Raw genomic sequence first — 121,896 nt, 5'->3', positions numbered from 1 at the left:
GGAAAGATTGTGATTGTGACTGTAAAATGAGATACGAGGCGGTATCTCGGTTGTGATTCTTGTTATTATCTTAATTCAACTCACTTGTGTCCGTCTGCATTATTTCTTTGTATTCTTAATATGTGTTCCTCCCTTGTTGCCTTTATTTCTTTCAATTCAGTTGTAGCTTAACTTGTTGTATTTCTTCATTGCCTCATTTCCTCATTCCATTATTATATTGTACCATACTTGATCAGCTTCTTTTATTATCCTATTAGGTGTCTTAAACTAATCTCGTTACTACTCTACTGAGGTTAGGCTTGATACTTACTGGGTATCGTTGTGGTATACTCATACTACGCTTTTGCACATCTTTTGTGCAGATCTAGGTACCTCATATTTGGCTAGGCACCAGTGAGTCGAGCATTCAGATAAGAGAGTTCAAGGTATACCTGCCGGCGTTCGCAGGCCTCAGAGTCACCCTATGTCCTTATTTTCTATTGCATACTTTAGATAGTGATGTATTAGTGATGTTTTAGTATACTCGTGTAGAGCTTATGAATCAGTCTCACCAGTTTTTTGGAGTTATTGTCAATGGTGTTATTGAGTTCTATTATGTTAGCTAGATGGTTTAACTTGAAGTTCTATTGTTATTTCCGCTATTTTTTCATGTATGTTAGGCTTACCTAGTCTTAGAGACTAGGTGCTATCACGAAATTCTACGGTGGGACGTTGGGGTCATGACAAGTTGGTATATCAAGTGACTCGACCGGTGCGAAAGTCCCTATACCTTGCAATCCATACGTGTAGAGGCGAAATGATTTCTTTGGAAGGTGGAGCTTCTGTAACCTTAATGAAGTTCTGAACCCTCTTCCAGATTTTCTCACCCGATAATATTGGAGATGGCAAATTATGTTCAACTTTATTTTTTCTAAATGCATTCTTCATATAATGGAACTCATGATCCTCTGGCAAGAACCGGCGGTAACAATCAAATTATGATTGCTTGTGACCATATTTTAAAGTGAATGCTTTACTATTTCATACAGTAAGGACAAACTAACTTTCCAACAGTCATCCACCCAGACAATATTTTATACACAGAAAAATCATTAATAGTCCATATTAAAGTAGTATACAAGTTAAAATTTTGCTTAGTTGATATGTCATATATTTCTACACCATCATACCACAACTATTTTAGATCATCGATCAAAGGTTGAAAATATAAATTAATCAAACTTTTTAGATTATGGAGACCGGGTATAATACAATTTAAAAATATATATGAACTTGTCATACACATCTTAGGGGGAAGATTACGAAGTGTATGAAAAATGGGCTAACATGAATATAGTGTCGTAGAGACAGAAAACGATGTGAATCCTTCGGTACACAAACTCAATGGAATATTCCTTGATTTACTAGCAAAATCCCAATACGTCCTATAAAATTCTTCCAAGCGGAACTCACAATGCGTACAACATCTTTAACCTAGGTATAAGAGGTAAATAATGCATCGCCTTTATAACGATCTTCTTCTAACTAAAACCTACTTAAATGAGGCTTTTCACAAAATTTATAACTTTCTAACTCTGTATCATATTTATAGTATAATATACAACCATCTTCATAATATTCAATTCTCATAGACATAATCCTAACTTAGAAACCAATCTTTTTGCCTTGTAGAGATCTGCATGTAAGTTGATATTTGATTCAACTAGTTTAGTTATAAGGCCAATAAAAGAGTTCATGACCGCTTGAGAAATATTCCAGTGATTTTATACTTAGTAATCTAACTGCAACAGAGAACTTAAAGTGTGTACTCTCATCACTTAGTGGATGACTAGCAACCTCTAATTGTTTATAATAATGCTTTGCTTCTTCATTATGATCTTGTTCAACACATTTATCGGGTTCAAATTGGGATTGCATCACAAAAGCATCCGCAACCATATCATAAAATCTAAAATCTTGAACATTATTCTCCACTGACCTACTACTTTAACCAACAACCATATTTTGAAATATGCCATTACTACCGTCGATCAATATAACCTTTAGAGAGTAGCAAGTTCGAGTAAACTCGCCACTTCTGAAATTTTATATTTTCGTATGACGCACGTGCATGCATTATTCTCACTTGGTGAGTAGTCTGATCGAGAACTTGAGTGGATCTTGCTGAAGCAATTCTACTCGAACATAGGATAAAACGTCCAATCACTTTATTTTGATTTAGACTATGAATCATTCTTCAGTTTAAGTGACTAGATGATCCGGATTATTGAGTCCATTAGTAAAATTTGAGATCAAATGTCTAAGCGATTGAGTGTCTGTCTCTAAGATACCTAAACACTAACAAATTATTTGCATTATTTAAAGATGAAGGTGTTTTAGTACTTTTATTATTTGTATTACAAAATAAGAGTGCTATATTTTTATTTAGGATATTAATTATATTAAGTAGAATGTAAATTTCAAAGTAATATGAGTCTTTAACCATATTTAACTAATAAATCGATTGAAATCGGTCGGTTTACTCAGCATTAAATTTAATTAAATTTCCAACTAATATCGATCGGTAAACTGAGAATTAATAAATACTAATGTAAAAAAGAAGAACCGACCTTTTTGTCCAAAGGATTGACTTGTTAATCAACCGAAAGCGAACGATTACCTGAAATTGTTTCCAGGTTTCTAACCGAAATTGGATGGTTTATTTTTAAATTTCATTGCAAAATTCAAGATATCGGTCAGTGTTTTGGAAATTATGTCAGAAATTATAGTTCCCACTTTTAGTGCTATCGGTCGGTTTATTTTTTTTTTTAAAAGAAAAATATAATTTTTGACTTTTCCAACCGACTTAGTCGTTAATGTGCGGACTGTTTTTCCGAATTTATAGTAGTTTAAGGGAATTTTGCATTAGGAAGAAAAAATAGAAGAGCTAAGCTAAGTCAAACTCGACTAGGACTCGATTGCATAACTCCTTTTCACTTGGTTCAATTTGGTGTGCAATAAAGCATAATTGGACTGATCCAAATTTAACTCAACTGAATACTATAACAAATTTTGATTGAGTTCAGCTCAACACGCAGAAAGAAGGTTGGAGGAAGGACTCTTTTTAACTCAAGCTTTACAAATGCTCTAGTTGGACAAGATTAGTTGGGCCACCAGTCAAACACTTAAAATCAAGAAGAATTTTCAGAAACCACTATTGTTTAGTGGCTATTAATTTCCTATATCTACCATATACATAATTACTTCCTATAGCTACTATTCAGTTGTTACGGTAGTGTATTCGTTGTATTCGCGCTATTCTATTCATGAATACAACAACAAAAAGCGCCTAAAAATCAGGGTAGTCCAGCTGTACGCGCATGTATTCACATGTATTCGCGCCATGTATTCATGAATACAGCAGCAAAAAGCGCGTAAAATTAGGACAGTCCAGCTGTACGCGCATGTATTCACATGTATTCGCGCTGTTGTATTCATGAATAAAGCAGTAAAAAGTGCCTAAAATCAGGGCAGTCCAGTTGTACGCGCATGTATTCACATGTATTCATGAATACAACAGTAAAAAATACCTAAAACCAGGGCAGTCCAGTTGTATGCGCATGTATTCACATGTATTCGCGCTGCTGTATTCATGAATACAATAGTAAAAAGCACCTAAAACAGGATAGTCCAGCTGTACGCGCATGTATTCACATGTATTCACGTCATGTATTCATGAATACAGTAACGACAATCACCTTAAAAATAGGTATGTCCAGCTGTCTAAGAGAGGAAAAACATAAATAGCGTATTTCATGCCTCAATTGTAGTATATACCATAAATACTTATTTTGCTATAAAATATAAAAGGTAGCTATAGAAAATAATATTTTAAAATAATTTTGGTTTTGAATAAATAGGGTGTATACCTTTGCTATAGGAGGCAAATTTTCCTAAAATCAAATATATATACTCCACTACTTAGGCTTGTTTGCCTTTTTTTGACCATCTCAACGTGTTCCTATCCGCCACCATTATACTCCACTACCAGAATTGGATGATGGGACGTAAGATAGTTACAGGGTTACTAGCAGGTGGCATTAATTGGCCAAGGTATTGGGAACAGAGGCGGACCCACATGGAGAGGAGGGGTCACTGCCCCCCAGTAAATTTGGAAAACATTATCTATATATATGTGTATATACCTTAACTCTGGGGGCACTGGTAGGAGCTGCTATTTTCATGCCAAATACCTGAGTTCGATTCTCAGCTACTATACATTGTTGCTTCCCATGTTTTTTTTTATTATGTTTTTCAGTTGGACAATTTGATATGATAGCCGAATGACCCATATTTTAGTTGGAGAATATGGTCAACCCAAAGGTCCATATTCTTAGCTATACGGGGGAATTAATTTCTTAAGACACTTCAAAACTTATACTCCCTCCGTTTCAATTTATGTGAACCCATTTGACTGGGCACGGAGTTTAAGAAAATAGAGAAGACTTTTGAACTTGTGGTGTAAAATGAGGCACATATATTTTGTGTGGCTATAAATCATTGCATAAAGGTAAATTGTTTCCAAATAAGGAAAGAGGTCATTATTTTTGGCACGGACTAAAGAGAAAATAGGTTCACATAAATTGAAACGGAGGGAGTATCACTTTTTAAGACAAAAGTGTTAAGAATGGGGTAAAAGAGACAATTCTGTGATTAAGGTTAATGACACTATTTTTAAAACCTCCAAAGTTTTCTTATTTACAAAAAAGCCCCCTCCTCCTCCCACTCCTCCCCTCCTCCTCCTCCTCCCGCCACTCCTCCTTATCCCCTTGTTCCTCCATCTCGCAATGCTCCTCTCTATCCCCCGCCACTCCTAATCCTCAAACATTTAGGAAAGATATTTCAAATATCTAGAGAAATGTTTCAAACATCTGCACACATCCGTGGGACGTTTGAAACATCTGTGAAAAAAAGATCAATGAGAACAACACTAGAAAAAAAGAAAGAAGCAGAAGAAATATCCCGATGGATGTTTCAAACAACCCGGGGATGTTTCAAACATTCCGTGAGATGTTTCAACCATCCCCGTGGATGTTTCAGTAGAATACTCATTTATGGGGGATGTCTCAAAATATCTCGAGGCTATTTTGCAAAATACTTTGTAAAATTTCATATTTTTCTCGTATATTTTAAACCACTAGAAGAAAAGAAAAAATGAAAAAAGAAGATGAAAATGAGACGAAGAGGGAAAAAATAAAATGAAGAAGAAGAAGATGGCATGGACGAACCAGCAACAATAACAACGAAAGTTGAAGAGAAAGAAGAAAGTAAGGAGAAGAATGAGAGAATGAGGAAGAGAAAGAAGAAAGGAGAAGAAGAAGTAAAGAGGAGAAAGGAGAGGAAAATGAAAATTTGAAATAATTTGAATGAGTATGATTTTTTAAAAGTTTTGAAAATTTTAATATTTACCCACAACTTTTGTTATTTTTAATCCGACCCCCGAACCCCTTTAATTACACATTTTTTGTTAACCAAATAATGTGTCCTATATTCTTACACAAGACTTCAAAAGTCTTTTTTACCTCATTTTTCCTTAGCTACTACCTAGCTGCCCATTCCTTTTTTTTCCTTAGTGGTGCCCCTGTCACCTATAAATTCTGGGTCCGCCTCTGATTAGGAACATAATTAATGTAGCCATGGTTCATATGAGCTTTACTACTGGGTTTGTGGGGTGGAGGCAGTATGCAAGAGCAGTTTATAGATCTATCCTATCCTAGCAACAGAGAAAGAGGAGCGAAGAACCCCAAGTAACCACCAGTTGATATTTCTGAGCTATGGAGTTTTTCCAATGTCCCCTTCACTTTCTGAGCAGTGCTCGGATGCAGTAAATTAGATTTTTATAAGTCAGATAATCATTTCATTAAATAATCAAGATGCTTAAGGACGTGCATAATGTGTTTATGGACTCTTCTTATCTCCTATCAAACGTACTGAATTGTCTATATACGAAGGTATTCTTTTTCTTTTTAACACAAAAAGTACAAAACAAGTCGACCCTGGATGTCCCAAGACAACCTAGAAAGGTGAACAGGATTGGCAAACTTAAACGGCTTGAAACAATAAATTTGAAGCAATAACTAATCATGTCTTCCAAAAATTCTCAAGTGTGGAAGCATCCAACTTTCTTTACAATTGAATGGAAACAAAACTATCTTATCTTAGGTACTTCAGGGACATCATTCCTCTAATTGACACTCGAAACAAGTGTTGCAAGAAAATTTTACACCTTAATCCAGTAGGCATAGTTGTTTCGTTCTCTACCGGACATACAACTATAACAAAAGTATCAGCTGTGTAATCAAGCAAAATTCGGTTTAGTGGCACTGCAAACAAATGCATTACACCTCAGCTGATGGATGATCTGTACATATTTGGCCCAACAAATTCTCAGAACTTCGACTGAGGCAACATTGGCATCACAATCAGTTCTCAACGGACCAATCAAGATCATATGCAAAAAGCATGCTCATCATCTTCCGATCTGGTCCACAAGCATCTATCTGATAATCATGTGGCATTCTGTAGAAAAATAGGGTAAAAATATATGCGATGATACATCGTCTCAAACATGTCCTTGGTGGAAGCAGAGTTCAACCCCACTTGGGAAAACTCTCGGGCTTTCCTCTTTCAGAATTTGGAAGGTCTTAAGATTTTGTTCCTTGATCTGGTTTACGAAGAACTTGATGGCTATCTGATCCACTCTTGTCAGATGTTTGACTTGGAGATTTGTCCAGAGAGTGCTGAGATTCAGACCCTTTACTTCTTTCAAAGTTGTGGACAGGCTGATCAAAATTTCCTTTGTCAAGATTTAGGAGCTCATTTGTAGCTGGAGTCCGATGTTCCTTCAAGTAGAGCCTGTTTGTTAGCTTTGACAATGCAGATATTGTAGCATTGGCTCCTTGTCATTCAGAAATGTAAAGGAGCAAATTCTTCGAAAGCAAAAGATATGAAGGATAAATAGATTTTATTAAAAAAGGTACACAATATATATAAATACAATACAACGTTTATTTGTAGGCATGCTTTCTTATGTAAAATACCAATGTTAAGAGAAACAAGATCTTGCCATATGCACAAAAAATAGATGAATCTGCCTGTTTAACTTTCTCCCCAACCAAAAGTTAACGTTCAATGATTTAAAGTGTCTAACCAAGGCGATCTGAAAAATATAAATGTTTGATCCAGGGATATGAGAAGAAAAGGCAGGCTTTTGTCCAATTTGCTAAGCAGAAGTTATTCTATCCTATGAAATTACACCAAGTTCCTCAACCAAAGATTTATCAGGCTTTCAGCTCATATCCACCAAATAAAGACAAAAAATCCTAACTTCCTCAAATGAATAGTAAAACTTACCTCATTTGTGGAACTAGATTTTCTGGCACTGGTTGAAGGCCCCTTGCCCATTCCCGCTTCCAGAGACGAGGAAGTGACCAAAGCCACAGAAGATTTGGGACTGCTTGATGAATCTGATTGCTTACTCTGAGGTAGGTGTTTATTTCCTGATAACTGAGATTCATGCTTCTTGTCCTCGTCACAATCTGCCTTGTTTGAACAAGTCTGATGCTGAAGATGTTTCATTTACAACTACATTGGTCATAAACCTTAATACATTGATAATCCATGAAATATTAAAGGAATTTGTTTTAGGCATCTATATCAAGCGGAACAAAGGCATACTAACTTAAACATGAAAAAATCACAATAAACTCAAGTAATGATTCCAAATTCACATAAGGTATATTAAAAAAAGTCAAGCTAAACATTACTTATATTTATACTACCTACAGTCCAAAATAGAAAGTGAAACTAAGGGTGCTTGAGATTAAGTTTTTTCCATTCTATTGGCATCTTTTGACTAAAAGTGGACCAAGTTTTTTAAAGACAGGAGAGGTGTTAAAAATGGCAACACATTGAAATGCTCACAGGAATTCAGGCATGTGTTCAAATAGACACACACACGTCTGGAACTGTAAAGGGCATTGTTTCAAGAATATGCAAGAAGTACAAATACATATCTGCAAATGAAAAACTCTCTAGCTATGTTGCGCGGACTCTCCAAAATGCTGCCGCACCCGTGTCAGATTCTCCAACAATATACTACTTTTGGAGGATCCAACACGCACCCGACGACGTTTTCAGAGAGTCCAAACAACATAGCTCTCTCGTACACCTCAACAGTATAGAAAGTTCACGAAGTTTCTGCCCATGTTCACATAGAAACTATGTCGTTTTCCTTTTCAATTCAGTAAATGTTCAATTTTCGGATAGATATAACTGATATTTTATCCACTTCATTTTGGAAAAGATTTGCATGTTAAGACATGTCATACATTGAGCACAAAGTTTGTATTGTGCAAAATAATTTTCCTTTGATAAGAGGAGATGATAAGAAAAATAGGCAAGGAGCATCTTCCTTTCCGTTTTATCGACCATTTCACGGAAATGAATTCTCTGTGGAAATCTTTGTCAAAGGAAATGCACAAAGATCCTCTGAATGAGGTTCAGAACTTGGTTCTGGGACTACATTCCGTACTTCAAACATCAATTATGAGAAGAATTGACAGGTCATGCATACAGCATATGGGGTGGTACATTCTAAACCATTTATACATAAAGAGTCAAGATGCTGCAGTAGCATGACAATATCCCTCTGATAAAGAATTATCGGAAGAGTAAGATGATTATCGTTTTCAATTGCATGGTTAAACAATTTGTACCCATTTTTCTGACAAGACATAGTAATGATTAATGGAGAGCTTGATGATGTAGTACAGAGATTCAATAAAATATCAACCATCCAAATTTGCCATACTCAACCAATTCAGCTGATTAGCATGATTTTGCAGTTTTCTACCTTACATTATTGCTAAGATAGAGTACTCTGTTTTGGTCAAAAGACAATGAAAAACATGTACCTCATCTCTTGTTGACTTCTCAAGATTTTGTGAAGTAGCATTAGTTTCCACATCCTTCTGTTTATCGCTGCTGCACCAATGTCACGTTGATGAAAAATAAGAAACCAAAATAAAGCAGGATACGTTGAAATGAAATGCTAAGTGGTCTCATGATTTTGAAGCATCAAAATGCCCTTGAAACTAAAACCTACATGCTAAAAGGCTTTGTGCACAAGCATCCAGAAAATAAAAATGCTCATAATGGAGACAAATTTAGCTTTGAGGCAAGCATCATTCTGTCCTTGCATTTTCTTTCTTTTTCTTTTATTAAGAAAGATTAATTAGCAAGCTTGCAGAAGTAGGAAGTTAGATAGCCATAATAAGTAGAGATAAACAAAGTTTGACCAGAAACAGGAAGGTCATGAAGCAAATCTGAAACAAGGAGGAAATGATGTGAACCTTACTTTTTTCCTTGATAATTTAGTCTTTGCTGAGGTTGGTTTCCCACATCACGACGAAGTGTGGAATTTTGTTCACCTTGTTCATTACGCTGCAGTCTAAGATCCTCATCCCTCTGTTTGGAACTGATATCTGCCTCTGCTTGACCAATCTTTGCAATCTCTTCCTTCAACCATACCACAAACAAAATGATCACTTCCAGCATAAACCAGCCATTCACCACAAGTGACTAGTTTAGTATAAACTGACCATTCCATCAATACTGGAAGAGACGGGTGACGTGACCAAAGACATGTTAACTCCAGCTTCCAGAAGTTTCCTTAACTCCCTCTCCTTCTGCATTTGCTCCTGAAGCTCTGCCACCTGCCCATACCAACAATGTCAGTATGTTTAAGGGAAAGGCTAGCACTATATTTACTATTCTAAGACAGTAATCGCTAAACGAAAAATAAATACATAAAAATTAATAGTCTCAGTTTAGCTATTTAGATGGAAGAATTTTCATGGAACTTTAGCGAGACCATCATTCTGAATCAATACTTCCACATTAGGAATGATATGTTGTTAGGATCTGGTAAACATTGTTAGTATTTTATATATATACATCAGTTAGGCTCATTCAGATTGATTCCTTTCCTACAATTATGTACTTTTGATTCTCTTTGCTTTCGTAGAACACGTAGACGTTACTATGTAAACTCCAATAGCTTGAGGGAATAATCCAAGCAGTGTTTCTCTCTCAATTTTTCTTTCTTGTTTCAATCCTCACATGGTAACTGAGCATATGTGATGTAGCTCCCTATAAAGTTTTGAATATGTTTAAGTTAGACCTGTTCTTGATTTTGTGTTAAATGCATGATATTACGTGTAGATGGTTATATATAATGTTGAAAAACATGTTTGGGATAAAGATATGTATATCGGATGTATTAAAGTGAGAATGGTAGCCAAAGGGGAGGAATAGCTGACGTCGACTTGGAAATGCGAATGAGGGAGAATGTTATGCCCCGTAGCTTTATTTCACTATGTCTTACATTCATTTTCATGTCCTAAGTTGTGAAAATAGGTGCATGACATGTTGAGAAGCGTGGAATATGTTTGGAACGTGAAAATGATGTCTAAGAATGGAGGGAGTTAGTTTGGAATGATTTGAATAGAGCAAGGGGGGAAATGTCCAAAGTAACGCAGAGCGTAAGTTCACAGCTCTTAATGTCGGAAGAATTTGCCTATTGTTTCTAAAAGAAATTGTAGCAGTTTAAGTCTAGTTTCCAGCAATTCAAACAAATCGTCATTTGGAGGTTTCTAGGTAAGTTATGAGTGTTTTACTGAAGGGTCTTCGATTGGAGGAAAAGCGCAACCACATATTGCCGGCAATAGCTACTATAAGTGGATTACGCGACCATGGAATGAAACCGGGATCGCCCTTTTGCTCTGTCAAGGTCTAGAAGTTATAAAGGCTCCAAATTGGGAATTTTTGTCAAAACACAAGAGCAAGGGGCTAGGCCATGACCTGGAGAGCTGTTTTTCACCCAAAGATGAACTCCAACCACCCATGTATTTATGGTTTTTTAGAGTGATTATAGTCCATTAATGATAGCCATAACATCAGAAACATGTAATTTTTGTCTAGATTTTTAAATCTCCCAAGAATCAATGAAAAGTAAAAAAGTTAAATTTTTCCAGCAAGAGGTAAAACCTTTACTTGGGCTTCATATGTACGAAATGTTAGAGGATGGTAGATGATTTATGATGTTTATTAGGAATTGTATGTGAGTTTAGAATGAATACTAACTCTAGGTCATCAATGGAGATTGTTGAGGTATTAATGGTGGTTGTGGATATGGATGGATCTTGCAGGACCATAAATGCTACAGAAAGCCTATGCGATACATGGTAATGGTTAGGTTGAGTAGAGATTTCACCCCAAGTTGTGAAATTGGAATTGGGTGGCTTAAGGCCAATACCCAAGGGTTGAATCAATGGATCGAGCCTTACATGGCATGCTTGAGTTATAAACTATGTGAATTGATGTCGTTGGGATGTGATGCACTATTTGAAATCGTTTGTGCGCCGAGATTGAGGTAAGCGGAGACCAACTTTCCTTGAGGCATTTTCTCTGAAGTGCATGTTCTAAATGCTTCTGAACAAGATTTGCAATGTGAATGTATGCTCGTGGGGGAGAGAGAGTGTACCTCGCAGGCTCGCACCATGGTTTGTGAATAAATTGCATCAGCAAGCTATCTTATGAAGTATATAAAATGAATTGAATCCTCATATGATCTTGAATTATGTTTTATGGAAGACAACTTGCAAAATACTTCAGTTATGATTTCATGAAATGAATATTCTTGCTTTTACTGAATCTAATAAGTGATATGATTATGGAAATGTGACATGAGGCCATTGTGCCATGTTTTAAATAAAATTGTTGAGGCTATGTGTGCCATTACTTGAAATTGGATGTTGATATTTCAGAAATCCAATGGGTACGCATGCATAAGTTATGAATGGTATTCAGGAGTCCGAACAGGTACCATACCTAGTATTGATATGTACATATATAAAATAATATTCGGAAGCCCGGACGGGTACAAATACATAAATGCTATGATTTGAAGACAAATGTTGGCATTTGGAAGCCTAGATGGGTAAGATACCTAGAAATTGTAGTTTATTATTCCTTACAAGTGCAGGTGAGCAATGCAATGCCACGCGCTAGACTCTACGTCATCCTATTTTTGATAAGCCGGACTTATGAGTAAGGTGGTGTTATATGTACAAGTTTTTCCATGCCTATGGGAATCTTTATTATATTGGGATAGTTGAATGATGTAATCCCTTATTGGGACGTAGTATAAATATGATTTGGTTATAAACCATGTCTTGAAGATTATTGAGCATGCAGTCTTGAAAGAAAACAAGGAGTCCACCAAACAGTATAGAGAACCAGGTTCTCTACCAGTTCCCACAGTAAACAAGCAGTAAGTAAAGAACACGCGATATTTACGTGGAAAACTCCATGCTCAAAGGATTAAAAATCACGACCTACCCCAGTAGGATTTCAACTCCACTAAACTGAGCAAACTTCAGATTATAACCTATTGCAATCTAGGAATTAAACTATTAATCCCCACCCCTTACAATAACTCTATAGTAAACCCTTTGCAATAACTTTATTACAAAGCAACACTCTTGACTAACTCTAGTCAAACAACCAAAACAATCATGGCTGAATAATATCCTACAAAATACGTGTAAAAAGCCGAGTAGGTATACAAGTAAAGAACAAAAGATAAAGACTCAACAAATTTAAGGACTCAAGACATCTTCGGTGTTGGGATTTGGTCCTTGATTTGTAGCAGCTTTGTTCTTGAGTGCACCTGGAGAAAACAGTGGCAGCTGACACTTAAGATGATAGGTTTTAGATGATAGGTTTTTTCAGATTGTCAAGTGTTAGGTCAAACCTTGTATCATGTTCTATATATATGAGAGAGCATGTGAGAATAGACAGAGACAATACAACTTTTGGTTTGGCCTCTAGCAGCACTGCACTCCTGCCAGTTGGTATAGTGAAACAGGTTTTACAGCTGTAGGATTGACTGTAGGACAGTTGGGGAACTGATCATATATGTTTCCTTATCTGGTTCCTCGAGAGCGTTTGAACAATTATCGCAACAGGCGCAAAGGAATTGATCACATCAGGTTCCTATATGGTTCCATAATGAAGTTTGTCAAATCGAAACCCATAATAGCATAATTTATCAATTTTCCCCTTTTTGATTGTGACAAACCCCTGAGAACCAGATTCCCAACATGTTCCCCCTATGAAACTCAACATGTGAACAACAACTACCCAGAATTGATTCAACTTACCCCCTCAATTATCTTCCCCATTTTGGCATCATTGCAAAGAACGATAGAATTAGCACAAGCAAAAAGAAGTCCAGCAACATTAACTCATGCCACTAGTAGCTTTTCCCAAAGGGACATTAAAATGTTCAAGAACTTTTGTAAGAAGGAACCCATATGGAAGACCATGCTTCGCATCCTTAAAGCTTGCCACCTTCATTATATGTTCAATTATGATTCCAGTAAGACTGATAGAAGTGAAGGAAGCCAGCACCTCAATGAGAACCAGGTCGGCAATGGAGGCTGTAGATCTCCTCACAGCTCGAGGTAGCAAGACTTTGTTCACCATCTCGAACAACAACTGGTATTCTGGTTTAAGTGCTTTCTTGTACACTCTTTCCCCTGACAGAGTGTCCTCCATTTTCACGACCAGCTTTTTGAAAGCAGAGGAAACAGTTCCTTCCACTGTTCTCATCTAATGTGGGCACTTCAAGAATCTCCACAAGTGTGTCCTCATCCAGGAGAAAATCCTTCCCATTAACAGTTAGACACAATGTGGCCTCATCCACCACAAACAACCCAACATAAAAACTTCTCACTTCATCTTCATACACCTTTGGACTTTGGGGTGCAAAAAGATGGCTCCACTTTTGGAACTCCACAATTTCCACTAGTTCTCTCATCCCTGCCTATTCAGCAATCGTAGGGTAAAAACCTCAACCCCACATCAACTTTTGAGTTTTGAGATTAGCTTTTCTTTCCAACTCACACAGTTCTACCCTTGTTTTCTTGGAGGAACCAGGTTCCTCATCAGTACTCGTCCGCTTCTTGAGAGGCCTTTTCTCCTCTTTTTCCTTCTCCACTTCCTCAGCATCTTCATTCAGAATTGCTTTCTCAGACACTTGCTCCTTTCCTTTACTAACATCACTTTTCTTTGAATTTTTTCTAACAAGAGGAGGTGCTTCCTTCACAGCCTCCTCATCATCAACATCCACCACATCTGCCGGTGGTGCCTCTTCCTCATCAACTAACATGCTTTTCACCAGTCTCCTTTTCTTGTTCTTTTCCTTACTTGCCTTCAAAACATTATCATGCTCAGCTTTCCTGTGTTGCCTTGTGGTGGGGGGTTTGTAAGCAACACTCTTCTTTTTGTTGGCACCACCCCTTGCAGTGATAAAACTTATTACAGCTTGGTCATCAGAATCAACTTCCTCACTTCCATGAGAATGACAAATAGAATTAGGTCTCATTTCAAGATACACAATCTCTAAAGGAACCAGAATAGGGAAATCAAACAGGGTGTGTCAGTACTGTCCAGGTTAGGCCTTGTGAACCCAGGTGTCTCGTCCCAAGTAGGAGCAATACTCTCCTTGGGTAGAGACATGAGGTCCCTCTGTTGGTTCCCCTGTATTGCACGTAGTCATCTGTTCCCCCTGACTTTGTAGATCCCCTTGAGTCAGTTCCCCCGAGTCCCTTCACTACTACCACTCGCTCCTAAGGCCTCAACAAAACCTTCCACAATCTCAGCCTCACTTTCAAGAAAGTTCGACTTCCCTTTTTCCTTTTCACTTAGACTTCCCTCAAACTCCTCAGACTCTATCCCTTTATCAGAAAGAAGAGAGGGTAAATTATCTGTTTCAGTAGGAGTATTTTGAGCATCTCCTTCGGCAGTCTGATTTCCATCGCTCTCAGGTGCATGCATTTCCGCAGCAGCACCAGAACCCTCATGTTCCTCCAACCCTACTTCCTTTGTTGCGGTCGTCTGACTAGTTACTTCGATGCCATCATCATTTTCTCTGATTTCCCCTATGTTTTGAAGAAATCGAGAGGCGGACACTGTTTGCTCCGAGTCTGGCTTTTCAGTAGGGATAAAAGGAGAAGGGGATGAAACAAACTTTTTAGGTGTTTGGCTTTTCCGGCTTTGTTAGGGACCAGAACCAGAAGGTTTGGGAGGAGTGATAGTAGGGTTGGCTTCCGTGGAAATTGGTGCTTTTGTGGGTGAGGCAGTTGGCTCAGGTCCAGACGGGGATATTGCCTTAGAAGGAGACAAGGTTATGTTCTCTTCAGATAGTTTGGGAGATTGGGAATCTTGTTGGGACATGGTTGTATTTGGCTTGGAAGATATGAGGATAGAAGAGTTCGAAGAGAGAGAGTGACAGTTTTCCGAGTTTTTGAATGAGGAAAGTGACATGGGTTAGGTTTATAAAATAGGAGAGGGACCGATTACAAGCGGGTGTGATAAAAAAAAACGGGGTAATGGGTCGGTTCGGAGAGGATGTAACGTTTGGGCTTAAAATAAATTGGAAGATGCGGGAATAAATTAATGACATGGCACCTTAGTAGTTCAAAAAGCATATAAGTGTTAAAGGAACTACTAACATGAGTCACAGGAACCAGGTTCCTTGACAATTTTTGAAAATATGAGCAAACACTTCTAGATGTGCAATGTCATTTGCCACTTGTTTTGTCCTGAGTCTTCCATGTGTGTCTACCCGTAAAGATTTGAGTTAGATATCGCCAGAAAATACTTTTTAGCATTGTACCTTTTCTTCTTCACATAGCCAGTCATCGAGGGACCGGTCCTTAGTTGAGCTTGATTAACCCCAACTCCAGAGGGTTTCTTTCAAAGTGTTCACTGCTTAGTGCTTTGGTGAAGATATCTATTACCTAGTCCTCTGTCTTGCATAACTTCATACAAATAAGACCCTTTTCAACATTGTCCCCCAAGAATTGATATCTCACATCAATGTGCTTTGTCCTCTTGTGTTGCACCGGGTTCTTTGCCATGTTGAGAACACTTGTGTTATCACACAATAAGGGAAAACACACTTGTGTTACACTAATTGCTTGATCCAAAGCAGTTGTGCGCAACAAGAGGCAGCACCCACATACTCAGCTTCATCAGTAGAAAGAGCCACTGAATTTTGTTTTTTTGTACCCCATGAGATCAAGCATAACCCCCAAAAATGTGTCATTCCAGATGTACTCTTCCTATCTACCAAATATCCAGCATAATCAACATCAACATATCCAATCAAGTCAAAATTATATCTTGAAGGATAAAAGAGGACTAGGTCCTGCTTTCCCTTGAGATACTTCAGAATTCTTTTGGCAGCCTTCAAATGAGATTCTCTTAGGCTTGATTGAAACCTAGCACACAACCCACACTGAATACAATATCAGGCATGCTAGCACCTGGAGCATGTTTGAAGTTGGCAGATTTTGCTGTGTTTGGTGTGCTTCGCGATCGCGGAGCAGGTTTCTTGATCGCGGAGTGTTATTTGGAGTTGGGGGAGATTTGTTATTCGCGTTCGCGATGTCGTAGTCGCGTTCATGAAAGGGATCTAGGAGCTGGAAGTTTGGTCTTTGTGTTCGCAAAGGCAAGGCTACATTCATAGAGGAGGCTAGGCTGGAAGGCATCGCATTCGCGAGGATCAGTGTCGCGTTCGCGAAGGTTTGGCAGGCTAGGCATCGCGATCACGAGGGTACTTCCGCGATCATAAAAGAGGGATTTCTGCCGGAAGCATTTTGTGCTTCACGAACGCGAGGCTTGGGCCGCGTTCCCGAAGAGTACCCCTAGGCAGAATTATTAAGTTGTTATTTCGGGATTTTGACTCATTCTTTCATATTTTGAACCCTAGACTTGGAGAGAGGCGATTTTTCAAGGAGCTTTTCATACAAGACCAAGGGTAAGTGATTTATACTTGTGAGAAAGCACGGGAGAAAAATATATTATTGATATTAGATACTCAATATAATACAAGAGGTCCTATTTATAGTTATAGTCTACAAAGTACATATTACTCCCATTCCAATTTGGGACTACACATAACTAACACTCCCCTTCAAACCGGTGCATACACATCATATGTACTGAGCTTGTTACACATGTAGCTAATACGAGAACCAGTAAGAGACTTAGTGAAAATATCTGCTAGTTGATCATTCGACTTTACAAACTTTGTAACAATATCTCCTGAAAGTATTTTTTCTCAGACAAAGTGCCAGTCGATCTCAATGTGTTTAGTCCTCTCATGAAACACCGGATTTGACGCAATATGAAGAGCAGCTTGGTTATCACACACCAGTTCCATCTTGTTGAATTCTCCGAACTTTAACTCCTTGAGCAACTGCTTGACCCAAACTAACTCACACGTTGCCATAGCCATGGCCCGATATTCAGCTTCGACGCTAAATCGAGCAACTGCATTCTGTTTCTTGCTCTTCGACGCGACCAAATTACCTCCTACTAGAACACAATATCCAGACGTAGAACGTCTATCAAAAGGTGATCCTGCCCAATCAGCATCTGTGTACCTAACAATCTGCTCGTGGCCTCGATCCTCGAATAGTAATCCTTTGCCTGGAGCTGACTTTATATACAGAAGAATGCGAACAACTGCATCCCAGTGACTATCACTGGGATAATCCATAAACTGACTTACAACAGTCACCGGAAAAGAAATGTCATGCCTAGTTACTGTGAGGTAATTCAATTTACCAACCAACCTCCTATATCTCGTAGGGTCTCTAAGAGGCTCCCCATGTCTAGGCAGAAGCTTAGCATTCAGATCCATAAGAGAGTCAATAGGTCTGCAACCCATCATTCCAGTCTCCTCAAGAATATCTAAGGCATACTTCCGCTGTGAAATAACAATACCTGAGCTAGACTGAGCGACCTCAATACCTAGAAAATACTTCAATCTGCCCAGATCCTTAGTATGGAAGTGCTGAAAGAGATGCTGTTTCAGATTAGTAATACCATCCTGATCATTGCCAGGAATAACAATATCATCGATATAAACCGCTAGATAAATACACATATTAGGAGCAGAATGGCGATAAAACACAGAGTGATCAGCCTCACTACGAGTCATGCCGAACTCCTGAATAATTGTGCTAAACTTACCAAACCAAGCTCAAGGAGACTGTTTCAAACCATATAGTGACCTGCGCAATCTGCACACACAACCATTAAACTCCCCCCGAGCAACAAAACCAGGTGGTTGCTCCATATAAACTTCTTCCTCAAGATCACCGTGGAGACAAGTATTCTTAATGTCTAACTGATAAAGAGGCCAATGATGTACAACAACCATGGACAAAAAGAGACGAACAGATGCTACTTTAGCCACGGGAGAGAAAGTATCACTATAATCAAGCCCAAAAATCTGAGTATATCCTTTTGCAACAAGACGAGCCTTAAGCCGATCAACCTGGCCATCCAGGCCGACTTTGACTGCATAAACCCAATGACAACCAACAGTAGATTTACCTGCAGGAAGAGGAACAAGTTCCCAAGTGCGACTCGCATGTAAAGCAGACATCTCGTCAATCATAGCCTGTTGCCATCCTGGATGAGATAGTGCCTCACCTGTAGACTTAGGGATAGAAACAGTGGACAAAGAAGATATAAAAGCATAATGAGGTGACGACAGACGATGATAACTTAAATCGACATAGTGGGGATTAGGATTAAGTGTGGATCGTACACCTTTGCGGAATGCAATTGGTTGACTAAGAGGAGACAAGTCCGCAGTACCCTGCAAAATCTGATGCAGGGTATGAATCATGTGGGCCTGATGCTGGGTGTGGACGACGATGATAAGTCAAGAGTGGTGGAGCTGCAGAAGGTTGAACTGGATTGTGTGGAGGAACTGGAGCTATAGGTGGTGGAGCTACAACTGGAGTTGTAGGTGGTGGAACTAGAGATATAGGTGGTGGAGCTACAACTAGAGCTGTAGGTGGTGGAGCTACAACTAGAGCTGTAGGTGGTGGAGCAGGAGATGTAGAGTAAGATGAATGGGAGATAGTGACTGAATCTCCAAAAGATGAAACTGGTAGTACCTCAAAAATATCTAAGTGATGACCTGAACTTGTGGAGTATGATTGGGTTTCAAAGAAGGTAACATTAGTGGACATAAGGTACCGCTGGAGGTCAGGAGAGTAGCATCGATTCCCCTTTTGTGTTCTCGAGTAACCCAGAAATACGCACTTAAGAACACGAGGAGCTAACTTATCTGTTCCTCGAGTAAGGTTATGGACAAAACAAGTGCTTCCAAAGATACGGGGCGGAAGAGAGAACAAAGGTAAGTGGAAAAACATGACAGAGAATGAAACTTGGTTCTGGATAGCTGAAGATGGCATACGATTAATAAGATAGCAAGATGTAAGAACTACATCCCCCAAAAACACAACGGAGCATGAGATTGTATGAGTAGGGTACGAGCAGTTTCAATAAGATGTCTATTCTTTCTTTCAGCTACCTCATTTTGTTGAGATGTGTACGGACAAGATGTTTGAAGAATAATCCCATGAGATTTCATAAACTGCTGAAATGGGGAAGACAAATACTCTCGGGCATTATCACTACAAAATGTGCGAATAGAAACCCCAAATTGATTTTGAATTTAAGCTTGGAAGGTCTAGAAAATAGAAAACAGCTCAAATCGATTTTTTATCAAAAATATCCAAGTGCACCTGGAATAATCATCAGTGAAACTGACAAAGTAGCGGAATCCCAAGGTGGAACTGACCCGACTAGGACCTCAAACATCTGAATGGACTAAAGTAAGAGGTGACTCTGCTCAATTATCAAGACGCCGAGGGAAATGGGAGTGGGTATGCTTACCGAGCTGACATGACTCACACTCTAGAGCTGACAAATGAGATAAACCAGATACCATTTTCTGAAGTTTTGACAAATTGGGATGTCCCAACCGTCTATGTAATAAATCTGGTGAATCAGTAACAGGACAAGTTGTTGAAGGAAGACAAGATGTATGTCCATGTGATTTAGCAAGGATAAGGTAATAAAATCCGTTTGATTCACGCCTGGTACCAATGATCCGTCCCGTACTGCGTTCCTGTATAAAAACATGGTCATCAAGAAATAAAACAACGCATTTAAGTGATTTGGCTAAGCGACTAACAACTATAAGATTAAAAGGACTATTGGGAACATAAAAGACTGAATCTAAAGGTAAGGAAGGAAGTGGGCTTGCTAGACCTATTGCAGTTGCCTTGGTTTGAGATCCATTGTGACTTTTGGAAGAGATTGAGAATACGAAATAGTAGTGAAAAGAGATTTGTTACCAGAAATATGATCTGATGCACCAGAATCAATGACCCAAGACTCAGATGATGAAGATTGAGAGAAACAAGTCACGCTATTACCTGTTTGAACAACAGAAGCTATCTGAGAAGATGTCTGCTTACATGCTTTGTACTGAAGGAACTCAATATAATCTGCTAAAGAAACCATCCTACTATTCAAAGCATCGGTTCCCATGTCGCTACAATTTGTAGTAGTAGGGTTAACTTGAAATAGTGGAAATAAGTAACTCCTGTGGGAAAACTGAAGAAATAGCTAGGGAAACACTGTTTACAACAGGAAAATAGAACACTGTTCTACGCCGGAAACACTGTTCACGCTGGAAACACTGTAGCTCGCCGGAAAATTGTAAAGTTGTCGGAATTTGTCGTAACCAGGATGGATAGACTCGGAATTCCCTTGCGAGCAAGCTGTACTGAAGAAATGTTCTCAAAAAATGGCCGGAAAGATCACTGTTCACGCCGGAAAAATATAAAAGTGGTCGGAATTTGATTTGAATTAGATGGGTAGGCTCAGAATTGTGAGGAGAGCAGACTGTCCTGAATAAGCTTCGTGAAAAAATGGCCGAAAAGTGGCCGGAACCCTCTCCATAAAAGTTGTTGTTGGCGGCGCGTGGAGGCGCGTGGCAGCTTTTCTGCCGGATAAATTTTCAGGGGTTGGTCGTCGGAGGGTGATCTACCTCGTGGTGGCGTTGGTTTTAGCACAACACCGAGAGAAAGTGACTTTCACGTAGACAGGCCTTAGGTCACCGGAAAAACTGCACGATGACTAAGTTCTTTCTTTCCGGTTAACGCTGGAATGACGCACATCGATCTTTTCTCACTAATGCTCTGATACCATGTGAGAAAGCACGGGAGAAAAATATATTATTGATATAAGATACTCAATATAATACAAGAGGTCCTATTTATAGTTATAGTCTACAAAGTACATATTACTTCCATTCCAATGTGGGACTACACATAACTAACAATACTTATTTATGGTTTTATTTCAAGAATCTATAAGGATTATTAACACCTAAAACATGGGATTTTGGGGTAAACTTTGGGGGTTTTGCCTACAACTTAAGAGAGTGAAAATTGAGGTTTTGAGCTATGATGTGGACTTGGATTTGGAAACTAAATACATATTTGGACTCGTGGAGTTATGGATAGTCGGGATCTACCCCTTGACTCGGGTTTTGACCATGTGGGCCCGAGTTGACTTTTGCTCACTTTTTGGGAATATTGTTTGGAATTGATTCCAATGATGTTATTTGACTCTATTAAATATTATTTGTCTAGATTCGAGTCGGTTGGAGGAGATTGCTAAAGGAAAGACGATTTTGGAGGGTTGATTGGACTTGCTAAGGTAAGTATCTTGCCTAACCTTATTGTGAGGGAATAACCCTTAGGATATGACCTTGTTTTCTTAATTGTAATGTATGCGAAGCGACGAAGATGCGAGATAACGAGCGTATATATGGGTGCTATTGTATGATTCATGACCGGATTAGACTTTACGCTTTTGCCTTATTTGGTTGTGTGCCTTCTAAGATTCATGTTCTAATCAATTGTATGACTACGTGAGCTATTCCTTTCACGATAGTATCCATGTTTAGGGTTACTACTTTATAATTGGCCAAGATGGGCTATTGGTGTAATTGTTATTACATTTGATGTAGTCGTAGTTATACTTCACATCTGGAGTACACATCCACACTTTTATTTGTCATGTCCTTGTGCATCTTATTGATTATTTGTGAGCATATGCCTCTTTTACAATTAAATGTTATTTTGGATTGTTATGATTATGGCACATTTGGACATTATGAGCCGGTTGATTTGGCTAAGGCACGAAGTTTCTACCATGCGGTCATTGTGATATTATTATTGTCGTGGCACGAGGTTTCTGCCACGCAGTTGAAGTGACATAGTCACTATTATGGCACGAGGTCATTGCCGTACAGCGTGTGGATAAGGATCTATCCCCCTAGGATCGTCCTCTCATGTTTTTCTCTTGATGATATACACGTAGGTTGTGAGAAACTGACGAGTTTCTAGTTGATTGTGATGTGGGATCCGATGTGATGAGTTTTGAGCATAAAGGTGGAAACTTTGATCATTTAAGTGAATCCCATATGCCTTATCTTGCATTTTATATGCTTTATATGTTGAATTATAACATTCTACTTGATGTCGCTGTTATTTGTTTTTGACTTGTTAGTTGAGATAGAATTATCCATGTTGAGTTGATATTTTTTGATTCGATCTATGATGATATTGTATCTCTTTTCATAGTCTTGCTGTAAATAATTATCTATACATGTTTATTTGATTAAGTAAATGTCACATGACCAGAATCGTCACTACTTTACCGAGGTTAGTCTTGATACTTACTGAGTACACGTTGTCCCATACTTATACTACACTTCTGCATATTTTTGTGCAGATCCGAGCGTTGGCAATAGCGGACTTCAGGAGTGAGCCTTGTAGTCGTCAAAGGAGACTCGAGGTAGTGCTACATGATCGCTCGCAGACCCTTGAAGTCCCCGTCCCCTATCTTTCATACTGTTATTTATACATTCAGACAATATTGTATTTTTGAGAGATTTCATTGTATTCTGTTTTAAAGCCCATGACTTCGTACTACCAGGTTATGGGGATTTGATGTTGTAGTGTCCATATGCTATCTGTTGTTGAAGTCTTAATCCGCTAGTTATGCTATTTCAGTTATATTTTACCTTGATTATGTTGGTTTGCTCTATATTGGATGGTGGCTTACCTAGCCATAGAGGATAGGTGCCATCACGACCGTTAGTGGGATTCGGGGTCATGATAAAGTTGGTATCAATTAACTTAATTATGCCAAGGTACTGAAAATATTTACTAATATGTGCCCATAGAGATGTTAAAAATTAAAGCAAACAAATAGCAAACTGTCTAATTGGATACTATTAGTTGAATTAACCATTATTTCTTCATAAGTGATCTAAATTCAAAATTGATCTTCAAAGTTTTTGTTAAAGAGAGTAGATATGCAAATAAATCCTAGGTAATGACACAATAACAAGAGTGCATGGGTAAAGATTCGAAATCTCAGTCAGACCTCATGGAAGATATAGTTTAATTATGTAGCAAGCTCATAAAGCCATACACGTGCAGAGCATGGAGAACGGAGAACACTTGTTAAGAAAAGATGGAAAGTAAAACATTCACCTGCACTCAATGTCATAAGAAGAACAATAATAAAAGCAAAAGGAAAGTGTCAGGTGCATACATCCTTCTCAAGTGCCAGACGAAGCTCACGCAATGCATTTTTCCGATTCTCCATACTTTCTTGCAGAAGGGCATTCCCCTTGGCCTACAAAGAAGAGATGTGTCACACCAAGACCAATTTTCAATACTTAAATAAACAAATTATGCAAAAATAACAAAAGGAAAAGTAATGCATTCCGTAAGAATGAGAATCTCATAAGAGGTACCTGCTCTGCAATTTTGGATTGCAAGTCAGTTTTAGTGACCTCAAGCCTTTGGATTTCAGTCCTAAAGCAAGTCCAAATGCAAAGATACCAAAATGAGAAAATTAATCATATGTATATAAATGTAAGAAATTTAAGGCAGGGTAGGGGATTTTTCTGTTCATTGCTGATTACACTTGTTGTATGAATGCTGTTTACACTATAGTGTTTGATCATATTGGGTGTTCTTATTTTTCTTTCTCTACTTAGTCCAAAAGTTCTCTTATAAGTTGGTTCCTCGTTGTTCAAGAACTTACTTTTACTTGCTAACTCTGTCTCAATTTATGTGACACTCTCTGTCCCAAAAAGAATGACACCTTTGACTTCTATATTTAAAAATAATTTAACTTTAATCTTCTCATTTTACTCTTAATGAGATGAAATACAGACATACAGATGTCTATGGCTTATTTTAGACCACAAGTTTCTTTCTTAAACTTCGTGCCTAGTCAAACACCATCACTTAAAATGGATGGAGTGAGTACTAATTTTCTTTTATGGTATACCTTGGTTTACCCCTATCTTCAACGTAAAATCAACTTCTGATAATTTTATCACTTACACGTCATCAAGAGGGACATTGATAGATTCCATCGAGAGGTTCTTCTTGGCCTAGACTCAGAAAAGAAAAAGACAACAATAGAAGTATCAAAAATTTACACCCAAGTACTATAGTCAAAACAGATGTAATAATGCTGAATACCACATTCAATTTAATCTCAAAATGCTAAGCTTAAGGAATAGATATATGTGAAAGCCCATATGGAAAAGTGAGAACATGATGGCATACGAGAAAAATAGCTACACAGTTATTTTGAAAAGGTAACTGTCAGCCAAAAGCATTCAATTCTTACAGGAGAGCGCCCCCACAGAGCAGGGCGCCAAATGCTTTGGGCAGGTCTACTTTGTATATCTATTGACTTTTGGGAAGTAGATGTTTTTGCCAGTTCAGCTCCCAATTGTTCACCACATTCATTTCCTTGCGTCCTTGAAATTTCATTACTTTGAACTGGAACACTCTTGCTTCCTTCCACTGGATCATGCTGAATAGAAGTATGAGGTGGACTTCTAGGCAAGCACCTACTGGCTTCGCTGTCGGCTTCGGGAGACTTGGAACCAGATTTAGAAACTTGAGAGCTCTGCAACGTTAATCTATATCCTTAGGGAGAAGTGACAGAAGTTGACGTGGGGAGGAGCAAATATGTACCAAAAATAGTTCAAGAGGACTGCATGAAAGCAGAGAGAGAACTAACATTATCAGCAAGCTTTTTTAGAGATTTTCCATTTCCTCAAAATAGTCTTCGACTATATTCAAGTAATCAATATCGTTTTGCACATCAAAATCATGCAATACAAATTGGTTAAACATCTGGGTCATGGTGGGATCAATTTTTGTTGATCTTCATATCCACTAAATACTACTCCCTCTGACTCATTTTACATGAAGGTGTTTGCTTTGGGCATGGAGTTTAAGAAATTAAAGAAGATTTTTAAATGAGTGGTGGTGAGAGTTCCACAATCGACATGTCTTTTCATTTTCTCTACTTATAAAAAGAATAAACTTTTATACTAAACGGTTCCCAACAAGTCATGTCCCTAAGGGTAAAATGGGGATGCTACGACTAAATAGTTTCCAAAAACAAAAATGTGTCATTCTTTTTGGGACAGACTAAAAAGAAAAGCGTGCACATAAAATGGGAAAGAGGATATTACAAATTGACAAGCAAACCACAAGTTTTCAAGGACAGATATACAAGCAGCGTGCAGCCCCTGAAGGGATGGGGTTGATTTAAAAGGTCCTTAGCATCACGCAGGATCAGCGGAAAAGCATGAGATAAGAATAATAAGGCTGACAATAGGATAATGAAGGCAATAGGAAAGAACCTTGTTACTATTTTCACATTCACCAACCTCACTGGTTGTTGGGCTGGACTCACGATCAAAATCATCATCACTATCAGCATCAGATCCCTCCTGTGAATCATCCTCATAGCTTTCATCATCATCAGTAAGTTCTTCACTCTCGCTTCCACTACCGTCTGAGTCAGAGTATAGTTCAGGCGATACAGAGCCTTCCTGCAAAGAGTTTCAACTGCTACTTGAACAGAAGGGGACTGGAAATCAACATAGAAAACTTCATTTTCTGCAGAAATTTCCTTATCCAGGTTATTCAAGCGTTTACCTATAATACTCTTTCTGCAATTTTTTTGGAAACTGATCCTAAGGAATAACCACATTAGGCATGAAAGTATTGCTTATGCTATATATCTGTTAGTTAATGCTTTATATTGCTGTGTTTCTATTAAGGATGGTAAACTGATTTTCATGCTCCGCAAACCACACGAAGATGGGTTAAGTAGCAGAGGCAGGACTTTTCATATGGTTAACCTATGGTTGACTAGAACCATATAACATAGGGTTGCAGGAATTGCATCCAAGGGCTATCAGAAATCAGCTAAAGTGGTAAAGGAGGCCTTTGTGGAGAAGTTTAATATTTTCAACATGTGGATTGGCGAATTAAGCTTCACAATCTGAAAAGATTATAGTTCACTTCTAAAGCAATTCTTCATCTTCAACTTTTTTGCAAGGTATGATGATCAAGTCATGGAGGTTGACAAAAGGCCTCATGTATCCATAACTCAGGAGTCAATGAAAATGCCCATCAACATTCAATATACAAATATCCAATGGCAGATTAAAAAGCGATATGTCATCAAACTGAGGTTCCAAATAAACAGAAGTTCTCAATACAAAAGCGATGTCGGTGAGTATGAAAATACAGATGTTAAATGGCTAGTAATGTCTAGTGTCCCACATCGGGAAGTAGATACCTATTATTATGCAATCACTGTATAAAAATAAAGCAATGTACTACACTTTAGACATAATTAATAAAACTTTTCCGTTTATACTTCTCACATGGTATCAGAACATCGGTGAGAAACTCTGGAAAGGTCGGGCAATCGTTGTGCATCTACTTCAAGCGACTTTTTCAAGATCTGATTGCATCACCTCTCTATTGGTGAGTGTTGTGCTAAAACCAACACTACCAACATACTCGGAAAGCTCCGGCGACAAAACCCCAAGAAACCAGTCCGGCAGAAACCTTCCCTCGTGCCGTCACGCGCGGCAAGAAGCTCTGACGCCGGCGACGCGTCTGTCACACGCGCCGGCACGTGGACCCTGTTTCGGCCAGGTTTTGACGAAAGTTCTTTTGGACAGTGTGTTTGCCTATCAATTCCGAGCCTACCCATCATCTTTTCTTTTTATTCCGATCACTTTCAATTTTTTCCGGCAGCTACAGTGATTTTTCCGGCAAAAACACTGTTTCCTTCCCTGTTTCAGCGAGATACAGTTGATTATTTTTATTATTTGTTTCTAGACATCTCTCCAATCCAACGATGTCTTTGGGATTTGATGTATTTGGTTCTAAAAATACGGAATCTGGAAATTCAAGTTTGATGATTACTTCGGAACCCTTAATGGGAAGTTCAAACTACTTAGCCCGGGCTTCTTCTGTTGAGTTGTGGTGCAAGGGTCAAGGTGTTAAAAATCACTTAGCCAAGAAGACTAGTGATGGATGTTAAATAGTTGGTAATGTTTAGTGTCCCATATCGGGAAGTAGATACCTATTATTATGTAATCACTATATATAAATAGGGCATTGTATAACATTTTAGACATAATTATTAGTTTACAGATATGTATAGTGTAGTCTTGTCCCACATTGGAAGAAGAGTAATATCTCCTTGTAGTGTATAGCTATAAATAGGGACCTCTTGTATTGTATTTATCATCTAATATCAATAACATATTTTCTCCCATGCCTTCTCACATGATATCAGAGCATTAGTGAGAAACCCGTCGCTGTGCATTATTCAAGCGACTTCTAGGAAGAAAGACCTCTTCGCCGTGCAATTTTCCGGTGACTTAGAAGGCTGTCCGTAAGCAAATCACTTTCTGTTGGTGTTGTGCAAAAACAAACACCACCACAAGATTCCTCAGGCTCCGGCGACCAAACCCCAGTCAACCCCAACGGAAAATACACGTCCACGCACCCTCACGCGCCTGGAAAAGAAAATATTTGCGGCGAGATCTGACCCACACGCCGGCGCGTGAGCACTGTTCTGGCCAGATTTTGAAAAAGTTCCAGTTGAACAGTAGGATCGCCTGGTAATTCCGATCCTACCCTCACTGGTTTTGTTTCATTCCGACCACTTTGAGTTTTTCCGTCAGCTACAGTGTTTCCGGCGCAGAACAATGTTCTGTTTTCCTGCTGTAAATAGTGTTTTTCAAGCTATTTCTTCAGTTTTCTCACAGGAGTTACTTATTTCCACTATTTCAAGTTAACCCTACTACTACAAATTGTAGCGACATAGAAACCGATACTTTGAATAATCGGATGGTTTCTTTAGTAGATTGTATTGAGTTCCTTCAGTACAAAGCATGTAAGCAGACATCTTCTGAGATAGCTTCTGTTGTTCAAACAGGTAATAGCGTGACTTGTTTCTCCCAATCTTCATCTTCTGAGTCTTGGGTCATTGATTCAGGTGCATCAGATCATATTTCTGGTAACAAATCTCTTTTCACTACTATTTCGTATTCTCAATCTCTTCCAAAAGTCACAATGGCCAATGGGTCTCAAACCATGGCAACTGCAATAGGTCAAGCAAGCCCACTTCCTTCCTTACCTTTAGATTCAGTCCTTTATGTTCCCAATAGTCTTTTTAATCTCATAGTTGTTAGTCGCTTAGCCAAATCACTTAAATTCGTTGTTTTATTTCTTGATGACCATGTTTTTATACAGGAACGCAGTACGGGGCGGATCATTGGTACCGGGCGTGAATCAAACGGACTTTATTACCTTATCTTGCTAAATCACATGGACTCACATCTTGTCTTCCTTCTACAACTTGTCATGTTACTGATTCACCAGATTTATTACATAAACAGTTGGGACATCCCAGTTTGTCAAAACTTCAGAAAATGGTATCTGGTTTATCTCACTTGTCAGCTCTAGAGTGTGAGTCATGTCAGCTCGGTAAGCATACCCACTCCCATTTCCCTCGGCGTCTTGATAATCGAGCAGAGTCACCTCTTACTTTAGTCCATTCGGATGTTTGGGTTCCTAGTCGGGTCAGTTCCACCTTGGGATTCCGCTACTTTGTCAGTTTCATTGATGATTATTCCAGGTGCATTTGGATATTTTTGATAAAAAATCGATATGAGATGTTTTCTATTTTCCAGACCTTCCACGCTGAAATTCAAAATCAATTTGGGGTTTCTAATCGCACATTTCGTAGTGATAATGCCCAAGTCTTTCCCATTTCAGCAGTTTATGAAATCTCATGGGATTATTCATCAAACATCTTGTCCGTACACCTCAACAAAATGAGGTAGTTAAAAGAAAGAATAGACATCTTATTGAAACTGCTCGTACCCTACTCATACAATCTCATGCTCCGTTGCGTTTTTGGGGGATACAGTTTTTACATCTTGCTATCTTATTAATCGTATGCCATCTTCACCTATCCAGAACCAAGTTCCATTCTCTGTCATGTTTTCCCACTTACATTTGTTCTCTCTTCCACCCCGTATCTTTGGAAGCACTTGTTTTGTCCATAACCTTACTCCAGGAACAGATAAGTTAGCTCCTCGTACTCTTAAGTGCGTATTTCTGGGTTTTTCGAGAACACAAAAGGGGTATCGATGCTACTCTTCTGACCTCCAGCGGTACCTTATGTCCGCTGATGTTATCTTCTTTGAAACCCAATCATACTTCACAGGTTCAGGTCATCACTTAGATATTTCTGAGGTACTACCAGTTTCATCTTTTGGAGATTCAGTCACTCCAACTCCACCACCTATAGCTCCAGTTCCACCACCTACAGATCCAGTTGTAGCTCAACCACCTATAGCTCCAGTTCCTCCAAATAATCCAGTTCAACCTTCTGCAGCTCCACCACTCTTGACTTATCATCGTCGTCCACATCCAACATCAGGCCCAGGTGATTCACACCCCACATCAGATTCTGCACCTACTGCGGACTTGTCTCCTCTTAGTCAACCAATTGCACTCCGCAAAAGTGTACAATCCACACTTAATCCTAATCCCCACTATGCCGGTTTAAGTTATCTTCGCCTGTCGTCACCTCATTATGCTTTTATATCTTCTTTGTCCACTGTTTCTATCCCTAAGTCTACAGGTGAGGCACTATCTCATCCAGGATAGCGACATGTTATGATTGGCGAGATGTCTGCTTTACATGCGAGTGACACTTGGGAGCTTGTTCCTCTTCATGCACGTAAGTCTACTGTTGGTTGTCGTTGGGTTTATGGAGACAAAGTCGACCCGGATAGTCAGGTTGATCGGCTTAAGGCTCGCCTTGTTGCAAAAGGATATACTCAGATTTTTGGGCTTGATTATAGTGATACTTTCTCTCCCGTGGCGTAAGTGGCATCTGTTCGTCTCTTTTTGTCCATGGTTGTTGTATGTCATTGGCCTCTTTATTAGTTAGACATTAAGAATGCTTTTTTCCACGGTGATCTTGAGGAAGAAGTTTATATGGAGCAACCACCTGGTTTTGTTGCTCAGGGGGAGTTTAATGGTTGTGTGTGCAGATTGCTCATGTCACTGTATGGTATGAAACAGTCCCTTCGAGCTTGGTTTGGTAAGTTCTGTACAATTATTCAGGAGTTCGGCATGACTCGTAGTGTGGCTGATCACTCTGTGTTTTATCAGCATTCTGCTCCTAATCTTTGTATTTATCTAGTGGTTTATGTTGATGATATTGTTATTACTGGCAATGATCAGGTTGGTATTACTAATCTGAAGCAGCATCTCTTTCAGCACATCCATTCTAAGGATCTGGGCAGATTGAAGTATTTTTAAGGTATTGAGGTCGCTCAGTCTAGCTCAGGCATTGTTATTTCACAGAGGAAGTATGCTTTAGACATTCTTGAGGAGACTGGAATGATGGGTTGCAGACCTATTGACTCTCTTATGGATCCGAATGCTAAGTTTCTGCCTGGACAGGGGAGCCTCTTAGAGAACCAACGAGATATAGGAGGTTGGTTGGCAAATTGAATTACCTCACAGTGACTATACCTGACATTTCTTTTTCGGTGAGTATTGTAAGTTAGTTTATGTATTCTCCCTGTAATAGTCACTAGGATGCAGTTGTTCGCATTCTTCGGTATATCAGTAAAGAGGGTCCCAGTCCGGACCCCTTTGCATTCGAGGCACCATCCGTAAAGAGGGTCCAGATTCCCGAAGAGGTACCCGATTTTATCAGTAATTCCTTTTCGATCTCAGGTACGAAGGCCAACATAAAATCAGCCACGAAGTCTGCTAATATTTGAGATTTGATAACGGTTCGAGGTCGATAGTCGATGTCGTACCCACCGATCTCTATGGCCCATTTGGCCAATCGACCTGAAAGCTCAGGTTTGTGTAAAATTTTTTGTAGAGGATAAGTTGTTACAACATGTATTGGATGGCACTGGAAATATGATTTTAATTTCCTAAAGGCACTTATTAAAGTAAGCGCTAATTTTTCTAAGTGTGGATATCTAGTTTCGACCTCGCCTAGAGTTCGACTAACATAATAAATAGGGAATTGCGTACCTCGTTCTTCTCGAATTAGAACTCCACTTACCGCTACATCCGAGACACCTAGATACAGGTAAAGTTGTTCGTTTACCTTCGGGGTATGAAGCAACGGAGGGCTCGATAGGTACCGTTTTAGCTCTTCCAAAGCCTGCTGACATTCCGGAGTCCATGCAAAATTGCTTTTCATTTTAAGCAGAGAGAAATATCGGTGGTTCCTATCCGAGTATCTCGAAATGAATCATCCCAGGGCGGCTATCTGTCCCGTTAGCCTTTGCACGGCCTTTACATTATCTATCACTGTGATGTCCTCGATCGCTTTTATTTTATCGGGGTTGATCTCGATTTCTCGATTAGACACCATGAAACCGAGAAACTTTCCCAAGCCAACCCCGAAAACACATTTTTCGGGATTGAGCTTCATATTGTACTCCCTTAGTATGTCGAAAGTTTCCTGCAAATGCTTTAAATGGTCCTCTGCTCGCAGGGATTTAACTAACATGTCATCAATCTAAATTTCCATTGATTTTCCTATTTGCTTTTCGAACATTCTGTTTACTAGGCGTTGATAAGTTGCACCAGCATTTTTTAGGCCAAATGGCATTACATTATAACAGTAAATCCCGTACTTAGTGATAAACGAGGTCTTTTCCTGATCCTCCGGGTTCATCTGTATTTGGCTGTACCCGGAATAGGCATCGAGAAAACTGAGTCTCCTGGCCGGCAGTGGCATCGATCAAACGATCGATATTAGGCAAAGAAAAAGAGTCCTTAGGGCATGCTTTATTCAGGTCCTTATAATCTATACACATTACCACCACATTTGCTAGCCATTCGGGGTACTTTACTTCCCGAATGGATCCTATTTTAAGAAGTTTAGTTACCTCGTCTTTGACGAAGGCGTGTTTGACCTCGGACTGGGGCCTTCTTTTTTGTTTTACCGAGTGGAATTTTGGGTCCAAGCTTAGCTTCTAAGTGGTGATTCCCGGTGGGATCCCTGTTATGTCAAGATGGGACCAAGCGAAACAATCTATGTTAGCTATAAGAAATTGAATAAGCTTTCTCCTGAGCTCGGGATCTAACCCCGTGCCTAGGTATACCTTTCGTTCGGGCAGATATTCGAATAGTATGACTTGCTCTAGTTCTTCGATTGTTGATTGGGTGGCGTCGAAATCATCGGGAACCACGAAAGATCGAGGGATCCTATGCTCACCATCTTCATCAGTCTTCTAATTCTCTAACTGGGTCGAAGCTGACGTTTGTGATTGCTATTTGGTATTTTGTTCCTCCTTCGAATCCGATCCTTTTGCTGATGATAACGATGATATCGGAGTCACTTCATCGACGACAAATATTTCTTTTGCGGCCGGTTGCTCCCCGTAGACCGTTTTGATTCCCTCCGATGTTGGGAACTTCAAAACCTGGTGGAGGGTCGAGGGTACAGCCCTCATATTGTGGATCCACGGCCTTCCGAACAGGGCGTTGTACCTCATATCGCCTTCGATTACGTGGAACTTCGTTTCTTGGATGGTTCCGGCCACGTTAACTGGCAGGACTATTTCGCCTCTAGTAGTTTCACATGCCATATTGAATCCGTTTAGTACCACGGTTGCGGGCACAACCTGGTCTTGTAGACCGAGTTGCTCTTCGACCCTCGATCGAATGATGTTGGCCGAATTACCTGGATCGATTAACACACGTTTAACTTGAGTTTTATTCATAAGTACGGATATTACCACTACATCGTTATGTGGTTGCATGATTCCTTCCGCGTCTTCGTATTAAAGGACAAGGTTTCTTCAGGGGTGTAATCCTGAGTCCGGGACTGCTTTTCTCTTACAATCGACATCTTAGTACGTTTAAGCACCGGCCCCTGGGGGGTATCGATCCCACCCATGATCATGTGGATGATGTGTTGTGGCTCTTCTTGTTCGTTTTGTCTAATGAAATCCCTGTTTTTGAAATGGTTTTTGGCCCTGTCACTTAAAAATTCTCGAAGATGCCCTTTATTGAATAACCGGGCTACCTCCTCTCTTAGTTGCCTGCAATCTTCCGTTCTGTGGCCATAAGTGCCATGATATTCGCACATTTGATTGGGATTCCTCTGGGCAGGATCGGTCTGCATAGGTCGAGGCCATTTAGTGTTTTTGATGCGTCCGATAGCCGATACGATAGCGGATGCATCGATGCTGAAGTTGTACTCCGATAACAGAGGTGTTTCCCTGGGTCCGGTATGCCTGTCGAACCCACTCCTGTTCATCAGCCCCCGAGACCCTTGGCCTCGATCATTTCTCTTTTCACCTCGTCCGGGGTTGCGTGAAGGTTCGCTACCCCTACGATCTCCGTTATGCGGTCGATACCGATCCTTATTTGCCCTTGGTTCTCGGTCGATATCCCTTTTAATATCGGACCCATAACCCAACTGGTCGTCTTTGACTCTTATTTTGGATTGATACTAATTGTGCACATCGGCCCAAGTAATAGCTGGGTACTCGATCAAGTTATGCTTCAGCCGCTGTGAAGCCATCGAGCTTCGTTCGTTTAGACCTTGAGTGAAAGCTTGAACAGCCCAATCGTCTGTGACTAGTGGTAGATCCATTCATTCCATTTGGAAACGAGATACGAATTCTCTTAGCATCTCGTTATCCTTTTGTCTTACCTTGAATAGGTCCGACTTCCTTGTCTCGACCTTTATGGCCCCAGCATATGCTTTTACGAAAAAATCTACAAGCATAGCAAAAGAGTCGATAGAGTTAGACGGTAAATTATGATACCATATCATGGCTCCTTTTGACAGGGTTTCACCGAATTTTTTCAATAATACAGATTCGATCTCATCGTCCTCTAGATTGTTCCCTTTGATGGCACATGTGTAAGAGGTGACATGTTCGTTGGGGTCGGTCGTTTCGTTATATTTAGGAATCTCGGGCATGCGAAACTTCTTTGGGATCGGTTTAGGAGCCGCGCTCGGGGGGAAAGGCTTTTGTATGAATTTTTTGGAATCTAAGCCCTTCAATATCGGTGGTGCCCCCGGGATCTGATCAACCCTGGAGTTATATGTCTCTACTTTTTTGTCGTTTGCCTCGATCCTCCTCTCTCCTGACTCTATTCGTTTTGTCAATTCTTCGAGCATCTTAACAATTTCGGGATTAGTCCCCGATTCTTGCTCATTTGACCTTACTATAGCTGGCCCCGTTTTATGGGTGACTTCTTGGGGTGGACTGGGCTCGAGTCTGGTTGGTGCCTGGGTTTGGCTCTGCAACTGGGCTATTGCTACTTGTTGAGTTCCACCATGAATGCTATTTTTAGGGTCGGAACGTTGGTTCGCCTCGATGGCCGCATGCGAATTGACGTCTATTGGCTCTTCGACCCGAGCTCCAACGGGATCGATAAGTGGCCTTTCACCCCCAGGGATTAAGTTGTTGTTCTCATCTTAAAGGACAACAGGAGCAAGTGTAAAATGGTGTGTTTTGTAGAGATTCGTACCAAACAACCATTGTTATCCTTAACCCCACGGTGGGCGCCAAACTGTTTATCTGAAAAACGGATAGAGTTGAATTTATACGTAGTTCTAAGGATACGTGGTATAAATTGGTGCAAATCGGAAAGTAAGTAGAAATATATTGACTGTATGAAGAATGAAATACCAACCAAATTGAAATAGAAAATTCTTTTATGAACAAGCAAGATGAATCAATGTATATAGCTCACAAGAGGATAATCTAAATATCACTATCTTTTTTCTCTGTGAATATCAATAATATGAGAGTGTATCAATGCCTTGATGTCCCCCTTTACAGAAATAGTAGCTATGCCTCTTATAATGGAGGTATCCTACTTTGGATATAATTAAAAATACATAGTGGAGAGTCTGTGATAGAATAGCTTTTCCCTAATTCCCGCCGAGATTCTCTCTCCTTAGTACGGCTGTAACAGCTCTTGTCCCTTGGCTCGACCTCGATCGGACTTGGTATTGGTGGGTTTCCAGATTTAGAGCCCGATATTGACTCGGGGCACGGTATTGACTTGGGCTCGGTTTTGGACGGTCTCTGGTTCTCAAGCTCGATAACGCCGCTTCGCATCATAGCTCGATTTGGATTCGAGCTCGGTAATGACTTCGAGTTTGGTATTTGATCGGTCCCAAAAATTTGAGCTCGGTTACCTGGCTTCAGATCTCGTACCCAATATTATGAAGATGACCTTCGATCTATTATGTCTCAATCTTGACTAATCATACGAAGGTCGAAACCGGTTTCGACCGTATACAATAATATTGACCAGATTCGTTATAGAATTGTTTTTAAGATTCCATAAAATGTTCTGCATATACACTGTAATTAGTAGTAGAATATTCTACATATTCTCTATATTAGTAGTAAAATATTTGCTTTACCATATTAAGAGTAGGAAATAATTGGTTACGCTAAGACTCGTAAGTGATGAGCTCTTCTTGTACATTGTTAATCCATTCTTAGAGCAAGACCTCAACAGAACAGAAGATATTAATAGGGAATAGTGTTGTCAAAGGCTCATTTAAGGTGCGCTTAAGCCCTGAAGCTCAGAAAAGCTTAGGGAGGGTGCTTTCCCTCACTTAAGCTGCACTCTAATACATGCAAAGCACTAAGGTGTGCGCCTCATTGCCAATGGGCTCCATCTTGAATCGAGTGGTACTAAACAACAAATATTATCGGCAAATAAGTTTATTACTCCCGCCGTTCTAATTTATGTGAACATGTTTGACTAGGCACGGAGTTTAAGAAAGAAATGAAGACTTTTAAAACTTGTGGTCCTAAACAAGCCATAATATTTGTGTGGCTATAATTCTTTTAAAACTTGTGGTGTTAAACATGCCAAAGTATTTGTGTGGCTATAAAAGCTTTTCATTAAGGGTAGAACTAGAAGTGTAAGTTAAATTGTTTCCAAATTTAGAGAGAGGTCATTTTTTTGGAACGGACCAAAAACGAACACCGGAGCGGAGGGAGTAGTTGTTAAAGAAAATATTAGGAATGAATTTGTTTCTTTTAACGTAAATGACATATGAATTTTTAATTTTTTTCCTTAGTTGCTGTCTTTTTTTACTCAAGCCCGCACTTTAATTGCGCTTTGGGCTTAAAGCCCCAATCGACATGGAGCGCTTTTAGAGCTTTTTGCTTTTGACAACACTGATAGGGAATATGCTGCACTTACCTTTAAGAGGAGAAAGAAATATTTCAGGATTGTGAAGCTCAGAATCTAGAAGAACTAATACATCCAGACATCAACAATTTCGTATTAATTTGATATTGTAGGAGGCGAAGCTCACCATGCTCTTCTATGAACCTAAGGGCCTTCTCCAAGAATGATGGGGTTCCATCAATATCTTCCAAAGCAAGTAAAACTGGCTGACCAAGGACCAAAGACTTCACAGGCTCTCTATCATTTGCTACAGAATCAAAACCATGAAATTAAAAGTTAGATCCATGAGAAAAATCATTAAAACACCTTTACGGACCGTTTGGTTCGCGGACAAGTTATGAAAGGATTGTCATGTGGTGCATAACAAAAAAAGATTGTTATACAGGAAATGTGTTACCAAATTTTAAGAAATAGCATTACTAATTGGTATACATGAGCTAGTTTAGCTTTACAAAAAAGAATTTTAGTTCAAAATTATTACGATTTCTTACTACATAATACTGTTGATGACTTCTATTTTTATCGAAAAAGATGTTTCTTTTTAGTTGCTAAAGCACACGCCTACTTTGAAATGCTTGCTTTTTAACTTTAAGGGAATTGTTTTCATCTTAGATATTGTTTTCTAGGCATTGCTAGTTTATGAGTTCTTATACTCCACGTTGTATCCCAACACAAAATAATAAATACATTCCCATGTAAGTTAAAAGATCTCAGCTTTAAGGGTTAATAGATAATCTCAGCAATATTTATTTGGCAACTCGAATGGGTAACCGAATGATTATCTTTTAACCCTTAAAGCCATGCAGGTTAATTCAATGCAGTTGCCACATTCAGAAAACCTCATCGAGCATAAGCCCTTGAAATAACTCTGTTGATATGTGATAATCATTTCAGACCAGATGAGCAGCAAAATCTAAATGAAGTGTTTGTACAGTTGCACTGTGGACGAGTAGATTATAGTTAGACATGTGATGCTGAGATTTAATGACATCCCCTTCAAAGAGTTTGGCATCCCCTAAATGTGACCGAGCTACCTTCACCGATTTTAATAATGCAGATGAAATAGAGATTCACAACCAAACACACAGACACATTTAGACAAAATGATGAATGTTATAGCTTAAAAATCAAAAAGCACAAGCAGAATGAAATTCTTGTTTTCTCGCAAAAGAATTGTCTTGTAAATCAAATGTAAGTAAGGCTATATAATAGGCAGATTTTCCCCACAATTTGTTCTTATAACTGACAGATATACGTCAAAGGTTCACATCATTTAAAACCATATGAATGAGAAGCTTACACTGCTCTGATGAATGGTCAACTGCATTGCCCTGATCATTCCTAGATACTCCAATTTGGGTAGTTACAGGATCAGCACTTGGTGCACTTGCCAAAGCCTCCTCAAGTGCTGCTTTCCACTCAAGCAAATCCTCTAGTGTTTCAGCCTGTGGCAGGGAAACTCTTAGAACTTAATCAAGCAAGCTTCATATATTTCTAGAAGCACATACCTAGAGCAGTGATAGTACTAATTATGATGAAATGATAAAAGTTGAGAAAACCCTGTTAGAAATGGCAAAAGAAATTTTACTGTCATGAATTCATTGCTGTCATGGTAACAAAAAATAATTTCCACCATAAAACCAAGGGCGCAAGGACGTGACTGACTAAACATGAAAATAAACATAGACCATTAGCCTACAGTTTTCACAATGTACTATTGGTGCAAATGGCACTTTTTGAGGCAGTATCATCAAGGTAGGGGTAAGGTCTATTGGAAACAACCTCTTTATCCTCAAGGTAGGGGTAACGTCTGCGTACACACTACCCTCCCCAGACCCCACTTGTGGGATTATACTTGGTTTGTTGTTGTTGTTGTTGTTGTTGTATCATCGTCTATTGCAGCAGAACCTTGTGAAATACTCAGATTTTTGGAACTACTAATTAATTGTTTAGGGTTAGCCAATTGGAGGGATGTTTCAATTCTCAAGTATACTGTATACCGCTGAAGAAATTTCAAAGTTAGTTGTAGTTCTAAGAATATATGAGTACACAAATAGCAAAAGAAAAATGAAACTGTATCGATACTTTGAACTAACCATGTAGCGCTAGTGCAAGATTCTTTATGCTTCCACCAGCATATAGGGGTTTGAGGCAGGGTGATCCATTATCACCTTTTCTCCTCTAGTTGGTGATAATGGAAGATAACTGGATGGAGGATTCTCGGTTCGAAAAAGAAGCAATAATCCTATAACACCCCCTATGTTTTGTGATGCAGGAGTAAATCAATTGAGATATCTAGGGACTATCCTTCTTGTTTTTGAAGGCTATATCTGGACTTCAATTCAAAGTGGATAAGAGCTGTTCCTCCCATTTAACTATGTGCATTATATACAAGCCTTAGTAGATATTCTAGGGTGCACAAGCCGGGACCTTACCGGCCACATACATTGGCCTACCTCTAGGGGCTAGATATAAAGCTGAAGTGTTTGGCAGAGAGTTGTGGAGAAGTTTAAGAAGAAAATGTCAAACTTGAAGAGGCATTATTTGTCACTAGGAAGGAAGATCACAATTATCAACTGTGTAATGCGTACTACTAGTTTGCCTGCATATGTGATGTCTTTATTTTGGTTAACGAAAAACGTAGAGCTTAGAGAGAAGGCTGAATAACACAGAAAGAGAATTCTTATGGAAAGGAAAGAAAGAGACGAGGTGCTTTCATCTGGTAAAATGGAGTAATGTCACATTATTGAAGAATAAGGCAGGCTTGGGGATAAACTTCTGAGACTAGACAACAAAAGTATATTATATAAGTTGTTATGGAGATACTTCCAAGAGTCCATTAATGATCATTTGGAACAAGCAAAACATTGCACTGATGGCCCTTGGTGTATCAAACATGTAGTTTGGTCACCTGGTGTTGGATTGTGGAGACATGTGAGGATGTTTTGGGAAGAATTCAAACACTGATTTCCTGTAGTGATGGCAGGAGCATAAAGTTTGGGCAGGATGCTTGGATTGCTCATAGTCCTCTAGCGGATGAAATTTTGTAGCATAGTTTTAGCTTTGCCAGGAATATGGATGCTACTATTGCAAATGCAAATCAGTCCACGGCTGCGAGGTAAATTGCAGGAGGAATTATAAGGATTGAGAAATTGAGATTGATAAACTGGAAGGAGCTAACATCTTATCAGAAAGGGCAGATGCTCTGAGATGGAAGCATCAGAAGTATGGCAAGTTTAGAGTTAAATCAGGTTATAAGGTATTATCTTCATCAAGCATCTCCCCGATTAAGATTTGTGGAGAAGTAGTGTATCACAAAAGGCAAATGGCTATTGCTAGATTGCGGCATATGAAGCTTGTCTGAACAAGCAAATCGGCAAAAGAGGTTTTTTAGGTGTCATGGGTGTTATTATAAAGGTGAGATGGGATTTGAAGATACAGACTGTCTGTTGTTGCATTGCACAGTAGCAAGGCAACTATGCAGCCCATTTCTGAAGCTTTATGGTTACATTGAGTGATGCCTAAATCTGTGGAGGCTCTATTAGTGCGACAGGCATGATGGATAAGAAACACCTAAAAGATGCAAGAACATATAGCAGCGCAAATTTTTGATTGTTTTGAAGTGAGAGAAACAAGGTGTTTCAAAGACAAGGCTGAATCAGTGGATAAACTCAAATATCAAACACTGGCATTTGGCTTTTCAGTGTAAAAGTTTAGATGTACAGGAACTAGATACTTCATTAGACTTAGATGTACAGGAACTAGGTTCCGGCCACTTTCCGGCCATTTTTTCGCGAAGCTTCTTCAGGACAGTGTGCTCTCCTCAAAATTCCGAGCCTACCCATCTAATTCAAATCAAATTCCGACCACTTTTATATTTTTCCGGCGTGAACAGTGACCTCCGAGGTATTACAAGTTTTATCTTTTGGAGATTCAGTCACTCCAGCTCCACCACCTACAGTTCCAGTTGTAACTCCACCACCTATAGCTCCAGTTGTAGCTCCACCACCTATAGCTCCGGTTCCACCACCTACAGCTCCGGTTGTAGCTCCACCACCTATAGCTCCAGTTCCTCCACATAATCCAGTTCAACCTTCTGCAGCTCCACCACTCTTGACTTATCATCGTCGTCCACATCCAGCATCAGGCCCAGGTGATTCACGCCCCGCATCAGATTCTGCACCTACTGCGGACTTGTCTCCTCTTAGTCAACCAATTGCACTCCGCAAAGGTGTACGATCCACACTTAATCCTAATCCCCACTATGTCGGTTTAAGTTATCATCGTCTGTCGTCACCTCATTATGCCTTTATATCTTCTTTGTCCATTGTTTCTATCCCTAAGTCTACAGATGAGGCACTATCTCATCCAGGATGGCGACATGCTATGATTGACGAGATGTCTGCTTTACATGCGAGTGACACTTGGGAGCTTGTTCCTCTTCCTGCAGGTAAGTCTACTGTTGGTTGTCGTTGGGTTTATGCAGTCAAAGTCGGCCCGGATGGCCAGGTTGATCGGCTTAAGGCTCGTCTTGTTGCAAAAGGATATACTCAGATTTTTGGGCTTGATTATAGTGATACTTTCTCTCCCGTGGCTAAAGTAGCATCTGTTCGTCTCTTTTTGTCCATGGCTGTTGTACGTCATTGGCCTCTTTATCAGTTAGACATTAAGAATGCTTTTCTCCACGGTGATCTTGAGGAAGAAGTTTATATGGAGCAACCACCTGGTTTTGTTGCTCAGGGGAGTTTAATGGTTGTGTGTGCAGATTGCGCAGGTCACTATATGGTTTGAAACAGTCCCCTCAAGCTTGGTTTGGTAAGTTCAGCACAATTATTCAGGAGTTCGGCATGACTCGTAGTGAGGCTGATCACTCTGTGTTTTATCGACATTCTGCTCCTAATCTGTGTATTTATCTAGTAGTTTATGTTGATGATATTGTTATTACTGGTAATGATCAGGATGGTATTACTAATCTGAAGCAACATCCCTTTCAGCACTTCCAGACTAAGGATCTGGGTAAATTATAGTATTTTCTAGGTATTGAGGTCGCTCAGTCTAGCTCAGGTATTGTTATTTCACAGCGGAAGTATGCCTTAGACATTCTTAAGGAGACTGGAATGATGGGTTGCAGACCTATTGACTCTCCTATGGATCCGAATGCTAAGCTTCTGCCTGGACAAGGGGAGCCACTTAGAGACCCTACGAGATATAGGAGGTTGGTTGGCAAATTGAATTACCTCACAGTGACTAGACCTGACATTTCTTTTCCGGTGAGTGTTGTAAGTCAGTTTATGGATTCTCCCTATGATAGTCACTGGGATGAAGTTGTTCGCATTCTTCGGTATATAAAGTCAGCTCCAGGCAAAGGATTACTATTCGAGGATCGAGGCCACGAGCAGATTGTTGGGTACACAGATGCTGATTGGGCAGGATCACCTTTTGATAGAAGTACCAACCGGACCAGTCACAGTGGTCCTTGATGATGAAGGAACCGATGATGAAGCGGCTCCTCTTCAAAGAAGAAAAAGATCTTCATCAGCTCAACCGGATGCTCAGCCGAGAGAGCTTCAAATGCCACTCCCGGAAGAAGTTCAAGGACTCTTCACGGGTATGGAAATCGTTGAAAATGCTGAGTCTCGCTTTCGGGCTCTTGTTGACGTTTCCGTTTAGAGGGGCTCTACCCCTGAGGTACCTCCGCCTTCAACTTCTGAGCCAGTTGCTACGGCAACACCTTCTACACCAGCTGCCACCTCTCCACCGGCCCCATCCGAACAGGTAGAAGACGTTCCTTCCCCACAGTCATCTGACCATGAAAATTTGGGGAACACTTACCCGACACACTCAAAACAAATGGAAAACGGAGTATCATTCTCACAGTTTCGAATGAGTACCACATACTTTCCAAGCCGGTGGAGGTTGCCAACTACCTGAAGTCGTTAGCCACAGAAAAAGATCGGAGAAAAAGGACTCTCTTTCTGCTGAGTGTCTCATAAACAACAGCATGCACTATTCGGCTCAGGTATCAATCTAACCTTCTTCTCTTCCCTTTTTATTTGTTAGACTTTGCCTTAATAACCTTAGCTTTAACCTCTTTAGAGTAACCTCATTGCTTCCGAGAGCCTGCAAAAGTTGATTTTGGATAAAGAGGAACTAACTACGGAACGAAATCAATTTTTGGCCGAACTGAATCAACTTGCCGAGCTCCTCCCGGTGTTAGAAGCAAAAGTTGCTTAAATAGGCGAGCTCGAAGCTCGATTAGAGCAATCCGATCAACATAGAATGGCCCACAACAAAGAAGCCTCTCAATTACAAGAAGATCAAAAGGAGGCAAAGGCCAAGTGGGTTGAACTGCATGACGCCATCACTGCTGCGGCCGAGCGTGAGTCTGCTTTTATGGAGCAAATCAACAACTAGGAAGCAGACTTACGCTTGAAAACCGAAGAGTCTAATGCCACCAAGGAGAAGAGAGCCAAAATGGAAGAAACGCTCAAAAGGGTCATGGCGCCAAACTGTTTACCCGTAAAACGATACAGTTGAATTTGTAACGTGGTTTATAGACACGTGAATTAATTTGATCCAGAAATATGAAATAAGTAAGAACAAAAATAAGATTACAAAACCACTTAAAGGAAATACAAGCCTGGTTGTATGACGAACCTCTTCGGAAACGATAATAAGAACAATGTTAGGAACAAAAGAAAGCATGTATTTTTATAAAATGATAGCAAGTTACAGTCTTTGAGTATAGATGATTTTTCGTGCCTTACAATGGATACTAATTCTCCGATTTATAGCTTTATTTAGGGAGACAAGATCCCCAAATCAAGCTCCTCTTGAATGAGAATAAAACCGCCATTGATGGCTGCATAACAGTTGGCTATTAATACAGAGATTCTTTGTAACGGCTGCTCATTGAATGCTGTCTTTCTCAACCGATATCTTCCTTTCAAATCTTTGTTATTGGTTCCCATGCCTTCGAAATTTACACAGTACCGAACTCATGTTTGTATCCGATGTCAACTATTAGATAACTCACATATTACCGGTCTCCAGTTACACGTGTCACCTTGTCATTCATCCAACTGTCGCTAACCAATTTCACCTCATACAGTAGGGTGTATGCAAACCTTACCCCTAACTTGTGAGAGGTAGAGAGGCTGTTTTCATTAGACTCTCGGCTCAAGAAAAATATTTTTGGAACAGGTTAAAAAAATATATGGGTAAAAAAGTATTGACAGCAAAATAGTAAAGATAACCAAAGTAAAAGAAACAATAATAGTAATAAATTTGGAGAATAATATAATAATATAATAATAGAATGATAACAAAAATATTGATAAAGAGAAGAGGGACCAGATTAAGTGCTCTAAACTAGAACCATGATCTCCCACAGAAAAGAGAGAAATCGCTCGACTACCTACTAACCTTCTACACTAATCCTCGACCTCTATTCTCTCCTATCTAGGGTCATGTCCTCGGTGAGCTGGACCTCACCTCTCCCCAATTCTTCCTCGATCCACCTCTACCCCTCCTTAGGCTTGCCCACTTTTGTGGACTAAATTTAACACCCTAAATAGTAATGCAGCTAAAAGTCAAGAACGAGAATGGGAAGTACCACCGCAACTCTGGACCGAAAGCACACATGAATGGCAAGTGCGTAAGCGCATGTTTTCTGTCTTTCCTTTCCCTTCCTAGACCGCAAATCAATGCAAATAGAGCAAATTCTATTTGCATGTATAATCAGCATGAAAGAACGAATATCAAAGTTTAACAGGAATATGAAAACATTAATAAAGCTAAAAAGAAGCAACCAAAAATATTGGCACCTTAAGTGTGACAGATCGTCCATCACGGCCATCAGGAAAGAGCATAGTCAACAGCTTTTTATCTTCTTTGACAACAACGCTGAAAATCAGAGGAAAAATAGCACCATTTACCACTCTGGTGTTACTTGACAAAAGAAAGCCACACTAGTAACTATATGAATCATAGCAAGAAATAATAAGCCAACCTGCCTGAACTGTTGAGATCAATACCTCCAAGGGTTAAATTCACTTCGCCTCCCTTTTGCGGAGCAGCATTCTGAAAAGAATCAGCCAAAGAGATGAAGTAACACAGAATAATTTCTAATAAATCAACAAATTTTTCACCAGTGAAGATATTGCATTTTGGTGCGTAAGATGAACACTAACAAATAGGATTTGTGGAACAACTGATACTACTACAAAGTCGAAGCAAGAAATTGAACAGAGTAATACAAATGTATCAAGAATCTGGTCTCTGTGATTTTGTGTAGCCAATGGGGATTTTCATGAGTAAATGGCAAACTTTAGGCCTGAATGAGGCAAATCAACTGTAGATTTCTATATTAGTTTAACCCCATGTCAAGAAACTATATGAGGCAAAGCATTTATAAGCTCAATTTTAACTTTTTGTTCTTTAAATGAACCTAGAAAATTTCGGAGGATTTTACATAATTAAATTGCAAGTGAGGCATTTCTGAAACCATTTAACTACTCGATTATTCACATTAAGCCCTTGGACTGTGATATCTTCTCAAGAAGAGGAAAGGTGATCAATAAACATTCAATGGGGAATCAGCTCTTAGGTAAACAGTACAATAGTAGGTTAGCTGGATTACTCTGAAGCTTGGAAGACCCATATAAATTACATGACAAATTAAAAAGAAGAAGACTCGGGAGAAGGAATTTCTTCTACCTGGCAGCATCCTTAAAATATAGTAATAGAAACCGGCTTACCTACCTTTGACATAGGTTGAAAAGAACACACTTGTCAGATCCCACATTAAAGAAAAAATGATGTAACAAAAAAAGAAGGGAAAAGCTATTGCACCGTAACCATATACTCTTTAAAATGAGATACAAACTTCACTAGTTCATATAGAGGCTGCTTGTTCAATCTTCTTAGCAGGCATACAGATTTCATTATCAAGTGTGGCAGATTATGTGTTAAACTTCTAGATCATATATTTTTCCAATCTTTGACCAAATTAACTCGCTAAAAACAACATGGATATTAGAGCAGGTCAAGACCTCATTCTCAGATAGAAGATATAAAGAGTAACGATTGTATAATTAACACAAAGTTTTAGCTAAGATAGATACCACCAGTGGAGATAGAAGATGCTTTCAGGCCATGGCAACATCACTAGTACAAGAATCATGGTTCTCACTCTAAGCACCAAAAAGTTTTTACTCATCGATTGCATCATAACATATTAGCCATCAGCAACAGAAGTCAAATGGTAATGTTGACCAAATAGAGGGCTGGCACTGCCTGAACTTTCTCGTAATTTGGTAGTAGGAATCAACTAAATTGGGGAAATCTCGATGCAGAAGTAAAGAAAGGTTGCATTTCTGTGCACTCAATAGCAATATGTCGTGATTATGACAGAGCAAGTTTTTCAAACAAAAAATGTAAGTAAGAACATCAGAACCAAAATGGCATAATACACTAGTGTAAGAATCTTTTAAAAGACAACAAAGATTGCATTTTTTTTTTTGGCTTATATGATAACAAGTTAATAACTGCCATCTGTTTGAATATTTCCTGAACAACTAGGAGTATAGGAGTATATGGGACATGTAGAAGGTAAATCTTTGACAGACAATAACCAATTTGCTTCTGGTGGGCCAGTTGTGCATATAGGAGACAGAAAAAGGAAGAACTTCAAATTGGCAAAACTCGATATTTTTTTGATAAGAGGGAAACCCGCAGCCGCTACACTTGGTGCGCACTGGGTAAACCTCCCCCTGTGTAATAGCCTGCAAACCACACAGGGTAAGCAAAACTCGATATTCAGGTTTAATCAGATTATTTGTAGTTGTTCTGGTGCCTAAAGAATTACAAACCTAGCCGTCCAATTCACTTTGCTACTTTTCTTTTTTAGTTTTTATTTTTTATTTTTTATTTTTTTTGGAATATTTTGTCTTTATGAACCTTCTATATAGCTTCATACAGGGAAACAACCCCATACTAATAATTTTCTAACTATTAACCCATGTAATATATACATATAAAGAGTTCAAATTCAGATTCCTTCCCACAATGAATTGGTATAAAAGAAGTGATCCAGAAAACTTACTAGAACAATTATGGTGTGGATTACAAATGGGTAATGCCTTATACGTGCAAAGTAAGCTAGTAACCAACAGAGTCTGGAGCATAGTGGTAACAAGCAATCATGGTACAGTTGTAAGAGAGGAAACTCACTGGATCACTTCTATAAAAGACCAACGAGTTTTCTGTTAGAGTGAACCACCTCTTCTTCCATGATGTCCAACCAATTCCTATTGCAAAAGAAATCAGAAACATCTAATTTTATGATAATGAAAAATCTCTCTTACTTTTCTTGCTTTCTAATAAAAATATAAAACATTTGTCAATGTTCACATAAACCTAATTATCAAATATACATTCACATGAACCTCGTGACACATATTTTAAGCATAAACATTACAAAGTACTCCCTTGAAACAATGTGATACAAGACTTTAAATCATATAGAACAAAAGAAAGCATAAGACAGGAAACACAAAAGCAGCTATCTATCTAGAAATACAACTTAATGAAATATAAATACTTTGCTTGTCAATAAAGAAAAAAGAAATGTGGAAATATAAAAACAATGAAAACGAAGGTTTTATAGTCCAAAGATATTTAATAAGACCGCATGCAGAAAAATAAAATAACAATGATATTTTAGCTAATGAGAAAAGAACTGAGACGCCATCCTCAAAAGTAAAAGAGGAATCTGCATTAAATGATATACAGCTGAACGTATCTGTAGATAAATCAAAATAATATATATCAAAATAAATGATATATATGGCACTACCATTTCTTGTTGTCAACAAATATATCACTCAAAACTATTACTACAAGAGGGTAGACTTCAAGTATGCCTTTAAATACAAAGACCTTCTTGTGGAAGATGCTTTCTTTTGGTTCTCAAGGAAGAACAACAGAAACTGAACTTATCATGGTTCCTTTTTCTTTTATTTTCACCTTTTGTTGATGAAACTTGACTGAAAGCGTTATTATGGGTCACCATAGTAGGTTGTGTCAAATAAAAAGGTAGCAAGACCGTGTTATTTGTGCAGCCAAGAGTAGATCGTGCACCTCACAAGCAATAAAACAAAGTGAAGGCTGTAAAGCAAGCAAATTCAGAAGTCCATATATTTAAGACAGAGATCATTAACCCTCTAAATTTTCCTTCTTCATCTATTGCCCCATTTTTACGGACTCCATTTAGTTTGCAGCACTGGGTTCAATCCATCTTTTTTTCTTAATTTGTTTAACGGCAAAGGGCCAAATATACCCATGTACTATGAGAAAAGGTTTAAATATACCCTTCGTTATATTTTGGGTCTAAATATACCAGTAGTACTATTGGTTCAAATATACCCCTCTTCTGCCCCTCTTTTGTTAAATTTGTCCAAGTTAGACATCCAATCCTACGTGACACTATTGCCACATGGCATGCCACATCAACGTCCATAATCCATATATAAAAGACTACAATTTGAAATACAATATTTTTTATGGTAGTGGTAATGGTGACAATAGTGCTGGAGGGAAAGAAAATTTTAGTGGTGGAAAAAAAATAGAAGGGAGGGAAAAAATAGTTAGGGGCACTAAGGTGGCAAGCCATGTGGCATCCACCTCATCAAATGTCAGTGCCACATATGATTGAATGTCCACTTTGGACAAACTTTAACGGAAAAGGGGTATATTTGAACCAATAATATAACGACAGGATATATTTGGACTCAAAGTATAACGATGGGTAAATTTAAACCTTTTCTGATAGTACTAGGGTATATTTTGCCCTTTTACAATTTTTTAATAATAGAAACAGAGATACGATGTCTCTTTGAAAAGTGCCCATATTAACCAATTATAGAAAAATATGCGTATTCAAATGCTATATAAGTGTGTTAGTCTCTCAAAAATATGAATACTTACGGAAGCTTTCAGATATAGAGCTGAAACATAGGAATTATCCACTATCCACAACCCTCAACAGCACCCTTTCACCTTGCATTCTAACTCCAACTCAATTGGATGCCAAGAGACAAACCCCATAATATGTTTTAGATTTTAACTATATAGACAACATTTAACATTTTAGCATCAGAGAGCAAGAGACAAATGAAGAATATGACTTTTAAATCATAAGGAAAAGCTAGACGCAAGAAGAAGAGAGGAGAGATCAAGACCATTTCCTAAGTTTATGCCAAAATTCAGCATAGAAGATGGAAGACTGACCTTTTGATGACAAAAATAGAGGGCCACTCTTGTAAACCTGCCAAGAGAATTTTTATTTCAATAAATTTAACTTCATCAAAAAAAAAAAAAAAAATTCCAACGAATCCAGTTGTTGTCATCCATACAAGGTATATCAACTATAATTCTACTACCAGTGGTTGAATACTAGTAATAAGAACATTATAAAGTGAAGTAAAAGCTATTTAGGCCCGATACAAAAGCAGCAATTCTCCCTATGGTTAATTGATACAGACTTATAAAAGAAATTCTTTCTTTCATAAAAAGTAATGCCCGTGACATAATGATAGAACAATAACTTAGAAGATGCACTGATTGCTCTCATTACATTTTTTGTTGTGCAAGGGAGCTACCATCAAATGTACTAGGCTTTATGCAAACACTAGAATAAAAGCTAAGTATCTTTTTTGCCGCAAAGAACGACTGAACGAGTAGCAAGGACTAATTATGCTTATAATCACTTTGATCGAGAAAATCCAGAACAAGAAAATAGAGTCTTCTCTAGTATATGAACCGTTAAGCACAAAGAGTGGAAATGTATTAAGAGTTGTAAACAGAGTTACCTTATTCCCAGAATGCAACTGTGCTTGGTCATTCGCCCAAGGTGGTGCAGGTGGCTGGCTACCCACTTGTACCTGAAAACAGAAAAATGTGAAAGCCAAGAGTTAACCCAAATCAAAGAAGAATCATAATATCCATAAAAATTCAAGTAATGGAATATTGAAAAAATGATTATTACCTTGGAAGCGTCAGCATTTTGATTAGTCATGGTCTCGGCGTGAATAAGGTTCGCATTCGCGATCAACAACACAAATTATCCTGCATTGGGGACAATCACATTCAAGCCCATATTAAACGAAATGGTAAATACGTGATATCAAAATGAAGATATTACTTTTTTTCTGCAGCGATGAACGAGAAATAATACATACGAAGAGACTTGCTTTGAATTTAAAATATTCAATTTGGCCTTATTTTTTTGGTGTGTAAATGAGGGGAAGTGGAAGTGACAACGACGTCGCATTGGGAGGACATTTTGGTAACGGAAAACCGGAAAGTCAAGCAAAGAAGAAAGGCATTAGCGTAAGGGAGTTGGAGAAAGACAAACGCCAACTTTAACGGAGCATCCCCGGGGAGACCTTTTCTTTTTCTTTTCCTTTTCATTGTTTTGCTGACACGTCGCCCGTATATGTCTCATCCTATTTTGCTGTCTGAAAATATGCACGTTGTTTTGGAGGCAATCCTTCTCCCACTGATTTCTTGAAATTGCCCTTTCTTGGGGCTACTTTTTTAATTTTGCTTCTGTTTTAAAAAGATTTTAACAAAAATTAGTCTCTCCGCACGTGTTTATTGAGTTACTCTCTTCATTTTAATTTACGTGAACGTGTTTGACTAGGCACAAAGTTTAAGAAAAAATAAAGACTTTTAGAATTTGTGATCCTAAACAAGTCAAAAAGGGTCCATGGTATTTGTATGGTTATAAAAGCTTCTCATTAAGGGTATAGTAGAAAGTTTAAACTAAATTATTTCCAAATTTAGAAAAGGGTTATTCTTTTTGGATCGAGTCAAAAAAGAAATAAGTTCACATAAACTAGAACAGAGGGAATATATATATATATATATATATATATATATATATATATATATATATATATATATATATATATATATATATATTTTGTAAAATAATATTAATATTATTAAATAAAACTTTAGATAATGATATATACATGAAATAATAATTAAGTATAAGCTTTTATGCATTATCAATGTGGATCTTTATCATATGAACTTACGAAGATGAACAATCAAATTTTTATAAGATATATATAATTTTTTTACTTATTCTAATTTAATAACATACAAATATGTATGAACCGTATTTTGAAGATGATCATCACTTTAATGGAATGTCTACCCTATCATTTATAGAAGTTGGACTATATAAAAGGTAACATAGAAAAGCAATAAAAAGATAATAATTAAGTTAACAAAGTAGAACTTGATTTTGCGGCTCTACTTGCGTCATGTCTTTAATTCTATTTTGTAGTCATAGCACTTCTCATACAAGTTTCTTTTTAATTTATCACTTAGACCGTCCATGAAATCTCCATAGTCAAAACTAATTTAATTTGGCGATATGAAAATTAAGATTAGTCATAAGATATATGAAGAGATATTTATGTTGCAACAAAAGAAAATCAACACTTGATCAAAATCAGCGATTGGTGACAAATTCTCTAAACATTGTGATCATTAAATTTTATAGTGAGAAGATCAGGTTATCTATCCCTTTGTCATAGGAAATATCTATCTCTCTGGTAAATGACATGAAGAGGAAGATTCTAACAGGAAAAAAATTCATGACATTATCAAGGTGAAAGGTGAAAAGGAGAAAACTAACTATATACATAATCAAGAATTAGAATGGAGATTGGATTACTTGGAGCAGGGGAAGCAATTAACTACTTTGAGAAGCTTTTTTTTACAGAAGGAGTTTCTCATCTTCAACACCTACACAGTGCCTTAACCAGATTGTAACTCAAGCAGATAATGATGTTCTAACAACAATCCATGATGAAGAGAAAATTAAAAGAGCTATTTTTTTACATGGATCCCAGCAGTGCTCCTGGATCAGATGGATATGGAGGGGCATTCTTTTAAAGCTACTTGGAAATTATAAATTTTGACCTAACTATTATGGTACAGTCATTCTTCAGTAGCTCTAGACTTTCTAAGTTTTACACTAGCACATGTTTACTTATAATTCCTAGGGTAAAAGAGTCCTTCGTGTTTTTCTGAGTTCAGGCCAATCAGTCTAAGTAATTATTCTTGTAAGATCATGTCTATGATTATGAGCTCCAGATTAGCCCATATCCTTCCGAAGCTCATCTCTAAAATCAAAGGGGGTTTGTTCATGGAAGGTTGATAACGAAAAAATTTTGTTAGCTCAAGAGATCATACATGGGATTAAAAGGAAGAGAAGATGATGGAATGTAGTCCTTAAACTCGACATGTCAAAGCTTATGACAGAATGAATTGAAACTTCTTGCTGGTAACACTGAGGAGATTTGGGTTTGTAGAATAATGGACAGACTTGATATGAAGATCAATAGTTAATTTGTGGTATTACATCATGATCAATGGATCTAGGTAGGGGTTCTTTCACTCTACTAGGGCGGTGAGACAGGGGATCCATTATCCCCTTCCTTATTTATCTTGGGGGAAAAGGTTCTCTCAAGAATGCTCAATCTACTTCACAGTAAACAAGACATAAATAATTATCTATGTCAAGATAAGGACCGAAAATCACTCTCCTTGCTTATGTTGATGATGTTATTATTTCCTCCGCAAGTACAAATTTTACATTAAGGTTGGTTCTCAAATAGCTCAAGAACTATGAATAATGCTCAGGGCAATTGGTCAGCATAGAAAAGTTGTTTCATGGTGAATTATACTCTAATGACTATGACATTTAAAGGTGCAATGACCGAACCGATCGTTTCGAGTATATGCATTTAGTTCGGCGGTGTGAGGTCATAAATAGTTTTGTATGGTGTATTATGACTTGCGTGCATGTTTGGTTTTGGTCTTTGAGTTGTTTGGAATTGATTTGGAAGAATGATTCTTAAATAGGAAGCTTTAAGTTTGAAGAGTTGACTAAATTTGACTTTTGTATATTTGACCCTGTATCGAAGTTTTGATAGTTCTGGTAGGTCCGGATGGTGATTTTGGACTTGGGTGTTTGCTCGGATTTGCATTTGGGTATTTTTATAAGGCTCCGGTTCTATTTGGCGAAAGTTAACAACTTGAAGGTTTGGAAAGTTGATAGGTTTGACCGGGAGTTGACTTCGATATTATCGGGTTTGGATTTTGGTTCTGGGAGTTAGAATATGTTCATTATGTCATTTAGAACTTGTGTGAAAAATTTGAGCTGATTCTAAGTTGTTTAGACCTGTTCGGCATAAGTTTGGAAATTTGAAATAGTTCATTAAGCTTGATTTGAGGTGCACTTCGTGGTTTTAATATTGTTATGGGTAATTTTAGGCCTTTAGTAAGTTTGTATTATGTTATAGAACTTGTTGGTATATTCGAACGAGGTCCCGAGAGGCTCGGATAAGTTCCGGGGTGATTTCGGATCATTTTCCCCATATTGGCATTGCTAGTTTCTCTGATTTCTGGTGATGGGCTGTTGGTCATCGTGATCGTGTAGGTGTATCACGATTGTGAAGAGTGTTTTGGGGTCACTGGTGGTTTAGTCATCGCGGTCGCGATATGAGGAGTTTGTTCGCCAAGTTTGAACGGGTTGTTCTACGTGTTCGCAACAGCGGTACCGCATTCGCATTGAGGAACTGGGGGCTGGTGGAGTTAACATCGCGTTCGCGAGGTCATTGCCGTGTTCGTGTAGGTTTGGCATCGTAGTGCGTCACGTTCGCAAGGTATTTGCCGCGAACGCGAAGAGTATTTCTGTGGGCAGTGAAATTTGTTCTTCGTGGTCGCGAAGCTGGTCCCACGATCGCGAATGGTTTACCTGGGTAGTGTTATAAAATACACTTTTTTGAAGGTTTTTGTTATTTTATCACATTTTGAGTTGGGGAGCTCGAATTTGGGTGATTTTTGAGGGGATATTCACCACATGGATTGGAGTAAGTATTTTTTACTCAAATTTGATTATATTACATGATTCCATCTTCGATTTTGGAATTTACTTAGTGAATCTGAAAGAGAAATTGGGGGGTTTTGTCTAAACTTTTCTAAAGTGAATAATTAAGTTTTGAACATCGATACGGAGTCGGAATTGGATGAAATTAGTATGGTTGGACTCGTATTCGAATGGTTTATCGAAATTTTTAAGTTTTGTCAAATTTCGGTGTCACACCCCAATCTTGGGAGGTGCGACTGACACACGACGCCCAAAGGCCCGTGCGAACCGACGTCCATTCTTATCCTTCCTCAATTCTAAAGTTTGAGCCAACGAGGCCTCTAAGTAGTGATACTGGAAATCTAAAACATGCACAACTATTCAACAAAGAAAAACATTGACATTTTACACACATTCGTGACTCTACCAAAGGAGATTATAACATGTTCTTTTACATACAACCAAACTCTAGTCTACAAGTGTCACGACTCAAAATCCCAACCCATCGTGATGACGCCTAAACACACCAACTAGGCAAGACGGAACATAACGATAAAGAACCAGAACAATAATAATTACAGAAATAACATTAGTCTAAAACCTCAATTTAATAAAGTATTGTCAATACAAGGTAAATCCCCCAGAAACTGATAAATACTGAGTCATGAGCTATATAACGGAATACAAGTCTGAAACTGAACAATAATAATACTTTCTGAACTGTAACAATAGTACGTAAGGAAAAGACAAGTCAAAACTACGACCAAGGATGTAGCTCTACCTCGCCTCTCGAACTCAGTACAACAAGCAAGCCTATTGCTGATAACTGGTCCTCACACCTGGATCTGCACAATTAAGTACAGAGTGTAGTATGAGTAGAACCGACACAATGTACTCAATAAGTATCGTAATTAACCTCAGTGAGGTAAAAGAAGCATGAATTATAAATGATACTAGCGATAACCTGTGCAGTTTCATCATTTAAACAAATATAGAACAATAATGAAATCAGGTCATACAGCACAAGAAGAAACATCTATGTGAGTATGTGTACCTCAATATCTACGTGTACATCATCAAGAGAGAAACATGAGAGTGTGACCCTAGGGGGTTGGATCAGTATCCACACGCTGCACAGACAACTCACGTGATGTACAGACAACTCACATGTTAATAATATAACCCGCACGGACAACTCACGTACTACATGGATAACTCAACAACAACAACATCAACCCAGTAGTAATCCCACTAGTGGGGTATGAGGAGGGTAGAGTGTACGCAGACCTTACCCCTACCCCGTGGGTAGAGAGGCTATTTTCGGGAGACCCTCGGCTCAGAGATAAAAGACCAGTAACAATAACAGAAACTAGACAAATAGTATCAGCATCGTAAGAGACAATAAATAAGTGGAAGGACAATATGTATATTAATAATAATAAAATTGAAAAACAATACATATTGAAAATAAAAATCGTGTGATGAACAACAACCGGTAACAGACGTAGACAAAACTCTACTAGACTATCTAGAAAAATGCTCAACTACCCCTAACCTACAACCCTAATGCTCGACCTTCATACCTCCATATCCAGGTCCATGTCCTCAGAAATCTGAATTTGCGCCATGTCCTGCCTGATCACCTCGCCCCAATACTTCTTAAGCTGCCCTCTACCTCTTCTCGTACCTGTCAAAGTCAACCATTCATACCTCCTAATCGGGGCATTTAGGCTCCTCCTCCGCACGTGCCCGGACCATCTAAACCTCGCTTCCCGCATCTTGACATCCATGGGAGCCACGCCCACCCTCTCCCGAATATCTTCATTCCTAATCTTATCCAGCATAGTGTGCCCACACATCCATCTCAATATCCTCATTTATGCTAATTTCATCTTTTGGATATCAGAATTCTTGACTGGCCAACACTCAGCTCCATACAACATGGCCGGTCTAACCACCGCTCTATAGAACATACCTTTAAGTTTTAGGGGCACCTTTTTGTCGCACAGGACTCCAGACGCTAACCTCCATTTCATCCACCCAACCCCGATACGGTGCGTGACATCCCCGTCGATCTCCCCGTCTCCCTGGATAATTGACCCTTGGTACTTGAAACTCTCTCTTTTAGGGATGACTTGCGTGTCAAGCGTCACCTCCATTTCCGCTTCCCCGACACCTCGCTGAACTTACACTCCAAATATTTCGTCTTGGTCCTACTCAACTTGAAACCTTTAGACTCTAGGGCCTGCCTCTATACCTCCAGTCTCTTATTCACGTCGCCTCTCATCTCATCAATCAGAACTATATCATCACCGAACAATATACACCATGGCATCTCCCCTTGAATATGGTGTGTTAGTGCGTCCATCACCAAAGAAAATAAGAACGGGCTGACCGCAGATCCTTGGTGTAACCCCATAACCACCGGAAAAGGCTCTGAGTCCCCTCCCACAATCCTAACCCAAGTCTTAGCTCCATCATACAAATCCTTTATCGCCCTAATATAAGCTACCGGCACACCTTTCACCTCCAGGCATCTCCAAAGAACGTCCCTAGGGACCTTGTCATACGCCTTCTCTAGATCAATAAATACCATGTGCAAATCCCTCTTCTTATCTATGTACTGTTCCACCAACCTCCTGATAAGGTGGATAGCTTCCGTAGTAGAACAACCCGGTATGAACCCAAACTGGTTTTCTGATATTGACACCGCCCTCCTTATCCTTCCTTCCACCACCCTCTCCCAAACTTTCATGGTATGACTTAGTTACTAAATACCCATATAGTTGTTATAATTCTTGATATCCACTATGTTCTTGTACAGCGGGATCATCGTACTCCATCTCTACTCATCTGGCATCCTCTTCGTCTTGAAAATAATATTAAACAGCTCAGTTAGCCACTCTAAACCTACTCTGTACCTCCAAAATTCTACTGGAATCTCATCTGGTCCAGTCACTTTCCCCTGGTTCATCTTACTCATTGCTCCAACGACCTCCTCCACCTCAATACGCCCACAGTTCCTAAAGTTTTGGTGACTCTCGAAGTGCCCCAATTCCCCTAACATGATGTTTTTGTCTCCCTCTTCATCCAGAAGTCTATGAAAGTACGACTGCCATCTCTGCTTAATTTGGGCATCTTCTATCAATACACGACCTTCCTCATCTTTGATGCACCTCACTTGCTCCAGATCACGAGCCTTTCTCTCTCTCGCTTTGGCCAGCCAAAATAACTTCTTGTCCCCACCTTTACCCCCCAATTCCTCATACAGCCGCCCAAACGCAGTTGTCTTAGCCTCCGTGACCACTATTTTCGCCTCCCTCCTAGCTTCCTTATATCTTTCTCTGTTCGCTCCCCTCTGCTCCTCGTCGGTGCTCTCCACTAACTTAAGGTAAGCCGATTTCTTCGCTTCCACTTTACTCTGGACCATATCATTCCACCACCAGTCCCCTCGGTGCCCACCTGAGTATCCCTTCGAGACCCCTAACACCTCTCTCGCCGCCTCCCTTATACAATCTGTCGTCACCGTCCACATACCGTTAGCATCTCCACCACTCTTCCAGGCTCCCATCATCGCCAACTTCCCCTCCAACTCCAGTGCAGTATCTTTAGTCAAGGCTCCCCACCTGATCCTCGGTTGACCCCCGTACAAACCCCTTATTCCTCTTTATCAAGATACCGATGTCCATCACCAAGAGTCTATGTTGTGTCGTGAGGTTCTTACTCGGGATCACCTTACAATCCTCGCACAATCCCTTTTCACACCTCCTGAGGAGAAGATAATCAATATGAGTCTTAGCCACCATACCCCGGAAAGTAATCAAATGCTCCTCCTTCTTTGGAAAAATAGAGTTCACGATCACCAACTCAAAAGCTCTAGCTAAATCCAACAGTGAAGTGCCTCCTCCATTCCTAACCCCAAAGCCGAAGCCGCCATGCACCTCACCATAGCCACCAGCAGACGACCCAATGTGCCCATTGAAATCCCCTCATATAAACAACTTCTCCGTAGGCGGAGTACCCCGCACCACCTCATCCAACGCCTCCCAAAAGCGCCTTTTAACCTCCTTGTCCAAGCCCACTTGCGGCACGTAAGCGCTAATAACATTTAGAGTGCTCCCTCTAGCTACTAACTTAATCGCCATCAATCTGTCACTCACACGCCTAACCTCTACCACTGACTTTCTAATCTCCCTACCCACCAAAATACCAACTCCGTTCTTGCCCTTTACGCCTCCGGAGTACCACAACTTATACTCGTTAGCATTCCTCGCCTTCGATCCTACCCACCTAGTCTACTGAACACAAGCTATATTGACCTTTCTTTTCTGGAGAATCTTCGCCAGCTCTATAGACTTACCCGTCAATGTCCCTATATTCCACGATCCAACTCTCAACCTATAGGCACCCTTGTTCCCCTTACCCCCTATGGGCCCCGTCCCACCCCCTGACCCTTGCCCTAATCCCCGCCCCGCCACCCGCTCTCCCCGAGGACATGACCCTACATTGTTATTACAAACCATAGCCACTATACCTACGGAAGTCTATGAAAAAATGGGAATATAGGTCCGCTACTAAATTGACTAAACTAATTACATACTACTACGACAACAAATCAACTAACACGAGAGAGAGAGAGAGAGAGAGAGAGAGAGAGAGAGAGAGAAACAGAAAGAGGGAGGTACCAATTCCCGCAAATATAACCTGGACTTTCGACTTGGTATACTCCCAACACTGTAGAAGCCGATATTCTGTCCTTGTTCCTACCAACCGACCTGCTTTACTACTTTTGCACGTGTGCCTCCCTCCCGTCACCAAACAACCACAAAAATGGTACATGCAGCACTTACAACACACCACGAGACCAAGAAAAATAGATGATGGTAGGGTTGCCACCCTCACCATAGTGGTACATGGATCTGGTGGTGGCCCAATTGAACTCGGAGCAGAGACACAGCGGGCAGAGAAAGGTATAAAGAAGAGAAGACAGAAGGAACATCGTCGGTGTGGGGTGGCCGCTGGACTGCTCGTCGTTCGCTGAACAACTCACGTGCTAATAATATAAATATCTGGATCCGCACGGATAACTCATGTGATGCACGGTCAACTCACGTACCAATAATATCAACTACACAGAAAACACATGTGCCAACAATCATAATTCGCCCAACGTGGTCATAGGCTACCAGTCTAGCTCATAACACAGAGAAAGCAATTATACGAGAATACATGTATATGATCAATGATTACCAATTTCATACTCCTGGACTGGTATATCTTGCATGCTATAGTGTAGGCATGTGCAATGTGTGCTATCACAGCTAAAACAAATAATTTCATCATAGAATAGCAGTTTAATCAGTTCCAATGGGAAAAGTAACTTCAAGGAAACCTCAACGTGGTACAAATAGCTCACAGAGGGTACACATAGGAGAAACAACTTAGTTTGAAACTTAACAATCAATTCAAGGCATGACATAGCCTATACACTACCCCGAGCATGGATAAACAACCTGATGTTAGCACATGGGCTCAACACCACATATGTGCGCACCTGTTGCATGTAGCTATCGCAAATAATTCAAGCAACTAGTGCCTCAACTAAGTTTCAATAAGATATTTACCTCAAGAAAAGCTAATTAGTCCGCTAACAGGCCCTTCCCGCGTGTATCAACATCTGTAAGGCTCGAATCTAGCCAAAAATAACGTAATACTATCAATAAAATCCATAGGAACTGATTCCAAAAGATAAAGCTAACCTTTAACTCAAGTCAAAAAGTTAACCTAAAAAGTCAACCCCGGGCCGCACCTCGAAACCCAAAAAATTCATAAATTCCGAACACCCATTCAATTACGAGTCCAATCATACCAAAATCATCCAATTCTAACCACAAATCGACCCTCAAATCCTCTAATTCCATTCTCTAATAACATAGTCCAAGAATTCCCAAATTCTAACTTAGATTCAGGAGAAATATGTGAAATAATCAATGGGTATTCAATATTTATGGACAAAAGTGATTAATAGTCACTTACCTCTTCAATCTAGGTGAAAACCTCTCCAAATATCGCCCTAGTCCGAACTCCAAAATTCCCAAAATGAAAGAAAGACTCAAACTCTCAATTTTAAATCACTGCCAGCGATTCTACTTCTGCGGACCAAATCAGCGCACCTGCGCTTCCATTTTTGAGGAAAAAGCTTCACACCTACGAAGTTCCTTAGCCAGGCCCAAATTCCGCTCATGCGTCTTTCCAGCCGCACCTGCGGCCAAGCTCACCGCTAGTGCGATTACACCAACAACTTCAAAACTCTCCAGCCATGCTCTAAGTCCAAATATTGATACGTTAACCATCCAAAACTCACCCAAGGCCCCGGGACCTCAACCAAACATACCAACAAGTCCTAAAATACGATACAAACTTAATCGAAGCCTTAAATCACATCAAACAACATCAAAATCACGAATCGCACTCCAATTCAAGTCTAATGAAACTAAAGAATTTCAAACTTCTAAAACTGATGCCGAATCATATCAAACCAACCCCGGTTGACCTCAAATTTTGAAAATAAGTCATAAATCACACAACGGACCTATTACAACTTCCGAAACCAAAATTCGAGCCCGGTATCAACAAAGTTAACTCTCAGTCAAACTTCCAAACTTTCAACTTTCTAACTTCTGCCAATTCAAACCAAAATGACCTACGAACCTCCATATTAATATCTGGACATACGCCTAAGTCCAAAATTACCATAAAAACTATCGGAACCATCAAAACTCTATTACGGAGTCGTCTACACAAAAGTCAAACTCCGGTCAACTCTTTCAACTTAAACTTCCAACCTTGGGACTAAGAGACCAAATTCACTTTGAAACATCCCCGGAACCAAACCAACCACCCCGTCAAGTCACATAACCACAAATGAACATAAAAGAAGCAATAAATGGGGGAACATGGCTACAATACTCAAAACGACCGGTCGAATCGTCACATTCCCCCCTCTTAAGTTATATAATATATACTTTATAAAATACTATTAATATAATTAAATAAAACTATAGATAATGATATATACATGAAATAATAATTAAGTATAAGCTTTTACGAATTATCAATATGGATCATTATCATCTGAACTTACGAAGATAAACAATCAAATATTTATAAGATATATGTATTTTTTTACTTGTTTTAATTTAATAAGGTACAAATATGTATGAAACGTATTTTGAAGATGATCAACACTTTAATGGAATGTCTACCCTATCATTTATAGAAGTTGGACTATATAAAAGGTAACATAGAAAAAGCAACAAAAGGATAATAATGAAGTTAAGAAAGTAGAACCTTATTTTGCGGTTCTACTCGCGTCATGTCTTTAATTCTATTTTGTAGTCATAGCACTTCTCATACAAATTTCTTTTTGATTGATCACTTAGACCGTCCATGAAATTCCCATAGTCAAAACTATCATGGTAAACAATTTAATTTGGCGATATGAAAATTTAGATAAGTCATAAAATATATGAAGAGATATTTATGTTGCAACAAAACAAAATCATTACACTTGATCAAAATCAGCGATTGGTGAAAAATCTTGAATACATTGTGATCATTAAATTTTATAGTGAGAAGATCTGGTTATCTATCCCTTTGTCATAGGAAATATCTATCTCTCTGGTAAATGACATTAAAAGGAATATTCTAACAGGAAAACTTTTCATGACATTATTAAGGTGAAAGGTGAAAAAGAGAAAACTAACTATATACAGAATCAAGAATTAGAATGGTATCACGACCCAGAATTCCCACCCTCGGGACCATGATGGCGCCTAATCTTTCACCTGCTTGGCAAGCCAACGCTAGCAATAGTTTTTAGCTGTTTTAACAAAGCCAATTAAATGATACCAAGAAACTGAATAAAACTGGAATAAAACTGAAATAGAGTGAGCAAACCAAAATAACAGCTATGTCTAGATACAATCCCAGAACTGGTGTCACAAGTACACGAGCGACTAGAGTAATACATATAATGGTCTGAATAAAAGTATAATTGTCTGTGATGGCATAAACAACTAGAATAATGTAGAAGGGTACTTCAGAGCTGCGAATGTCATGCAGCTGTACCTCAAGTCTCCATCAAGCAATCAATCCGAGCATTCTACTGACCGGCGCTAGGACCGACTCCAAAATCTGCACAAGAAGTACAGAGTGTAGTATGAGTATAATCGACCCCATGTACTCTGTAAGTGCCGAGCCTAACCTTGACGAAGTAGTGATGAGGCTAAGGCGGGACACTTACAATAACCTGTACGCAGTATAATAATAATAACAATAGGAAGGAACACAGGAAATAAAGACAACCCTGTTAACTGATGAAAACAAACTCAATCCTTGGAATCAATGAATCTAGAAATATCAGTCCTCAGAATCTCATATGAAAATACTGAAAGCTAACATAATGCAACACTGAGTACAACATATACAATCCGTTGCGGCGTGCATTCCTATTCTATTGTACAAATACAATCCTCTTATATTTCACCATATCAATATCAAGAATAACATGTAAAATCTATTGTGGCGCGCAACCCGATCCCACCATCTAATCAGAATCACTATCATAATCCTCCCTTATTCCACCATATCAAAATCACATATAAAATCTGTTGCGGTGTGCAACCCGATCCCACCATATCAATATCAATCCTCCCTTATTCCACTCATTCCGGCATGCAACACAATCCATAAACAAAATCAATAAATTTAATCAATCCAATAACTCAATTCACAAGAATTTCAACGATTAAAAAATATGAAAGCAAAGCAATAAGGAACCCCGTACCAAATCAAGGAATGCTCCAATTAATACAAAGCAACAAGATAAGCCAAACATATGACATTTAAAGTATACAAGTAAGACATTTAAGGCAAGTAGCAATTAATCATGGAATCACAAAAGAAACAAACATTTCAATACAAGAGTAAATAAATGACAAGTAACAAGTTACGACATAGAAAGCAATTAAAGTAAGAAACAGTTAAGATATGAAATAAGATAATTAATGAAATACGGGAAAGCATGAAAACAATTATCTTGACGGCGTATATACACTCGTCACCTCGCATATACGTCGTTACACATGTAATTCACATAATATATAGTTCAAGGGTTCATAATTCCCTCAAATCAAGGTTAGACTCAACACTTACCTCGCTCCGCAAGCAAATTAAAGCTCAACCAGGGTCTTTCCTCTAAAATTCGCCTCCAAACCAACCAAATCTAACCAAAATCGACTTAATAACATCAAACAATGCTAGGGAATTCAATTACAATGCATAAAGTTAATATCTTTACTCTTTTTTCAAAAAGTCAACAAAAGTTAACTCCTGGCCGCTAGGTCAAAACCCAAGATTTGGACCAAAACCCGATTATCCATTCACCCATGAGCCCGATTATGTGATTAGTTTCAAAATCCGACCTCAATTTAAGGTCTAAATCTCAATTTTACAAAACCCTCCAATTCTACCTAAATCCCTAATTTCTATCACGAAAATCCTAGATTTTATATTGAAAACACATAAAAAGTAATGGGTAATTGAAAAGAAATAGATTAAAGTTGCTTAGCAATGTTTTAGGAAGAAAAGCCTCTCAGAAAATTGCCTTTAGGGTGTTTAGGGTTGAGAGTTTGTAAGAAATGAGCTAAATCCCGTTTTCTCAGCTCTTTTTATCTAGGTGCAGATGTCGCAAATGCGACCTGGGGTTTGCAAATGCGAACCCCGCAAATGCGAGAAATCCATCGCAAATGTGAAGGGCTCGCATCTCTGCTGCCATCGCAAATGTGATGGTATTGTGCGCAAATGCGAGCATGGGACAACCGCAAATGCGACCACTTGATCACAAATGCGAACCAGCCTACCCCAGCACCCTATCGCAAATATGAAGAAGCTGTTCGCAAATGCAAACCTGACAGAGTTCCTCCTACTATCGCAAATACGATCCTAAGCTAGCAAATGCGAGAACTGAGACATGTGCAAAAAAACAGCAGACTCCTGACTCTATCAAACACTCTGATACACGTCCAAAACTCACCCGAGCCCTCAGGGCTCCAACCAAAATATGCACACAAGTGTAATAATATCATATGAACTTGCTCGCGCGATCAAATCGCCAAAATAATATCTAAATCTATGAATCAATCCTCAAAATGGATGAACTTTTAAAGTGAAACTCAAGAACACTAGAATCACGTTTAAGTGTCCGAATCATGTCAAATCAATTTCGAATTTGACCAAATTTTGTAGACAAGTTACAAATGGCAGTACGGAACTATTCCAAGTTTTAACATCAAAATCCAAACCAGTTAGCTACGAAGTCAACTTTCAGTCAAACTTTGAAATTCTTCAACTTTCAAAAATGCTAGCTTTTGAAAAAATGAGTCAAAACAAGTTAGGGTCTTCCGAATTCAATTCCGGGCATACGCCCAAGTCCCAAATCACGATACGGACCCATCGGGACTGTCAAAATACTGATTTGGGTCTGTTTACATAAAATATTGACCGTAGCTAACTCAAGTCATTTTAAAGACAAAATTCACATTTCCTTAGATTTTTAACATAAAAGTTTTTTGAAATAAGACGCGGACTACACACGCACATCGAGACACTCTAAACGGAGCTAATCAAGGTCTCGAGGCACATAAATGAAGGCTAAAACTAAAAATGACCTATCGAGTCATCACATTCTCCACCTTTAAAATAAACATTCAGCCTCGAATGGATATAGAAAGGTACCTGGACTAGTGAAAAGGTGTGGATATCTACTCCGCATGTCTGACTTGGACTCACATATGGCTGCCTCGATCGGCTAACCTCTCCACTGCACTCGAACAGAAGGATAACTCTTAGACCTCAACTGCCGGACCTGCCGGGCTAGAATGGCCATCGGGTCTTCCTCATAAGTAAAATCCTTGTCTAATTGGACTGAGCTGAAATATAACACATGGGACAGATTGCCATGATACTTCCGGAGCATGGACACATGGAACACCGGATGGACTGCTGATAAACTATATGGCAATGCCATCCTGTAGTCCACATCACCCACTCTCTCAAGAATCTCAAAGGGTCTGATATACCTAGGGCTCAACTTGCCCTTCTTTCCGAACCTCATCACCCCCTTCATGGGTGAAACCTATAGCAATACCCTCTCTTCAACCATGAATGCAATATCATGAACTCTACGGTCGGCATAACTCTTCTTCCTAGACTGAGCCGTGCAAAGTCGATCCTGGATAATCTTGACCTTGTCCAAGGCATCCTGAACCAAATCTGTACCCAACAACCAAGCCTCTCCCGGCTCGAACCATCCAACTGGAGAACGGAACGACTTTCTGTATAATGCCTTATAGGGAGCCATCTGAATTCTCGACTGGTAGCTGTTATTGTAGGCAAACTTCGCAAGCGGAAAAAACTGATCCCAAGAACTCTTGAAATCTATAACGCAAGCGCGAAGCATATCCTCCAATATCTGAATAGTGCACTCAGACTGTCCGTCCGTCCGTCTAGGGGTGAAATGATGTGCTTAACTCAGCCCGTGTGCCTAACTCATGCGGTACGGTCCTCCAGAAGTGCGACATGAACTGCGTCCCTCGATTAGAAATGATAGACACAGGCACATCGTGAAGACGGACAATCTCACCGATGTAGATCTCAGCTAACCTCTATGAAGAATAGGTAACTACCGTTGGAATGAAATGTGCCGACTTGATCAAACTGACCATAATGACCCATATCGCGTTGAACTTATTCTAAGTCCGTAGGAGTCCAATAGCAAAATCCATAGTAATACGCTCCTATTTCCACTCAGGAATCTCTAGCCTCTAAAGCAAACCACCAGGCCTCTGATGCTCGTACTTTACTTGCTGACAATTCATACACCGAGCTACATATGCAACTATATCCTTCTTCATCCCCCTCCACAAATAATGCTGCCGCAAGTCCTGAGACATCTTCGCATCACCCAGATGAATAGAATACCGGGAACTGTGGGCCTCCTCAAGAATAAACTCACGAAGCCCATCCACATTGGGCACACAAATACGACCCTGTATTCGCAAAACACCATCATCTCTAACAATAACCTGATTGGCACTATCGTGCCGCACCGTGTCCTTAAGGACAAGCAAATAGGGGTCATCATACTGACGCTCTCTGATGCGCTCATACAAGGAAGATCGAGAGACTGTGCAGGCTAGAACACGACTAGGCTCCGAAATATCTAACCTCACGAGCTGATTAGCCAAAGCCTGAACATCTGATGCAAGCGGCCTCTTACCAACTGGGATATACACAAGGCTACCCATACTCTCAACCTTTCTACTCAAGGCATCGGCCACCATATTGGCCTTCCCGGGATGATACAAAGTGGTGATATCATAGTCTTTCAACAGCTCTAACTACCTCCTCTGCCTCAAGTTGAGATCTTTTTGCTTGAAAAAATACTGTAGACTCCGATGATCCGTGAATACCTCACACGACATGCCATAAAGATAGTGCCTCCAAATCTTTAGCGCATGAACAGTGACTGCCAACTCTAAGTCATGAACAGGGTAATTCTTCTCATGAACCTTCAACTGCCGTGATGCGTATGCAATCACCCTGCCATCCTGCATCAATACTGCACCGAGCCCAATACGAGACGCATCACAATACATCGTGCGGGATCCGGAACCTGTGGGCAACACCAACACTGACGCCATAGTCAAAGTAGACTTAAGCTTCTGAAAGCTCAACTCACACTCATCCGACCATCTGAATGGGGCACCCTTCTGGGTCAATCTAGTCAATGGGGCTGCTATAGATGAACCCCCCCATGAACCGGTGATAATAACCTGCCAAACATAGGAAACTCCGAATCTCTGTAGTTGAAGTAGGTCTAGGACAGTTTTGAACTACCTCAATCTTCTTAGGATCCATTTTTATGCACTCTGCCGATACAACATGCCCCAAAAGGCGATTGAGTCTAACCAAAACTCATACTTTGAAAACTTGGCGTATAACTGACTATCCCTCAGAGTCTGATGTACGACCCAAAGATGCTGCTCATGCTCCTCTCGACTACGGAAGTAGATCAAGATATCATCAATGAATACGATCTAAAAAGAATCCAAATAGGGCTTAAATACATGATACATCAAATCCATAAATGCTACTGGGGCATTTGTCAACACAAATGACATCACTAGGAACTCATAATGCCCATACCGAGTACGAAAACCGTCTTAGGACATCTGATACCCTAATCTTCAACTGATGGTAGCAAGACCTCAAATCAATCTTTGAAAACACCTTGGCACCGTGAAGCTGATCAAATAAGTAATCAATCATCGGCAACAGATACTTGTTCTTAATAGTTACTTTGTTCAACTTCTGATAGTCTATACACATCCTCATCGACCCATATTTCTTCTTGACGAACATCACGGACGCACCCCAGGGCAAGACACTAGGTGTAATGAATCCCTTATCAAGCAAATCTTGCAACTGCTCCTTCATTTCCTTTAACTCTGGTGGGGCCATATGGTATGGTGGAATGGAAATAGGCTGATAGCCCGGAGCCAAATTAATACAGAAGTTAATATCCCTATTGGTTGGCATCCCGATATATCTGCAGGAAACATCTCTGGAAACTCACGCATAACTGGTACTGAATCCATGGAAGGAACCTCCGCACTCAAATCACGAACATAGGCCAAATAAGATAGACATCCCTTCTAGACCATACGTCGAGCCTTCACGTAAGAAATAACTCTGTTGGTATAATGGCCAGGAGTCCCTCTCCATTCTCATCGAGGCAACTCCAGCATGGCTAAGGTCACCGTCTTGGTGTGACAGTCCAATATATCAAGATAAGGTGACAACCAATCCATACCCAAGATAACATCGAAGTCTACCATATCAAGAAGTAGGAGATCTATGCTAGTCTCAAGGCTCCAAATGGTAATCACACATCAACGATAGACACGATCTACAATAATAAAATCTCCCACAGGCGTGGACACATACACAGGAGAACTCAAAGAATCAAGAGGCACAACTAGATATGAAGCAAAATAAGATGATACGTAGGAATAAGTAGAGCCTGGATCAAATAGAACTGAAGCATCTCTATGGCAAACTGGAGCAATATCTGTGATAATGCGTCAAATGACATGGCCTTAGGTCTAGCTGGGAAGGCATAAAATCGGGGCTGGACCCCACCACCCTGACCTACGTCTCTTAGATGGTCTCTAGCTGGCTGACCTCTACCTCTAACGGTCTGACCTCCACCTCTAATGGCCTGACCTCCACCTCTAACGGGTTGACAACCACCTCTGGCGGCCTGAACCCCGCCTCTAGCTAGCTGAGCAGGCGGTGAAGCAATCGGTGTGGGGACTATGGCACAACAACTCTGTTGTGGCATGCGGCCTAATAATCTCGGACAGAACCTCCCGATGTTACCAGTGCCTCCACACTCAAAACACCCATCCTGCTGCTATGGCTGCTGAAGCTGAAGCTGACTCGAACGGGCCAGATAACCATGGTGATAGCTTTAAATCGGAGGCGCACTGATAGAAGATGATGGTGCACTATAGGCTGGCTACCCAGAATGAGCTACATAAGGACCAAGACTCCCTGAAGCACTGTGAGATGCCTGAAGTGGTACTGAAATGGCCTAGGAATATGGCCTCTACCAAAAGTACCCCTGCCTCCAGACGAGGTACCACTAAAACTACCGAAATGATGAGGCCTCTTATCAGACACTGCCCCCATCTGCTAAGAACGGACCATCTCGATCCGTCTAGCAATATTTATAGCCCTGTGAAATGTAATATCATCCCTAGTCTCCTTGGTTATCTATAGCCTGATAGTGAAAGTGAGCCCATCAATGAATCTCATCACTCTCTCCCTCTCAGTAGGGAGCAAGATAATGGCATGGAGAGCTAGGTCCACAAATCGAGTCTCCTACTGGGTAACAGTCATACTACCCTGTAGAAGACGCTCAAACTACTTGCGGTAATCCTCTCTCAGAGTGACATGGATGAACTTCTCTAGAAATAGTTGTGTAAACTCATCCCAAGTAAGCGTAGGCGAACCAGATGGTCTAGTCAACATATAATCTCTCCAACATCTCTTGGCAGAATGAGTCATCTGAAAAACTGCAAAATCAACCATATTGGTCTCAACTATACCCATGTTCTGCAGCACCTCGTGGAAGCGGTCTAGATAATCCTATGGGTCCTCAGAAGGTGCACCACTGAAATGAACAGGAAAGAGCTTGGTAAACTTATCCAACCTCAACAAAGCCTTAGAAAACATAGCGGGCCTATTACCGACTGTTGGGACCTAACACACTCACGCAAGTATACGCGGTCGTCAAGTAATAAAGTGACTAAAAGTCGGATGTCGAACCCACGAGGACTTATGATTAACTATTAACTAAATTAGACTATCCTAATTATCTAAACAAGAATTAAACCTAAAAATATTTTATTCTAAACTAATTAAATAAGAAAATATAAATAATGAACTTTGAACAGAGAAAGAGCAGATTTTTATGATATCAATGTAAGGAAAACGATCTAGGGTTATGGGCTATCTAATAATCCTATTGTATTCTTCAATTGAATTGACCGACTAATTTATCTAGCTTATTGGTTGACAGGGTTAATGCTCATAAGAATCTGTCGAGTTCTTACTCGCCTATTCAAGCTAACCTAACGCCTATATGTCTATGGAGTTAGAATCAACAAGAACGCATTTATAATTCCTGTAAATCAACCAAGCAAGGCAATTAGGTATATGTCTATCCTAACTACGAATCCGTTCCCCGATGCCCGAGTTCAAGAACTTGCCCTACTCAATCCTATATGCAATATAGAATTCCCACTTTCGAGTTCAATTCTAGATTCGTAGATAATATTCAATTGGTGATCAAGCAATTAAATAATTAAGTGCAAGATTGAATAAATAAACTAATATGATAAATCAAGAAGTCAAAATCAATATCCGAATAACAATAGTCATGAAAGAACCACAACCCTAGAACGTGAAGTTTAGCTCCATATAGACATGGTAGCCAAACAACAAATCATACAAAGAAACATAAAGATTACTAAGTTTGGTGGGAGAAAGATGAAACTAGATGAATTCCGGCCTCCACAGCTTTGTCGTGGCTTTTTTCCCCCTTCCCAATATGTTAGATGACCTAAAAGAGGCGTTTTTGGCTTATATATTGCGTACCAAAGTCGTGGGCCAAAGTTCTCCTATTTCTAATCCAAATCAGCTTCAGGGATTGATGCTAGGGTGGATGCGTCGCATCCACCTCGTCCTCCACTTCTCAGCTTCGCATGCTAGGGTGGATGCTTCGCATCCACCCTTTGTTCCTCCATTTCTTAACTTTGCATGTGAGTGTGGACGCGACGCATCCACCCCTAGTTCCTCCATCTCAGCTTTGCCCAGGTGCGGATGCTACGGTGGACGCTATGGGCCGACTTCACTGCTAAGGGTGCACGAAAGATGTAGTTTTTCTAGGTTGGATGCGACGCATCCAACCCTTCTTCCTCTGGCTAGACCACCTTTTCTTCATATTTTGCACTCCAAACACCTTAAATCGTCACACATAACTTAATTAGTCATAAAACCAATAATTAAACCATGTTGGGAATTTTAAAGATCAAATAACATCAAGAAGTGGTTAAAACATGGGTAAAGTAACATCAACACATATCGAAATATGCCAAACATCACTACCCCACACTTAAACCTTTGTTCGTCCTCGAACAAACCATCCTATAGTAGACAAAATAAAATTAAGCTCTTATCATTCAAAGCACACTACATCTATGACCATGGTTATTTGCTACAATTAGGCTCTAGACTATGCATCAACACACTTCCCTTTTCTTATGCCCTTCTTTAAACATATTCGAACAAAGACAACATGCTCACAACAATCCTAACCTCAAAAACCGACTCAATGTCACAATGCACTCATGGCTTGAACAACCAACATCATAGAGAAGTCTAATAACGTTACCTATCCCTCGTGAAACCATGTGCCCTCACAACAAAAGCAGAGAGAGTAAAATCAATCCACACATTCGAATCTCATGCTCACAAAGAAAATTGCTCACTCTCACAAAAGAAGTCACATGCATGTAATTGGTACCATAGGCTTGCCCTTAATGTAAATCTCTACTAATGTAAGCTCGCTCGATCTAAAATCAATTAGGACTTTTTCATGGTTGTAATGTGGGCTAAGGGACGGGTAGGATATATTTAAGGAATAGTGACTCACCCTCCTAAGCACTTTAACACATCATCAAATAACTTAAGCGCGAATTCTTCAACACCCTTTCAATTTCACCAATAATATCACTCCAAACAATATTTCCTCTTTCTTTAAGCACTACTTTAATTCATACCCACTAGCAAGAACAAGACAACAATTTATTCATCTATATTTTTCTTTTCTTTTTTTTTTCTTTCAATTTTCGCTAGTGGCGTATTATTTTACAAAATAAGTGCACCCTTTTTTTCTTTCATTGGTTCCACTCAAAAGTCACCCCACACTTAGTTCCTTCTTACTTCTTTTAGCGCTCATCTAACAATTAAAGTGCTTTAAGAGGTAAAAGGATCAAAACAATGTCAATTAAGAATAAAAAGGGTATAGGCTTGTAATGTGGGTACCAAATAAAAGGTCTACAGGCTCAAAAGGGTTAACTACGGATAGATTTTATTTGTGATAAGCAATAAGCTCAAAAAGATCAAAGAAATCCTAAAATCATTTTTCAAACCGAACATCACCTAAAATTTCGCTTCAACTCACATACCGGGCAAGTTCTAGACACAAGTACAATACATGGACAACACAAAAAACCTCACCACACATGGCACATGACTCACTAAGGACGATCACATTCCGACTCTCAAGTAATGCAAGTATTCACGGAGCCACGAGATATTAAGTATTAAACACAAGGTGAACATAAGTCATGTAAACGAGACATAGGCGCCACAAAACATGCTATCCAATTTAACAAGGCATCATCAATAAATTCAAATCATACAGAAGATACTACACATGCGAAAGTATAAATATGTTACTATCAAACAAGTCAAGGGCGCCTAGGTTCATCATTCTTGCTCCTTTTATTCCCTAAATTCCTAATCTACTCGGAAAGAAAAAAACTACCCGGTTCAAACTACATCCCATGGAAAAGAACCGAGGCACAAAGAAAAACCACAGGGGATTATTACTACCTAAAGAAAGCTAAAAGACATAGTTTGAATTTTTGTTTAGACTTTAATCCCTCAAGAAAACTGTCTAGGAGATCAATCGTCGGGAAAAGTCCAATTTTTCTACTTTTTTGTTTTTTTTTAATTTTTTTTTTTCTTTTTTCTTTCACAAAAGCTACTACACTTAAGAATGAGTACTACAACTAAGCTAAAATAGCACAGAAACTCATCCAAACGATCTCCTCACCCCACACTTAAAATTTTGCAATGTCCTCAATGCACATTATAAATAATAAGAGGGTAAACGAGACTCCCTGGTAGGCCAAAGGCCGAAGCAATAGCGGCTCACGAGGTACTCAGACTTCCCCAGGCATCGTCCTTTGTGTGGGCACCCCACACTTAGTCCTCACCATCTAGCTCGCTTTTGCACTCTTCTAATGGCTTTGCTTCCTATGCTCATAATCCTACAAAACAAAAATAAATACTACAAAATAATAAAAATAAAATAAAATAAAAAGTAAACAAAAATAAAAGAAAGCAGTAACGCTGGGTTGCCTCCCAACAAGCGCCTGATTTAACGTAGCGGCACGACGTGAACCACTTTTTGCCTCCACCTCGAACTTATGAATTGAGCCCCTAACATGGCATCCAGTTTGCGGCTATGCTCCAGTGGTGGGGCTACAAAGATAACCAGGCCAAGTAATAAATTTTTTACTCTACACTTCTCGGCCTTTAGATGAGGAATGTATTTTTTGCTTTTTGGCATGACAAATTCAAAAATATAGGCATCATGTTCCTCTTCCATTGACTCCTCCAAAGGCTTAGATGACTCGATTTCCATGTCATCATCCAAATACAATGTCGAAAAATGTTTAGAATGAGGACCAACACGCCCCAACTTTAGAATTGTATTACTATTTATATCCTCATATGTGCACACATTAGAGTCTTCAAATATAACATTATCTGCTATCTCGCATGGCTCTAGTGTACTTTTCTCAACATGGGCATCATCAACAGAAATATGCTCGAATGATTGGCTCTCCACTTTTAGCTCCTCAATTTGGCGTATAAGCTCCTTTTCAGCTTCTGACAACTCATTACTATTTTGTTGGGCGATAGACGCAACAACCTTTGCATTTAATTTATCTTGCAAGTCGTGAATAGTAGTGACAAATTTATAGATCCCTTGTCCCAGTTTAGATCTTCCCTCTATAAAGTGTCTCATCCCATCAGTAAGTTCCTCATGTTGAGCTTCATATATTTCTAACTTTTCAGCCTGTTCTGCCAGCCAAGTTTGGCTCAAAATCTCCTCTTTTTCAAAAATTTTCTCTTGCTGGTACTCGCTCTCTTCATTCAATTCTTCCATATTGGCCTTCATTCTTGTGATTGCTGCCCTCATTCTTTTCATATCTTTTTTGAGTTCATCCTGTTGCTCTGCTACTTGCCTCAGAATATCCCTAATATATGCATCAGGCTCCATATCCTGCACTTCATTGCCCCTATCAAACTCAGAAATATCATTAGAAAGATCATAATAAGGGCTCAGAGAAGGATGAACAAAATTAGGACAACCATCCCAATGGCCATCTTGACCACCACACATATTACAAATATTCCACTCAAAGGATTGAGATTGTGCGCACAACTCGCTCCTGGGAACATTCTGACAATTTTTCCACCAGTGGGGTCCTCCACAATATGGACAAGGATCATCAAAATAAGAATAACCATCATTCGAATAATTTTCATTCCAAGATGCCATGCTAAAATAAATAAAAAATACTAACTAAACTAAAATAAAATAAAAAACATGAATAGATAAAAAAAATGTCTAATCTAGAAAAATAGCTATTTTCTGAGTCCCCGGCAACGGCGCCAAAAACTTGTTGCGACCAAACACACTCACGCAAGTATACGCGGTCGTCAAGTAATAAAGTGACTAAAAGTCGGATGTCGAACCCACGAGGACTTATGATTAACTATTAACTAAATTAGACTATCCTAATTATCTAAACAAGAATTAAACCTAAAAATATTTTATTCTAAACTAATTAAATAAGAAAATATAAATAATGAACTTTGAACAGAGAAAGAGCAGATTTTTATGATATCAATGTAAGGAAAACGATCTAGGGTTATGGGCTATCTAATAATCCTATTGTATTCTTCAATTGAATTGACCGACTAATTTATCTAGCTTATTGGTTGACAGGGTTAATGCTCATAAGAATCTGTCGAGTTCTTACTCGCCTATTCAAGCTAACCTAACGCCTATATGTCTATGGAGTTAGAATCAACAAGAACGCATTTATAATTCCTGTAAATCAACCAAGCAAGGCAATTAGGTATATGTCTATCCTAACTACGAATCCGTTCCCCGATGCCCGAGTTCAAGAACTTTCCCTACTCAATCCTATATGCAATATAGAATTCCCACTTTCGAGTTCAATTCTAGATTCGTAGATAATATTCAATTGGTGATCAAGCAATTAAATAATTAAGTGCAAGATTGAATAAATAAACTAATATGATAAATCAAGAAGTCAAAATCAATATCCGAATAACAATAGTCATGAAAGAACCACAACCCTAGAACGTGAAGTTTAGCTCCATATAGACATGGTAGCCAAACAACAAATCATACAAAGAAACATAAAGATTACTAAGTTTGGTGGGAGAAAGATGAAACTAGATGAATTCCGGCCTCCACAGCTTTGTCGTGGCTTTTTCCCCCTTCCCAATATGTTAGATGACCTAAAAGAGGCGTTTTTGGCTTATATATTGCGTACCAAAGTCGTGGGCCAAAGTTCTCCTATTTCTAATCCAAATCAGCTTCAGGGATTGATGCTAGGGTGGATGCGTCGCATCCACCTCATCCTCCACTTCTCAGCTTCGCATGCTAGGGTGGATGCTTCGCATCCACCCTTTGTTCCTCCATTTCTTAACTTTGCATGTGAGGGTGGACGCGACGCATCCACCCCTAGTTCCTCAATCTCAGCTTTGCCCAGGTGCGGATGCTATGGCGGATGCTATGGGCTGACTTCACTGCTAAGGGTGCGCGAAAGATGTAGTTTTTCTAGGTTGGATGCGATGCATCCAACCCTTCTTCCTCTGGCTAGACCACCTTTTCTTCATATTTTGCACTCCAAACACCTTAAATCGTCTCACATAACTTAATTAGTCATAAAACCAATAATTAAACCATGTTGGGAATTTTAAAGATCAAATAACATCAAGAAGTGGTTAAAACATGGGTAAAGTAACATCAACACATATCGAAATATGCCAAACATCACCGACCTGTGCCGCAACAACCGGCTGAACCACCTCAATTGGCAGGGCTGCTGGAGTCTGATACTGGGAAGTCTCCTGCTCCGGTGTGTGATTAGCGGGAGTCTGTTCTCTTCCCCCAGCCTGAGAGACGGCTGGTGCCACCGGAAATGTACCGAACTGGGCCACACTCTCCATAAGGCCCACCAAACGGACTAGAGCATCCTGAAGCACTGGAGTAGCTATGAACCTCTCTGGGACCTGAGCTAGTCCGACGGGTACAGTCTGAGCTGGAACCTCCTCCTCGTGATCAATCTGAGGCTCCACTTTGGGTGTTGCGGCTCGAGCTCTAGGCTGAGCTCTACCTCTGGCTCGGCCTCGGCCTTCGCCCCTGGTAGTAGCTGCCACAGGGGGCTCTGACTCCTATCTGGCTGTAGATGTTCTGCGTGTTCTCGCCATCTGCGAGAGAACAAGAATAGAAGGAAGTGAAAAATTTTCCTAACCTATATAGCCTCTAGAAGATAAGTACAGACGTCTCCGTATTGATCCTCTAGACTCTACTAAGCTTGCTCGTGACTCATGAGACCTAGGAAATTTAGTGCTCTGATACCAACTTGTCACGAGCCAGAATTCCCACCCTCGGGACCATGATGAAGCCTAACATTTCACTTGCTAGGAAAGCCAACGTTAGAAATGATTTTTAGCCATTTTAACAAATCCAATTAAATGATACCAAGAAACTTAATAAAACTAGAATAAAATTGAAATAGAGTGAGTAAACCAAAATAACAGCGGTGTCTAGATACAATCCCAGAACTGGTGTCACAAGTACATGAGCCACTAGAGTAATACATATAATGGTCTGAATGAAAGTATATCTGTCTGAGATGACATAAACAGCTAGAATAATGTAGAAGGGGACTTCAGGGCTGTGATCGCCATGCAGCTGTACCTCAAGTCTCTGTCAAGCAATCTACTGACCGATGCTAGGACCGACTCCAAAATCTTCACAAGAAGTGCAGAGTATAGTATGAGTACAACTGACCCCATGTACTCTGTAAGTGCTGAGCCTAACTTCGACGAAGTAGTGACAAGGATAAGGTGAGTCACTTACAATAACCTATACGCAGTATAATATTAATAACAATAGGAAAGAACACAGGAAATAATGACAACATAGTTAACTGATCAATCTTCGGAATCAGTGAATCCAAAAATATCAATCCTCAGAATCTCAAATGAAAATACTTAAAACTAACAAAAAGCAACAATGAGTACAACACACACAATCCGTTGTGGCGCGTAACTCGATCCCACCGTACAAACACAATCCTCCCTTGTTTCACCATATTAATATCAAGAATAACATGTAAAATCCGTTGCGGCGCGCAACCCAATCCCACCGTATAATTAAAATTAATATCATAATCCTCCATTATTCCGCCATATCAAAATTACATATAAATCCGTTGCGACGTGCAACCCGATCCCACCATATCAATATCAATCCTCCCTTATTCCACCCGTTGCGGCGTGCAACCAGATCCATAAACAAAATCAATAAATGTAATCAATCCAACAACTCAATTCACAAGAATTTGAACGATTAAAGGATACAAAAGCAAATTAATAAGGAACCCCGTACCAAATCAAGGAATGCTAAAATTAATACAAAGCAACAAGACAAGCTAAACATATAAAAGATAAAGTGTACAAGTAAGACATTTAAGGAAAGTAGCAATTAATCATGGAATCATGGAAGAAACAAACATTTCAATACAAGAGTAAATAAATGACAAGTAACAAATTACGTCATAGAAAGCAATTAAAGCAAGTAACATTTAAGACATGGAATATGATAATTATCGAAATACGTTAAAGCATGGAAATAATTATCTTGACATTATATATACACTCGTCACCTCGCATATACGCCGTTACACATGTAATTCACATAACATATAGTTCAAAGGTTCCTAATTCTCTCAAATCAAGGTTAGACCTAGTATTTACCTCATTCCGCAAGCAAATAAAAGCTCAACAGGGGCCATTCCTCTAAATTTCGCCTCCGAACCAATGAAATCTAACCAAAATCGACTTAATAACCTCAAACAATGCTAGGGAAATCAATTACAATATATAAAGTTAAGATCTTTACTCTTTTTCCAAAAAGTCAACCAAAGTTAACCCCAGATTTGTTTGGTCAAAACCCGAGATTCGAACCAAAACCCGATCGGCTAACCTCTCCACTGCATTCGAACAGAAGGATAACTCTTAGACCTCAACTGCCGGGCCTGCCGGGCTAGAATGGCCATCGGGTCCTCCTCATAAGTAAAATCCTTGTCTATTTGGACTGAGCTGAAATATAACACATGGGACAGATCGCCGTGATACTTCCGGAGCATGGACACATGGAATACCGTATGGACTGCTGATAAACTATATGGCAATGCCAGCCTGTAGGCCACATCACCCACTCTCTCAAGAATCTCAAAGGGTTTGATATACCTAGGGCTCAACTTGCCCTTCTTTCCGAACCTCATCACCCCCTTCATGGGTGAAACCCATAGCAATACCCTCTCTCCGACCATGAATGCAACATCACGAACTCTACGGTCGGCATAACTCTTCTTCTTAGACTGAGCCGTGCGAAGTCGATCCTGGATAATCTTGACCTTGTCCAAGGCATCCTGAACCAAATCTGTACCCAACAACCAAGCCTCTCCCGGCTCGAACCATCCAACTGGAGACCAGCACGACCTTATGTATAATGCCTTATAGGGAGCCATCTGAATGCTCGACTGGTAGCTGTTGTTGTAGGCAAAATTCGCAAGCAGAAAAAATTGATCCCAAGAACCCTTGAAATCTATAACGCAAGCGCGAAGCATATCCTCCAATATCTGAATAGTGCGCTCAGACTGTCCGTCCGTCCGTCCGGGGGTGAAATGATGTACTTAACTCAGCCCATGTGCCTAACTCATGCGGTACGGTCCTCTAGAAGTGCGACATGAACTGCGTACCTCGATTAGAATTGATAGACGCAGGCACATCGTGAAGATGGATGATCTCACGGATGTAGATCTCAGCTAACCTCTATGAAGAATAGGTAACTACCGTTGGAATGAAATGTGCCGACTTGATCAAACTGACCATAATGACCTATATCGCGTCGAACTTATTCTAAGTCCGTAGGAGTCCAATAGCAAAATCCATAGTAATACGCTCCTATTTCCACTCAGGAATCTCTAGCCTCTAAAGCAAACCACCAAGCCTCTGATGCTCGTACTTTACTTGCTGACAATTCATACACCGAGCTACATATGCAACTATATCCTTCTTCATCCCCCTCCAAAAATAATGCTGCCGCAAGTCCTGATACGTCTTGGCATCACCCGGATGAATAGAATACCGGGAACTGTGGGCCTCCTAAAGAATAAACTCACGAAGCCCATCCACATTGGGCACACAGATACGACCCTGCATTCGCAAAGCACCATCATCTCTAGAAATAACCTGATTGGCACTACCGTGCCGCACCGTGTCCTTAAGGACAAGCAAATGGGGGTCATCATACTGACTCTCTCTGATGCGCTCACACAAGGTAGATCGAGAGACTGTGCAAGCTAGAACACGACTAGGCTCCGAAACATCTAACCTCATGAGCTGATTAGCCAAAGCCTAAACATCTGATGCAAGCGGCCTCTTACCAACTGGGATATACGCAAGGCTACCCATACTTACAACCTTTCTACTCAAGGCATCGGCCACCATTTTGGCCTTCCCGGGATGATACAAAATGGTGATATCATAGTCTTTTAACAGCTCCAACCACCTCCTCTGCCTCAAGTTGAGATCCTTTTGCTTGAACAAATACTGTAGACTCTGATGATCCGTGAATACCTCACACGACACGCCATAAAGATAGTGCCTCCAAATCTTCAGCGCATGAACAGTGGGTGCCAACTCTAAGTCATAAACAGGGTAATTCTTCTCATGAACCTTCAACTGCCGCGATGCGTATGCAATCACCCTGCCATCCTGCATTAATACTGCACCGAGCCCAATATGAGACGCATCACAATACACCGTGCGGGATCCGGAACCTGTGGGCAAGACCAACACTGACGCCATAGTCAAAGTAGTCTTGAGCTTCTGAAAGCTCAACTCACACTCATCCGACCATCTAAATGGGGCACCCTTCTGGGTCAATCTAGTTAATGGGGCTGCTATAGATGAAAACCCCTCCATGAACCGGAGATAATAACCCACCAAACCCAGGAAACTCTGGATCTCTGTAGTTGAAGTAGGTCTAGGACAGTTCTGAACTACCTTAATCTTCTTAGGATCCATTTTTATGCCCTCTGCCGATACAACATGCCCCAAAAAGGCGATTGAGTCTAACCAAAACTTATACTTTGAAAACTTGGCGTATAGCTGACTATCCCTCAGAGTCTGATGTACGACCCAAAGATGCTGCTCATGCTCCTCTCGACTACGGAAGTAGATCAAGATATCATCAATGAATACGATCACAAAAGAATCCAAATAGGGCTTAAATACATAATACATCAAATCCATAAATGTTACTAGGGCATTTGTCAACACAAATGACATCACTAGGAACTCATAATGCCCATACCGAGTCCGAAAACCATCTTAGGACATCTGATACCCTAATCTTCAACTGATGGTAACAAGACCTCAAATCAATCTTCAAAAACACCTGGGCACCGTGAAGCTGATCAAATAAGTCATCAATCCCAGGCAACAGATACTTGTTCTTAATAGTTATTTTGTTCAACTGCCGATAGTCTATACACATCCTCATCGACCCACATTTCTTCTTGACGAACATCATGGATGCACCCCAGGGCAAAACACTAGGTGTAATGAATCCCTTATCAAGCAAATCTTGCAACTGCTCCTTCATTTCCTTTAACTCTGGTGGGGCCATACGGTATGGTGGAATGGAAATAGGCTGATTGCCCGGAGCCAAATTAATACAGAAGTTAATATCCCTATCGGGTGGCATCCCCGATAGATCTGCAAGAAATATCTCTGGAAACTCACACATAACTGGTACTGAATCCATGGAAGGAACCTCCGCACTCAAATCACGAACATAGGACAAATAAGATAGACATCCCTTCTAGACCATACGTTGAGCCTTCACGTAAGAAATAACTCTGTTGGTATAATGGCCAGAAGTCCCTCTCTACTCTAATCGAGGCAACTCCGGCATGGCTAAGGTCACCGTCTTGGTGTGACAGTCTAATATAGCATGATAAGGTGACAACTAATCCATACCCAAGATAACATCAAAGTCTACCATATCAAGAAGTATGAGATCTATGCTAGTCTCAAGGCTCCAAATGGTAATCACACTTCAGCGATAGACATGATCTACAATAATAGAATCTCCCACAGGCGTGGACACATACACAGGAGAACTCAAAGAATCACGAGGCACAACTAGATATGAAGCAAAATAAGATGATATGTAGGAATAAGTAGAGCTCGGATCAAATAGAACTGAAGCATCTCTATGGAAAACTGGAGCAATATCTGTGATAATGACGTCAAATGACATGGCCTTAGGTCTAGCTGGGAAGGCATAAAATCAGGGCTGGACCCTACTACCCTAACCTATGTCTCTGGGATGGTCTCTAGCTGGCTGACCTCTACCTCTAACGGCCTAACCTCCACCTCTAATGGCCTGACCTCAACCTCTAACGGCTTGACCTCCACCTCTGGTGGCCTGACCCTCGCCTCTAGCTGGCTGAGCAGGCGGTGAAGCAACCAGTGTGGGGACTATGGCACAACAACTCTGCTGTGGAATGCGGCCCAATAATCTCGGACAGAACCTCCCGATGTTACCAGTGCCTCCACACTCAAAACACCCATCCTGCTGCTGTGGCTGCTGAAGCTAAAGCTGACCCGAACGGGCCAGATAACCATGGTGATAGCTTTAAATCGGAGGCGCACTGATAGAAGATGATGGTGCACTATAGGCTGGCTAATCAGAATGAGGTACATAAGGACCAAGACTCCCTGAAGCACTGTGAGATGCCTGAAGTGGTACTGAAATGGCCTAGGAAGATGGCCTCTACCAAAAGTACCTCTGCCTCCAGATGAGGTACCACTAAAACTACCGAAATAATGAGGCCTCTTATCAGACACTACCCCCCTCTGCTAAGAACGGACCATCTCGATCCGTCTAGCAATATCTATAGCCCTGTGAAATGTAATATCATCCCTAGTCTCCTTGGCTATCTATAGCCTGATAGTGAAAGTGAGCTCATCAATGAATCTCATCACTCTCTCCCTCTCAGTAGGGAGCAAGATAATGGCATGGAGAACTAAGTCCACAAATCGAGTCTCCTACTGGGTAACAGTCATGCTACCCTGTAGAAGACGCTCAAACTACTTGCGGTAATCCTCTCTCAGAGTGACATGGATGAACTTCTCTAGAAATAGTTGTGTAAACTCATCCCAGGTAAGCGTAGGCGAACCAGATGGTCTAGTCAACATATAATCTCTCCAACATCTCCTGGCAGAATGAGTCATCTGAAAAACTGCAAAATCGACCATATTGGTCTCAACTATACCCATGTTCTGCAGCACCTCGTAGAAGCGGTCTAGATAATCTTATGGGTCCTCAGAAGGTGCACCACTGAAATGAACAGGAAAGAGCTTGGTAAACTTATCCAACCTCAAAAAATCCTTAGAAACATAGCGGGCCTATTACCGACCTGTGCCGTAACAACCGGCTGAACCACCTCAATTGGCGGGGCTGCTGGAGTCTGATACTGGGAAGTCTCCTGCTCCAGTGTGTGCTTAGCGGGAGTCTGTTCTCCTCCCCCAGCCCGAGAGACGGTTGGTGCCACCGAAAATGTACCGAACTGGGCCACACTCTCCATAAGGCCCACCAAACGGACTAGAGCATCCTGAAGCATTGGAGTAGTTATGAACCTCTCTGGGACCTGAGCTAGTCCGACGGGTACAGTCTGAGCTGGAACTTCCTCCTCGTGATCAATCTGAGGCTCCACTATGGGTGTTGCGGCTCGAGCTCTAGGCTGAGCTCTACCTCTGGCTCGACCTCGGCCTTCGCCCCTGGTAGTAGCTGCCACAGGGGGCTCCGACTCCTATCTGGCTGTAGATGTTCTGCGTGTTCTCTCCATCTGCGAGAGAACAAGAATAGAAGGAAGTGAAAAATTTTTCTAACCTATATAGCCTCTGGAAGATAAGTACAGACGTCTCCGTATTGATCCTCTGGACTCTACTAAGCTTGCTCGTGACTCATGAGACCTAGGAAATTTAGTGCTCTGATACCAACTTGTCACGAGCCAGAATTCCCACCCTCGGGACCATGATGAAGCCTAACATTTCACTTGCCAGGAAAGCCAACGTTAGAAATGGTTTTTAGCCATTTTAACAAATCCAATTAAATGATACCAAGAAACTTAATAAAACTAGAATAAAATTGAAATAGAGTGAGTAAACCAAAATAACAGCGGTGTCTAGATACAATCCCAGAACTGGTGTCACAAGTACATGAGCCACTAGAGTAATACATATAATGGTCTGAATGAAAGTATATCTGTCTGAGATGACATAAACAGCTAGAATAATGTAGAAGGGGACTTTAGGGCTGCGATCGCCATGCAGCTGTACCTCAAGTCTCTGTCAAGCAATCTACTGACCGACGCTAGGACCAACTCCAAAATCTTCACAAGAAGTGCAGAGTATAGTATGAGTACAACTGACCCCATGTACTCTGTAAGTGCTGAGCCTAACCTCGACGAAGTAGTGACAAGGCTAAGGTGAGTCACTTACAATAACCTATACGCAGTATAATATTAATAACAATAGGAAAGAACACAGGAAATAATGACAACATAGTTAACTGATCAATCTTCGGAATCAGTGAATCCAAAAATATCAATCCTCAGAATCTCAAATAAAAATACTTAAAACTAACAAAAAGCAACAATGAGTACAACACACACAATCCGTTGTGGCGCGCAACTCGATCCCACCGTACAAACACAATCCTCCCTTGTTTCACCATATTAATATCAAGAATAACATGTAAAATCCGTTGCGGCGCGCAACCCAATCCCACCATATAATTAAAATTAATATCATAATCCTCCATTATTCCGCCATATCAAAATTACATATAAATCCGTTGCGACGTGCAACCCGATCCCACCATATCAATATCAATCCTCCCTTATTCCACCCGTTGCAGCATGCAACCAGATCCATAAACAAAATCAATAAATGTAATCAATCCAACAACTCAATTCACAAGAATTTGAACGATTAAAGGATACAAAAGCAAATTAATAAGGAACCCCGTACCAAATCAAGGAATGCTAAAATTAATACAAAGCAACAAGACAAGCTAAACATATAAAAGATAAAGTGTACAAGTAAGACATTTAAGACAAGTAGCAATTAATCATGGAATCACAGAAGAAACAAACATTTCAATACAAGAGTAAATAAATGACAAGTAACAAATTACGTCATAGAAAGCAATTAAAGCAAGTAACATTTAAGACATGGAATATGATAATTATCGAAATACGTTAAAGCATGGAAACAATTATCTTGACATTATATATACATTCGTCACCTCGCATATACGCCGTTACACATGTAATTCACATAACATATAGTTCAAAGGTTCATAATTTCCTCAAATCAAGGTTAGACTCAACACTTACCTCGTTCCGCAAGCAAATAAAAGCTCAACAAGGGCCATTCCTCTAAAATTTGCCTCCGAACCAACGAAATCTAAACCAAAATCGACTTAATAACCTCAAACAATGCTAGGGAAATCAATTACAATATATAAAGTTAAGATCTTTACTCTTTTTCCAAAAAGTCAACCAAAGTCAACCCCGAATTTGTTTGGTCAAAACCCGAGATTCGAACCAAAACCCAATTATCCATTCACCCCCGAGCCTGATTATGTGATTAGTTTCAAAATCCGACCTCAATTTGTGGTCTAAATCTCAATTATACAAAACCTCCAATTCTACCCAAATCCCTAATTTCTACCATGAAAATCCTAGATTTACTGTTGAAAATACTTGGAAAGTAATTGAAAAGAAATAGATTAAGGTTGCTTATAAATATTTTTGGGAAGAAAATCCTCTTAGAAAATCGCCTCCAGGGTGTTTAGGGTTGAGAGTTTGTAAGAAATGAGCTAAATCCAGTTTTCTCAGATGTTTGTCCAAGCGCAGATGTCGCATATACAACCTGGGTTTCACAAATGAGAACCCCCCAAATACGAGAAATCCATCGCAAATGCGAAGGGCTCATATCTCTGCTGCCATCGCAAATACGATGGTTTTGTTCACAAATGCGAACATGGGACAACAACAAATGCGACCACTTGATCGCAAATACGATCCAACCTACCCCAGCACCTTATCGCAAATATGAAGAAGCTGTTCGCAAATGCAAACTTGAAAGAGTTTATCTTGCTATCGCAAATGCAATCCTAACTCGCTAATGCGAGAACTGAGACCTGTGCAAAAAAACAACAGACTCCTAACTCTATCAAACACTCCGCTACACGTCCGAAACTCACCAGAGCCCTCGAGGCTCCAAAACAAATATGCACACAAGTGTAATAACATCATACAAACTTGCTCGCGCAATAAAATCTCGAAAATAACATCTAAATCTATGAATCAATCCTCAAAACGAATGAACTTTCAAAGTAAAACTCAAGAACACTAGAATCATGTTTAAGTGTCCGAATCATGTCAAATCAATTCCAAATTGGACCAAATTTTGCAAACAAGTTTCAAATAGAAGTACAGAATATTTCAAGTTTTAACATCAAAATCCAAACCCGTTAGCTACGAAGTCAACTTTCGATTAAACTTTAAAATTCTTCAACTTTCAAAAATGCTAGCTTTCGGCAAAATGAGTCAAAACAAGTTAAAGACTTCCTAATTAAATTCCGGGCATACGCCCAAGACCTAAATCATGATACGAACCCAACGGGACCGTCAAAATACTAATCCGGGTCTGTTTATATAAAATATTGACCGTAGTCAACTCTAGTCATTTTAAAGACAAAATTCACATTTCCTTAGATTTTTCACATAAAACTTTTCTGGAATAAGACATAAACTATGCACGCACATTGAGACATACTAAACGGAGCTAATTGAGGTCTCAGAGCACAAAAATAAGGCTAAAACTAAAAGTGACATATCTGGTCATTACAAATGGGGATTGGATTACAGGGAGCAGGGGAAGTAGTTAACTACTTTGAGAAGCTTTTTTCTATAGAAGAAGTTTTTCATCTTCAACACCTACACAGTGCATTAATCATATTGTAACTAAAGTAGATAATGATGTTCTGACAGAAATCCATGATGAAGAGAAAATTAAAAGAGCTATTTTTACATGGATCCCAACAGTGCTCCTAGACCAGATGGATATGGAGGAGAATTATTTTAAAGCTACTTAGAAATTATAAATTTTGACCCAACTAATATGGTAAAGTCATTCTTCAGTGGCTCTAGACTTTCTAAGTTTTACACTAGCACATGTTTAGTTGTAATTCCTAGGGTGAAAAGTCCTTCGTGTTTTTCTGAGTTCAGGCCAATCAGTCTAAGTAATTATTCTAGTAAGATCATGTTTATGATTATGAGCTCCAGATTAGCCCCTATCCTTCCGAAGCTCATCCCTAAAACCAAAGGGGTTTGTTCATGGAAGGTTAATAATCAAAAAATTTTGTTAGCTCAAAAGCTCATACATGGGATTAAAAGGAAGATAAGATGAGGGAATGTAATCCTTAAACTCTACATGTCAAAGCTTATGACAGAACAAATTGAAATTTTTTGCTGGTAACACTGAGGAGATTTGGGTTTGCAGAATAATGGTCAGACTTGATATGAAGATCAATAGCTAATATGTGGTATTACATCATTATCCCCTTCCTTATTTATCTTGGGGTCAGATGTTCTCTCAAGAATGCTCAATCTACTTCATAATAAATAAGAAATAAAGAATTACCTATGCCAAGACAAGGACTAAAAATCACTCTCCTTGCTGATGTTGATGATGCCATTATTTCCTCTGCAAGTACAAATTTGACATTAAGGATGGTTCTCAAACAGCTCAAGAGCTTTGAATAATGCTTAGGGCAATTGGTCAGCACAGAAAAGTTATTTCATGGTGAATCATACTCTAATAACAATGACATTTAAAGGTGTAACGAACCGACCGGTCATTTCGAGTATTTACTTTTATTTCGTCGGTGTGAGGTCATAAATAGCTTTGTATGGTGTATTAAGTATTTTGTATGCATGGTCGGTTTTGGTCTTCGAGTTGTTTGGAATTGATTTGGAAGAATGATTCTTAAATAGAAAGCTTTAAGTTGGAAGAGTTGACTAAGTTTGACTTTTGTGTATTTGACCCGGTATCAAAGTTTTGATGGTTCTGGTAGGCCCGGATGATTATTTTGGACTTGAGCGTATGCCCATATTTGCATTTGGGTGTTTCTATAAGGTTTCAGCTCTATTTGGCGAAATTTAGCAATTTCAAGGTTTGAAAAGTTGATAGGTTTGACCGGGAGTTGACTTCGATATTATCGGGATTAGATTTTGGTTCTCGGAGTTAGAATAGGTTCATTATGTCATTTAGAACTTGTGTGCAAAATTTGAGTCGATTCTGAGTTGTTTAGATATGTTCGGCGTAAGTTTTGAAATTGGAAATTTGAAATAGCTCATTAAGCCTGATTTGAGGTACGATTCGTGGTTTTGATATTGTTATGGGTGATTTGAGGCCTTGTATAAGTCTGTATTATGTTATGAAACTTGTTGATATGTTCGAACGGGGTCCCGGGAGGCTCGGGTGAGTTCCGGGGTGATTTTAGATCATTTTCCTCATATTCGCATTATTAGTTTCTCTGATTTCTGGTGCTGGGCTTGTGATTATGAAGAGTATTTTTGGGCCAGTGTTGGTTTAGTCATCGCAGTCACGACAGGAGAAATGTGTTCGCGAAGGTTTGAACGGGTTGTTCTATACGTTCGTGACAACGGTACCGCATTCGCATTGAGAAACTGGAGGCTGGTGGAGTTAACATCGCGTTCACGAGGTCGTTGCGGCGTTTGCATAGGTTTGGCATCATAGTGCATCATGTTCGCAAGGTATTTTCCGTGAACATGAAGAGTATTTCTGTGGGCAGTGAAATTTGTTCTTCGTCATCGCGAAGCTAATCCCGCGATCGCGAAGGGTTTACTTGGGTAGTATTATAAAGTACTCTGTTTTGAAGGTTTTTGTTGTTTTATCATATTTTGAGTTGGGGATCTCAGATCTGGGCGATTTTGGAGGGGATATCCACCACATGGATTGATGTAAGTATTTTTAACTCGAATTTGATTATATTACATGATTCCATCTTCGATTTTGGCATTTAATTAGTGAATCTGAAAGAGATATTGGGTAGTTTTGTCTAAACTTTTCTAAAGTGAATAATTGAGTTTTGAACATTGATCCAGAGTCTTAATTGGATGAAATTATCATAGTTGGACTCGTATTCGAATGGGTTATCGAAATTTATGAGTTTTGTCAAATTTTAGTGTCACACCCCATCCTTGGGAGGTGCGACCGACACACGATGTCCGAAGGCCCGTGCGAACCGACGTCCATTCTTCTCCTTCCTCAATTCTAAAGTTTGGACCAACGAGTCCTCTAAGTAGTGACATTGGAAATCTAAAACATGCACAACTATTCAACAAAGGAAAAGATTGACATTTTATACACATTCATGACTATACCCAAGGGGATTATAACCCATTCTTTTACATACAACCAAAAGCTAGTCTACAAGTGTCATGACCCAAATCCCAACTCATCGTGATGACACCTAACACACCAGCCTGGCAAGCCGAAACATAATGATAAAGAACTCGAACAAAAATAATTTTAGAAATAATATAAGTCTGAAACCTCAATGTAATAAAGTACAGCCAATAGAAGGTAAATCCCCCAGACACTGATAAATACGGAGTCATGAGCTCTATAACGGAATACAAGTCTGAAACTGAACAATAATAACTCTTTCTGAAATGTAACAATAGTATGTAAGGAAAAAACAAGTCAAAACTGCGACCAAGGATGCAGCTCTACCTCGCCTCTCAAACTCAGTACAACAAAAAAGCCTACTGCTGATAACTAGTCCTCAGACCTGGATATGTAGAATTAAGTGTAGAGTGTAGTATGAGTACAACCGACCCAACGTACTCAGTAAGTATTATAATTAACCTCAGTGAGGTAAAAGAAGAATAAATTATAAATGATACTAGCGATAACCTGTACATTTTCATCAATTAAACAAATATAGAACAATAATGAAATCAGGTCATAAAGCACAGGAAGAAACATGTGTGTGTGTGTGTGTGTGTGTGTATGTACAATTACTCAAATACGTTGTTCAATCAATGTTTAGCATGTAGAGAGGATATGCAGCTAAATCAGGTAATTAACCATGGAAATTGCAAGTAAAGATGAAATGCAAAATCCAAACAAACATTGGCCAGATTTCCTCAACCTTTCCATATCTGTACCAAACCACTGATCAGTTTTCCTCAATATCTGCGTGTACATCATCAAGAGAGAAACATGAGAGGATGACCCTAGGGGGATGGATCTGTATCCACTATCTGCACGGACAACTCACGTGCTCCAGTGACAACTCACGTGTTAATAATATAATACCCGCACAGACAAATCACGTGCTAATAATATTAATATATAGATCTGCACGGACAACTCACGTATTGCACGAACAACGCATGTACCAATAATATAAACCATACGGAAAACTCACGTGCCAACAATCATAACCCGCCCGACGTGGTCCCAGGATACCAGTCCAGCTCATAACACAGAGAAAGTGATTATACGAGAATACATGGACATGATCAATAATTACCAATTTCATAATCCTGGGCTGGTATATCTAGCATGCTATAGTGTAGGCATGTGCAATGTGTGTTATCACAGCTAAAAGAAATAATTTCATCATGGAATAGCAGTTTTATCATTTCCAGCAGGAAAAGTAACTTCAATGAAACCTCAACGTGGTACAAATAACTCACAAAGGGTACACATAGGAGAAACAACTCAGTTTGAAACTTAACAATTAATTCAAGCCATGGCATAGCCTATACACTACCCCGAGCATGGATAAACAATCCGGTGTTAGCATATGGGCTCAACCCCACACATGTGCGCACCCAACATAGCTTTCACAAATAATTCAGGTAACTAGTTCCTCAAACAAGTTTCGATAAGATACTTACCTCAAGCAAACCAAATCGTTCCACTAACAAGCCCTTCCCGCGTGTATCAACCTCCGGAAGGCTCGAATCTAGCCAAAATAACGTAATACTATCAATAAAAGCCAAAGGAAGTGACTCCAATATATAAAGCTAAGCTATAACTCAAGTCAAAAAACTAACCCAAAAAGTCAACACCCGAGCTCGCACCTCAGAACTCGACAACATTCACAAATTCCAAATACCCATTTAATTACGAGTCCAACCATACCAAAATCATCCAATTCCATCCACAAATCAACGCTTAAATCCTCAAATTTCACTCTCCAATAATATAGCCCAAAAATCCCCAAATTCTAACTTAGATTCATGAGAAATAGGTGAAATAAAAAATGGGTATTCAATATTTATGGATAAAAGTGATTAAAATCCACTTACGTATTCAATCTAGGTGAAAACCTCTCCAAAATTTGCCCTAGTCCAAACTCCAAAGTTCCCAAAATGAAAGAAAGACTCAAACCCTCAATTTTAAATCACTGCCGGTGATTCCGCTTCTGCGGACCAAATCAGCGCACCTACACTTCCACTTTTGAGGAAAAAGCTTCGCTTCTGTGCAATCCATTAAACTACCGACCTGTTGCTTCTGCGGGTCCGCTTCTGCAGTAAACCTTATGCTTCTGTGCATGCGCACGTGCGGTCCTAGCCCCTCAAGTCCAAAATTCGCCTATGCAGAACTCCCTTCGCAAAAGCGCCTTCGCTTATGTGGAAACACTGATCGCACCTACGAAGTTCCTTAGCCAGACCCAAATTCCGCTCCTGCGTCCTTCCAGCCACACATGCAGTGTCGCACCTGCGGCCAAGCCCAGTGCAGGTGCGATTATACCAGCATCTCCAAAACTCTTCAGCCATGCGGTAAGTCCAAATATCGATCTGTTAACCTTCCGAAACTCACCCAAGGCCCCCGGGACCTCAACCAAACATACCAACAAGTTCTAAAACATGATACAAACTTAATCGAAGACTTAAATCATATCAAACAATATCAAAATCAAGAATTGCACCCCAATTCAAGCCTAATAAAACTAAAGAATTTCCAACTTCTAAAACCAATGCCGAATCATATTAAACAAACTCTAGTTGACCTCAAATTTTGCACACGTGATAAACCACACAACGGACCTATTACAACTTCCAGAACTAAAATCCGAGCCCGATATCAACAAAGTCATCTCTCAGTTAAACTTCTCAAACTTTCAAACCTTTAACTTTTTAATTTCTGCCAATTCAAGCCAAAACGACGTACGAACCTCCAAATCAATATCCGGACATACGCCTAAGTCCAAATTTACCATACAAAGCTATCAGAACTATCAAAACCTCATTTCGGAGTCGTCTACACAAAAGTCAAACTCCGGTCAATTCTTTCAACTTAAGCTTCCAACGTTGGGACTAAGTGTCCAAATTCACTCTGAAACATCCCCGGAACCAAACCAACCACCCCTGCGAGTCACATAACCATAAATGAACATAAAAGAAGCTACAAAATAGGGGAACGAGTCTATGTAAATCAAAACAACTGGCCGGGTCGTCACATTCTCCCCATCTTAAGTTATATAATATATATATATATATATATATATATTTTTTAAAATAATATTAATATTATTAAATAAAACTTTAGATAATGATATATACATGAAATAATAATTAAGTATAAGTTTTTACAAATTATCAATGTGGATCATTATCATCTGAACTTACGAAGATGAACAATCAAATTTGTATAAGATATATGTAATTTATTTTACTTATTTTATTTTAATAAGGTACAAATATGTATGAAGCGTATTTTGAAGATGATCATCACTTTAATGGGATGTCTACCCTATCATTTATAGAAGTTGGACTATATAAAAGGTAACATAGAAAGAAGAAATAAAAAGATAATAATAAAGTTAAGAAAGTAGAGCTTGATTTTGCGGTTCTACTTGCGTCAGGTCTTAAATTCTATTTTGTAGTCATAGTACTTCTCATACAAGTTTTTTTTGATTCATCACTTAAACCGTCCATGAAATCTCCATAGTCAAAAGTATCATGGTAAACAATTTTATTTGGCGATATGAAAATTAAGATAAGTGATAAGATAATATGAAGAGATATTTATGTTGCAACAAAAGAAAGTCAACACACATGATCAAAATCGGCGATTGGTGACAAATTCTCTATGCATTGTGATCATTAAATTTTATAGTGAGAAGATCAGGTTATCTATCTCTCTGATAAATAACATGAAGAGGAAGATTCTAGCAGGAAATATTTTCATGACATTATCAAGGTGAAAGGTGAAAAGGAGAAAACTAACTATATATAGTATCAAGAATTAGAATGGAGATTGGATTACTGGGAGCAGGGGAAGCAGTTAACTACCTTGAGAAGTTTTTTTCTACAGAAGGAGTTTTTCATCTTCAACACCTACACAATGCATTAATCAAATTGTAACTCAAGCAGATAATGATGTTCTGACAGCAATCCATGATGAAGAGAAAATTAAAAGAACTATTTTTTACATGGATCCCAACAGTGCTCCTAGACCAGATGGATATGGAGCGGCATTCTTTTAAAGGTACATGGAAATTATAAATTTTGACCTAACTAATATGGTACAGGCATTCTTCAGTGGCTCTAGACTTTATAAGTTTTACACTAGAACATGTTTAGTAGTAATTCCTAGGGTGAAAAGTCCTTCGTGCTCTTCTGAATTCAGGACAATCAGTCTAAGTAATTATTCTAGTAAGATTATGCCTATGATTATAAGCTCCAGATTAGCCCCTATCCTTCCTAAGCTCATCTCTAAAACCGAAAGGGGTTTGTTCCTGGAAGGTTGATAACCAAAAAATTTTGTTAGCTATACATGGGATTAAAAGGAGGAGAAGATGAGGGAATGTAGTCCTTAAACTCAACATGTCAAAGCTTATGACAGAACGAATTGAAACTTCTTGCTGGTAACACTGAGGAGATTTGGGTTTGCAGAATAATGGACAGACTTGGTATGAAGATCAATAGTCAATGTGTGGTATTACATCATGATCAATGGCTCTAGGAAGGGTTTCTTTCATTTTACTAGGGCGGTGAGACAGGGGATCCATTATCCCCTTCCTTGTTTTTCTTGAGGGCAAAGGTTCTCTAAAGAATGCACAATCTACTTCACAGTAAACAAGACATAAAGAATTATCTATGCCAAGATAATGACCAAAAATCACTCTCCTTGATTATGTTGATGATGTTATTGTTTCCTATACAGGTAGAAATTTGACATCAAGGCTGGTTCTCAAATAGCTCAAGTACTATGGATAATGCTCAGGGCAATTGGTCAGCACCAGAAAAGTTGTTTCATGGTGAATCATACTCTAATGACTATGACATTTAAAGGTGTAACGATCCAACCGGTCGTTTCGAGTATATGCATTTAGTTCGGCAGTGTGAGGTCATAAATGGCTTTGTATGGTGTATTATGAATTTCTTTCATGGTTGGTTTTGGTCTTTGAGTTGTTTGAAATTGATTTGAAAGAATGATTCTTAAATAGGAAGCTTTAAGTTGGAAGAGTTGACCACATTTGACTTTTGTGTATTTGACCCTGTATCAGAGATTTGATGGTTCTGGTTGGTCTGGATGGTGATTTTGTATTTGGGTGTTTTCCCGGATTTGCATTTGGGTGTTTTATAAGGTTTCGGCTCTATTTGGCGAAAGTTGACAATTTGAAGGTTTGGAAAATTGATAGGTTTGACCGGGAGTTGACTTCGATATTATAGGGTTTGGATTTTTGTTCCAGGAGTTAGAATAGGTTCATTATGTCATTTAGAACTTGTGTAAATAATTTGAGCTGATTCTGAGTTGTTTAGACGTATTCGGCGTAAGTTTCGAAATTGAAAATTTGAAATAGTTCATTAAGCTTGATTTGAGGTGCGATTCATGGTTTTGATATTGTTATGGGTGATTTGAGGCCTTGAATAGGTTTGTAGTATGTTATGAAACTTGTTGTTATGTTCGAATGGGGTCCCGAGAGGTTCGGGTGAGTTCTGGGGTGATTTCGGATCATTTTTCTCATATTGGCATTGCTAGTTTCTGTGATATTTGGTGCTGGGTTATTGGTCATCGTGATCGCGTAGGTGTATCACGATTGTGAAGAGTGTTTTGGGGCCACTTGTGGTTTAGTCATCGCGGTCGTGATAGGAGGAGCTGGGGGGTGGTGGAGTTAATATCACATTCGCGAGGTCGTTTCCGTATTCGCCTAGGTTTGGCATCGTAGTGCATCGTGTTCGTAAGGTATTTGCCGCGATTGGGAAGAGTATTTCTGTGGTCAGTGAAAATTGTGCTTCGTGATCACGAAGCTGGTCCGCGATCATGAAGGGTTTACTTGGGTAGCCTGGATTTGGGCAATTTTGGAGGGGATATCCATCACATGGATTGGGGTAAGTATTTTTAATCGAATTTGATGATATTACATGATTTCATCTTCGATTTTGGCATTTAATATGTGAATCTGAAAGAGAAATTGTGAGGTTTTGTCTAAATTTTTCTAAAGTGAATAATTGAGTTTTGAACATTGATCCAGAGTCGGAATTGGATGAAATTATCATAGTTGGACTCGTATTCGAATGGGTTATCGAAATTTATGAGTTTTGTCAAATTTTAGTGTCACACCCCATCCTTGGGAGGTGCGACCGACACACGATGTCCGAAAGCCCGTGCGAACCGACGTCCATTCTTCTCCTTCCTCAATTCTAAAGTTTGGACCAACAAGTCCTCTAAGTAGTGATATTGGAAATCTAAAACATGCACAACTATTCAACAAAGGAAAAGATTGACATTTTATACACATTCATGACTATACCCAAGGAGATTATAACCCATTCTTTTACATACAACCAAAACCTAGTCTACAAGTGTCATGACCCAAAATCCCAACCCGTCATGATGACGCCTAACACATCAGCTAGGCAAGCTGAAGCATGACGTTAAAGAACCAGAATTTTTTTTATAGAAATAACATAAGTCTGAAACCTCATTGTAATAAAGTACTACCAATACAAGGTAAATCCCCCAAAAACTGATAAATACGGAGTCATGAGCTCTATAACGGAATACAAGTCTGAAATTGAACAGTTATAATACTTTCTAAACTGTAACAACAGTACATAAGGAAAAGACAAGTCAAAACTGCGAACAAGGATGCAACTCTACCTCGCCTCTCGAACATAGTACAACAAGCAAGCCTACTGCTGATAACTGGTCCTCACACCTTGATCTGGACAATTAAGTGCGGAGTCTAGTATGAGTACAACCGATCCAATGTACTCAATAAGTATCGTAATTAACCTCGATGAGGTAAAAAAATCACGAATTATAAATGATACTAGCGATAACCTGTACAGTTTCATCGTTTAAACAAATATAGAACAATAATGAAATCAGGTCATAAAGCACAGGAAGAAACATCTACGTGTATATGTGTACAGTTACTCAAATATGTTGTTCAATCAATGTTCAGCATATAGAGATGATATGCTGCTAAATCAGGTAATTAACCATGTAAATTGTAAGTAAAGATGAAATGCGAAATCCAAATAAACACTGGCCAGATTTCCTCAACCTTTCCATATCTGTACCAAACCATTGATAAGTTTTCCTCAATATCTGCGGGTACATCATCAAGAGAGAAACATGAGAGGGTGACCCTAGGGGGATGGATCCGTATCCACATATTGCACGGATAACTCACGTGTTGCACTGACAACTCACGGGTTAATAACATAACCCGCATGGACAACTCACGTGTTGGACGGACAACTCACGTACTAATAATATCAATATCTAGATCCGCATGGATAACTCACGTGCTTCAGGAAAAACTCACGTGCCAATAATATCAGCCGCACAGAAAACTCACGTGCCAACAATCACAATCCACACAGTGTGGTCACAAGCTACTAGTCCAGCTCATAACACAGAGAAAACAAGTATATAGGAATACATGTACATGATCAATTATTACTAATTTCATACTCCTGGACTGGTATATCTAGCATGCTATAGTGTAGGCATGTGCAATATGTGCTATCACAGCTAAAGCAAATAATTTTATCATGGAATAGCAATTTTATCAATTCCAACGTGAAAAGTTACTTCAATGAAACCTCAACGTGGTACAAATATCTCACAGACGGTACAAATAGGAGAAACAACTCAGTTTGAAACTTAACAATCAATTCAAGGCATGACATAGCCTATACACTACCCCGAGCATAGATAAACAACTCGGTATTAGCACATGGGATCAACCCCACACATGTGTGCACCCGTTACACATAGCTATCACAAATAATTCAGGCAACTAGTACCTCAACCAAGTTTCGATAAGATACTTACCTCAAGCAAACCAAATCATTGTGCTAACAAGCCCTTCCCGTGCGTATCAATCTCTGGAAGGTTCGAATCTAGCCAAAATAATGTAATACTATCAACGAAAGCCATAGGACGTGATTCCAAAAGATAAAGCTAAGCTTTAACTCAAGTAAAACAATTAACCCAAAAATTCAACCCACGAGCTCGCACCTTGGAAACCGACAAAATTCACAATTTTCGAACCCCCATTCAATTACGAGTCTATCCATACTAAAATCATCCAATTTCAACCAAACCCGACCCTTAAATCCTTAAATTTCACTCTCCAATAACATAGTCTAAAAATCCCCAAATACTAACTTAGATTTTGTAAGGCCCCGTAAAAAAATTTGCAAATGAAAAATAATGTCTCATGGTGCCAATCTAGGCTTACGTGTTTGAGGATTGTGCGGCTATGACCTTTTGTGTTGAACAATGCACTGGAAAGTAAAAAAAAAAATTTGGCAGCAAAATGCACTTCTGCGGTCCATTATGCGGCCGCATAATCACTCTGCGGGCCGCATAATGGACGCAGAAGTGAGGCAGGAGAGGGTCAGTTTGGATGCAATTCTGCGGTCAACTATGCGACCGCATAACTGTTCTGTGGTTCATTATGCAACCGCAGAACAGGTCTGCGGGCCGCATAGTGAACGCAGACACAGACAGATTTTTGTCGGTTCTGGACAGCAATTATGCGACCGATATGCGGTCCGCATATTGATTATGCGATCACATATGCGACCGCAGACCTTGTTCCGGAGCTCCATTTTTGGGTTTTTAAAACCCGAACCTACTTCGCTAAATACACGCTTTGGGCCATTTTTGAGCTAAAATCTGACATTTAAGAGTGAGAGAGAGTGCCCTAGAGTGAGAAGGTGTTCTTTAATAATTGTTCTTCAATTCTTGCTCAAAATTTGGAAGATTAAGAAGAGAAACTCACTAGGTCTTCATCCTAGAGGTAAGATTCTACACGCTAACCCCTAATTTCAAAATTATTTGAAAATGGGTAATTATCAAGATAATTTTTGGGTATGAGAGTATTTTATTTTACATGCATGTGATATCAAGGGGTGTAGGAAGATTGTTGAACTAAGCATGGTAAAGATTGGGTTGTGGGATGATAGAATCCTCCATAAAAGGACCTTGAAACCTTATGCACACCTAGTGTTCGATAAAATGCTCAAATGAGCTAGAACCATGATCATCTTCCTAATTTTGGTTCAATTTGTTATATTTCTAAAATAGATTTAAGTTACCAAGAATTCCGAAACATTTTAGAGTTTAAGGAAGCTCCATTGAGGTACGTTGGCTAAACCCTTCTTTAAGAATTGGAATTCCCGTTATCCTTGTAAGTTCCAAGATGTTGATTACAAATAGAGTATTCTGATAAGTTTTGTGATAAATATATATGTTCAATTTTTGTTTCAAAAGGTCTTATCATATTGCATTATAAATTGAGGATGTGTTCCAAACTATGGATTGTGTATCCACATATTATAATTTCAAGTTGTGATTTATGTGAAAGTTATTATGCGAAGTTGTGTAGAGATTGTGATTGTGATACATCTCCACCCGCATATATTGGGGTGAGGCGGCATGACCACTTTGTGTAGGGATTATGGTATTGTGGGACTGCACCTCCACCCGCATACATTGGGGTGAGGCGGTATGACCACTTTGTGTATAGTTTTGGTATTGTTGTGGCACCACCACCCACATATATATATTGGGGTGAGGCTGCATAGCCTCTTTGTGTTGGTATTGGTATGGTTGATGCATTTCCACCCGCATACATTGGGGTGAGGCGGCATAGCCGCTTTGTGTAGGTTCTTGGTACTGTGGTTATACCTCCACCCGCATACATTGGGGTGAGGTGGCAGGGCCGCTTGAATAGAGTTGTGGTATTGTGCTTACACCTCCACCTGTATACATCAGGTGAGGCGGTGTGGCCGCTTTGTGTGAAGATGGTTACAAAGGATCTCATCTTAAATCCTATTAATGTTATTGATAACTCTTAATAAGCTTGCTCTGGTTTAAACGGTTATCTATATTATTCTATTGCCGCCCTGATTCATCATATTCATATTGTATTTCTAAATTCTTAAATTGGTGTTTGGTTTTTATACTAGTACTATTCGACGGTACTAACGTCCCTTTTGCCGGGGGCGCTGCATCTTTAAATGGATGAAGGTGGTTCCACAACATGAGGTATTGATCACTGATAGCAGTACACCTTCTTCCCAGCTGACTTGGTGAGCCCCACTTCATCCCGGGGTCATGTATCTTTTGTTCTTTGTGTATTCTGTTTGAGGTATAACCGGGGCCTTGTTGCCGGCATTATCATTGAACTCTTCTTTATCTATAGAGGCTCCGTAGACATAGTGTGGGTTGTGTATTGGTACTGGGAAAGACAAACTATGTTATATTATGGTTGTATTACTTGTCCCATTTGAGACTTTAAAAATGATGAAAACTATTGGTAATGAATTGGTATTATAGACATGATCGCGTTTTTGTCTAATTAATGAAAATATGTATTATCTTCATTCGTGGATGAGTTTGGGTAGAAGGAAATCTAACAGGCTTGCTCGGTCGGGTTCACTCGGTTGAGAGCCGGTCGCGCTCCTCAATTTTGGGGCGTGACAAACTTGGTATCAGAGCCTAAGGTTTTAAAGTGTCCTAGGATGTCTCAGAGCCATGTCTAGTAGAGTCTTTATTATCAGTGTATTTTCGACCACATCTATAATTAGGATGCTACATGGGCATTTAGGAATAATACCCTTCTTTCATGTTCTTGATCGTGCGATAAAGCTGGTTATAAGATTGTTCCTCCTTTAACTCCTGAGTTGCTCTAATTTTCAGTACATGGCACCTAAGAAGAAGGCAAGAACTGGACAAAGAGACAATGTCACCCCAGGAGTGGTAGTTGATCCTATATTTGATGATGCGGGTGAGCACCCGAGGGGTGAGGATATTCCCCCAGTTACTACGCTGCTTGATTCTACCACAACTGATCAGACCGCACCTGTCCTTATACCTACTGAAGGTACAACGGTTCCTCCAACTGATATTCCAGTTCCACCTCCAGCTTCCGATTCTGGTGTGTATGATGTTAATCTTAGGTGAGCCATACAGATGTTGACACAAATAGTGACTTCTCAGACCCAGAGATCGAGTGTTGGGACTATGTCTTCCAGTCAACCAGGGGAATCTGCTAGTTCCAGGGTGAACAAGTTTCTTTAGTTAGATCCTATAGTATTTACGGGTACGGATCCCAAGGAAGACCCCCATGACTTCATTGATGAGATGCACAAGACTCTTCGGGTTATGCATGCTACAGAGACGGAGGGAGTGGAGTTGGCCTCCTACTGCCTGAAAGGGTGACCTATTCTTGGTTTGAGTTGTGGGAGAAATCCCGTGAGGAGGGAAGCCCTCTGACAAGGTGGGTGAGTTCACAGATGCCTTTATGGATCATTTCTTGCCTGCCGAAACTAAGGCAGCTCGTGCCGATGAGTTTGAAAGCCTGAAGCAGGGTAGTATGAATGTGTGGGAGTACCATATGGAGTTTGCGCGCCTGTCCAAGTATGTTATTCACACGTTGCCTACTATGGAGGCTAGAGTGCACCGGTTTGTTCAGGGACTTAGCCCCTTAGTTATTAATGAGGCCGCTGCAGCTGCCTTAAATTCTGATATGAACTATGATAAGATGGTGGCATTTGCTCAAGCCACAGAGAACCACAAATTGAAGAATAAAATAGAGCGTCAGAGTAGTAGCAAGGCCCGGTCCGCGGGCAACTTTGGTGGTTCTTTCGGTGGTGGTGGTGGTAGGTCAGCATTCAGGGGAGGGTCATCAGGACCATCCCAATCATTCACCCAGTCTTTGATGGGTGCACAGACATCTGGACCCAGTCAGGGCAACAGAGGACCTCACCAGCAGGGTTGACCTGACAGAAGGTTTCAGCAGCGGAGGCTTCCATGCCTTAAGTGTGGGAGGATACACTTTGGGTCCTAACCTACCAGTATGCTATGGGTGTGGTGTGAGGGGTCACATTCAGAGAGATTGCCGCTCGTCCCGCCGAATTATGGGCAGAGGTGCGGCACATCCAACTAATTCTGCAGCTACTGCATCCATAACACCTCCAGCTCAAGGCACCCCAGCACCCGCAGGGTGTGGTGCAGCTAGGGGTGGTGCACAGAATTCGGGAGGACCCAGCAGATTTTATGCTATGTGGAGACGTCGGGAATCAGAGGCTTCTCTAGATGTTGTCACAGGTATATTGTTTGTCCAATCCCATGATGTATATGCTCTTATTGATCCTAGTTCCACTTTGTCATATGCCACTCCTTATGTTGCTATGGAATTTGGGATAGAACCAGAACATCTTCATGAGCCATTCTCTATATCTACTTCGGTTGGTGAGTTTATTTTGGCCGTGCGAGTTTATAGGGATTGTGTTGTCACGTTGCGTGGTCAGGATACCCTAGTCGATCTTATTGAATTGAGAATGGTCGATTTTGATGTGATAATGGGGATGGATTGGCTTTATTCATGTTTTGCCAAGCTTGATTGCCGAACCAGAACTGTTAGGTTCGAATTTCCAAATGTGCCAGTTATTGAGTGGTAGGGTGATGATGTAGTGCCGAAGGGTAGGTTTATTTCTTACCTTAAGGGCACGAAAATGATCAACAAGGGGTGTATTTACCATTTGGTCCGAGTTATGGACACTTCTGCTGAGGCACCTACGCTTGAGTATGTGTCTATTGTGAATGAATTTTCGGGAGTCTTTCCGGATGAACTCCCTGGGATCCCACCAGACAGGGAGATTGATTTTGGGATTGATGTGATGCGAGATACGCATCCTATATCTATTCCATTCTACAGAATCACACCGGCAGAATTGAAAGAGCTAAAGGAACAATGGAGAGATTTGTTAGAAAAGGGTTTTATCCGGCAAAGTGTGTCGCCTTGGGGTGCACCGGTCCTTTTTGTAAGAAAGAAAGATGGGTCACTAAGAATGTGTATTGACTATCAGCAGCTTAATAAGGTCACAATCAAGAATAAGTACCCAATGCCAAGGATAGATGACTTGTTTGATCAATTGCAAGGTGCCAGGTACTTCTCTAAGATTAATTTAAGATCCGGGTATCACCAATTGAGGATCAGTGAGCGGGATATTCCGAAAATAGCTTTTAGGATCCAGTATGGGCATTTTGAGTTTCTAGTGATGTCCTTTGGGCTAACAAATGCCCCAGCAGCCTTCATGGATCTTATGAATCGCATTTTCAGGCTGTTCCTCGATCCTTTTGTGATAGTGTTCATAGATGATATTCTTGTATATTCACGAAGTCGAGAAGACCATGTCGATCATCTCAGGGTAGTTCTACAAACCCTATATCAGCACAAGTTATATGCAAAGATTTCAAGGTGTGAATTTTGGCTTGAATCGGTCACATTCTTGGGTCATGTTGTCTCTAGTGAGAGGATTAAGGTTGATCCTCAGAAAATTGCAGCTGTGAAGAATTGGCCGAGGCCTACAACTCCAACAGAGATTCGCAGTTTCTTAGGCTTAGCTGGATATTACAGAAAGTTTATGGAGGGGTTTTCTACTCTTGCCTCTCCATTGACTAAATTGACGCAGAAGGCAATTAAGTTCCAATGGTTAGATGCTTGTGAAAAGAGTTTCTAGGAGTTGAAAGCAAGATTGACTACGGCACCGGTGTTGACTCTACCGGAGGGTATAGATGGATTTGTGGTATATTGTGATGCTTCAAGAATCGGGCTTGGGTGTGTATTAATGCAACATGGGAAGGTGATAGCTTATGCTTCTAGGCAACTAAAGAATCATGAAAAGAACTATCCAACACATGATTTAGAACTTGTGGCAGTGGTATTTGCATTGAAAATTTGGCGTCATTATTTATATGGGGTCCATGTTGATGTATTCATGGACCATAAGAGCCTTCAATATATTTTCAAGTTGAAGGAATTGAATCTGAAGCAGAGAAGATAGCTTGAGTTCCTCAAGGACTACGACATTGATATTCTATATCATCCGGGAAAGGCCAATGTTGTGGCAGATGCTCTTAGTCGGAAATCTATGAGTAGTTTGGCTCACTTGGAGGCATATCAAAGGCCATTGGCCAAGGAAGTTCACTGATTGGCTAGTTTGGGAGTTCGTCTTGTGGACTCTAGTAAAGGAGGGGTAATTGTGCAAAATAGGGCTGAATCATCGCTTGTTGTGGAAGTCAAAGAGAAGTAATACAACGATCCATTGTTGGTGCAGTTGAAAGAGGGGATTCATAAACATAAGACCATGGCCTTTTCTCTTGACATGGATGATGGTACACTAAGGTACCAAGGGCGTCTATGTGTTCCAAATGTGGATGGTCTCCGGGAAAGAATTATGACTGAAGCTCACACTTCTAGGTATTCCGTGCACCCGGGTTCTATGAACATGTATCTTGATCTTAAGGAAGACTAATAGTGGAATGATATGAAGAGAAATGTAGCGGAGTTTGTGGCGAAGTGTCCAAATTGTCAGCAAGTGAAGGCCGAACACCAAAGGCCTGGTGGGTTGGCACAGAACATAGAAATTCCAATGTGGAAGTGGGAAATGCTTAATATGGATTTTGCGGTAGGATTACCACGCACTCCATGCAAGTTTGACTCAATTTGGGTGATTGTGGATCAGCTCACAAAATCAGCACACTTCTTGCCAGTTAAGGCTGCCGATACAGCGGAATAATATGCTCAGTTGTATATCAAAGAAATAGTCATGTTGCATGGCACCCCAGTTTCCATCATTTCTGATAGGGGAGCACAATTTACTGCTAATTTTTGGAAGAAATTTCAGCAAGGTTTGGGTACTCGGGTGAATCTTAGTACAACCTTTCACTCGCAGACTGACGGTCAGGCAGAACGGACTATTCAGACGCTTGAGCATATGTTTTGCACTTGTGTTCTAGACTTCAAAGGTAGCTGGGATGATCATTTACCACTCATAGAATTTGCATATAGCAATAGCTATCATGCTAGCATTCAGATGGCACCGTTCGAGGCTTTATATGGTAGGAGATGTAGATCTCCCATTGGGTGGTTCGAAATTAGTGAAGCAGAGTTGATAGGGCCATACCTTGTGCATCAGGCCATGGAAAAAGTTAAAATCATTAAGGAGCGGTTGAAGACTTCTCAGAGTCGTCAGAAATTCTATTCGAATGTTCGTCGTAGGGATTCGGAGTTCAAAGAATATGATTGGTTATTCTTGAAAGTTTCCCCCATTAATGGTGTAATGCGATTTGGTAAGAAAGGGAAATTGAGTCCGAGGTATGCCGGACCATACAAAATCATTCAGAAGATCGGTGAGGTGGCGTACAAGCTTGAGCTACCACCTAAGATGTCATTAGTACACCCAGTGTTTCATGTGTTTATGTTGAAGAAAGTAGTTGGAGATCCGACACTCATTGTTCCAGTTGAGACTATTGAGGTTAATGAGGAATTGATTTATGAAGAGATTCCAGTTTCTATTATTGATCGGCAAGTTCGAAAGTTGAGAAATAAAAAAATTGCATCCGTGAAAGTGCTATGGCGAAATCAACAGGTTGAAGAGGATACTTGGGAGGCCGAGGAAGAAATGAAGAAAAAGTATCATTATTTGTTTGAATGATCATGTATTTATAAATTTGTGATCTAGGAAAATTGTAAGACTTACTTTCTATGAATTTTGTATCATTTGTACAATTGGCGTTAAGGGTGTTCCTTTCTAGAAATATATTGCTTGTGAGGCCACAGTTGGTGTTGTTTTGTATTATGTTACGTCGTTGGATTATGTATATGTTGTTAGGATGTGTTTTTAGGGCTCTCTAACAGATAGATAGGCCTAGTTGCCAGGGAAACTCTGGCGAAATTTTTGAAAATTTAGGGAGCTAGTAAAATTTGGCGTTGTTGGTGTGTGGTATGAAAACCGAGTTGCATAAGATGCTAATAACAAATTTTGACCCTTATTCGAGGACGAATGATCCTAAGTGGGGGAGAATGTAAGGCCCCGTAAAATTTTGCAAAAGAAGAATAATGTTTCATGGTGCCGAACTAGGCTTACGTGTGTGAGGATTGTAGAGGAAAAATGGTGCTCTGACTTTTTGTGTTGAACAATGTACTTGAAAGTAAAGGAAAACTTTTGGCGGCAAAATGCGTTTTTGCGGTCCATTATGAGACCGCAGAATCACTCTACGGGCCGCATAATGGACGCAGAAGTGAGGCAGGAGAGGGTCAGTTTGGATGCAATTGTACGGTCGACTATGCGACCGCATAACTGTTCAGCGGTTCATTATGCGACCGCAGAACAGGTCTACAGGCCGCATAGTGACCGCAAACACAGACAGATTTTTGCCGGTTCTGGACAGTAATTATGCAACTGATATGCGGTCCTCATATCGATTATGCGATCACATATGCGATCGCAGACCTTGTTCCGGAGCTCTATTTTTGGATTTTTAAAACCCGACCCTACTTTGTTAAATACTCGCTTTGGGCCATTTTTGAGCTAAAATCTGACATTTTAGAGTGAGAGAGAGTGCCCTAGAGTGAGAAGGTATTCTTCAATAATCGTTCTTCAATTCTTGCTCAAATTTTGGAAGATTAAGAAGGGAAACTCACTAGATCTTCATCCTAGAGGTAAGATTCTACACCCAAACCCCTAATTTCGAAATTATCTAAAAATGGGTAATTACCAAGATACTATTTGGGCATGAGAGTTGTTTATTTTACATGCATGTGATATCAAGGGGTGTAGGAAGATTGTTGAACTAAGCATGGTAAAGATTGGGTTGTGGGATTATGGAATCCTCCATAATAGGACCTTGAAACCTTATGCACACCTAGTGTTTGATAAAATGCTCAAATGAGTTAGAACCATGATCATCTTCCTAATTTTGGTTCAATTTATTATATTTCTAAACTAGATTGAAGTTGCTAAGAATTCCGGAATATTTTAGAGTTTAAGGAAGCTCCATTGAGGTATGTTGGCTAAACCCTTCTTTAAGAATTGGAATTTCCATTATCCTTGTAAGTTCCAAGATGTTGATTACAAATCGAGTATTCCAATAAGTTTTGTGATAAAGATATATGTTCAATTTGTGTTTCAAACGCTCTTATCATGTTGCATTATAAATTGAGGATGTGTTCCAAACTTTGGATTGTGTATCCACATGTTATAATTTCAAGTCGTGATTTATGTGTGAGTTATTATGCCAAGTTGTGTAGAGATTGTGATTGTGATACACCTCCACCCGTATATATTGGGGTGAGGCGGCATGACCGCTTTGTGCAGGGATTATGGTTTTGTGGGACTACATCTCCACCCGCATACATTGGGGTGAGGCTGTACGATCGCTTTGTGTATAGTCGAGGATGTTCTGGTTTATTTCCATTTCTGATGAGGGTAGAAAAGGATTTAATAAGTGTTTTGCTCTAGATCTTTAGTGTCTCATCATGATTGGTTCATCGTTCCACAAAAGTCATGTCATCGAGTGCATGACCCATTGACATTAGGGTGTCTTTCCTAATTGTGTGTCGATACCAAGAATCGACTCACCTAAGATTTATCCAGTATGACTTATGTTTGCTAGAGTAGAGTATTTCCTAATTTTGGAGTTGGACTGAATACTGTGAGAAGTTATGTCAGATGACCTGACAAAGCCATTCTCTGAAACTAAAGAATTTTGAAAGAAGGTTTAGAGGGGTGTAAAAGACAACCATCGCATGCCAGTGTGTGTTATATTGTACGGCTAAGACTCGATAGGAAAGAGTGTGATGGCAGTGTATATAAAGCGGTAACAGATAGTGGGATAACCGTAATAACATTAAAGTAAGCAGATTAACACATAATGAACAAGTAAGCAGTTAAGCACATAATTGCAAATTAAGCACAGTTAAAGCAGTATATAAACAAATGTTCCTAAATTCTAGGTCTAGTCTAAATCTGCTAAGGTCAAAACCTAAGTCATTTCCCCAGCAGAGTCGCCATGTTGTTGCACCTTCTTTTGCACGAGTCAAAACAAGAGTTAACTAGTGGTTTCCTTGTTGATGATAAAAGAGAGTCACCACATAATATTTAAAGGTATACTAGGGTACCTATTTGATTGTTAAGATTATTATCCTATTAGTCTGCTAACCAGTGAGATTTGGGCAAAGGTTCTTGTTCTTCTAAGGGGAAGGTATTAGGCACCCCCTAGAATCTACCTAAGGTAGCTCCATAAGACTTAGACTAGGTTTGGGAATGTCTATATCTTACTTAGTTAGTGATTAAAAGTGTATGGCTTACCTTATATTATGCTTTGAACACTTATAATTTTCGAAAGAGAAGCGGTATATATGTACATTAGAAAAGCGTAAGTTTTATTTAGAAGAAAAGCCTTTGAAAGTGTCTATACAATTGAAAGAATGTTTAGAAAAAATGGGTTTATAATACTTACTTACTAATAAATGAGTTTAAGTTCAAAACATTTTGATTTTTCGAAACAAAGTGGCTATTTGTGTAAAGTAAAAACTGTTGGGGAAGTGGGGTTTAGATATACCTTGAAAGTTGATTTCAAATCTTATATTCAAATTTGAAGAAATTGTTTGAAGATCTTTGATTGTGGCAGTGTTTGTTTGATTTTTAGAAATAGCCCGCTTTTGGAAATCATTTCTGGTTTTCGGTTTTCTTCTTGTTTTAGAAAGAGAGACGGTCGACTTTTGCAAATCTGAAATTTAGGCATGAGTTCTTTGAGAACTCGATAGGCCTAATTTAGACACACATGTAAAAAAAAGGTCATTAGACATTTGGCCCAATACAACACTTATATACAAGTAAAATCAATGTAAGGCCCAAGACAAAACTAAAACATGCATTAATTAGGAATGTAGATAAAATTAATGTAAAGTCAAACAAAGTAAAGCAATTTACAATGAATCCTTCATTTTCATTTAACACTAAACCTAAAGAGATAAGCAAATGTCAATAATTAAAGGCTTAAGGAAAAATTCCATTCATTTCCAAGACACCCTTTGGATCCCTGGCACTTCAAATTTTATAAGGGTCTTAAGGACCCCGAGTAGTGCTTGTGTGTAACTATCCGGCCGGTCGTTTTGAGTATTGTAGTCTCGTTCTCCCAGTGTTTGCTTATTCTATGTTCATTTGTGGTTATGTGAGTTGCCGGGTTGGTTGGTTTGGTTCCGGGGATATTTCGAAATGAATTGGGACACTTAGTCCCAAGGTTGGAAGCTTAAGTCGAAAGAGTTGACCAGGTATTGATTTATGTGTAAATGACTCTGGAATGGAGTTTTCATCATTCTAATAGCTTTGTATGGTGATTTTGGACTTAGGCATATGTTCGGATATTGATTTGGAGGTCCGTAGGTCATTTTGGCTTTAATTGACGAAAGTTGGAAAGTTGAAGGTTTGGAGAGTTGAGAAGTTTGATCGAGAGTTGACTTTGTTGATATCAGGCTCGGATTTTAGTTTCGGGAGTTGGAGCAGGTCTGTTCTCATTAATGACTTTTGTGCAAAATTTGAGGTCAATCGGAGTTGGTTTGATAGGTTTCGGCATCGATTGTAGAAGTTGAAAATCTATTAGTTTCAATAGGCTTGAATTGGGGTGCGATTCGTACTTTTGATGTTGTTTGACATGATTTGAGGCTTCGACTAAGTTCGTATAATGTTTTAGGATGTGTTGGTATGATTGGATGGGGTTCCGGGGGCCTTGTGAATGATTCGAATTGATGTTTGGACTTGAGGAAATACTGAAGATTTGCATGTCTGGTGCAATCGCACCTGCAAGGATTTGGTTGCAGGTGCGAGACCACAAAAGTGGTCAGGCTATCGCAGGTGCAAAAAATGCTGGGGGATGGGGGGATGCGCGGGTGCGAAGGTTAGTCCACATCTGCGAGCTCGCAGATGCGGGAAGTGGAGCGCAGAAGCGGAGTTCAGTATGGTCATGGGTTTGAGCAGAAGCGGACATTGTGGTGTAGGTGTGCATGCATAGAAGCGCATATTTGACCGCATAAGTGGAAGTGGACTAGAAAGTCTGGAGCCATAGATGCGGCCACTTTTCCGCATATGCGGTTAAGTGAGCGCAGATGCGGATTGACTGGCAAAAAGATATAACTGGGGGTTTTGAGAATTCTCTCATTTTTGGACTTTGGAAGCTCGACTTGTGGCGATGTTTGAGAGGAGTTTCACTATATTTCAAGAGGAAAGCAACTTTTGATCAATTTTGTCCATTAATATTGAATACCCATTGATATTTCCACCTAGATTGCGTGTTTTTGAGATGGAATTTGGGAAATTTTGGACTAGGTATTGGAGAGTAAGATTTGGGGATTTCAGGGTCGATCTATGGTTGGAATTGAATAATTTTGGTATGGTTGGACTCGTTATTGAATGGGGGTTCGGATTTTGTGAATTTTGTAAGGTTCTGAGGCATGGGCCTGGGGTTGATTTTTTTGGGTTGACTTTTTGAATTTGGTTAAAGAACTTAGTTTTATTGTATGGGATCGATTCCTATAGCTTGTATTGATTATATTAAGTTGTTTGTGACTAGATTCGAGTCATTCGGAGGCCGATTCGCGAGGCAAGGATTTGTTGGAGCATTGAATTGCGCACTTTGAGGTAAATAACACTTCTAAACTTGGTACTGAGGGTATGAATCCCTGGAATACGTGTTATATGGTTGGTGTTGAGGTGACGCACATGCTAGGTGACGGGCGTGTGGGCGTGCACCGTGGAAATTATGACTCGATTGATTTTGTTGTACCGTGTAGTTATCTAGTCTTGTTTTATCCATGTAATTCCTACGTGTTATAGTAATTGAGTTGTGATTCATATTAGAAACCATGTTTAAGCTATGTGCTTATTCTGTTAGGACCCACTGAGGTTATTTCTACTGTTGAGTTATTTGCTTAAACTGCAATTATGTACTCAGTCATGTTTATTCATTGCATCTCATATCTCAATCTATGTTATCATTACTGTTACATCAGGTTATCATTGTTTGGGTGGAGTGGTATGAGAATTGTGAGCCCATGAGACTAGAGAGATTGATGACTGAGTTGGGGCCTGAGAGCCAGATTGTGAGTGATATTGTGGATTAGGATGCACGCCACAGCAAACCATGTTGGCTTTATATCTATTATTATTATTATGGACCGGGTTGTACGCCACAACATGCCTTATTGGCTTATTTATTATTGTGGATCGGGTTGTACGCCGCAGCAGGCCTTATAGGCTTTATATTCGCGCTTGGACAAGATCTGCCCCTCCAGAGTCTGACTGTCACGCCCCAACCTCGGGAAGCGCGACTTGCGCTCAACCGAGATAACCCGGCCGAGCAAGCTTGTACAATACCTTCTACCCAAGCTCGCTCATTAATAAGGAGAAGATATATTTCATTAAGTAGACAATGAGGAGGATCATATGAATAACACCATTTTATTACCATTAGCTACATCACTCATAAGTTTCAAAATACATACACCTTCTTAGTTAGAAGTGGAACATGTGGTACAAATACAACATTACTAGTTTGACTTTTCCAACACCAACATACAACTCACACTATGTCTACGGAGCCTCTAATAGATACAAAGAGTATGATGATAGTGCCGGCAACAAGGCACCAACTATACCTCAAAACATGATACACAAGGAACAAACGATATACGACCCCGATATGAAGTGGGGCTCACCAAGTCAGCTGGGAAGAGGGTGTACCGCTATCAATGATCAAAGTCGCCTGTTGTGGAACCACCTGCATCCATTGAAGATGCAGCACCCCCGGCAAAAAGAGGCATTAGTACATGTAGAATAGTACTTTATGAATGACTAAACACCCTCTCAGTAGAACGAGTAATAACACAAGGAAGAACAATCATAAAATCAATGGGAGCCTCAAACATTACCAAAATATAGAGTTAGGAACAAGACAAGTTTCAAGTAAATTTCCACATTTTAGGTTGGGAGATCTTAACACCGATATACCACCGTGATTTTAGCACAGACTCCGATCACGGCCCGATCGGCTAGGCCGTCTCACCCAAAGACATCAACCACAATAACAATAATTATATCAATCTCAATCATTGGTTCAATCATAATCTCAAGCACAATCACCACCATATGTGTAGCATGGCGTCCGATCTCGACCCGATCGGCTAAGACATCTCACCACAATGGTGTATGGGTCCACATCACCCTATTTTAGCAATTATCTCATCCCATTAAATAGGAATATTCTCATTACATTAGTCTCATCCCTAATAAGGGGAATAATCACAATTCACTCCTATACCGGCACGTGTAGTTTCGGGGTTAGGTTATTTCAACCTACCCTTCCTCAGTGACTAACGATACTCCCAAAGTGTTTATTTATTAAAAGATTTACAACTCATTTCAATATCTTTTACACGTCTCTTAATTTCGTTGGCACTAGTAGCCTCAAATGTAATATCATTCTTGGCACGTTGGCCGTATTTCACATTTCATGCTCACCTCTTTCACTTTCAAACATCATCACGGATCATCAACAACAAACCATTTCTAGTCAAGACCTTAAGTACACATGTGAGCAAATAAGAGTCTTAAGCACATTGAGATTTCTTACATAATATGGCATAATAGCTTTCATTTGAAACACGACTTAAAGTTATAACATTTAGATATGTAACCCATACTTTGAACGCATTCTCAAGTAGTAACATAACATAACAAGAACATATGGAATACATATTGAACATATATCTTTCGACACAAGGCTTGTTTGGAATAATCAATTTATAATGAACAACTCGGGACTTACAAGGACGTTGTGGGGTTCGATTCTAAAAGAGGAGTTTAGCCAACATACCTCGCCTCGAGTTCCTTAAATTACTACAATGTTCCGAAAATCTTAGCCATTTCGATATATTTAGAAATATAGTAAAATTGAACACAAATTAGGAAGGTGTTCATGGTTCCAGATCATTTGAGCATTTTATCAAACACTAGGTGTGTATTAAGGTTTCAAGGTCCTCCTATGGTGGATTCCTTCATTCCCCAACCCAATATCTACCCTTTTTAGCTCAACAACCTTCCTAAAACTTTGTTGGTACATGCATGCATAGATAATACCCCATACCTAAGAATAACACTCCCCATTATCCAACTTCTACCCCAAACTCGAAATTGAAGACTAGGGTATGGAACCTTACCTCTTGGATGAAGACCTTGTGACTTTTTCTTGTGAATTCTTCAAGACTTGGGCAACAATTGGTAAGCAATTAGTTTAGGAACCCCCTCTTACTCTAGAGCACCTCCCCACTCTCAAAGTATAAGAATTTTACCTTTACAAATGGACTTCAACGACTATATATCGAAATAGGGCCGGGTTACAAAATTAGAAATAAATAAAGCCCTGATGCAGATCTGCGGTCCCATATGTGATCGCATAACACTTCTGCGGTCCGGAAAATAGACCGCATAATGGCCTTCCGGAACTGGGCATTTTCTGTGCCGTTATGCGATAGGTCTGCGGATCGCAGACCAATTCTGTGGTCGCAGAAGGGACCGCGACGAATGTGCGGCCGCATAATTGATCACAAAATATTATATAAAATTTGACTAATTCTCTGCATCACTCTACGGTGGATCTGCGGTCCGCAGATCAGTTCTGCGATTGCAGAATGGACCGCAGAAATGCCCTGCTCTGCCAAAATTTTTCTTCAACTCCCCAATGCACCGTTCAACCCACGAATCCCCGGGTATTAGGTGAAATTTTATGGGGCCTTACATCATCCCCTGCTTAAAATCATTCGTCCTCAAATGAGGGTCAAGGTTCAACATTAGCATCCAATGTGACTCAGCTGCTATTTCACACACCAGCAGTTCCAAATTTTTGACTAACTCCCTAAGTTTCCAAATATTTCGCCAGAGTTTCCCCTGTAATTGGGCCTATCCACCTGTCAGAGATTCCCAGAAACCAATCCTAACAACATATACAAAACCCAACAACGAAACATGACATGAAATTAGCACCAACCGTGACCTCATAAGCAATATATTATCAGAAAGGAACACCCTTAGAATAAACTGTACAAATGATACATAATTCATAGGGAACAATTTCGTAGAATCGATTACATAGCTATTCAAACAAATTAGGGTACTTCTTCTTCATTTCTTCCTTGGCCTCCCAGGTGGCCTCTTTAATTTGTTGGTTTCGCCATAGTACTTTCACGGAGGCAATTTCTCTATTTCTCAACTTTCAAACTTTCCTATCAGGAATGGCAACTGGAATTTCTTCATAAGTCAATTCCTCATTAACCTCAATAGTCTCAACTGGAACAACAAGCGAACATGACCATCCTCATTAACCTCAATATTCTCAACCACCTTCTTCAACATGGATACGTGAAACACTGGGTGCACTAAGGACATCTCTGGAGGTAGTTCTAGCCTTTAAGCCATATGACCATCCTTTGAATGATTCTGTACGGTCCGACATACCTCAGACTCAATTTCCCTTTCTTACCAAACCGCATTATACCCTTCATGGGGGAAACCTTCAAGAATACCCAATCGTCCTCTTTGAACTCCAAATCCCTACAACGCATATCCGAATAGGACTTTTGACGACTCTGAGTGGTTTTCAACCATTCCATAATGATCTTAACCTTCTCCAAAGCCTGATGCATGAGGTCTGGCCATATAAACTTTTCTCCCCCAATCTCGAACCATCCAATGGGGGATCTACATCTCCTACTGTATAAGCCTCAAACGGTGCCATCTGAATGCTAGCATGATAACTGTTGTCATAGGAAAATTCTACGAATGGAAAATGATCATCCCAGCTATACTTGAAGATAATAACACAAGTGTGCAACATATCCTCAAGCGTCTGAATAGTCTGCTCTGCCTACCCGTCAGTCTGCGGGTGAAAGGTTGTACTAAGATTCACCTGAGTACCCAAAACTTGCTGAAATTTCTCCCAAACAATAGCCGTGAACTGTGCCCTTCGATGTGAGATAATAGAAACTGGAGTGCCATACAACCTGACTATTTCCTTAATATACAGCTGAGCATACTGTTCTGCTATGTCGGTAGCCATAATAGGTAAGAAGTGAGATGATTTCATGAGTCGATCCACAATCACCCAAATCGAGTCGAACTTGCGAGGAGTGCGAGGTAGTCCTATCACAAATTCCATATTGATCATCTCCCACTTCTACATCGGAATCTCGATGTTTTGTGCCAACCCACCAGGCCTTTGGTGTTCGGCCTTTACTTGTTGACAATTTGGACATCTTGCCACGAAGTCTGATACATCCCGTTTCTTATCATTCCACCAGTAGATTTCCTTAAGGTCATTGTACATCTTTGAAGAGCCTGGGTGCAGGAATACCTAGAAGTGTAAGCCTCGATCGTGATTCTTTCCCGGAGACCATCTATATTTGGAACACATAGTCGCCCTTGGTACCTTAGAGTACCATCATCCATGCCAAGAGAAAAGGTCGTGGTCTTATGTTTTTGAATCCCCTTCTTCAATTGTACCAACAATGGGTCGTTGTATTGCTTCTCCTTGACCTCCACCACAAGTGACAATTCAGCATTATTTTGCATAATCACTCCTCCTTCATTAGAGTCCACAAGACAAACTCCCAAACTAGCCAACCGATGAACCTCCTTGGCCAACAACCTTTGATATGCCTCTAAGTGAGCCAAAGTGCCCATGGATTTCCGGCTAAGAGCATCCTCCACAATATTAGCCTTCCCCGGATGATATAGAATATCGATGCCATAATCTTTGAGTAACTCAAGCCATCTTCTCTTCCTTAGATTCAATTCCTTATGCTTGAAAATGTATTGAAGGCTCTTATGGTCCGTGAATATATCCACATGGACCCCATACAGATAATGACGCCAAATCTTCAATGCAAATACCACCGCTGCAAGTTCTAAGTCACGTGTTGGATAGTTCTTTTCATGATTCTTGAGTTGCCTAGAAGCATAAGCTATTACCTTGCCATGTTACATTAATACCCACCCAAGTCCGATCCTTAAAGCATCACAATATACCACAAACCCATTTGTGCCTTATGGTAGGGTCAACACCGATGTCGTAGTCAATCTCAATTTCAACTCTTGGAAGCTTCTTTCACAAGCATCTAACCATTGGAACTTAACCGCCTTCTACGTCAATTTAGTCAACGGGGAGGTAAGAGTAGAGAACCCCCCACAAATTTCCTATAATACCCCGCTAAGCCCAAGAAACTGCGAATCTCTATTGGAATTGTAGATCTAGGCCAATTCTTCACAGCTGCAAGGATCAACCTTAATTCCTTCTCTAGAGATGACATGACTCAAGAACGTGACAGATTTAAGCCAAAATTCACATTTCGAAAACTTCGCATACAACTTGTGCTGATATAGAGTCTGTAGAACTGCCCTAAGACGATCGGCATGGTCTACTCGACTTCGTGAATATACAAGGATATCGTCAATAAACACTATCACGAAGGAGTCAATAAAAGGCTTGAAGACTCGATTCATAAGATCCATGAAAGCTGACGGGGCATTTTTTAACCCAAAAGACATTATCAAGAATTCAAAGTGCCCATACCGGGTCCTGAAAGCTGTTTTTGGAATATCCTTCTCCCTGATCTTCAATTGGTGATACCCGGATCTTAAATAAATCTTGGAAAAGTACTTAGCACCCTGCAATTGGTCAAAAAAGTCGTCTATCCTTGGCAGTGGGTACTTATTTTTTTATTGTGACCTTGTTGAGCTGCTGATAATCAATACACATCCTTAGTGACCTATCTTTCATTCTTACAAAGAGAACCGGTGCACCCCAAGGCGACACACTCGGCAAGATGAAACCCTTCTCTAGCAAATCCTTCAATTCTTCCTTTAGCTCCTTCAATTCTGTCGGTGCCATTCTGTAGGGTGGAATAAATATAGGTTGCATGCCCGGCATCACATCAATCCAAAAATCAATCTCCATGTCTGGTAGAATCCCAGGGAGCTCATCAGGAAAGACCTCCGAAAATTCATTCGCAACTGGCACGAACTCAAGTGTAGGTGCCTCAACATCGGTGTCTGTAACCCGGACCAAATGGTAAATGCACCCCTTATTGATCATCTTTGTGGCCTTAAGGTAAGAAATAAACCTACCCTTAGGCACCATATCGTCCCCCTTCCATTCAATCACTCACCCTTTTGGAAATTCAAATCTAACGGTTCTGGTTCGACAATCAAGCTTAGCGAAACATGAATAAAGCCAGTCCATTCCCATTATTACATCAAAATCAACCATCCCCAATTCAATGAGATCTTCCATGGTGTCCTGACCATGCACTCTGACAATACAATCCCTATAAACCCGCTCGACCATAATAGACTCACCAACCGGAGTGGATACAGAGAACGGATCATGAAGTTGTTACGGTTCTATCCCAAATTCCATAGCAACATATGGAGTGACATAGGACAAAGTAGAACCAGGATCAATAAGAGACACACATCATGAGATTGGACAGTCAATATACCTGTGACAACATCTAGAGAAGCCTCTGAACTCTAGCGACCATTCATAGCATAGAATTGGGAGGGTCCTCCCGAACTCTGTGTACCACCCCTAGCTACACCATGCCCTGCGGGTGCTGAAGTGCCTCGAGCTGGAGGAGGTGTTGTGGATGTAGTAGCTGCAGAACTGGCTAGTTGTGCCACACCCCTGCCCATACCCTAGCGTTGCGAATGGCAGTCCCTCTGAATGTTACCCCTCAATCCACACTCGTAGCATATGGGTAGGTCCATGTAGTAAATTCCCAAGTACATCTTTCCACGCCTAGGGAATGGGGGCCTCCGCTGCTGCTGGAATCTCCCACCAGACCGACCCTGCTGGTAGGATCCCCTATTGCCCTGACCGGGCCTAAAACGACTCTACTGCTGCTGACTGGGCCCTGATGGTGGTACACTGACTGAAGACTTAGCAAAAGATTGGGATGGCCCTGATGACCCTCCCCTGAATACCGACCTACCACCACCACTAAATGAACCACCAGAGTTTCCCGCGGACCGGGCCTTACTGCTACCCTCTCGCTCCATTCTATTCTTCAACTTACGGTTCTCTGTAGCTTAAGCAAATTCCACCATCTTCCCATAGTTCATATCAGAATTTAAGGTAGTTGTAGTGGCCTCATTGATAACCAAGGGACTAAGGCCCTGTACAAATCGGCACACTCTAGCCTTCATAGTGTGCAACATGTATATAGCATACTTGGACAGGTGCGCGAATCTCATATGGTACTCCTACACACTCAGGCTACCTCACCTTAAGCTCCCAAACTCAGTAGCATGGGATGCCTTAGTCTCGGCAGGCAAGAAATAATCAATGAAGGCATCTGCGAACTCACTCCACCTCGCCGGAGGGCTCTTCTTCTCATGGGAGTCCTCCCACAATTCAAACCAAGAATATGCCATCTCCTTCAGGCGGTAGGAAGCCAACTCCACTGCTTCCGTCTCAGTAGCACGCATAACCCGAAGGGTCTTGTGCATCTCATACATAACGTTCTGGGGGTCCCCCTCATCAGGATTAGTACCCGTGAACACTGTAGGTGCTAACTGAAGAAACTTGTTCACCCTGGAACTAGTAGATTTCCCTGGCTGACTGGAAGAAGTAGGCGCAAAGTTTGATTTCTGAGGTGCTCTCACCACTTAATCTGGTGGCGTGGTGACATTAAACACTTCCCCTAGTGATTGGTTATTTCATTCCCTTCTCGATGCCTCGAACCCGTGGGTTACTCATATGGAAAATGAGGCATGGTGAGGAATTTAGTTTCCTATCTTGAGCTCTATCGCAAGATCAGGAGTATCAAAGAAGTGTGAATTCCTAAATGGCCATGTAGCCTCCTCATTATAGATGTGGTCGACAACACACCGATAAGAAGGACTCTACTAGACACGGCTCCAAGATATCCTAGGACACTTTAAAACCTGGCTCTGATACCAAATTTGTCATGCCCCAAACTCGGGGAGCGCAACCGGCGCTCAACCGAGTGAACCCGACCGAGCAAGCCTATTAGATTTCCTTCTACCCAAACTCATCCATGAATAAACAGGAGTTATACTCCATTAATCAAACATTGAAAAGATTTTATTAACAACTTCCATTTCACTTCCATTAGCAGCTTCATTCATAACTTCCAAAATATTTCAAGTTTATAGATATGATGAAAAATATGTTTGCCAAATACCAACATTTCTAGTTCAATTCCCAACAGCGACTACCACCCACAACTTGTCTACGGAGCCTCTAAGTACAACAGAAGAGTAGTATGAAAGTGCCGGCAACAAGGCCCCGTCTATACCTCAAAACACAATGTACAACTCGAATGACATCAGGCCCAGAATAGAGTAGGGCTCACTAAAACCTACTGAATATAGAGCGACTGCTAACGAGGACCAAAGTTGTCCGCTGATGAACCACCTGCATCCATTAAAGATGCAACGCCCCCGGCAAAAGGGACGTTAGTACATATGGAATAGTACTAGTATGTAAAGCTAATTGTCCTCTTTCAAAATAGAATGCCAATGTAAGAAAGGGAAAATCGTGGAAACAATAATCAACAATCAATGATATTCAAATGCCAAGTTAAAACATAATAATTTCCAAAATATAAAGATAACACTGTGAAGTGATAATCAAAATATAATGATAATATTATTTTTGGTTGGGAGATCTTTAGCACCGATATATCACTGTTCATAGTATCACCTTTTACAATACCAATATTCACAATACTAATACCACCGTACTTTTAGCACGGAGTCCGATCACGACCCGATCGGTTAGGCCATCTCATTAGAGACATCAACCACAATCACTCTCCATACCAATACCACCGTACTCTTAGCACGGAGTCCGATCACGACTCGATCGGCTAGGCCATCTCATTAGAGACATCAACCACAATCACAATTTCAATTACAATTTTCAGCACAATCACCACCATATGTGCGGCATGGTGTCCGATCACGACCCGATCGGCTAGGCCGTCTCACCATAATACCTTGTGGATCGACATCATACTTTTCTATCAATCAACCTCATCCCAATTAAGACTCGGGTGAGGACTGTGGGTGGAGACTCAGAGCATTTCCCTGTGGTGATGGGGTTGCACCAGGGATCGGCTCTTAGCCCATTTTTGTTTGCCTTGGCAATGGATGTATTGTCGCGTCACATCCAAGGGGAGGTGCCTTAGTGCATGCTATTTGCCGATGATATAGTGTTGATTGATGAGACGTGTAGTGGAGTTAATGCGAGGTTGGAGGTTTGGAGACAGGCCTTGGAATCTAAAGGTTTCAAACTGAGTAGAACCAAGACAGAGTACTTGGAGTGCAAATTCAGTGATGGGACCCATGATGTAGACGTAGAGGTTAAGCTTGATGCTCAAGTTATCCCCAAGAGAGCGAGTTTTAAGTATCTCGGGTCTATTATTCAGGGTAACGGGGACATTGACGAAGATGTCGCGTATCGCATCGGAGCAAAATGGATGAAGTGGAGGCTCTCTTCCGGTGTTTTGTGTGGTAGGAATATGCTGCTAAAAGTTAAGGGTAAGTTTTATCGAGTGGTGGTTTGACCGGCTATGCTGTATGAGGCTTAGTGTTGGCCAGTCAAGAACTCCCACGTGCAGAAGATAAGAGTAGCAGAGATGAGGATGTTGAGATGGATGTGTGGGTGTACCAAGAGAGATAGGATTAAGAATGAAGTTATCCGGGATAGAGTGGGAGTAGCCTCCGTGGAGGACAAGATGCGGGAGTCGAGGTTGAGATGGTTCGGACATGTTAAGAGAAGAAGCATTGATGCTCCTGTCAGGAGGTGTGAGAGGTTGGCCATGGAGAGTTTGAGAAAAGGTCGAGGTAGGCCTAAGAAATAATTGGGAGAGGTAATTAGGCAGGACATGGCGCTGCTTCAGCTCACTGAGGACATGACCCTTGATAGGAGGGTGTGGAGGTCGAGGATTAAGGTAGAAGGTTATTGGGTAGTTTATAGTTGTTGACCGATAGTCTTAGTAGCATGCATGTCTCTTCATATTCTTAGATTTTTATTACGTTATGTGGTTTTGTTCGCCTCAGGTATTGTATTTTCCTGTTGTAATTATTGGGCACTACTTATCCTTTATCTCTCCCTTTTTCTTTTCTCTTCCATCTTTCTTCCTTCCTTGCTTTCCTCCTCTTCTTCTTGCACTTCCTGAGCCGAGGGTCTATTGAAAACAGCCTCTCTACCTGCATTAGGTAGGGGTAAGGTCTGCGTACAGACTACCCTCCCTAGACCTCACCTGTTGGGATCAAACTGGGTTAGTTATTGTTGTTGTTGTTAATCTCATCCCAATTAAGGGAAATAATTTTATCACATCAGTCTCATCCCAAATAAGGGAAATAATTTTATCACATCAGTCTCATCCCAAATAAGGGGAATAATTTTATCACATCAATATCATCCCAAATAAGGGGAATAATTTTATCGCATCAATATCATCCCAAATAAGGGGAATAATTTTATCACATCAATCTCATCCCAAATAAGGGGAATAATTTTATCACATCAATCTGATCCCAAATAAGGGGAATAATTCACAAAAATAACATAGGTACAAATGTATTTACCTCATCTTCTTTCACATTATATGAATCTCCACTAGTATTTTCAACCAATAGCAATAACAATATTCTCTTGGCTCTTTTGGCCATTCACAAGATTCTTTATTCAAGGCACGATGGCCGTATTTGATATTTCACACTTTCATTTCTTCCCTCTCATGTATCATCATCATAAATATCAACATATATACTATTCCGGAAATCACAACTTTAAGTTCATTAGAAATAAACAATTTAAGCACAATAGATTTCTTTTCAAGAAATGGAGTAAAATAATTGGCAATTGATGCGCAAGTTAAAATCATCAACAAGTAACACACCATTTATTCTTGAAATACTTTTCCCCAAAAAGGGCAATACACAATTTCCACTCACGAATATGTAAGAACGCAAAACACATTGAAAATACTCACAAATTATAGCATTTGTTAAAACATCCACATATGGGCATGATTTGAGTTCATAAGCTTTTAGGCAATTCTATTTTCGGAGTCAATTCAGAATAGTTGAATCAAGGCTCATTTCATAACTTTTCTCACATCATTTCATTTCATTGGCACTATTAGCCACAAGTATAACTTTCACTCTTGGCATGTTGGCCACACTTTATATCCCCAATTCACTTATTTCACTTCCAACCACCTTTATAGATTATCAACAATAAGACATTTCCAATCAAGACTTTAGGTACATATATGAGCAATTAATAGTCTTAATTAAATTGAGATTTTTCTCACAAAATTTGGCATCATAGCCTTCATTTGAACATGACTCAAAGACATAGCAATTTAATACACATAACATTCTTGAACACATTCCCAGAGGATAACATAATGTGATAGGAACATTCGTAACATGTTTTGAATACATAATTTTTGACACTTTGCTTATTCGGGACAATCAAATTTATTGGGAACATCTCGGAACATAGAATAAGGAACTTGAGACAATCATACTTGAAACTTACGGGAACATCATGGAATTCATTTCTAAAAGAGTATTTTAGCCAACATACCTCGCTTTGAGCTTTCCTTAAATTACTAGAACGTTCCGAAAATTCTAGCAATCCCAATCTGTTTTGAGACATAACAAAATTGAACACAAATTAGAAAGGTATTCATGATTTCAGCTCATTTGAGCATTTTATCAAACACTAGGTGTGCAAATTTGGTTACAAGGTTCTTCTACAAGATTTCCTTCATTCTACAACCTAATCTTTACTTATTTAAGCTCAACAATCTTCCCACAAACTTATTGGTACATGTATGTATAAATAATACTCTCATACCCAAGAATCATACTTCTAATCAACCATCTTCAACCCAAATTCGAAATTGAAAACTAGGGTATGGAACCTTACGTCTTAGATGAAGAATTTGTGAGATTTCCTTGTTGGATTTCAAAGCTTGGACAAGATATTGATGAACAAAGAATTTGAGCTTCTTTCTCTCTCTAGAACACTCTCACTTCTCTCTAAAATCATCAGATAATTACCCCAAAATAAGCCCCAAAGCCTATTTATCAAATTGGTTAAGGTTATGAAAATAGGAAAATGGACCCTCTGAAATCAGGTATGCGGTCGCACAATGGACCGCACAATTGGTATGCGGGTCGCACAATGGACCGCAAAATCGGTGCCCAAACCTAGGCTGCACTAGCTAGGTCTGCGACCATTTTGCGGTCGTATAACCACTTTTGCGATCGCATAATGACTTTTGCGATCGCATAATGATTCTGCGGTCGCACATCTGACCGCAAAATCACATTCTTCCAGCCTTTGGTAATTTGGTCATAACATCTTGTAGAAGTGTCCAAATGATAAACGGTTTGAAGCGTTAGAAATTAGACTCGAAGAACTTTAATTTGATAGGTCATCTATCACATAAATCCTTATATATATGTAGATACGCTGGTCCAAAGTTTGTTCTTGTGCGTACTCATTTGGAACTTTAGTCTATCATAAAATTTCCAACTTGACTTGGACTTAGGGCTCTCCTTAGACCCCACATCACTTATAATATGCCTCGTACACTTATTATCATATCTAATTGATATCCATCCTATTAATAGTCCTCGTCTTCACACAAAATAATATAATTAATGCACATCAACTTTCTTAATAGGGCTTAAGAACATCAAAAAATTTTGGGGTGTTACATTCTCCCCCACTTAAGAACATTCGTCCTCAAATGTTTCACAAGTCACTTCTAAGAATAGAGTTATCCTTCTACCTACAACCATTATACATAGGCACTTAACTACATCGATCTCATACTTCCTTTCCAAAATTTCAACTTACTTATGGCCCTTAAAA

At 39.8% G+C, this 121,896-nt stretch overlaps 5 protein-coding genes across 11 annotated transcripts in view; 1 reads left to right on the top strand and 4 right to left on the bottom strand.

Annotated features, from left to right (window-relative positions):
* Window positions 1-6,072: 6,072 nt before the first annotated feature.
* Window positions 6,073-36,859, bottom strand: LOC104115208 (rho GTPase-activating protein REN1-like). Of its 5 annotated transcripts, none has more exons than XM_009625789.3 (11): window positions 36,769-36,859; window positions 25,742-25,933; window positions 24,712-24,996; window positions 24,420-24,469; window positions 23,822-23,882; window positions 23,617-23,700; window positions 9,642-9,755; window positions 9,398-9,558; window positions 8,955-9,024; window positions 7,393-7,602; window positions 6,073-6,881 (listed from the first exon to the last, which is right to left on the bottom strand). In XM_009625789.3, the coding sequence occupies exons 1-11, from the start codon at window positions 36,769-36,771 to the stop codon at window positions 6,684-6,686; spliced, it is 1,428 nt and encodes a 475-aa protein (XP_009624084.1). In that variant the 5' UTR covers window positions 36,772-36,859; the 3' UTR covers window positions 6,073-6,683. The 5 variants fall into 5 exon arrangements, with proteins under 5 accessions (XP_009624084.1, XP_009624085.1, XP_009624086.1 ...); XM_009625790.3 differs by having other exon boundaries at window positions 8,955-9,021; XM_009625791.3 differs by having other exon boundaries at window positions 25,769-25,933.
* Window positions 36,860-37,964: 1,105 nt separating this feature from the next.
* Window positions 37,965-50,079, bottom strand: LOC104115207 (rho GTPase-activating protein 6-like). 3 transcript variants are annotated; one of them, XM_009625788.4, is made up of 9 exons: window positions 49,846-50,071; window positions 49,690-49,769; window positions 49,514-49,585; window positions 48,933-48,969; window positions 46,875-46,951; window positions 44,653-44,723; window positions 44,468-44,546; window positions 44,257-44,365; window positions 37,965-38,086 (listed from the first exon to the last, which is right to left on the bottom strand). In XM_009625788.4, exons 2-8 carry the CDS (start codon window positions 49,717-49,719, stop codon window positions 44,345-44,347), a joined length of 387 nt encoding a protein of 128 aa, XP_009624083.1. In that variant the 5' UTR covers window positions 49,720-49,769; window positions 49,846-50,071; the 3' UTR covers window positions 37,965-38,086; window positions 44,257-44,344. The 3 variants fall into 3 exon arrangements, with proteins under 3 accessions (XP_009624083.1, XP_070044094.1, XP_070044093.1); XM_070187993.1 differs by lacking the exons at window positions 37,965-38,086; window positions 44,257-44,365; window positions 44,468-44,546 and adding an exon at window positions 45,360-46,426 and having other exon boundaries at window positions 49,846-50,079; XM_070187992.1 differs by lacking the exons at window positions 37,965-38,086; window positions 44,257-44,365; window positions 44,468-44,546 and having other exon boundaries at window positions 44,653-46,426; window positions 49,846-50,079.
* Window positions 50,080-55,843: 5,764 nt separating this feature from the next.
* LOC138901427 (secreted RxLR effector protein 78-like) lies at window positions 55,844-56,347 on the bottom strand. The gene has a single exon (XM_070189188.1). It carries the CDS (start codon window positions 56,345-56,347, stop codon window positions 55,844-55,846), a length of 504 nt encoding a protein of 167 aa, XP_070045289.1.
* Window positions 56,348-56,437: 90 nt separating this feature from the next.
* On the bottom strand, window positions 56,438-57,163 carry LOC138901426 (uncharacterized). The gene has a single exon (XM_070189187.1). It carries the CDS (start codon window positions 57,161-57,163, stop codon window positions 56,438-56,440), a length of 726 nt encoding a protein of 241 aa, XP_070045288.1.
* Window positions 57,164-118,186: 61,023 nt separating this feature from the next.
* Window positions 118,187-121,896, top strand: part of LOC138901425 (uncharacterized) — a 9,508-nt gene continuing 5,798 nt past the window's right edge. Inside the window, exon 1 of the mRNA XM_070189186.1 lies at window positions 118,187-118,535. Coding sequence (XP_070045287.1) covers window positions 118,187-118,535 — 349 coding nt within the window. The remainder of the gene's footprint in view (window positions 118,536-121,896) is intronic.

The sequence above is a fragment of the Nicotiana tomentosiformis genome, chromosome 11 (assembly GCF_000390325.3).
Source record: "Nicotiana tomentosiformis chromosome 11, ASM39032v3, whole genome shotgun sequence".
NCBI lineage: Eukaryota > Viridiplantae > Streptophyta > Magnoliopsida > Solanales > Solanaceae > Nicotiana > Nicotiana tomentosiformis.
This window is presented reverse-complemented; position numbering and strand designations above follow the sequence as displayed.

What these genes read in the sequence shown, in the direction of transcription:
- LOC104115208 (XM_009625789.3), bottom strand. An exon ending in CTCTGTGGGGGCGCTCTCCT is followed by an intron (nt 24,470 to 24,711) that starts GTAAGAATTGAA and finishes TTCTGAGTCTAG; the next exon opens with GCCAAGAAGAACCTCTCGAT. An exon ending in CTTCCAGTATTGATGGAATG is followed by an intron (nt 9,559 to 9,641) that starts GTCAGTTTATAC and finishes GTATGGTTGAAG; the next exon opens with GAAGAGATTGCAAAGATTGG.
- LOC104115207 (XM_070187992.1), bottom strand. Translation starts at nt 49,719, where the DNA reads ATGACTAATCAAAATGCTGACGCTTCCAAG. An exon ending in AAAATGCTGACGCTTCCAAG is followed by an intron (nt 49,586 to 49,689) that starts GTAATAATCATT and finishes TTCTGTTTTCAG; the next exon opens with GTACAAGTGGGTAGCCAGCC. An exon ending in TCTATTTTTGTCATCAAAAG is followed by an intron (nt 46,952 to 48,932) that starts GTCAGTCTTCCA and finishes CTTTTGCAATAG; the next exon opens with GAATTGGTTGGACATCATGG.
- LOC138901427 (XM_070189188.1), bottom strand. Translation starts at nt 56,347, where the DNA reads ATGAAAGTTTGGGAGAGGGTGGTGGAAGGAAGGATAAGGAGGGCGGTG.
- LOC138901426 (XM_070189187.1), bottom strand. Translation starts at nt 57,163, where the DNA reads ATGGGAGCCTGGAAGAGTGGTGGAGATGCTAACGGTATGTGGACGGTG.